General features: G+C 42.5%; 1 pseudogene; it reads left to right on the top strand.

Annotated features, from left to right (window-relative positions):
* Window positions 1–749: 749 nt before the first annotated feature.
* LOC116356366 (uncharacterized) lies at window positions 750–103753 on the top strand (annotated as a pseudogene).
* The last annotated feature ends 40426 nt before the right edge of the window (window positions 103754–144179 follow it).

Consider the following 144179-nt stretch of genomic DNA (forward strand, 5'->3'; position numbering starts at 1 on the left):
ACGGGGGAGCTAGAGAGCGTGCTATGGAGTAGACGTGCTTTGCTAGAGCTCCGCTCCATTTTGAAACAAATGAGTATTTATCTTAACCTCTCACGACCTATATCTTCAAACAAGTATGACAAAGGGAAAAGGCACCAGAAAAGGGAGCGCTAAACAAGATAACTTGAATGAGATACCTGGCCATGCTGCTGCTCCAGTTTCAACTTCCACCTGACTGTGCTGCTGCTCTAGTTTCAACTGTTCTGCCTTATTATTATTCGACCATGCTGGTCATTTATGAACATTGAACATCTTGGCCATGTTCTGTTATAATCTCCACCCGGCACAGCCAGAAGAGGACTGGCCACCCCACATAGCCTGGTTCCTCTCTAGATTTCTTCCTAGGTATTGGCCTTTCTAGGGAGTTTTTCCTAGCCACCGTGCTTCTACACCTGCATTGCTTGCTGTTTGGGGTTTTAGGCTGGGTTTCTGTACAGCACTTTGAGATATCAGCTGATGTACGAAGGGCTATATAAATAAATTTGATTTGATTTGATTTGAGATAGACAGCGAACCAATTTCAACGTCGCCAACCCACGAGGAGTTAGCTGAAGAGGCTAGCGTCCAAGAGTCGCCCACAGAGCCTACGCAAAGTGACATACTGGCTACCATAAACTCACTAAGCAAGAAGGTGGACACAAGGTTGGCTGATATCTCAAAGAGTATTGGGACTTTGGCCGAAACTGTGAAGGCAACTCAGAGAAGGGTGCATGAGGTTGAGCAGACGAAAGTCGATCACGAGGCCAGGCTACAGGACATAGAGAAACTGTGCGCAACGTTCAAAAATGACAACAAAACCCTGAAAGCCCGACTGGAAATGCGGGTCGCATTGAAGACGCCAGAACATCCGAATATGTGGCATCCAGGAGGACACTGAGAAAGGGAAACCCACTGAATTTGTCTCGGAGCTGATACCGGCCCTGCTGGGGAGTGAACACTTCAAAACGGCCATCCTGATCAACCACGCACACAGATCTCAGGCAACGAAGCCGGCCAAGGGCGGGCCACCAAGGCCATTCATTGTACGGCTGCACTATCCCCAGACCAGGGATCTCATCCTCAAGCTGGCTAGTCAAAAGTTCCCCCTTAACTTCAACGGAGCCAGGATGTCTTTCTACCCAGATCTTACCTTGGAGGTGAGGAACCAACGGAAAGAGTATGATGAGGTACGCAACAAATGCAGGGCGGCCAACATCCGATATGGATTCCTCTTCCCAGCCCGGTTTAAGGTGACAGTCGAAGGATCAATACGTACGTTTGACAACCCAAAAGAGGCCGATCTGTTCTTGACAAGCAAGCTCCCTGGCTGAGGATACAGAACGGCTGTGTCAGCCGGCTAAATGACCAAATACAGGCCAGGAATGTGTTTGGATTTCCGGACAATGGCTTTTCGATTAGAAGATCAGAATTTGGGACTTATGATTGGTAAGATGTTGTGGCTAATATAGCATTGTTTGGCACATCATGTTTTAGCGCCACTCACCCCCTAACGTGAGAGTTAAGTGTTAAGTGTTATTTAATATTAGCGTATATGCAGAGCATCTATAGACGACGAGTTAGTTCAAGCTGTATGTCTAGACACCCTAAGGTTTGTGTGTCAGCCAAGGAGTGCTTCGTTTGGGGAAGTCACTCAGTAAAGGGACGGGAGGGGGGATGGGGTAGGTGTTTTATGTTCACATTTATTATTAGTACAGGTGGCATGACAAGCTCCCACACGGCGGGACGTTTTTCTTCTGAGTTTTGTATGACAGCAACAATTTGCTCTAAAATAAGAAATGCCACATAGTGACAGAGCACAGAGTAGACCAGGTGGAATAAAGATAGTCAGCTGGAACTGTAATGGCTTAGGGCATGTGGTGAAGCGAGCTTAAATCACTGGTTGCTGATATAGTGTTTCTTCAAGAAACTCATATTAAACGCTCCGCTCAGGCCAAGCTACGAGTCGGCTGGATCGGTCAGATATACCAGTCTAACTTTGATGCAAAAGCGAGAGGGGTAGCAATCCTGATAAGGAAAAACACTCTGTTTGTTTACTCATCCTCGATTTCAGATCCTAATGGTCGGTATATTATTGTGGCTGGTACATTGAATTCGAAACCAGTAACCTTGGTCAATTTATATGGACCCAACTTCGATGATCCATAATTTTTTCAAAGGGTATTTAAGGACATACCAAATATCTCGGATACAAGTGTTATTGTTGGAGGGGACTTTAACTGTACGTTAGATCCTCTTTTAGATAAACAGCTATCAAGGTCACTTCAACAATCAAATGCCAGTGTCTGTCTAAATACATTGATGACAAACCTTAACATTGTCGATATTTGGAGACTGACGCACCCAACAGACAGGGATTACTCTTTCTTTTCATCAGTTCATAAATCATATTCCAGAATTGACAATTTTTTGTTGGACTCCAAACTAATTTCAGCAGCTGAGTCGGTTACCTATCACCCTATTCTAATTATGGACCACTCTCCTGTGTCCATGGTGCTGAAACTCGACAATATGTCGACAGGTCGGCGACCGTGGCGCTTAGACGCATACCTGCTGAAAGATTAGGCTTTTTGTCAGTATTTGAAGGAGCAGATTGCCTTTTTACTCGGAACTAACGACACGGGGGATGTTGACGACTCCACCCTTTGGGAATCTCTAAAGGCTGTGATTAGAGGTTACATTATTTCTTATACATCAGAGAGGAAGAAACGCGCCAATACTAGGCTAAGAGAAATTTAAAAAGAGTTAGGGGAACAGGAGAACGTTTTTAGGACGAATTCCTCGTATACAGTCCTTGAGAAGATCACAAAGTTAAAATATGAATACAATACCATCCTTTCGAAACGGGTGGGCTCTTTACTTGCTAGAACGCAACAAAGTTATTTTGAACTGGGTGACAAACCACATAAATTATTAGCAAGACAGCTAAGGCATGTACACGCATCTAGAGCTATTCACAAAATAAAAGACAAGATGGGTAAAATAGTAACAGATCCGCAGGATATTAATAAATGCTTTGCGCAGTTTTACTCAGAGCTATACCAATCAAAATGCGATGCTACTGATCCACAAACTATGGAACGCTTTCTCGCTGAATTTGAACTTCCTAAACTAGACAGGGGGGCAGCTTCTGCACTCGATGCAGGGATAACTTTGGAGGAAATTAACACAGCGATAGCACAGTTTCCAAACAGCAAGGCCCCTGGGCCCGATGGATATGTAATAGAATTCTATAAGAAGTACTGCGCCAGTCTAGCTCCACTTATGTTGCGAATGTTTAAACAATCCAAAGAAAATGCCAAACTCCCGCAAACACTATATGAGGCTACAATAGCACTGATCTTGAAAAAAGATAGAGATTCCATGGAGATGTCATATTATCGCCTTTGACCGGATTGAGTGGAAATATATGATGTCGGTTCTGGAGCACTTCGGGTTCGGAAAGGAATTTATTAATTGGATAAGAATTATTTATGTACACCCAATGGCGTCCGTGGTAACCAATCAAGAAATGTCGCAGTCAGTCCTCTTGTTCAAGGGGTGCCGACAGGGGGCCCTATTTCGCCTGCTCTCTTCGCTATAGCCATGGAACCCCTTGCTACTCGCATTCGGGCATGTGCCGATATAGCTTCTGTTAAAATAAAGGACACACAGCACAAAATGTCCCTATATGCAGACGATGTTCTTTTGTTTTTGTCCAAACCTAAAACTTCTATTCCACCCTTACTTAACTTGATAAACACATTTGGCTCCTTCTCCGGCTACAAGATAAACTGGCAAAAAAGTGAGTTGATGCCAATATCACGGCCTGTGGATATGCAATTTCTGCAATCTACCCCGTTTAGAACAGTGATGGATAAGTTCACAAGCCTTGGCATTGTAGTGACAAGAGACCTTGATCAGGTATTGAAAGCGAATTGGGACATGAAAATATATCAGCTTAAACAGAATATCGATTTTTGGAAAACTCTGCCTATCTCCTTGGTTGGTCGTATAAACGCTATTAAAATGGTTGTCCTACCCAGGTTTCTTTACCTCTTCCAATGTCTACCCAATTTCATACCACAAAGCTATTTTAAGAAACTGGATTCAATAGTAACTCCATTTTTATGGGATAACAAGGCAGCCAGAATTTCAAAGAAGCATTTATGCAAGTACAAAATAGAGGGGGGCTTTGGCCTTCCTCACTTTAAACTGTAGTATTGGGCTGCTAATCTGAACATTGTGTCTTTCTGGAGGGAAAGCTTACCTGCGATGAGACAGAAGGATATGCCTGCATGGCTTTTGATTGAGCAGGCCTCCTGTCAACGTTCCTCACTCCCTGCACTTGTTAATAGCCCATCATATGTGAAAAAATCCACTTATGACTCTAACCCAGTCATTTGTCATACGCTTAGGATCTGGAAACAGATGAGGTATTTTCTTAACATACCCACTGTATACATTGACAACCCGATTTGCCTGAATCATGCTTTCCACCCCGCATTGGATGATGTGGTGTTTTCACAGTGGAGGGAGAAGGGGCTCACAACAATTGGTAATCTATACATAGATGGTCAGTTAGCTTCATTTCAACAATTACAGGGAAAGTTCAACATGTCACAACACATTTTTTCAGATACCTCCAAATCAGGAATTTCGTAAGGACACATATCCCACAATATGGCATGAAGCCAAATAGTCCTACATTAGATAGCTTGATCCTTGTCCAGCCCCATTCAAAAGGGTCGGTCTCTAGACTGTATGATGTGCTACAGGCCCACATAGAGGTGTCCACAGACACCATTAAAAGGGCTTGGGAACAAGAACTTGGGTCAGAAATCTCAGATGAGGACTGGGTAGAAGCTCTCAGGAATATAAACCACAGTTCAGTGAATGCCAGACACAACCTTGTACAGTTTAAGGTGATACACAGGTTACATTACTCAAAAGTAAAACTGCATAAAATATTCCCGGACACCTCACCACTGTGTGAGAGGTGCAAGCAGGATGAGGGGACGTTGACCCACTTATTCTGGACATGTCCTAAGTTACATGTTTACTGGGCTCTCATTTTTTATTATTTATCTAGAGCCTTTGATAGAGTTCTTTCCCCAGACCCATTGACCGCTCTGTTTGGTACAGTTGATGGGAATAACCACGAAGGGAAAGCTGTCTCTCTTTGTACTCTATTAGCCAAAAGGCTCATATTGCAATTTTGGAAACTGGAGACTGTACCTACAGTGCCTTGCGAAAGTATTCGGCCCCCTTGAACTTTGCGACCTTTTGCCACATTTCAGGCTTCAAACATAAAGATATAAAACTGTATTTTTTTGTGAAGAATCAACAACAAGTGGGACACAATCATGAAGTGGAACGACATTTATTGGATATTTCAAACTTTTTTAACAAATCAAAAACAGAAAAATTGGGCATGCAAAATTATTCAGGAGGTAGGCAAATAATTACAATTTTGCAGATTAACACTGGAGTGATGAATGATCAGATGGTCATGTACAGGTAGAGATATTGGTGTGCAAAAGAGCAGAAAAGTAAATAAAGAAAAACAGTATGGGGATGAGGTAGGTGAGAAAGGGTGGGCTATTTACCAATAGACTATGTACAGCTGCAGCGATCGGTTAGCCGCTCAGATAGCTGATGTTTGAAGTTGGTGAGGGAGATAAAAGTCTCCAACTTCAGCGATTTTTGCAATTCGTTCCAGTCACAGGCAGCAGAGTACTGGAACGAAAGTACAGTACGAAAGTACTGGAACGACTGGAACAATCTGCTGCTACTCTGTGCTGTACTCCACTCAACATTTATTTTTGGCTTAACTACACTGCTTGTAATGACTATATGCTGTCTTCATATACATGTACCACCTAATAGGATTTTGTTTTATTTTGTGTATGTGTGAGTTAAGTTTTGTTTTGTCCTCTAAATTGGCCATCCCATTCAACAGTACAATGAATGTCATTGTTAGTATTGCTGTCTTTTTTATTGTAAAATAGTAAAAATATTATAAACATTTTAAAAAATCCTCGACAACAGATGCACTGTCCATGCTGTATTTCACCAAGACGCGGATACAGATGCCCATTCAGTGATGATTGCTGATCCTCACTACTGAAGTGAGTGCAGTGAGACTGTAGAGCAATTAATCCATCAAGGACTGCATTAAATACAGGGGAGAAAACAGGGGAGACAAGCTGTTCAAGAGCAAGAGAGTGTCTCAGCCAATGAAAGCACGGTGCACTCTTTGTTCAGAGACCTGTGTTGAATAAATGGTTTTCTGAGACTCTCACCTGACATGTTCTGGGAATCTAAGAGAAGACAGCCATAACCACAAATATGAGGCATGAAACAATATTTCTGTTTATTTATGCTGGAGGGGCTAACTTCCCTTAAAATGGGTTGAGATGGAGTATATGTCCACAGCAGTTAGCCTTTTACTTCCTGAGTGCCTTAGAGAGAAAGAGGGAAAGAGAAGAGGTGTACATCAAAGAGTGAGGCCTCCACTCTCACACTGAACTGACAGCCAAGCCTGGGTTCCCTTTATGGTCTGTTATCGCATGTGATTATTGCAATGTGACAGTGATTTGCAATAATTACCAAGATGCCAAGAAGGCGGCAGTGCCCCACAGCTGATGTCTTGTCAATCTTTTGCCAGGTGAAATGTAAACATCTACCAGACTTCCAGAACAGGGAACAGGCAGATGTTTGTTTTAGAAGGATGGGAGATGATTTGATCTGTTGTATTAAAACTCCTGTCCATGTAAACAAATCACAGTTTAGTTAATGAGTGTTGAGCTCAGTGCTAAAAACTCCAAAAGTAATATTATTATTTGAATATGTAATATTTTTTAATTCATTCCTAGTAATATTTATGTCAATATTCACAGATGAAACCTATATCTTTAAGGCAGGGGCGCAACATTAATGTTATTGATCAGTCAGTTTCCCTAGCTAAGTCTCTATTTTTCACACTGACACAGTAATAAATAGCTCTACTGTTACAGGCTTCACTGTCATGGTGCACAGTAGAGGTCTGCATGGGACCAATTACTTCATCCCACTCCCGGTCCCACCTGCACCAGCTTTTCTTTCTGTCTGACTCCCACCCGCTACCGCAAGAACTGGTCCCAAACCCAACCACAGTCCCGCAATTGGTCAGCCATGGTACCAGCAATTTTGCTGCCTATAGGCAATATCAAATGCGCAAAAATAACTTCCGAAATATGTTAAATTGCCAGAGCTTTTCATATTGCCCTTTGTATTATTGTATTACTGGGCTATAACAGTCAATATGCTAGATGTAGTTTAAAGAGAACAGAGTTGGAGAGACTTGCACTTTCTCTTGAGCTATTTTTAAAGCCTACATTTTAGGAGTGGGAAGATCAATATTTAGGCCTATTTCTAAGAAATATAGTAAACTATAGCCTAATGATAGGCCTATTTAGGAAGTACATTTCCTTAGAAAGATAACTGTCCCGTACTTCTCTGCCCATGTATACACAGGCTATAGACTACTCTAAATAATTGAGACCACATGCGCACCTGATCTCGCAGGTATGGCTACTGAACTGGTGGCAGCAAGGATGATGACAGCAACACTTGCTACGTTTTGCATAGTCCTCTAGGATATAGCCTACTTTTTAGGAGGACGATTTGCAGGAGGAGACAAATAAATGGCTAATCCATACTTATTGTAAATGAAAATGAGAAACGCTCGCTCAACCAGATTACCTTTTCTCCGTATTCCCCAAGGTGTCTACAGCATTGTGACGTAGTTTTATGCATTTATTTTGAAGAATACCCGTAAGCAGCTACATTGCGCAACTGGTCCCTTGATGGCTTCCAGAGTGATTATTGCGTAAAATACAGAGGTAGCCATTATTCCAATCGGTCCTACTGAAAAACCAATTGTCCCGGTGGATATATTATCGAATAGATATTTGAAAAACATCTTGAGGATTGATTATGAACAACGTTTGCCATGTTTCTGTCATTATTATGGGGCTAATTTGGAATATTTTTCAGCGTTTTCGTGACTGCAATTTCCGGGCGATTTCTCAGCCAAACGTGAAGAAAAAACGGAGCTATTTCGCCTACAAAAATAATAGTTTTGGAAAAAAGGAACATTGGCTATCTAACTGGGAGTCTCGTGAGTGAAAACATCCGAAGCTCATCAAAGGTACAATTTAATTTGATTGATTTTCTGATTTGCCTGACCAAGTCAGTAGCATCTCCCAGCTCTTCCTCACATTTTTGTTTTTACATTTATTTATATTTAAAGTTAACCTTTATTTAACTAGGCAAGTCAGTTAAAACTCTTTTGGGATAGGGGCTGCTCGCTGGACAAAATGCTATGCTAAGCTATCGATAAACTTACACAAATGCTTGTCTAGCTTTGGCTGTAAAGCATATTTTGAAAATCTGAGATGACAGGGTGATTAACAAAAGGCTAAGCTCTGTCTCAATATATTTCACTTGTGATTTTCATGAATAGGAATATTTTCTAGGAATATTTATGTCCGTTGCGTTATGCTAATTAGTGTCAGTCGATGATTACGCTCCTGCATGCGTGATGGGGAGTCACTAGAGGTTAAACTCACAGACATCATTCAAACAGTTTTAGAAACTTGAGTGTTTTCTATCCAATACTAATAATAATATGCATATATTAGCATCTGGGACAGAGTAGGAGGCAATTCACTCTGGGCAAGCTATTCATCCAAAAGTGAAAATGCTGCCCCTATCCCAAAAGAGTTTTAACTGACTTGCCTAGTTAAATAAAGGTTCACTTTAAATATAAATACATGTAAAAACAGAAATGTGAGGAAGAGCTGGCAGATGCTACTGATGATGAATGGATACAAATATGTTAGAATTCCCATTCATTGTTCATATAATCTCAGACAAATTACTACATTTTAAGACCATCCATAGAATGTACTATATGCCAGTGAAACTGAATATCATGCACTCAGAAATTGATTCATTCTGCTGTAGGTGTAAAGCACAAAAGGGGACATATTTGCATATGTTGTGGTCTTGTGAAGGCTGGCTGAATTCTGGCAAAGAGTATGTTCTTTTATCTCAGCATGTATACAGATTCTCCCTTCTCCCTCTTTTTGTTTCCTTGGAAATGTTGATACTGGAACAGTTATCAGAAGAAATGGTGTAACCTAGCATTTATAGTGGCTAATAAATGCATTGCCATTAAATGGAAAGTTGGTTATCCTTCCAAAATGTATGAAATGTCAAGAAATGTCAAGTTCTGTTCCGTATCACTAGATTTGTTTTAATATTAAGGGTATTGTGGCGGAAGAATCAGAATTAGTTGGGTAACAGATAATTAAGATGTCTTATCTGCATAATATGCTTATATGATATACTTGTTATTAGAATGTATCTCTTCAATGCATCCACTGGATGAGCATCACAGTAGTAATCCCGAGTGATATACTTGGTGGTCACTGCTTAACTATACAGTAAACACCGTACTGATGGTAGAAAATACCTCCTGTTATGTATGTAGCTTGTTTCCACATTCAGGGATCTCCCCATTCTTACAGTATTCAGTAGAGGTCAGCATCAATGACACTATGTGCACTAGAAGTGCTCTTATCCAATGAGAACACATGGGGTCAATCCTCACTAGGTAGAACAGAGTGGTAAATGCATTAATGGTAATTTGTCATCAACAAAGGACTTATGAGGGGGATTTGATTGTTCACATTGGTGCAGTAGAATCATCTTAGAACCAAGATCCCGTGTACCAGAACCTATTCGAGTCCAACCCCGGCGAACCCCATTCCGAACGTGTCAATGTCACAACCCAAGCAATTTTTCCATACTACAATTCAATTAATCCTAACTGGGAATGTCAACATGTGTCAATTATAGGGTTTTCCCAATAGGATGTAGCTGGAAGAAGGGAACATGCAGCTCTGGATACCCCATTAGACTGAGGGTGGGACACACCATTATTGATGTGGAAACTGACAATAGTTCTCCTCATCAATTTGTCTCAGCAACATTTACTGAACATTATTGGATCTGTGGTGATAAAGCCCCCTGTCTGGTACAGGTACACCCACCACACTCCCCCCTCTATACCAAGCTTTATCTCGCCTCCAGCACACAAGCACTGTTGGGGCGAGTGACTCTGAACTTACAATGGCTAGCACCAAGTTGTATTTTTTTCTTGTGCATTTTGCTATTTGCCTCATGACTCCTGCATGCTTTGTTGACTATGAACTTACTTGTTTACCCTACCGTGGGACAGACTATGTTTTGTTAGCACACTCGGGACTCTGACTCTCTATTGGTTACACAGACTTTTGTTCCTCCATCTTATTCTAACCACCTCTTGCTGGCATTGTATTCATGTTACCTGATGAAATTGCTGTATAACATGATCCTTTTGCCATCTAATGCACATTTAAATGTCATAAATCAGCACTGTAGAGCTCTCCCTGTCCTCTGCTGTGCCTTGATTGTATTACTGTTAATGATATCTGGAAATGTGCATGTACACGCTGGCCCATCTATTCTGACTTGTGCTCTGATATCGGTTTCACTGATTTCTGCTCTCGAAAAAGCCTAAAATGGATCAATTGAAAGTGTGGGTTCACAGCTCCAGTGCAGATGTGTTGGTCATTGCAGAGACGTGGCTAGATGGGACACTACCGTCCCACCTGACAAACATCCAGTGAAAGTGAAGGGCGCCAAATTCAAACTACAGAATTTTAATATTTAATTCTTGAAAATACACATGCAATATGTCAAAATAAAGCTTAACTTCCTGTTAATCCAGCCACGGTGTCAGATTTCAAAAAGGCTTTACGGCAAAAGCAAACCATGTGATTATCTTAGGACAGCACCCCATCAAACAAACACAGACAATCATATTTCATCCCGCCAGGCGCGACACAAAACTCAGAAATAACAATATAATTAATGCCTTACCTTTGAAGAGCTTCAACTTTTGGCACTCCAACATGTCCCATAACTTCTTTGTCGAAGGGGGCAGTATTGGGTAGCTTGGATAAAAAACGTGCCCAAATGAAGCTGCCTGCTACTCAGCCATAAAAGCTAGAATATGCATATAATTAGTACATTTGGATAGAAAACTGTTTGAATGATGTCTGAGTACAACAGTACTCATATGGCAAGCAAAAACCTGAGAAAAAATCCAACCAGGAAGTGGGAAATCTAAGGTTTGTAGTTTTCCAACTCAGCCCCCATTGAAGATACCGTGGGATATTAGTTATGTTTCACTTCCCAAGGCTTCCACTAGATGTGAACAGTATTTACAAACTGTTTTGAGGATTCTACTCTACAGGAGGGGCTCATAAGAGCTCTGAGTGAGTGGTCTGGCAGAGTGCCTTAGCCTCGGTCTGGCGCGCTCACGCGCTCACGTTCCACTTCATTTGTACAGACAAAGGAATTGTCTGGTTGGAACATTAATAAAGTTTTATGTTAAAAACATCCTAAAGATTGATTCCATACTTAGTTTGTCATGTTTCTACGGGTTGTAACGGACCTTTTTTAACTTTTCGTCCGACGTTCGGCGCGACCTGAACGTGCTTTTGGAATTGTTTATCGAAGATATTTGGACATTACTGATGGACATTATCGAACAAATCAAAAATGTATGGTGGAACTGGGATTCCTGGGAGTGCATTCTGATGAAGATCATCAGGGGGGGGGGGGGTTCCACTAGCGGAACGGGGTTCCCCAGTCCATGTTTAACCCCAGTCCTCGACAGGTTAAACATCACAAATGGTCCTTTGGTTTGATTAATTCCGTCGTTATATCTCCAAAATGTCCAATATATTTGGCTCGTTTGATCCAGAAAAACAATGGTTCAAAATTGCGCAACATGACTACAAAATATCTAATAAGTTACCTGTAATCTTTGTCCAAACATTTCAAACAACTTTCCTAATACAACTTTAGGTATTTTTTTCCGTAAATAATAAAAGGAGCAAAATAAATAAATACAGTATGGGAATGAGGTAGATAGATGGGTTGTATACAGATGGGCTATGAACAGGTGCAGTGATCTGTGAGCTGCTCTGACAGCTGGTTCTTAAAGATAGTCAGGGAGATGGGAATCTCCAGCTTCAGTGATTTTTGCAGTTTGTTCCAGTCATTGGCAGCAGAGAACTGGAAGGAAAGGCGACCAAAGGAGGAATTGGCTTAGGGGGTGACCAGTGAGATATACCTGCTGGAGCGCGTTTTACGAGAGGGTGCTGCTATGGTGACCAGCGAGCTGAGATAGGGCGGGGCTTTACCTAGCAAAGACATGTAAATAACCTGTAGCCAGTGGGTTTGGCGACGAGTATGAAGCGAGGGCCAGCCAACGAGAGCGTACAGGTCGCAGTGGTGGGTAGTATATGTGGCTTTGGTGACAAAACGGATGGCACTGTAATAGACTACATCCAGTTTGCTGAGTAGAGTGTTGGAGGCTATTTTATAAGGTTTGATGACAGGATCAGTAGGATGGTCAGTTTTACGAGAGTATGTTTGGCACCATGAGTGAAGGAAGCTTTTTTTTGCGAAATAGGAAGCCTATTCTAGATGTAATTTTTGATTGGAGATGCTTAACGAACCTCCAGACGAGCTTCAATGCCATACAACTCTCTTTCCGTGGCCTCCAACTGCTCTTAAACACAAATAAAACTAAATGCATGCTATTTAACCGATCATTGCCCGCACCTGCCCGCCCATCTAGCATCACTCTCTGGACGGCTCTGACTTAGAATACGTGGATAACTACAAATACCTAGATGTCTGGCTAGACTGTAAACTCTCCTTCCAGACTCACACTTACAGCTACCCCCCTACTTTGTGCAATTTCCGCCTGAAGACATACCCAAATATAACAGCCTGTAGCTCAGGCACAGAACCACGGATATTCATATTCTTGGTACCATTTGAAAGAAAACACTCTGAAGTTTGTGTAAATGTGAATTGAATGTAGGAGAATAATACACAATAGATAAAACAATGAAAAAAACCATATGTTTTTTATTTTTATTTTTGTATCATCTTGAATATGTACAAGATAAAACAAACATTCAGATAGGATGATGGGGACATTGTACGTGGAAAATATAAGAGGGCAACAGTACTTGTGCAAAGTTTCAGAATGATAACTTCCAAAATGAGTGTGCTACATGACATTTATCATGAAGTCACCCAGGTGTCCCACACAAGAAACCTAAATGTACCCAAGTGGCCAAATTGGTGAAGGTATACATTTTGAAACAAATAACTATATACAAAATACCAAAATGGCATTCTAACACACCCCCCCCCCCAAAATTGAGAAAAATAAATGAAAAAAATAAATAGAAAAAATATATATTATTGAGAAAAAAATACATGAAAAGAATATATATATACAAATCAAATCAAATCAAATCAAATTTATTTATATAGCCCTTCGTACATCAGCTGATATCTCAAAGTGCTGTACAGAAACCCAGCCTAAAACCCCAAACAGCAAGCAATGCAGGTGTAGAAGCACGGTGGCTAGGAAAAACTCCCTAGAAAGGCCAATACCTAGGAAGAAACCTAGAGAGGAACCAGGCTATGTGGGGTGGCCAGTCCTCTTCTGGCTGTGCCGGGTGGAGATTATAACAGAACATGGCCAAGATGTTCAAATGTTCATAAATGACCAGCATGGTCGAATAATAATAAGGCAGAACAGTTGAAACTGGAGCAGCAGCACAGTCAGGTGGAAGTTGAAACTGGAGCAGCAGCATGGCCAGGTAGTCCTGGGGCATGGTCCTAGGGCTCAGGTCAGTTGAAACTGGAACAGCAGCATGGCCAGGTGGACTGGGGATAGCAAGGAGTCATCATGACAGGTAGTCCTGGGGCATGGTCCTAGGGCTCAGGTCCTCCGAGAGAGAGAAAGAAAGAGAGAAGGAGAGAATTAGAGAACGCACACTTAGATTCACACAGGACACCGAATAGGACAGGAGAAGTACTCCAGATATAACAAACTGACCCCAGCCCCCCGACACATAAACTACTGCAGCATAAATACTGGAGGCTATATACACATTTACAAATTAACATGGGTAACTATTTACACACTTTCAATATTTGGAAGACCCCCAGTCCTCTATCAAATCAAATCTATTTATATAGCCCCAGCCTAAAACCCCAAACAGCAAGCAATGCAGGTGTAGAAGCACGGTGGCTAGGAAAAACTCCCTAGAAAGGCCAAAACCTAGGAAGAAACCTAGAGAGGAACCAGGCTATGAGGGGTGGCCAGTTCTCTTCTGGCTGTGCCGGGTGGATATCACAGTGGTTGTAGAGGGTGCAACAGGACAGCACCTCAAGAGTAAAAATGAACAGTTTAGGGTTCCATAGCCGAAGGCATAACAGTTGAAACTGGAACAGCGGCAAGGCCAGGTGGATTGGGGACAGCAAGGAGTCATCATGCCAGGTAGTCCTAACGCATGGTCCTAGGGCTCAGGTCCTATGAGAGAGAGAAAGAGAGAATTAGAGAGAACATACTTAAATTCACACAGGACACCGGATAAGACTCCCATTCGGAGTCAGTGTCACTGTAAAATAAAATGTTCAGTTAGAATAGTTTCACATATGAGCCCTGTATCAACAGGTATAATAAACAGATATATATAGAGAGTTGAAGGTTGAAGGTTGAATATATTAGGTTGAATATATTATTATATTATTATTACCTGCTAGATCTACTGTTTCTTCTATATTATGAAATTTCAGCTAGATCTACTGTCTCTATTATATTATGCCAGACCAGCTAGATCTACTGTTTTTATTATATTACAACAGACCAGCTGTATCTACTGTCTCCATTTCACTTTGGCCATTGATGTGGTCCTGCCCTCTCCTCAACAGCCTCAAATAGGCTATTTCATGTGGGTTGGGGTGGGGCGGCAGACACATGCATCTCACATTTCATGACATTACTTCTAAAAATAAAAAAAATCACAAATAATATTTTATATTATAAATTTCAAACAAGGGCATTAGCATGATAAGAACTTACCAGTCCAAAACGATGTCCTCTCCCGTTCAAAAAATATTCCTCCACAATCGCTAAATTAATCGTCCTACAACAATCTCTGTCTCACTTTCCCAATCAATTTATTCTAAAATTGTGTGTACATCTGTATATCTAGACTTAGATTTAGCTTTCCCTGACTTAGTCGCCAAACTGATTTATATATAAACAGCTGAATCTGTGCGTTTACCAAACAATGCAGTGCGTAATATGTGTTTCTCATTCCGGTATGAAACTTCAATAGCGAATGACTCTCTTTACGCTGGAGCTTACTACTTACTGGTCTTGCAACACATAAACTTGACCTATTGCCGTTTACCTCAGCTCATTGGCTATCTACCCAGCTAGATTTCAAGACGATCAATGGTCATTGGGTTAAAAGACAGTCAATCAATGAAACAGCAGGCAAATCATTGGTGCACAATGATGTCATGACTTGTTGTCTTCAAATCGGTTTCTTTCAGTCAATACGTCCCGCGAAATGGCCCATCACGTTTGATCGTGTTACAAACAAACCAGTTGATTGCAGTGAAACCAAACATGACTGGAAAAGTCACGTTCTGTGTGGGTTATTTACCTGGAATGTGTTGTCGAAAATGGAATGAGACGTAATTCACGACACAAGCGGTTCAAAATGTTTAGTGTAAGGCTATAAAAACAGATTTTATCAAACAAAAGATCATTCATTGTGTAACAATGTGCATTGGAATTGTAAACAATTTATTTTAATGCAGTTTGTGATTATGTTACGCCTGTGCTGGTTAAAATGTTTTGTTTTTATGGGGCTCTATGCTCAGATAATCGCATCGTATTCTTTCGCAGTAAATCCTTTTTTAAATCTGGCAGTTGGATTAGCAAGATTCTAGGCTTTCGATACATGTGAGACACTTGTATTTTCATGAATGTTTAATAGGACTATTTATGTAGCGATCACCGTATGTTGCGCACGGGTTCCGTGTATATATATTTTTACTGTGTTATTGACTTGTTTACTGTTTACTCCATGTGTAACTCTGTGTTGCTGTATTTTCACACTGCTATGCTTTATCTTGGCCAGGTCGCAGTTGTAAATGAGAACTTGTTCTCAACTAGCCTACCTGGTTAAATAAAGGTGAAATAAAAATAAAATAGATAGAAAACACTCTGAAGTTTCTAAAACAGTTTGAATGATGTCTGTGAGTATGACAGAACTAATTTGGCTGTTTCAACAAGTGGACTAGGCTGAGGCCAATCAGTTGTTTATTGCGCACTCACGCCTTGCCTTCTTTTTCCTCTGTAATGAATACACTCTTGTCCGGTTGGAATTATATTGAAGATTTATTATAAAAAGACCCTAAGGCTTGATTGTAAACATCGGTTGACATGTTTTTGCAAACTGTAATGGAACTCTTTTGACTTTTCGTCTGGATTTTCCGTTCACGCATTGTGCCTTGGAATAGTGAACTAAACGCGCAAACAAAACTGAGGTAATTGGACATAAACATGGACGTAATCGAACCAAACAAACATTTCTTGTGGAAGTGGGAGTCCTGGGAGTGTATTCTGACGAAGATCAGCAAAGGTAAGTGAAGATTTATTATGCTATTTATGACTTTTGTTGACTCCACAATTTGGCAGGTAACTGTATGGCTTACTTTTGTAAAGCTTTTTTGAAATCTGACACAGCGGTTGCTTTAAGAACAAGTTTATCTTTAATTCTATGTAAAACATGTATCTTTCATCAAAGTTTATGATGAGTATTTATGTTATTTGATGTGGCTCTCTGCAATTTCTCTGGAAGGTTTGGAGGCATTTCTGAAAATGGTGCCAATGTAAACTGAGGTTTTTTGGATATGAATATGAACTTGATCGAACAAAACATACATTTATTGTGTAACATTGAGTCCTGGGAGTGTCATCTGATGAAGATTGTCAAAGATTAGTGATTCATTTGATCTATATTTCTGCTTTTTGTGACACCTCTCTTTGGTTGGAAAATGGCTGAATGCTTTCTGTGACTAGTTGCTGACCTAACATAATGATATGTTCTGCTTTCGCCGAAAAGCCTTTTTGAAATCGGACACTGTGGTTGGATTAACGAGAAGTGTAATTTTAATTATTTTAATTATGAGATATCTGTTGTTTTGAATTTGGCGCCCTGCAATTATCACTGGCTGTTGGCGAGGTGGGACGCTAGCGTCCCGAATGATCCCAGAAAGGTTAAGCATGTCCCAGTTTAGGTCACCTAGCAGGACAAATTCAGACTTAGTGTAAGGGGCCAGGAGAGAGCTTAGGGCAGATAGGGTACAGGCCGGTGCTGATGGAGGACGATAACACGATAAGTTTAATCAGCAAATCAAATTCTTTGGGGACAGACTTGGTGGAGACAACCGAGCACTGAAGGTGATCCCTGGTAAAGATTGACAATCCCCCACCTCTGGAAGATCGTAGCAGTCAGACGTATTTGTCCTTCGTCTTGTCGTGTCCCATGTATATAGTACTTCCGGCGCCGACAGAGATGGCCTAGGAAACTATGTAGTTATTTCTTACATTAGTACCCCAGGTCATCTTAGGTTTCATTACATACAGTCGAGAAGAACTACTGAATATAAGAGCAGCGTCAACTCACCATCAGTACGACCAAGAATATGACTTTCGCAAAGCGGATCCTGTGTTCTGCCTTTCACCCAGGACAATGGAATGGATCCCAGCCGGCGACCCAAAAAAACGACTTCGTAAAAGAGGGAAACGTAGCGGTCTTCTGGTCAGACTCCGGAGACGGGCACATCGTGCACCACTCCCCAGTATACTTCTCGCCAATGTCCAGTCTCTTGACAACAAGGTTGATGAAATCCGAGCAAGGGTAGCATTCCAGAGGGACATCAGAGACTGTAACGTTCTTTGCTTCACGGAAACATGGCTCACTGGAGAGACGCTATCGGAGTCGGTACAGCCAGCTGGTTTCTCCACGCATCGCGCCGACAGAAACAAACATCTTTCTGATAAGAAGAGGGGCGGGGGCGTATGCCTTATGGCTAACGAGACGTGGTGTGGTCACAAAAGCATACAGGAACTCACGTCCTTCTGTTCACCTGATTTAGAATTCCTCACAATCAAATGTCGACCGCTTTATCTACCAAGGGAATTGTCTTCGATTAGAATCACAGCCGTATATATTCCCCCCCAAGCAGACACATCGATGGCTCTGAACGAACTTTATTTGACTCTCTGCAAACTGGAATCCATACATCCTGAGGCTGCATTCATTGTAGCTGGGGATTTTAACAAGGCTAATCTGAAAACAAGACTCCCTAAATTGTATCAGCATATCGATTGTGCAACCAGGGCTGGCAAAACCTTGGATCACTGCTATTCTAACTTCCACGACGCATATAAGGCCCTGCCCCGCCCTCCTTTCGGAAAAGCTGACCACGTCTCCATTTTTGTTGATCCCTGCCTACAGACAGAAACTAAAACAAGAAGCTCCCACGCTGAGGTCTGTTCAACGCTGGTCCGACCAATCTGATTCCACACTCCAAGACTGCTTCCATCACGTGGACTGGGATATGTTTCATATTGTGTCAGACAACAACATTGACGAATACGCTGATTCGGTGTGCAGGATGTCTTGCTCCCAGGCACACTAAATAACTTTTTTGCCCGCTTTGAGGACAATACAGTGCCACCGACACGGCCTGCAACCGAAACATGTGGCCTCTCCTTCACTGCAGCCGAGGTGAGTAAAACATTTAAACGTGTTAAGGCTGCAGGCCCAGATGGCATCCCCAGCCGCGCCCTCAGAGCATGCGCAGACCAGCTGGCTGTTGTGTTTACGGACATATTCAATCAATCCCTTTCCCAAGCTGTTCACACATGCTTCAACAGGGCCACCATTGTTCCTGTTCCCAAGAAAGTGAAGATAACTGAGCTAAACGACTACCGCCCCGTAGCACTCACTTCCGTCATCATGAAGTGCTTTGAGAGACTAGTCAATGACTATATCACCTCCACCCTACCTGACACCCTAGACCCACTCCAATTTGCTTACCGCCCAAATAGGTCCACAGACGATGCAATCTCAACCACACTGCACATTGCCCTAACCCATCTGGACAAGAGGAATACCTATGTGAGAATGCTGTTCATCGACTACAGCTCGGCATTTAACAACATAGTGCCCTCCAAGCTCGTCATCAAGCTCGAGACCCTGGGTCTCGACCCCGCCCTGTGCAACTGGGTACTGGACTTCCTGACGGGCCGCCCCCAGGTGGTGAGGGTAGGCAACAACATCTCCACCCGGCTGATCCTCAACACTGGGGCCCCACAAGGGTGCGTTCCGAGCCCTCTCCTGTACTCTGTGTTCACCCATGACTGCGTGGCCACGCACGCCTCCAACTCAATCATCAAGTTTGCGGACGACACAACAGTGGTAGGCTTGATTACCAACAACGACGAGAAGGCCTACAGGGAGGAGGTGAGGGCCCTCGGAGTGTGGTGTCAGGAAAATAACCTCACATTCAACATCAACAAAACTAAGGAGATGATTGTGGACATCAGGAAACAGCAGAGGGAACACCCCCCTATCCACATCGATGGAACAGTAGTGGAGAGGGTAGCAAGTTTTAAGTTCCTCGGCATACACATCACAGACAAACTGAATTGGTCCACCCACACAGACAGCATCGTGAAGAAGGCCTTTTGTTAATCACCCTGTCATCTCAGATTTTCAAAATATGCTTTACAGCCAACGCTAGACTAGCATTTGTGTAAGTTTATCATAGCCTAGCATAGCATTATGCCTTGCTAGCAGCAGACAAACTTGTCACGGAAATCAGAAAAGCAATCAAATTAAATTGTTTACCTTTGATGAGCTTCGGATGTTTTCACTCACGAGACTCCCAGGTAGACAGCCAAAGTACATTTTTTCCTAAAATATTATTTTTGTAGGCGAAATAGCTCCGTTTGTTCTTCATGTTTGGCTGAGAAATCGCCCGGAAATTGCGGTCACCACAACGCCGGAAAATATTCCAAATTAGCTCCATAATATCGACAGAAACATGGCAAACGTTGTTTAGAATCCATCCTCAAGGTGTTTTTCTAATATCTATTCGATAATATAACCGTCGGGACAATTCCTTTTTCTCTACGACCGATTGGAGTAATGGCTACCTCTGCACTTTACGCGAGAATCTCTCTCGGCGCCACCATGTGACCACTTACGCAATGTGCCCCCATACGGTTATTCTTCAACAGAAATGCGTAAAACTACGTCACAATGCTGTAGACACCTTGGGGAATACGTAGAAAGTGTAAGCTCATTGATGGTACATTCACAGCCATATAGGGAGTCATTGGAACGCAGCGCTTTCAAAACCTGGGGCACTTCCGGATTGGATTTTTCTCAGGCTTTCGCCTGCAACATCAGTTCTGTTATACTCACAGACAATATCTTTACAGTTTTGGAAACGTTAGAGTGTTTTCTATCCAAATATGTCAATTATATGCATATTCTAGCATCTTTTCCTGACAAAATATCCCTAACACCAAGAGGTTAAACAGAAATTTGCATCCTGCAGTACAAACTCAAAAAAGTTCTGGGACACTAAAGTCCATGGAGAACAAGAGCACCTCATCCCAGCTACCCACTACTCTGAGGCTAGGAAACACTGTTACAACTGACAAATCCACTATAATTGAGAATTTCAATAAGCATTTCTCTATGGCTGGCCATGCTTTCCACCTGGCTACCCCTACCCCGGTCAACTGCCCGGCACCCTCCACAGCAACCCGCCCAAGCCCCCACCATTCCTCCGTCACCCATATCCAGATAGCTGATGTTCTGAAAGAGCTGCAAAATCTGGACCCCTACAAATCAGCCGGGCAAGACAATCTGGACCCTCTCTTTCTTAAATTATCTGCCGAAATTGTTGCAACCCCTATTACTAGCCTGTTCAACCTCTCTTTTGTATCGTCTGAGATTCCTAAAGATTGGAAAGCTGCCACGGTCATCCCCCTCTTCAAAGGGGGAGACACTCTAGACCCAAACTGCTTCAGACCTATATCTATCGTACCCTGCATCTCTAAGGTCTTCAAAAGCCAAGTTATCAAACAGATTACTGACCATTTTGAATCACATTGTACCTTCTCCGCTATGCAATCTGGTTCCCGAGCTGGTCATGGGTGCACCTCAGCCACGCTCAAGGTCCTTAACGATATCATAACCGCCATCGATAAGAGACATTACTGTGCAGCTGTATTAATCGACCTGGCCAAGGCTTTCGACTCTGTCAATCAGCACATTCTTATTTGCAGACTCAACAGCCTTGGTTTCTCAAATGATTGTCTTGCCTGGTTCACCAACTACTTCTCTGATAGAGCTCAGTGTGTCAAATCAGAGGGCCTGTTGTGCGGTCCTCTGGCAGTCTCCACAGGGTTCAATTCTAGGGCCGACTCTCTTCTCTGTATACATCAATAATGTCGCTCTTGCTGCTGGTGATTCTCTAATCCACCTCTATGCAGACGACACCATTCTGTATACTTCTGGCCCTTCTTTGGACACTGTGTTAATCCATTTATTCCCATTTCCACAATGAAAGGCTTCACCTTCTTCATATTCGCCCCCTGTACACTGTCAATTGAGAATGCTTGCTCTGCGTCTGCGCCCTCACTTTCACTTTCTATCACTTGATTAGAGCGGTAGCTAGAGAGTCTGGAGGTATTCGGTTTTCTGTCCGTTCTCTTTTCTGTTGCCCGTGGCTTTGTTTTTATTGCTGCACGCCCTCGCAATGTGGCCTATTATCCCACATGCATAACACTTTTCGTGTTTGAATTTACATTCAAACGCTGTGTGTTTTCCTTTGCAACGATAACAGTCTCTATTGGCTGCTGCACCACGGCTTTCCATTCAGCGCTCAGAGCTGCACGCAGTTGCGCCCCTTGCCTGCAAATCCAGTGCATTTCTATTTGCGGACTCCATGGCCTGGGCCAGTTTGAGTGCATTCTCAAATGTGAGATTAGGCTCTGATAACAATCGTATTTGTATCCTGTCATCATTAATCCCACACACCAGCCGATCACGTAGCATCTGCGATAATGTATTACCAAAGTTACAGTCCAATGCTAGTTCTCAACTCAGCCACATATTCCCCCACTGATTCGGTAGGTTTTCTCATGCGTGAATCAAACTTGAATCTTTGTACTATCTCACTGGGTTTGGGATTGAAGTGATTTTTTAATCGATCGACTAAATTTATGAATGACTTTTCTCCTGGTTTATATGGGTTTATTTGTCTGTGCACCGACAACGCTTATGAGTGTGGATTTCTGTATAGCTGCATCAGTTATTTCATTAGCAGCAAATACATTTTCCATTATTTCACAGTACTCCTCCCATTCCTGATTTTTAGAATCAAATGGTGGTAGCGAGCCTATTGTTGCCAAAGCCATCTTTTCCGATTCTTTCTCCCCTCACACAGTCAATCATTTCTCCTACTCGTATCCAGGGAATCAATCCTTCAGAATCTTCTACCACTCACTCGAGTCTCACCTCCCGCGTCGCACGCCAAACACTCCGTTAAATTGGTGGCAAAAAAATCCAACGCAGTTCTCCTCATCGCCAAATATGTAGTATCCTTAATAAAGGCTTCTTAGAGTTACAACTCATGAGACTTAAGTACAGTTTAGTATTTAATTATAACTTAGAATTACATTCTTTGATGCACCTGGCTTAAAACTACCTGAAGCTTTCTTAATCATGGTTACATAGGCAGACATAGGAAATAGCTACGGATAGCGGAAAGAAAACCTCCGTCTTGAGTCAATACTGCCATCTATTGGTAAACATAAATATACCAGGTTACTACATGTATATTTATGTTGTATATACTGGGCACATTTGTAAAAGAGAACTAGGTCTCAATATGTTTTTCCTGTTAAAATAAAGGTTGAATAATACCACCAAAATATTATTGCACACAGGAATCCAACTTAAAAATGTATTGTGTGACTTCTTAAGCAAATGTTTACTCCTAAACGTATTTAGGCCTGCCATAACAAAGGGGTTGAATACTTATTGACTCAAGACATTCCGTCTTTTCATTTATTTATTCATTTTTTTATTTTTTTATTTTTTTGTAAAAAAAGACTCTCAATTTAATCAATTTTAAATTCAAGCTGTAACACAACAAATTGTGGAAAAAGGGGTGTGAATACTTTCTGAAGGCACTATATGTGTACATAACTACCTCAATGACCTCATACTGCACATCGACTCGGTACTGGTACTCCCTGTTTTTAGCAATGTTATTTTTTACTCGTTATTGTTCATCATTATTCACTCTGTATTTATTCCTCACTATTTATATTAGATTTATTTCTTTAACTTTATTTTTTGAAAAGGAACTACAAGTAAGCATTTCACTGTTAGTCTACACCTGTTGTATTATGAAGCATGTAACAAATACACATTTGATTTGTTATCAAGGCTCTCGGTCATCAATCATTTTGTCCATCCCATTTCTCTTTATTTTCTACATTGCCATTTTTGACATACTTACCTTTTGTACTCGTAAATGTACTTGGTTTTGAAATGTTGAAAATCAAATAAAATGGTGTGGAGAACAAAAGGTTTTTTCAATTTTCAACTTATTCCAGAAGAAATAGAGAATTATTTAGAAATGTGCAAGGGTACCAATATATTTGGCCGCAACTGTATATAACTTTTTCTTAAGGTACGCTTGTGTACTTGTAGACGACGGTGTATTCAGAAAGTATTCAGATGCCTTGACGTTTTCAACATTCTGTTACCTTATTCTAAAATTGATTAAATTGTTTTTCCCCTCATCAATCTACACACAATACCCCATAATGACAAAGCAAAAATAGTTTTTTTATAAAGTTTTGCAAACGTATTAAAAATATAGAACTGACATATTACATTTACATAAGTATTCAGACCTTTTACTCAGTACTTAGTTGAAGCACCTTTGGCAGTGATTACCGCCTCGAGTCTTCTTGGGTATGACGTTACAAGCTTGGCACACCTGTATTTGGGGAGTTTCTCCCATTCTCCCATTCTTGCATTTCCTCTCAAGCTCTGTCAGGTTGGAATGGGAGCGTCCCTGCACAGCAATTGTCAGGTCTTTCGTTAGATTTTCGATAGGGTTCAAGCTGGCTGGGCCACTCAAGGACATTCAGAGACTTGGCCTGAAGCCACTCCTATGTTGTCTTGGCTGTGTGCTTAGGGTCACTGTCGTGTTGGAAGGTGAACCTTCGCCCCAGTCTGAGGTCCTGAGCAGTTTGGAGCAGGTTATCATCAAGGATCTCTCTATAATTTGCTATGTTCATCAATACCTCAGTCCTGACTAGTCTCCCAGTCCCTGTCAACAAAAAACATCCCCACAGCATGATGTTGCCACCACCATGCTTCACCGTAGAGATGATGCCAGGTTTCCTCCAGGCGAGACGCTTGGCACTCAGGCCAAAGAGTTTAATCTTGGTTTCATCAGACCTGAGAATCTTGTTTCTGATGGTCTGAGAGTCCTTTAGGTGCGTTATGGCTCCAAGCGGGTTGTCATGTGGCTTTTACTGAGGAGTGGCTTCCGTCTGGCCACTCTACCATAAAGGCCTGATTGCAAAGATGGTTGTCCTTCTTGAAAGTTCTCCCATCTCCACAGAGAGACTCTGGAGTTCTGTCAGAGTGACCATTGGGTTCTTGGTAACCTCCCTGACCAAGGCCCTTCTCCCCCGATTGCTTAGTTTGTCTGGGCGGCCAGCTCTAGGAAGAGTCTTTGTGGTTCCAAACTTCTTCCATTTAAGAATTATGCAGGCCACTGTGTTCTTGGGGACTTGCAATGCTGCAGAAATGTTTTGGTTCCCTTCCCCAGATCTGTGCCTTGACACAATCCTGTCTCAGAGCTCTACGGACAATTCCTTCAAAATATGGCTTGGTTTTTGCTCTGACATGCACTGTCAAATGTGGGACCTTTCCAAATCATGTCCAATTACCCACAGGTGGACTCCAATCAAGGTGTATAAACATCTCAAGGATGATCAATGGAAACAGGATGCACCTGAGCTCATTTTCGAGTCACATAACAAAGGGTCTGAATAAGGTTTTTCTGTTTTTTAGCAAAATGTCTAAAAACCTGTTTTCGCTTTGTCATTATGGGGTATTGTGTGCAGATTGATAAGGAATGATAGAATAAGGCTGTAACATAACAAAACTTGGAAAAAGTCAAAGGGTCTGAATTCTTTCCGAATGCACTCTACATGCAAGAACTGTAACTAAAGCTACAATGGACATATCTAACAGGATACCACTACAGTGACAAGCGTTTGTACCTCTTTAAGTGCATTTTGCAATCTTTTTTTCTACGAGTGTAGTTTGAGCAGATGATGGACTTAGCCCGCAGAGCTTCTCTTTCAGTCCTGAACCTTTCAGGGATGGATCAGTGAAGCTTGATAGAAAGGAATGAGGCCAAGCCCTTTTAAAACAGGCACAGGTGGAACTGAAAGGCCATCTAATCTACATCCACATAGTATTGTGTGTTTATATAATTTACCACATAATACATTCATCTATCCACAGTGTCAAACTACAGTATATGGTTGTAGTCGATGGTGTTATATAAATACTTTATTTTTAACTTAATCCTCCCTCACCCATTTACATTGTTTATGTTATTGTCAAAGGTGTTTTATTGCTTTTATTTCTTTGACATACAGTGTAGCAACTCTAGCAGGTTACTATTGATTTGTGTGAGCGATGAATCACTCATCTCAGTCTGTCGACGCATTCATCATCTTATGAGAAAATAAAGAGAAAAAAATTAAATCCTACACTGTAAAAATATAAAGTCTCAAAACACCATGATTGTGTAATGAAAGCATGAAAAGTAGTGCACCTAAACTGCGATGTGGTGTTTGGAGGGTGTTTGAATGTAAACCCAACGCACTGTAAATGTTTTAATACAAATCACTTATATGGTCCTTCAACCTGAATATTTGTGTTTTTAAGAGAGCGTAGTGAAAACACTTTTGGGGGTGTCAGTACATGTATAAGGCAGCATCAAAAACACAAACACTGTGTTTATCATTTGGTTAGTGGTTTAGAAATGAAAAAATAAAATCAGATCAAATTTATTTATAAAGCCCTTCTTACATCAACTAAGTGCTGTACGGAAACCCAGCCTAAAACCCCAAACAGCAAGCTGTAGAAGCACGGTGGCTAGGATAAACTCCCTAGAAAGGCCAGAACCTAGAAAGAAACCTAGAGAGGAACCATTGTATGAATTGTATGGCAAAATTGGTAACTTTTGCCATACAAATAACAGGTCTGTGAGAGCCGGAATTCTTACTGGTGATCAAATAATTATGTCATGCAATAAAATGCAAATTAATTACTTCAAAATCATACAATGTGATTTTCTGGATTTTTGTTTTAGATTCCGTCTCACAGTTGATGTGTACCTATGATAAAAATTACAGACCTATACATGCTTTGAAAGTAGGAAAACCTGCAAAATCAGCAGTGTATCAAATACTTGTTCTCCCCATTGTGTATATATATCTATAAAAATGATGCTGATTCATGATTTCGACTGGATGAGAAAATCTGCCTGCATGAATGACGGAGAGACAGACAGCAAGGTTTGTACAAATCTCTGCGGTTGAAAACAAAATGTTAGTCTAAAAGAAATGTAAGATAATGTCTAGATGATACATATTTATAGTGGAGATCAAGTTTATAAATTGCCTGGCTGGGCTGATCACACAGTGGATTGCGCTGTCAGATTGTACAGAGTGAATAGGCATTTTAACGTCATATATTTTGCTGGTGGTAACTTGTAGAATAGACACCGTTCAGGATTAGGCCCACCCGTTGCATAAAAAAATCCTAATTATTTTTAGAAGCTTAGAGAGGGGAAACGACACCCAAAGAGAACATATCTAATTCTATACTAAACAGGACTTGAATCACCTAAGCAGTGTTTTCTGTTAGTGCTCCTAGTCCCTGGCAAGGTGTTGCACAACACCATGTAATGTTTCAAAACATCTTAGAATGACGTTTCAATACTCCAGCAAAGTTAAGATTCCATCTCATTGAAGTTGGTGGCAGTTCAGCTGTTGGTGGCAGCTCAGCTGCAGCTCATTTTAAGTGTATACACTCTGCGTTGTGTTCACCACATCACAGATCTCATCTGGGCCAAGAACATAAGCATAACAAAAAAAATGTATTCTCTTCTATGGAATATTGTCAGAAGCATGCTGGGCTCCTTTTGCTGCTAGGATATCATATAGGACAAGCTTTGCATTAATTTATCTTATATAGCGTTGTACTGTTCTATACTGTATATAGCGCCATAAAGTATGTACAGTACCAGTCAAAAGTTTGTACACACTTACTCATTCAAGGGTTTTTCTTTATTTTTACTATTTTCTACATTGTACAATAGTAATGAAGACATCAAAGCTAGGAAATAACACATGGAATCACGTATTAACCAAAAAAGTGTTTAAACAAATCAAAATATATTTTATATTTGAGATTATTTGTATAGCTGCAGAATGCTGTGGTAGCCATGCTGGTTAAGTGGGCCTTGAATTCTAAATAACACAGAGTGTCACCAACAAAGCACCATCACACCTCCACCATGATTCACAGTGGGAACCACACATGCGGAGATCATCCATTCACCTACTATTCACCTAAAACACGACGGTTGGAACCAAAAATCTGAAATTTGGACTCATCAGAAAAAAGGACAGATTTCCACCGGTCTAATGTCCATTGCTCGTGTTTTTTTGGCCCAAACAAGTCTCTTCTTATTGGTGTCCTTTAGTAGTGGTTGTTTTGCAGCAATTCAACCATGATTCACGCAATCTCTTCTGAACAGTTGATGTTCAGATGTGTCTGTTACTTGAACTTTGTGAAGCATTCCTTTGGGCTGCAATCTGAGGTGAAGTTAACTCCAATGAATTTATCCTCTGCAGCAGAGGTAACTCTGGATCTTCCTTTCTTGTGGCTGTCCTCATGAGAGCCAGTTTCATCATAACGATTGATAGTTTTTGCGACTGCACTTAAAGAATATTTAAAAGTTCTTAAATTTTTTGGGATTGACTGACCTTCATTTTCACGTTCTGACCTTAGTTCCTTTGTTATGTCTTTGTTTTAGTTGGTCAGGGTGTGAGTTGGGGTGGGTAGTCTATGTTCTTTTTTCTATGTTGTGTTTATGTGTTTGGCCTGGTATGGTTCTCAATCAGATGCAGGTGTCGTTCGTTGCCTCTGACTGAGCATCATACTTAGGTAGCCTGTGTTCCCCATTTTAGGTGTGGGTGATTGTTTTCTGTTTAGGTTGTTTCCCTGACAGAACTGTGCGCTTTTGTTTTCGCTGTTTAGTTTGAGTGTATTTTGTGAACATTAAATATGAACAATTTCCATGCTTTGGTCTCATTCCAACGACGATCGTTACATTCATGTCTTAAATCCTGTTGTGACTCGGGGGCAGTATTTTCATTTTTGGAAAAAAAACGTTGATAATACCCGTAAGCGGCTACAGCAAGTGGTCACCTGATGCTGCCAGAGAGATTCTCACGTAAAATCCAGAGGTAGCCATTACTCCAATCGGTCGTACTGAAAAACGAATTGTCCCGATGGATATATTATCGAACAGATATTTGAAAAACACCTTGAGGATTGATAATAAACAACGTTTGCCATATTTCTGTCGATATTATGGAGCTAATTTGGAATATTTTTTGCCGTTTTCGTGACTGCAATTTCCGGGCGATTTCTCAGCCAAAAGTAAAGAACAAACGGAGCTAAAAGGAACATTTGCTATCTAACTGGGAGTCTCGTGAGTAAAACATCCGAAGCTTATCAAAGGTAAACGATTTAATTTGATTGCTTTTCTGATTCCCGTGACCAAGTTACCTGCTGCTAGCTGGACAAAATGCTATGCTAGGCTATCGATAAACTTACACTAATGCTTGTCTAGCTTTGGCTGTAAAGCATATTTTGAAAATCTGAGATGACAGGGTGATTAACAAAAGGCTAAGCTGTGTCTCAATATATTTCATTTGTGATTTTCATTAATAGGAATATTTTCTAGGGATATTTATGTCCATTGCGTTATGCTAATTAGTGTCAGGCGATGATTACGCTCCCGCATGCGGGATGGGGAGTCACTAGAGGTTATTAAAGTAATGATGGACTGTGGTTTCTTTTTGCTTATTTGAGCTGATTTTGCCATAATATGGACTTGGTCCTTTAGCAAATAGGGCTATCTTCTGTATACCACCCCTACCTTGCTACAACACAACTGATTTGCTCAAACATATTAAGAAGGAAAGAATTTCCACATATGAACTTTTAACAAGGAACACCTTTTAATTGAAATGCATTCCAGGTGAGTACATCATGAAGCTGGTTGAGAAAATGCCAAGAGTGTGCAAAGCTGTCATCAAGACAAAGGGTGACTACTTTGAAGAATCTCAAATATAACATATATTTTGATTTGTTTAACTTATTTTTTGTTTACGACATGATTCCATATGAATTATTTCATAGTTTTGATGTCTTCGCTATTATTTTACTGTGTAGAAAATAGTAAATATAAAGAAAAACATTTGAATGATTAGGTGTGTCCACACTTTTGACTGGTACTGTATGTATGTATGTATATCTACTGTATGTACAGTATGTGTGGGCACATGTGCGTATTGTCTCCCGGGACAGATAGTGGTTGAAGGATCTGTCGATTGTGATACTGTATGTTAATGTACTTGGGGGCTTTAACTAGAGTATTATTGTCTTAGAATTAAAGTGAAACCGTTTGTGGGTGGCCCTGATCTTGTCCACAGGTTAAGAAAATCAAAAGACGCATTGTGAAACCATTGTGTTCAAATCTTTCTGACCATCTCCAAATGAAGAAAATGATTTATGTACAGATCACTCTGGATTCAACCAGTCAAACAGTACCATAGTCTGAATTTGATTTGCTGAAAGGAGGAGACTCTCCTGTACTGTGTACAAACCCATCTCAGATGTATTACAAAGAGAACAGTAGGATCAGCAGAGAGAAGGAGTGGAGGAACTACAGTCTCATTAACTCAGGACTCTCCCCACGTCTGCGAAGAGAATATGGCACAACACAGCAGATTGGCCAGAAGCACAACATCACCATCACATTGTAGCAGTCAGAGGAAGAGAGAAAGCAGCGGAGTGGGGAAACACCCAGCCTCGCCAGTCCCATATATAGCTCTCGATAAAGAACACAATCTTATTGAAAATTAATCGAGGTAATCAATCACCTCAGCCAACGAGGCACAGCTAGCTACTGCCTCTCTTAAAAATGGAGGAACTTCCCAAGTATGAAAGGAAATGTAAATTTAGCCAGACTAAGACAGATGTATCCTAACATTATGATGAATTGCAGCCCTGGTGGACAGTTTTACTCAGTAACTTTTTCCTGTATGTCTGTCCTGATTGAGTCAGTTGTTATGACAGTGGAGATGTGTGGAAACATAAGCACATTTACAGTCCACATACATCATACCTTATAGGACCTGTTTTTTATTCATGAGCAGGGATAGTTTTGCCAAACTTGGAGCACTGTAACCTTTTCCATCGTATTACAACATGAAAGGACACAAACTACTGGTGCAAATGTTGAGAAGTTCTAGCCTTTCTTAGCTTTGCTTATGTCTGAATAGCCATGTCATACACATTTTGATTTCCTACATAGAAGATTATGTTTTGGGGAGGCTGCGGTCTTGCTCGTTGTCATTGTTATTTTATGTGTGGGAGGCTTTAAAATGCACCATGAATTTGGAGTTGCAAGGGACCAGTGAGTGAGTGTTCTCTCTATATCTGATTGGATCACAAGCATGAATCCTACCCATTCAGGTGGTCTGTACTGCTCGTCTAAGTCAAGATGGAAACTGAGGAGATTGTTGTGCATTAGTTCCTCCCTTACTCATGAACATCACAAAGAGATGACAGTCAAGGGCTTCATGCCTCATTGATGTATTCTGGAGCGTTATATTATTCTGACCCCAATCACTGGGACATTTGATAGGAGTCATAGAGAATATGTATGGGGCGGATTGTACAGTCCCTCGAGCATTCACTGTCTCTTTCAGAAAGCTCTAATGTAAACACACACATATGCATACATGTAAGACTCCCATACAGATGCACACACGCACACACACATGCACCAATACATGGATGGACAAATACACATACAGACAGGCACACATGGATGAACACAAACACACATGTATAGGTGTATGCAAACACACACACACTCCGTTTGAAGGGCCTGAAGCAGTTTGAAGACATGTATAAACCTCAGCTGAGAATGCTATCCTTAATACAGTCCAAGTAAGGTGTCATGTGTGTCTATCCAGAAAACCGGGAACATTCCCAAAACATTAGCTAGGATTCCAATTACTTTCTAGTTAGGTTTTTTATAACATTAGGATGTTTTGAGAACAAAATGTTTTATTTTATTTTTAGAAAATGTTATGTTCTCCTAACATTCACTAAAATGTTGTGCACAAATATGTGTAACAACCACCACAGAACATTCCCCAAAATGGTCTTATGAGATTTCCAGGTAAATCAAATCAAATCAAATGTATTTATATAGCCCTTCTCACATATCAGCAGATATCTCAAAGTGCTGTACAGAAACCCAGCCTAAAACCCCAAACAGCAAGCAATGCAGGTGTAGAAGCACGGTGGCTAGGAAAAACTCCCTAGAAAGGCCAAAACCTAGGAAGAAACCTAGAGAGGAACCAGGCTATGAGGGGTGGCCAGTCCTCTTCTGGCTGTGCCGGGTGGAGATTATAACAGAACATGGCCAAGATGTTCAAATGTTCATAAATTACCAGCATGGTCAAATAATAATAATCACAGTAGTTGTCGAGGGTGCAACAAGTCAGCACCTCAGGAGTGCTTTTTCAGTTGGCTTTTCATAGCCAATCATTAAGAGTATCTCTACCGCTCCTGCTGTCTTTAGAGAGTTGAAAACAGCAGGTCTGGGACAGATAGGTCTGGTAAACAGGTCAGGATTCCATAGCCGCAGGAGAAGCAGCATGGCCAGGTGGACTGGGGACAGCAAGGAGTCATCATGCCAGGTAGTCCTGAGGCATGGTCCTAGGGCTCAGGTCCTCCGAGAGAGCGAAAGAAAGAAAGTGAGAAAGAGAGAATTAGAGAGAGCATACTTAAATTCAAACAGGACACTGGATAAGACAGGAGAAGTACTCCAGATATAACAGACTGACTCTAGCCCCCCGACACATAAACTACTGCAGCATAAATAATGGAGGCTGAGACAGGAGGGGTCAGGAGACACTGTGGGCCCCATCCAATGATACCCCCAGACAGGGCCAAACAGGCCCCCACACCACTAGAGGGATATCTTCAACCACCAACTTACCATCCTGAGACAAGGCCGAGTATAGCCCACAAAGATCTCCGCCACGGCACAACCCAAGGGGGGGCGCCAACCCAGACAGGAAGATCACGTCAGTGACTCAACCAACTCAAGTGACGTTCCCCTCCTAGGGACAGCATGGAAGAGCACCAGTAAGCCAGTGACTCAGCCCCTGTAATAGGGTTAGGGGCAGAGAATCCCAGTGGAGAGAGGGGAACCGGCCAGGCATAGACAGCAAGGGCGGTTCGTTGCTCCAGAGCCTTTCCGTTCACCTTCACACTCCTAGGCCAGACCAAACTCAATCATATGACCTACTGAAGAGATGAGTCTTCAGTAAAGACTTAAAGGTTGAGACCGAGTCTGCGTCTCTCACATGGGTAGGCAGACCATTCCATAAAAAAATGGTTTTCTATAGAAGAAAGCCATGCCTCCAGCTGTTTGCTTAGAAATTCTAGGAACAATTAGGAGGCCTGCATCTTGGGACCATAGCTTACGTGTAGGTATGTACGGCAGGACCAAATTGGAAAGATAGGTAGGAGCAAGCCCATGTAATGCTTTGTAGGTTAGCAGTAAAACCTTGAAATCAGCCCTTGCCTTAAACAGGAAGCCAGTGTAGGGAGGCTAGCACTGGAGTAATATGATCAAATTTTTTGGATCTAGTCAGGATTCTAGCATCCTTATTTAGCACTAACTGAAGTTTATTTTGTGCTTTATCCGGGTAGCCGGAAAGTAGAGCATTCCAGTAGTCTAACCTAGAAGTAACAAAAGCATGGATTAATTATTCTGCATAATTTTTGGACAGAAAGTTTCAGATTTTTTCAATGTTACGTAGATGGAAAAAAGCTGTCCTTGAAACAGTCTTGATATGTTCGTCAAAAGAGAGATCAGGATCCAGAGTAACGCCGAGGTCCTTCATCGTTTTATTTGAGACAACTCTTCAACCTTCAAGAGTAATTGTCAGATTCAACAGAAGATCTCTTTGTTTCTTGGGACCTAGAACAAGCATCTCTGTTTTGTCCGAGTTTAAAAGTAGAAAGTTTGCAGCCATTCACTTCCTTATGTCTGAAACACAGGCTTCTACCGAGGGCAATTTTGGGGCTTCACCATGTTTCATTGAAATGTACAGCTGTGTGTTGTCCGCATAGCAGTGAAAGTTAACATTGTGTTTCCAAATGACATCACCAAGAGGTAGAATATATTGTGAAAATAGTAGTGGCCCTAAAACGGAACCTTGAGGAAACCAAAACGTACGTGTCAGAGGACAAACCATCCACAGAGACGAACTGATATCTTTCTGACAGATAAGATCTGAACCAGGCAAGAACTTATCTGTTTAGACCAATTAGGGCTTCCAATCTCTCCAAAAGAATGTGGTGATTAATTTTGTCAAAAGCAGCACTAAGGTCTAGGAACACGAGAACAGATGCAGAGCCTTAGTCTGACGCCATTAAAAGGTAATTTACCACCTTCATGAGTGCCTTCATGAGTGCAGTCTCAGTATGGGGTCTAAATATAGACTGAAACATTTCGTATGCATTATTTGTATTCAGAAAGGCAGTGAGTTGCTGCACAACAGCTTTTTCTCAAATGTTTGAGAGGAATGGGAGATTTGATATAGGCCAATAGATTATATTTTTTTCCCCGGTCAATGTTAGGCTTTTTCAAGAAAGACTTTATTATTGCCACTTTTAGTGAGTTTGGTACACATCTGGAGGACATGCTGCCGTTTATGTTCAACATAGGAGGGCTAAACACAAGAAGTAGCTATTTCAGAAGTTCAGTTAGAATAGGGTCCAGTATGCAACTTTGAGGTTTATAGAGGCCATGTCTACTTTCGAGAAAGTGTCAAGAGATACAGGATTAAAAAACTTGACTGTCTCCATTGACCCTAGGTCCTGGTATTCTGTGCAGATTCAGGACAAATGAGCTTTGGAGAAAAATGCAGATTCAAAGCGTCTGTAACTGCTTTCTAATGATCATAATCTTTTCGTTGAAGAAGTTCAGCAGTGATTAATTCATGAAGTGAAAGCCATCCTCTCTTGGGGAATGCTGCTTTTTAGTTAGCTTAGCAAGAGCATCAAAAATACATTTTGGATTGTTCTTATTCTCCTCAATTAGGTTGGAAAGATGATCAAGCAGCAGTGAGGGCTCTTCGATATTGCATGGTACTGTCTTTGGAGTGCCATTTCCATACCAATTTTCTGCAAGCTTGGAGGCATGTAAACAATAGCTATAAAAAGTGATTGCGTAGGCTATATAGATTTCATGACTAGAAGCTCAAGAGACGAAAATAGTCATTTTGGGGGGGGATTTCAAATTTGCTCTTGTAATGTAAGCAACACTTCCTCCTTTGCAGGATACACAGTGGATATGTTCACTAGTGTAACTGGGAACAGAGGCCTCCTTTAACACAGTCAGTTCTTCAGGCTTGAGCCATGTTTCAGTCAGGCCAATCACATCAAGATTATAATCAGTGATTAGTTCATTAACTATGACTGCCTTGGAATTGAGTGATCTAACATTAAGTAGCCCTATTTTGAGATGTGAGGTAGAAACTCTTTCAATGATGAAAGGAATGGAGGAGGTATTTATTCCAGTGAGATTGCTAAAGCGAACAGCGCCATGTTTCATTTTGCCCAACCTAGATTGAGGCACAGACACGGTCTCAATGGTGATAGCTGAGATGACTACACTGATTGTGCTAGTGGCAGACTTTTATTAAAAGTAAAAAACTAAAAGTCCGGAAGTTGTGGGTGGAGATAGAAAGTTTACTCAGCATATTAAAGAGGAGCTCAGGGTGAGCGCATTCTTATATCAGTACACTCATAATAACTTAAGCATAATGAAACTTCTATTGGATCAGATAAGCCTCATGTATGAAAATAAGATTAATGTTTATCTTGACAAAATTCAACACACATTGTCCAACCATACAAAAACTCCTCAACTTCTTAAGGCTAGGGAGCAGTACACGGAATGTCCGCCTGACTGACGTGCCCAAAGTAAACTGCCTGTTACTCAGGCCCAGAAGCTAGGATATGAATATAATTGGTAGAATTTGATAGAAAACACTTTGAAGTTTCTAAAACTGTTAGAATAATGTCTGTGAGTATAACAGAGTTGATGTGGCAGGTGAAAACCTGAGGAAAATCCATCCGGAATGTTTTTTTTTGGAGGTCACAGGCCTTTCCAATACAAGTCTATACATAAAAATAGCTCCCAGATTGCAGTTCCTATAACTTCCACTAGATGTCAACAGGCTTTATACAGGGTTTCAGGCTTGTTTTTTGAAAAACGAAGAAGTAATAGTAGTTTTTCCAAATTGAGCTCAACAGGAAAGGAGACTTTTGGCATGCGTGAATTAGGGCGCACTCTTTGTTATTTTCCTTTCCTATTGAACATCGTTCTTTCCATCTGAAATATTATTGTTTATTTACATATTTGGGTACCTGAGGATTGCATAGAAACATTGTTTGACTTGTTTGGATGACGTTTACCGGTAGCTTTTTTGGATTCCTTTGTATGCATGTTGAAGGAGTGGATTACTGAAATCAATGGCGCCAACTAAATATACTTTTTGGATATAAAGAATGACTTTATCGAACAAAACAAACATTTATTGTGTAGCTGGGACCCTTGGGAATGCAAACAGAGGAAGATCTTCAAAGGTAAGTGATGTATTTAATCGCTATTTGTGATTTTGTGAAGCCTGTGCTGTTTGAAAAAGTATTTTGATATGGGGCGCTGTCCTCAGATAATAGCATTGGTATGCTTTCGCCGTAAAGCCTTTTTGGCGTCTTGGATTACCAAGACATTAAGCTTTTAAATGATATAAGACACATATGTCCATGAATGTTTAATGTTACGATTTTGTCATTTGAATTTCACCGGATGTGATCTCGCTAGCGGAACACCTAGCCCAAAGTTAATAATTAAAGATCTGCTTAATGTGGACAGATTTTGGGCAGAGATTTGGCTCTCGCTTCGCCTCCCTCTCTAGTATGGTTCAGTCTACAGCCAACCAACAGCCAACCCTAAGGACATTCGGTGATGTTACAATTTCAGGCCTTCAGTGAAACGTTTTCCCACTCTAAGAACATTAAAACATGACGTTATCCTCACAACGTTAGAGGATGTTCAGTACAGGTCCTGGTTTGGTCATAGTATAATGTTATAATAAGGTATTTTGATGTTCATTAGGGAATGTTATGAAAGGTTTCCATTTGGTACTGATAGGTTATCCATGGGACATTCAATGACCAGAAGGGAACTTTTCATGATGGACAGTCCAATCAGTACAAGGGGATATGCAGGGTCGAGGTCAGAACAGGCAGGCGGATACGGCCACAGGCAAGGGTCAAAACCAGGAGGGTTAGAAAAAAACAGAGACTGGGAAAAATAGGAGCTAGGAGAAACACTGCTTGACTTGGCAAAACAAGACGAACTACACAGAGAGACAGGAAACACAGGGATAAATACACCGGTGACTAATGGGGAAAACAGGAGACACCTGGAGGTGGGTGGAGACAATCACAAAGACAGGTGAAACAGATCAGGGCATTTACAGGGGACCTTTGTGGAGCTCCCTGTAAGTTACCAGTACCTCACTGAGGACCATGTCAAGACATTTGTAGGACGTTCTCAGGTTGTTCATTTTATTAGTCATTTGGACATTGCGTGACGGTCTCAAGGGAACATTCTCTAGGGGAACTTTGTCTAGTTCCCTGTAAGTGACCAGGACGTCACTGAGGACCATGTCAGAACCATGTAAGGACATTTGTAGGATGTTCTAAGAACATTCATTTTACAAGTCATTATCAAGTTGCGAGATGGTCCCAAGATAATGTCACTGCAAGAATGAATGAGTTGTTAGGACATATCCGGAACGTCACGAAATGGTCCTAAAATGGGGGGGACCATGAGACAACATCCCAAGAATGTCCTAAAAACGTCCTCAGAGATAACCCCGGGACAAACCAGGAACTAGACAAAACCTCCAGGGGACCATGACACAACATCCTTATCACTTTAGGCGACCATTTCGGGCATTCTGGGTACGTCCATACAACTCACCTTGGTTTGCAGGGTTATATCTATAAAAATCAATTCATATCAACTTGAGATTTCAGTAGTAGTTTGCAAAAAAAAATGTTGAGCATGCATAAGAGCACACACACACATTCTCACATTCTCCCACAATTGACTCACTGATTCACTTATTTACTGACTTACTGGGGTTGTGGTTGTATAATGTGTGGTCAATTGTGTCATTTGAAACTCTATTACTGCTAAAGATTTAGAGCTAGGATTCAGGAATGTGGTTTGGGGCGGCAGTTCCGTTACCGAAGGTTGCTGGATAGAATCCCCGAGCTGGCAAGGTAAAAATCTGAAAATGAAATCTGAAAATAAAAAGCTTCACTTCCTGGGGTCCAAACACATTAATGCACTTACATTACATACAATTCAAAGATAAAACATGACATCATATAACATTATTACACCACTACATATTTACAATGCAGATTGCATAATACCACCAGAAAATAATATTACAATCTATGATTGTGTAGAGCAGTGGAGGTTGCTGAGGGGAGGATGTCTCATAATAATGTCTGGAATGTAGTAAATGGAATGGTATCCAACACATGGTTGATACCATTCCAGACAGTATTGTGAGCCTTCCTTCCCTCAGCGACCTCCACTGGTTTAGAGTGCCTGTGCTAGTGTGAGTGAGTGAGTTAGTGTGTGTGTGTGTGTGTGTCTGTGCCTGTGTGTGTGTCTCTTCACAGTCCCCGTTGTTCCATAAGGTGTATTTATATCTGTTTTTAAAATCTGATGCTACTGCATGCATCAGTTACCAGATGTGGAATAGAGTTAGATTTAGCCATGGCACTATGTAGTGCTATGCGCCTCCCATAGTCTGTTCTGGACTTGAGGACTGTGAAGAGCTAAATGCTAGTAGTTTAAACAGACAGCTAGGTGCATTCAGCTTGTCAACACTTCTTACAAAAACAAGTAGTGATGAAGTCAATCTTTCCTCCACTTTGAGCCATGAGAGATTGACATGTGGCAGGGTAGCCTAGTGTTAAGAGCGTTGGACTAGTAACCGGAAGGTTGCAAGTTCAAACCCCCGAGCTGACAAGGTACAAATGTGCTGTTCTGCCCCTGAACAGGCAGTTAACCCACTGTTCCTAGGCTGTCTTTGAAAATAAGAATTTGTTCTTAACTGACTTGCCTAGTTTAAAAAAAATTATATTGTTACTGTAGATACCGATGTATTGCACTGTTCTGAGCCAATTTTCCTAAGTCGCTCTTTGGGACACCTGACCACAAAACTAAAGAGTAGTCAAGGTGCGACAAAACTAGGGCCTGTAGGACCTGTCTTGTTGATGGTGTGAAATATTGTTCTATTGTGGTTTTATACCTTTATTATTGAAGATATGTTTGACTTTTTTAGTTTTTTAAATTTAACCTTTTATTTAACTCGGCAAGTCAGTTAACAACAAATTCTTATTTACAATGACTACCAACACCGGCCAAACCCAGACTACACTGGGCCAATTGTGCGCCACCCTATGGGACTCTAAATCACGGCAGGTTGTGATACAGCCTGAAATCGTACCAGGGTGTCTTTGGTGGCGCTTCAAAAACTGAGATGCAGTGCCTTAGACCGCTGTGCCTTTCGGGAGCCCAATGATATGTAGCGGTGTAATAATGTTATATGATGTACTGTTTTTACTTTAGTTTAATATGTAATGTAAGTGGCTTACTTTGTTTGGACCCCAGGAATAGTAGATGCTGTTCCTGAACAAAGTTCCTCATTAGTCTTTGCATCCCACAGTCTGTTGAGAGATGATACAATTGTTTGTGTTTACAAGCATCTGTCCATGAGATAATACTCATTCTAGTTCTGTGACTTTGCCATTGTCATTACTCCTCATAATGGAGCAGACATGTCTGACAGAATGACGGAGGAGCTGGGTCCAGAAAATGAAGAAAGGGGAATAACTATGCCACGTATCCTCACCACTAAATCTGAGAGAAGAAATCTATTCCAAATGTTATTGTTCTGGTCGTAAAACACTCAAGCCATTCTCTTATTTCCACACATACATCATTTGTCATTCTGTAATATTGTTCTGTTACTGTCACAAAACCTTTGGGTATGTCTGTATTCATATGTAAGACAGATATATACAATAAAAGATTGACACAGAGCAAAATAAAGAGATGGGTGGAAAACAAAGCTGGATACAAATTACAAAGCCAATCAAATTGCAATCCAAATATAGATTGAGATTATGTATTCAAATAACTTATTCATAGAATATCGGAAAGGGGTTCAAATCAAATCAAATCAAATTTATTTATATAGCCCTTCGTACATCAGCTGATATCTCAAAGTGCTGTACAGAAACCCAGCCTAAAACCCCAAACAGCAAGCAATGCAGGTGTAGAAGCACGGTGGCTAGGAAAAACTCCCTAGAAAGGCCAATAACTAGGAAGAAACCTAGAGAGGAACCAGGCTATGTGGGGTGGCCAGTCCTCTTCTGGCTGTGCCGGATGGAGATTATAACAGAACATGGCCAAGATGTTCAAATGTTCATAAATGACCAGCATGGTCGAATAATAATAAGGCAGAACAGTTGAAACTGGAGCAGCAGCACAGTCAGGTGGAAGTTGAAACTGGAGCAGCAGCATGGCCAGGTGGACTGGGGACAGCAAGGAGTCATCATGTCAGGTAGTCCTGGGGCACGGTCCTAGGGCTCAGGTCAGTTGAAACTGGAACAGCAGCATGGCCAGGTGGACTGGGGACAGCAAGGAGTCATCATGTCAGGTAGTCCTGGGGCATGGTCCTAGGGCTCAGGTCCTCCGAGAGAGAGAAAGAAAGAGAGAAGGAGAGAATTAGAGAACGCACACTTAGATTCACACAGGACACCGAATAGGACAGGAGAAGTACTCCAGATATAACAAACTGACCCCAGCCCCCCGACACATAAACTACTGCAGCATAAATACTGGAGGCTGAGACAGGAGGGGTCAGGAGACACTGTGGCCCCATCCGAGGACACCCCCGGACAGGGCCAAACAGTTCATCTGACTCATTTTCAATCTGTTAAAATATGATAACAACATTCCATTATAAAAGACATCCTAGCTTTTTATGGTAAACAAACAAACTATACCAAATAACTATTCCCCATAATAGTATACGTGCTTTCTTCGTGCTTTCTTCCCACGATGGGAGCACAGTAACGAATAATGATAGGAGGGTAATCAAGTAAGAGCAGCTGTATTCGGAAGGTTGAGGAGAGTAGGGTGAAAGGGGTTACATGAAGTGAGTCGTATGGACATGTAGTTCCCATCAACAGGGCCCTGATGATAAAACACAGAAGCGAGGTGAAGCACAGAGATGAGGGTGGACTTTAGCCATGATTACACCTTGCATTAACATGTGGTTGTCACCGTCTGATCAAGATGATCCAATCACTATCTGATCAACATTTTTTCTGCATCGACATATGTTAATAAAATGTGTCTCTTATCTGCCCACTGTGTCCGCATTTTAACCAGATTCCCTGGTCCCTCTCTCTATGCAAATTAATACAACCTGCCGTGGACCTCCCCTTATGACACAAGAGGTATAAGTTGACAGAAAACACACTTTTATAGTCAGTGGTTGTATACTTTCATCAGTTCAGCCTAATTTTGTTTTCCAACTATTTAAAACTGCGCGTATTAGGCAACTGTTTCGAGAACATCAACCTGTCAAGCCATTCCAATAAATATTCTGAGAATCACTCCCATCCCAAAAAAGCAGCACAAAAATGAGCTGATTTATTGGATGTGTGCACAAAATACAACAAATGCACAGTATAAATAAAAATTACACTTAAGCCATAATGCAGACAGTTTAAAAAGAAACAGGTTACATTGCACTTTGTAGTCTACTCTGTGTCTCTGAACGGCATAACGCATTTATCCAAACAGGTCTATGGACAGGATTGATCTTTACGCATGGATGTTTACATACATTTTCTTTATATTTCATGGAATCTTGTATTGTGAATCAAATTAACATTGCTATCTTGTGACACTGAAGTTGTCTCCACATATTTTTTACGAGCTTCCACCTCAACGCTGCTTGAGAAAGACCTGTTTTCCTTCATCTCCACTGCCAGGCAATCTACGTATGTACTGAAAATGTTGTGAATATGTCAGCTCATGCTCTTTGTTTCATTCCAAATTATTTGTAATCGTGAAAGTGGCCTGCTCATGCGTACAGAAAGCTATGAGCTTTTACGCATCAATTTGAACCTTTTCTGCACTTTATTGCTAGTGAATTGTCTGGAAAAAAGCCAAAAGAGTCATATGACAGAACAAAATAAGCTCTACAACTATTGCCTTATATTCTATGGGTCAGATTCTTATTTATTAGGCCTAAACAGTTTTACCAAAGGAACAAAATTGTGACATTCTGGGAGAACGACCGTGTTTGATTTCCTCCACATCATTGATAATTCAGTAGCAGTCTCTTTCACTCAGAGGGTTGATAGACTGATATGCTAGCAATACAGAATTTAAACGGAACTACGAAGTTATTGGGGATTCATGGGATGGAGTATGATGGAGTCGCAGCAGAAGAGTGCAATGCATGACAAGCGTACGGCAAGGTACAATGTGTAGGCCTACTTTTCCATCTCTACCTTTAGATCTAGACAGAGTGGACTTTAATAACATTTCCATAGATCAGCCATTGTATTATAATACCACTATTATTTAGACTATTCACATTACAGCAGCTCAATATCTCTATCCTCCACAGCACTGCCCAGAATGAACAGTGGGAGAGTGGTGGGACAGTCCTATGCCTTTCTGTATGATGTTTTCAAATATTCGATTTTCATTGGATGTGGGAATGGGAGAACCTTTTTCTCGAATTTGGGACATTATCTCTTCATAAATATCTAATTTCAATTGGACTATGGCTCTTGTTTTTCTATGATGATCTTAATTCTGGAGGAATTGTAGAGGTATCATTGTCCATAATTACTAACTCAACTGGCAGGAGTGATTTATTTTTAGACGGTGGGACAACCGTGACTTTGGTCAGATTTATACACTTTCTTTGACAGGATTCATTTACATTTCAAGGATATTCGTACAAGATGGGTCTTCGACTACCTCCGGAGGTGGTCCCAGAATCATAATCAGTTCATAATGCTACTTTTAATTGTCTATGTGGTCGATGTGAAATGGCTAGCTAGTTAGCGGTGGTGCGTGCTGATAGTGTTTCAATCGGTGACGTCACTCGCTCTGAGACCTAGAAGTAGTTGTTTTGTGGTGCGATGGGTAACGATGCTTTGTGAGTGACTGTGGTTGATATGTGCAGAGGGTGCCTGGTTCGAGCCAGGTTGGGGTGAGGAGAGGGACGGAAGCTACAGTGGGGAGAACAAGTATTTGATACACTGCTGATTTTGCAGGTTTTCCTACTTACAAAGCATGTAGAGGTCTGTAATTTTTATCATAGGTACACTTCAACTGTGAGAGACGGAATCTAAAACAAAAATCCAGAAAATCACATTGTATGATTTTTAAGTAATTAAGTAATTAATTTGCATTTTATTGTGCTATTCACACTTATCATTATGTTAGAGAGACTAGGCAGCTCCATGTGTTTTCAGTGTATTGCTATTTTGAAATACTGCTATTTCATAATCAAAAGAGAACAAACATCTGATACCTTAAGCCAAGATTCATAGAAAATAACGTAGAAACTGACACAGGTTAGAATAAAGCCTATAAAGCAATGTTTATCTTCATAAAGTGAGTATATGGTCTGGATATGAATGATGTGGATTTGATGGACAGCTTTGCTGTACTTTCATAGACATAAACCATACAAACAGAGACCTAGTTAGGCTTCATGTTGAAATATTCTTAATTCTATTCCCATTTACTGACTAATTGAAAGTCTGTGCAAGCAATCATGACTCCATTTCCAGAGCTTGAACAAATTACTGATAAAACTTATTACAGGAAAAGGTTTAAAGGGAGTCTTTGGGTAGGCCTGTATGAAATGCCTTTGGCGCCAGATGTAAATTTTAGTTGCAAAGAGACTGCGGAAGCCCTTTCTTTTACATTGCTTAACTCTTAGAACTACCCATCCCGAATCCGGGAGAATTGTCATCAACTACACTAATTAGCATAGCGCAACGGTCAAAAACTATTACTAGAAAATATTCATACTCATGAAATCACAAGTGAAATATAGTGAATCACAGCTTAGCCTTTTGTTAATCACCCTGTCATCTCAATTATGCTTTACAGCCAAAGCAAGACAAGTGTTTGTGTAAGTTTATCGATAGCCTAGCATAGCATTATGTCCAGCTAGCAGCAGGAAGCTTGGTCACGAAAATCAGAAAAGCAATCAAATGAACCGTTTACCTTTGATGATCTTCGGATGTTTTCACTGACGAGACTCCCAGTTAGACAGCAAATGTTCCTTTTGCTCCATAAATTATTTTTATACCCAAAATTTGTTTGTCATGTTGTGTTGAGAAATCCACCGGACAACGCCGAAGAAAATTCCAATTATATCCATAATATCGACAGAAACATGGCAAACGTTTTTTATAATCAATCCTCAAGGTGTTTTTCAAATATCTATTCGATAATATATCAACCGGAACAATTGGCTTTTCAGTAGGAGACAATATATTGACAGTTTTGGAAACTTTATAGTATTTTCTATCCTAAACTGTCAATTATATGCATGTTCTAGCATCTGGTCCTGAGAAATAGGTGGTTTACTTTGGGAACGTTATTTTTACAAAAATGAAAATAGTTATTGCCACTGCCACTGCTTGTTATTATAGGTTGTTGAGAATCATGCAAATTCTCTGAAATGGCATATAAAATGTAACACACACACACACGGAACATAACCCACAATTCACAATAGGGAAATAATCCCTTTCACAGCAGAGGCAGTCGATCAGTTTTGAAATTTGCTGACATAATTTAACTTCTGCCAGATAACATTGCTTGTATTATTTCTAATCCCCTTTTTAGATATATATATGTATATATATATATCTGTTTGTAATGTCTGCTTCCAACTCATACTCTCAAACACGTAGATCCCCTGAACTTAACTCACTTTCCAGATCCCAATCACCTGAATTCTGATCACCTGTTCACGCACCTGTATGTCATTGCACACCATCATTGTGAGGTATTGTTTGTTTATTCAGAGCTCTGGTTTTCCTGTAATTTAATTCTCCCATGTATGATTTTTTGCCTGCCTCGGATTTCCTGTTTTCAACCCATTGCCTGATCTCCTGGACAACGTTACTAGCCTTTTCCCTGTCTCTGCTGTTGCCTTTTTGGACCCTCTGTATATGACCTTCTGCCTGCCCCTGGACCCAGCTACCTGCCTCCTCCTGTGGTCCTTTACAAATAAACACCTGCTGCGACCCGTGCTTGAAACCAGCTCTCTGTCTCCCATCGTGTTCATTACATATGTGACCGGTCTCGATTTGGTCTTATGTAGCAAAATTTGAACTAGTATTTCATACATTGGATAAAAGTAGACTCAAAGCTTGAAATGGTATATCATACGCAGCAGTTGAGAAACAATGGGAAAGTAATTCTGCTTTTAAAGTTGATAAATGTTGTAACCCCACTTTGAGAAAATGGCCCTTGAATATTTTGGTATGCCTACTGGAGAGCTTTTCTTTGTCTACACCCCAATTCAGCATCGTTCACACCCTATTAAGCCTTACACGGAACCCAAACCGCCTGCGCGCGTGCGCCATCGTGCATAAATGTACTTTGTCATCCCTAGACCAAACGCGATCACGAGACGCAGGTTAAAATATAAAACAAACTCCGAACCAATGACAGAAATTTGGGGACAGGTCGAAAAGAGTTAAACATGTATGGCAATTTAACTAGTTAGCTTGCACTTGCTAGCTAATTTGTCTTATTTAGCTAGCTTGCTGTTGCTAGCTATTTTTTCCTGGGATATAAACATTGAGTTGTTATTTTACCTGAAATGCACAAGGTTCTCTAGTCCGACAATTAATCCACACATAAAACAGCCAACAGAATCATTTCTAGTCATCTCTCCTCCTTCCAGGCTTTTTCATCTTTGAACTTATATGGTGATCGGCATCTAAACTTTCATAGTATTACCATGACGACCGGCAAAACAGTTTGTCTTTCAACCACCCACGTGGGTATAACCAATGAGGAGATGGCACGTGGGTACCTGTACCTCTAATAAATGCAATAAGACAGTGATCATTGAGATCATTAGCAAAGACACCACTGGACAAGTACTTGTAGGGGCTATTTGTCAGATTTGTGTCAATCAGTCAGGAGTTTGCTGGATTTGTTTTTACAATAATCCGTGTGGGTTTTGTAATTTTGTAATTAATTTGTAATTAGTTGACTCAGGTTAAAGTCAAGACAGATTATCTTAAAATGGTCTGAGACCAGGGCTGAGACCAAGTTAAAATCCCCTAAACGACTAATTCAGATGACAGAATTTTTTTTAAATACTCCGAAATAGTAACAGCATCCACCACTGCAACAGATAAATGTGACCCAGAACCTCTTTTCAGTCTTACAGTATGTTGCACAATTTGAAATTGTGTTTTTTTTGTGTAAGAGGAATTCTAAATTCCTATATGTTTTGTAGCCAAAACCAAATTCACACTATCTATTTCATAATAAGTTGTAAGTTTATCATTTCTTGCATGAAATAGATCGAGACCAGTCTTAAAAGTCAGGTAACAGCGTTTAATTCAAGAGAGTAATGACCCAAAATACAAAGAACATTACATTTTAAAGAGAGAACATAAAATGACGTCATCAGTTTCTCACACTCTCTCCGATCCACACAATAGCGCAGTGTCATCAAGGTCTGGAGATTGTCTTCTACTCCCCTCACAAAACAAACATTCCAATCTGTCTAAAAGATATACTCTTCTCCACTAATGGATCATCAAACAAACATTTTTATCTGTCTAAAGAGATATGCCATCCCTCCCCCTTAAACCCGCAAGGTACAGACATTTAATTCGTTTTACTTACATTTTCAGTCCTAGTTTAACCAAGAACCCATACATTTCATACCATAACATAATAGTATTAAAATAAATGGTTCTAATTTAAATGTATACATAATTAATCATTTCAACTATAATTTCCTCCAACATTTTGACATTGGATTAAAGTACCCCACTTTTAAGTAAATGACCCTTGAATATTATGGTACAACAATTGAGATCTCTTCTTTGTCTACACACATTGAGCATTGTTCACAGCCTCTTCAGCCTTAACCCCACCCATCCCTTTAGGGATTCACATATGACCATGTGCTAAACAGAGTGAGTAAGGTAGTATAGTAAACATTTCAAGACTAAAAGTGGTGAATGTAGTAGCCTAAAATAAAGGTGCAGGTCATGTTGTTCTTCACTTATATATTTGCATAGTAGTAATATCAAAAATAGAAAGTGTCCAGATAATGCCACTTTGTCGCAAAACTCCCTGATCTTCTCAGAAAGATACGTTTGTCTAGTTGTGTCTAGTCCAGGTGGTGCTTGTACAGGCAGACCATTGGGCAGCAGCTGAAACCTGGTCCAAATGAGCCCGAACGCTCCTTGGCGACAATAACACAAAGCTCTAGAGCATATCAAAGCTGTAAAACAGGAAAATAGACAAAATAAGATAATAAGAATAACCTCATACATTGCAATGAAAATTGTTTTCACCTGAAGTGCTGGTACTGCTTGATCTGTGGCAGTGGCCTGAAATACAGAGTCAGGTGTTGTTGCCAGCCATAGCTTTCCACCAGCACTGTACCATCCTCCAGTCCAACCAGCTGTGGGATGTTGACCCCTGTCACAGTGCTGTCCTTCACCACACCAGCAATCTCTAACAAAGTGTTCACTCTGGTCTTTCTGAAGCACGGCTTGATGAGGCCGACGCACCGGTCAGGGGCAAACTTGGTGTGGCTTGTGATCAGGAAGTGAAGGAAGTTTATTTATCATGGAGTCATAGTGAGAACAATGTTTATTTTACAGATAAACGGGATTACATAAATTACATAAAATACACACAAATATAAAAACAAAATAAACTCAGCAAAAACAGAAATGTCCTCACACTGTCAACTGCGTTTATTTTCAGCAAACATGGGCCATGCTGGCCATGGCAAAACACTGACATTCCTGTCTTGCAGGAAATCACGCACAGAACGAGAAGTATGGCTGGTGGAATTGTCATGCTGGATGGTCATGTCAGGGTGATTCTGCAGGAAGGTTACCACATGAGGGAGGAGGATGTCTTCCCTGTAACGCACAGCGTTGAGATTGCCTGCAATGAGTACAAGTTCAGTCCGATGATGCTGTGACACACCGCCCCTGACCATGACAGACCTTCCACCTCCAAATCAATCCCGCTCCAGAGTACAGGCCTCGATGTAACGCTCATTCCTTCGACGATAAGCGTGAATCACATCACCCCATGTGAGACAAAACCGCAACTCGTCAGTGAAGAGCACTTTTTGCCAGTCCTGTCTGGTCCAGCAATGGTGGGTTTGTGCCTGTTGTTGCCGGTGATGTCTGGTGAGGACCTGCCTTACAACAGGCCTCAAGCCTTCAATCCAGCCTCTCTCAGCCTATTGCAGACAGTTTTAGCACTGATGGAGGGATTGTGCGTTCCTGTTCCAGGCAGTTGTTGCAATCCTGTACCTATCCTGCAGGTGTGATGTTCGGATGTACCGATCCTGTACGATCAGCTGTCGTTCCTGTCTCCCTGTAGCGCTGTCTTAGGCATCTCACAGTATGGACATTGCAATTTACTGCCCTGGCCGCATCTGCAGTCCTCATGCCTTTCAGAGTGATTAGAAAATCCTCTTTAGTGTCTTAAGTTTTCCTAACTGTGACCTTAATTGCCTACCGTTTGTAAGCTGTTAGTGTCTTCACGACCTTTCCACAGGTGCATGTTCATTAATTGTTTATGGTTCATTGAACAAGCATGGGAAGCTGTGTTTAAACCCTTTACAATGAGGATCTGTGAAGTTATTTGGATTTTTATGAATTATCTTTGAAAGACAGGGTCCTGAAAAAGGGACGTTTCTTTTTTTGCTGGTCATAAAAACCAAACACTTTCATCTAAATCAAATCAAATTTTATTTGTCACATACACATGGTTAGCAGATGTTAATGCGAGTGTAGCGAAATGCTTGTGCTTCTAGTTCTGACAATGCAGTAATAACCAACAGGTGTATGTCGAGGAACTTAAAACTTGCTACCCTCTACTACTGTTCCATCGATGTGGATAGGGGGGTGTTCCCTCTGCTGTTTCCTGAAGTCCACAATCATTACCTTAGTTTTGTTGACGTTGAGTGTGAGGTTATTTTCCTGACACCACACTCCGAGGGCCCTTACCTCCTCCCTGTAGGCCGTCTCGTCGTTGTTAGTAATCAAGCCTACCACTGTTGTGTCGTCCGCAAACTTGATGATTGAGTTGGAGGCGTGCGTGGCCACGCAGTCGTGGGTGAACAGGGAGTACAGGAGATGGCTCAGAACGCACCCTTGTGGGGCCCCAGTGTTGAGGATCAGCGGGGAGGAGATGTTGTTGCCTACCCTCACCACCTGGGGGCGGCCCGTCAGGAAGTCCAGTACCCAGTTGCACAGGGTGGGGTCGAGACCCAGGGTCTCGAGCTTGATGACGAGCTTGGAGGGCACTATGGTGTTGAATGCCGAGCTGTAGTCGATGAACAGCATTCTCACATAGGTATTCCTCTTGTCCAGATGGGTTAGGGCAGTGTGCAGTGTGGTTGAGATTGCATCGTCTGTGGACCTATTTGGGCGGTAAGCAAATTGGAGTGGGTCTAGGGTGTCGGGTAGGGTGGAGGTGATATGGTCCTTGACCAGTCTCTCAAAGCACTTCATGATGACGGATGTGAGTGCTATGGGGCGGTAGTCGTTTAGCTCAGTTACCTTAGCTTTCTTGGGAACAGGAACAATGGTGGCCCTCTTGAAGCATGTGGGAACAGCAGACTGGTATAGGGATTGATTGAATATGTCCGTAAACACACTGGCCAGCTGGTCTGCGCATGCTCTGAGGGCGCGGCTGGGGATGCCGTCTGGGCCTGCAGCCTTGCGAGGGTTAACACGTTTAAATGTTTTACTCACCTCGGCTGCAGTGAAGGAGAGACCGCATGTTTCCGTTGCAGGCCGTGTTAGTGGCACTGTATTGTCCTCAAAGCGGGCAAAAAAGTTATTTAGTCTGCCTGGGAGCAAGACATCCTGGTCCGTGACTGGGGTGGATTTCTTCCTGTAGTCCGTGATTGACTGTAGACCCTGCCACATGCCTCTTGTGTCTGAGCCGTTGAATTGAGATTCTACTTTGTCTCTGTACTGACGCTTAGCTTGTTTGATAGCCTTGCGGAGGGAATAGCTGCACTGTTTGTATTCGGTCATGTTACCAGACACCTTGCCCTGATTAAAAGCAGTGGTTCGCGCTTTCAGTTCCACACGAATGCTGCCATCAATCCACGGTTTCTGGTTAGGGAATGTTTTAATCGTTGCTATGGGAACGACATCTTCAACGCACGTTCTAATGAACTCGCACACCGAATCAGCGTATTCGTCAATATTGTTATCTGACGCAATACGAAACATGTCCCAGTCCACGTGATGGAAGCAGTCTTGGAGTGTGGAGTCAGCTTGGTCGGACCAGCGTTGGACAGACCTCAACGTGGGAGCCTCTTGTTTTAGTTTCTGTCTGTAGGCAGGGATCAACAAAATGGAGTCATGGTCAGCTTTTCCGAAAGGGGGGCGGGGCAGGGCCTTATATGCTTCGCGGAAGTTAGAGTAACAATGATCCAAGGTCTTTCCACCCCTGGTTGCGCAATCGATATGCTGATAAAATTTAGGGAGTCTTGTTTTCAGATTAGCCTTGTTAAAATCCCCAGCTACAATGAATGCAGCCTCCGGATGAATCGTTTCCAGTTTGCAGAGAGTTAAATAAAGTTCGTTCAGAGCCATCGATGTGTCTGCTTGGGGGGGGATATATACGGCTGTGATTATAATCGAAGAGAATTCTCTTGGTAGATAATGCGGTCTACATTTGATTGTGAGGAATTCTAAATCAGGTGAACAGAAGGATTTGAGTTCCTGTATGTTTCTTTCATCACACCATGTCACGTTAGCCATAAGGCATACGCCCCCGCCCCTCTTCTTACCAGAGAGATGTTTGTTTCTGTCGGCGCGATGCGTGGAGAAACCCGTTGGCTGCACCGCCTCGGATAGCGTCTCTCCAGTGAGCCATGTTTCCGTGAAGCAAAGAACGTTGCAGTCTCTGATGTCCCTCTGGAATGCTACACTTGCTCGGATTTCATCAACCTTGTTGTCAAGAGACTGGACATTGGCAAGAAGAATGCTAGGGAGTGGTGCACGGTGTGCCCGTCTCCGGAGTCTGACCAGGAGACCGCCTCGTTTCCCTCTTTTTTTTGGGTCGCTGCATGGAATCCACTCTGTTGTCCTGTTTGTAAGGCAGAACACAGGATCCGCGTCGCGAAAAACATATTCTTGGTCGTACTGATGGTGAGTTGACGCTGATCTTATATTCAGTAGTTCTTCTCGACTGTATGTAATGAAACCTAAGATGACCTGGGGTACTAATGTAAGAAATAACAAAAACTGCATAGTTTCCTAGGAACGCGAAGCGAGGCGGCCATCTCTGTCGGCGCCGGAAGTCTACAGGACCTAATCTGTAATTAGGTCCTCAATCAGTATAAAGGAGGAAATGTTTTTATATTTTTTATTTTTTACATTCCTTTATTTTTTGTCGTATAACCCTACCACCCCTCCCCTAATTGGAGCAAATTAATGGAAAACACTTACAGTAGGCTTCTACTTCCAGCTTAAACAGTTTTTTAGGAAAGTATTCAGACCCCTTGACTTTTTCCACATTTTGTTATTCTAAAATTGATAACATCCATCACAAAAGTATCCATAAGTGTCAATGTTTCCAGTACAGAAATATATACGAAAGTGTCTTTCACTGGGACTTGATTTCGCCCGCTATCATATCTAACTCCCAACGCTACTTCTACTGTCTCCACAACACCCCATTTTTGGTTGAAGTACTTTGTTCTCTTTGTTTCTGTTTAAAACTTGCAAATGGGTTTTAAAAGTTCTTTGCAGCAGATGTAGAGGGGTTATCCATAGGCAAAACTGAAAGAACATCTTGTTTAATTTGGGAGTGCAGCCCAGTAGTAAGCTCTTTTAAATCACACACTACTGTTGACACAACACTATCTGCAACACCACTAGCTTGCAACACATATCTTTAGCAAGACTATCCATTCTTTTCAAAACAATCACTTTGAGTGTTATAATGTGGGACACCAATGTCACCACCCATTTGTTGAGCGTCTGACTGGACTGGAGAATCAACAACATGAAAGGGCCCTTCTAAGCTTAATGCATCAACTACTTGACCAATATCCTTATGAATACTATTTTCTGAAAACCGCCATCTACAACCATCTTGAGCACAGACCAATCTAAACTTGGTGGAGGTATAGAAGCTAGGCTCAATTCTCAAGTTATCAATGACTGGCTGTTTCTGTGCAATGCTTGAGAACAAAAGCACTGTAACATACATTTACCTAGTTAAAAAGTTTTGTCCTCAACTCTATCATGCTAGGGGCCTCTTGTTGTGCCTACGTCAGTTGTAGAGTTGTAGATAGTTGTCTGCACAAATGTGTAGAATTTGACAAGAGCATCATCATACGTCAGGTTAAAGACAAAGTGGGCTTTGAACAGTTCATCAAATGCACATAGACCACTAGATGTCTGGCAGGGAACAAGCCTCTTGTCCACCACAATGTAGTAGTTGTCAATCTTGTTCTGTCTTCGTCCGATGGCAAGGAGGTATGGCTGTCGACCATGGCTCCCATCAAGAAGGTCTTTAATGCTGCAGCATGACTGCAACACACAAAGGGTATTTTTAAGTCACTCGTCTTACCTGATCTTGGTCCTCTTACTTCCTGCTGGTGGTGGAAGGAGATTAAGCAGCAGCAGCAGGGAGGAAATATCATTGTCCCAGTCTGAGGGCAAGAAAAGGCAAACACCCCAAATCACATGAAACAATATCGCAGAGTTTGAAACATTGCACTACCCACAAGAGAATCCACTTGTGTTGCCGTCTCCCTGTATTCTTTTTTGTAGTCCAAAATAGGTTTGGACTGCCCTCTGAAGCACAAATACACATTTTTGATGAATCCCAAACTGAGGTGGAAGAGGATGTCCTGCTGGACCTGATTGAGGCCAGTCCAGACCTGTGCCTCACAATCAAAGATCTCCAGCATTTTGCTACACCCGCAATAACATCTGCTAAACACGTGTATGTGACCAATAATATTTGATTTGATGATATCTGTTGGATTTTACATTTTGAACATTGAGATATTAAAGACTTGATAGATCAGATGCATAGTATATTAAGGAGTGAGATCTGTAGAAAGACAGAGTGGCTGTGGAATGTGCTGGGTGGATGGGAGGAGCTCAAAGAATTGCTATAGGGGAGACAGATGGACATCTGTAGACTAGAAGGAGGGGCTGAGGTCAGGAGGTGAGATCAGATCCCCTGAAGGGAGCAATAAATGTTTACTACCCTTTTCCTGTGGAACCATAATCTGTAAGGATTGGAGAGAAGGGGGAGTGTCTTAAGGGGGATTTATATACCTGTCATGGGAGAAATGTTGGGTTGTCTGAATTAGAGCTGTACTCAACCTTTGGGAAGAATTAAACTTGGTTAAAGTTTCTCTAGTGTCCGTGAGTTATTTACTCTGAAAAATAAGAACCTAACATATCAAATAACATGAATGTATAGATTGATTGCTTTGATCCATTGTTTGTGCTCAGACTTTTCTCCTGCAGGCTGTTCGACCTAGTTCATGCACAGACACATTATCCCTCTCGTCAAGTGATTTAGACCTAAGATCTCCAGAAAGACCGTATAAAAAGGCCAACACAACATTAGGAGATGAGGCCATCGACTCCGCAGCAGCAAAATAAGTATAAAATAACTGATATTGCATGTTGATAATCACATTTTTGTGTTCGCTCTTCATTGAGATTCCGACAGCATAAATTGTTGAACTTTTCTCTTGTCTTAATAGATGGTCCAATATGCCCTGACTAGTAGACCTGGTGGCAGAGTTGCAAATAAAAAGCCATATCTCTGTCCAGCGTCTGTTCTTTTGCCCATCTTAATCTTTTCTTTTTATTGGCCAGTCTGAGATATGACTTTTTCTTTGCAACTCTGCCTAGAAGGCCAGCATCCCGGAGTCACCTCTTCACTGTTGATGTTGAGACTGGTATTTTGCGGGTACTATTTAATGAAGCTGCCTGTTGAGGACTTGTGAAGCATCTGTTTCTCAAACTAGATACTCTAATGTACTTGTCCTCTTGCTCATTTGTGCACCGGGCCTCCCACTCTTTCTATTCTGGTTAGAGACAGTTTGTGCGAGTTTGCACCAGTTTGAGACAGTTTGACCTGTTCTGTGAAGGGAGTAGTATACAGCATCATGTGAGATATTTAGTTTCTTGGCAATTTCTCGCATGGAATAGCCTTCATTTCTCAAAACAAGAATAGACTGATGAGTTTAAGAAGAAAGTTCTGTTCTCATATGATGCTGTTCTTTGTTTCTGGCCATTTCGAGCCTGTAAAAAAATAATAATAATCGAACTCACAAATTCTGATGCTCTAGACACTAAACTAGTCTAAAGAAGGCCAGTTTTATTGCTTCTTTAATCAGGACAACAGTTTTCAGCTGCGCTAACATAATTGCAAAAGGGTTTTCTAATAATCAATTAGTCTTTTAAAATGATAAATGTGGATTAGCCAACACAATGTGCCATTGGAACACAGGAGGGATGGTTGCTAATAATGGGCCTCTGTACGCCTACGTAGATATTCAATTAAAAAAATATATCTGTTTCCAGCTATAATATTTTTTTACTACATTAACAATGTCTACACTGTATTTCTGATAAATGTTATGTTATTTTAATGGACAATAAGTGATTTTCTTTAAAAAACAAGGACACTTTTAAGTGACCACAAACTTTTGAACGGTTTTGTATATATTAAAACATCAACATATTACTTACATTTCACTGCTGCGCAATTCCAGCTGCCCTTGCACCTTCGGCAAGTAGATGAAAAGGAAGTTTCAAGTTATAACCATAAGCTCAATCAACACTTCTCAGTGCCACCGGCCAACCTCTCACCTGGGAGTTCTATTAGCACAGAGGGTGTAAAAACAACTCTTAATTTTTTTTACATTTATTTTTATTTGACCTTTATTCATCCAGGCAGGCCAGTTGAGAACAAGTTCTCATTTACAACTGCGACCTGGCCAAGATAAAGCAAAGCAGTGCGACACAAACAACAACACAGAGTTACACATGGAATAAGCAAACATAGTCAATAATACTATAGAAAAAGTCTATATACGGTGTGTGCAAATAAGGTAGGTTAAGGCAATAAATAGGCCATGGTGGTGAAATAATTACAATATAGCAATTAAACACTGGAGTGATAGATGTGCAGAAGATGGATGTGCAAGTAGAGATACTGGGGTGCAAAGGGGCAAAATAAGTAAAGAAATAACAGTATGGGGATGAGTAGTTGGATGGGCTCTATACAGATGGTCTATGTACAGGTGCAGTGATCTGTGAGATGCTCTAACAGCTGGTGCTTAAAAAAGTTAGTGAAGGAGATATGAATCTCCAGCTTCAGTGATTTTTGTAGTTTGTTCCAGTCATTGGCAGCAGAGAACATGAAGGAAAGGCGACCAAGGGAAGAATTGACTTTGGGGGTGACCAGTGAAATTTACCTGCTGGAGTGCGTGCTACGGGTGGGTGCTGCTATGGTGACCAGTGAGCTGAAATAAGGCGGGGCTTTACCTAGCAAAGACTTATAGATGACCTGGAGCCAGTGGGTTTGGCGACCCACATTAACGTATTTTTGAACCAGCATATCCTTCGTAAAATCATAAATAGAGCTTAAGTAATCACTTAATTTTTGAAAATCTTCCTCTGTTTGCAATACCAAGGGTCCCAGCTACAACATGCATGGTCATTTTGTTAGATAAAATCCTTCTTTTATATCCGAAAAAGTCTGTTTATTTGGTGCCATCGATTTCAGTAATCCACTCGTTCAACATGCAGACAAAGGAATCCAAAAAGCTACTGCTAAACAAGTCAAGCTACGTTTCTATTTAATCCTCAGGTACCCTAAAATGTAATTATTTAATATGGAAAAAAGTATGTTCAATAGAAAAGTGACATTAGCAGGTGCGCGTTCTCTTCATCAATATGAATTGCAATCTGGGAGCTGGAATTGCATAGCTTTCCATTGTAAGAGCATGGGTTCTCAAAAAAAAATACATCTGTTTGGTTTTCTTTGGATTTTCTCCTACAATATCAATTGTGTTAGTTTCATTTTAAACATTTCTACCCAATGGTACCAATTATATGCATATCCTGGCTTCTGGGCCTGAGTAACATGCAGTTTACTTTGGGCACGTCAGTCAGGCGGAAATTCTGAAAAAAAGGACCCTAGTCCTAAGAAGTTTTAATCACATACACTGAAGGTTGCCTATCTCTTCCCTACTGTACTTTGTTTTATGGACTTAGCACCAGTGAACTCCAATGCTTACTGGTTCAAGGTTTATTGATAATGGTACAAATCCAGACTACTTTCTAAAATGACATACTGTGTAGCTACTAGCATACTATTTATAATGTACTCTTTACTAGAAACAAATGCAGTAAGCAACAACTATCAGCATACTAGGCCATCCTGAGAATAGCTCATATATTCTCTCTAATCTATCTATTCTACCACGCCCAGAAATCTGATCGTTTTATTTTGTACATTGTCCCCAACGCTCTAGGCAACCAGTTTTGATAGCCTTTAGCCATACCCTCATCCTACTCCTCCTCTGTTCCTCAGGTGATGTGGAGGTAAACCCAGGCACCCTCATTTGTTAACTTCTGTGATCGAAAAATCTTTGGATTCATGCATGTCAACATCAGAAGCCTCCTCCCTAAGTTTGTTTTACTCACTGCTTTAGCACACTCTGCCAACCCTGATGTCTTTGCCGTGTCTGAATCCTGGCTTAGGAAGGCCACCAACAATTCTGAGATGTCCATACCCAGCTACAACATTTTCAAGATAGAACTGCCAAAGGGGGAGGAGTTGCAATCTACTACAGAGAGAGACTGCAAAGTTCTGTCATACTTTCCAGGTCTATACCCAACAGTTTGAACTTCTGATTTTAAAAATGAACCTCTCCAGAAATAAGTCTCTCACTGTTGCCGCCTGCTATCGACCCCCTCCTCTCCCAGCTGTGCCCTGGACACCATTTGTGAATTGATCGCCCCCCCCCATCTAGCTTCAGAGTTCGTTCTGTTAGGTGACCTAAACTGGGATATCCTTAACACCCCAGCAGTCCTACAATCTAAGCTAGATGCCCTCAATCTCACCCAAATCATCAAAGAACCGACCAGGTACAACCCCAAATCCGTTAACATGAGCACCCTCATAGACATTATCCTGACCAACTTGCCCTCCAAATACACCTCCGCTGTTTTCAATCAGGATCTCAGCGACCACTGCCTCATTGTCTGTATCCGCTATGGGTCCGCGGTCAAACGACCACCCCTCATCACTGTCAAATGCTCCCTAAAACACTTCTGCGAGCACGCCTTTCTAATCGACCTGGCCCGGGTATCCTGGAAGGATATTGACCTCATCCCGTCAGTCGAGGATGCCTGGTTGTTCTTTAAAAGTAATTTCCTCACCATCTTAGATAAGCATGCCCCCTTGAAAAAATGCAGAACTAAGAACAGATATAGCCCTTGGTTCACTCTGGACCTGACTGCCCTTGACCAGCACAAAAACTTCCTGTGGCGGACTGCCATTGCATCGAATAGTTGCATATCGCAACTGTTCAGGGAAGTCAGGAACATCTGAAAAAACACGCAGTCAGTCAGGAAAGCAAAGGCTAGCTTTTTCAAGCAGAAATTCGCATCCTGTAGCTCTAACTCCAAAACGTTTTGGGACACTGTCCATGGAGAACAAGAGCACCTCCTCCCAGCTGCCCACTGCACTGGGGCTAGGTAACATGGTCACCACTGATAAATATATGATAATCGAAAACTTCAATAAGCATTTCTCAACGGTTGGCCATGCCAACCTCTTGGCTTCTCCAACCTCGGCCAACAGCTCCACCCCCCCGCAGCTACTCGCCCAAGCCTCCCCAGCTTCTCCTTCACCCATATCCAGACAGCAGATGTTCTGAAAGAGCTGCAAAACCTGGACCAGTACAAATCAGCTGGGCTAGACAATCTGGACCATCTTTTTCTACAACTATCCGCCGCCATTGTTGCAACCCCTATTACCAGCCTGTTCAACCTCTCTTTCGTATCGTCCGAGATCCCTAAAGATTGGAAAGCTGCCGCGGTCATCCCCCTCTTCAAAGGGGGTGACACCCTAGACCCAAACTGTTACAGACCTATAACCATCCTGCCCTGCATATCTAAAGTCTTCGAAAGAAGTGTTAATAAACAGATCACTGACCATTTTGAATCCCACCGTATCTTCTCCACTGTGCAATCTGGATTCCGAGCCGGTCACGGATGCACCTCAGCCACGCTCAAGGTACGAAACGATATAATAACCACCATCGATAAAAGACAGTACTGTGCAGCTGTCTTCATCGACCTGGCGAAGGCTTTCGACTCTGTCAATCACCGTATTCTTATCGGCAGACTCAATAGCCTTGTTTTTTTCTGACGACTGCCTCGCCTGGTTCACCAACTACTTTGCAGACAGAGTTCAGTGTGTCAAATCGGAGGGCATGTTGTCCGGACCTCTGGTGGTCTCTATGGGGGTACCGCAGGGTTAAATTCTTTGGCCGTCTCTTTTCTCTGTATATATCAATGATGTCGCTCTTGCTGCGGACGATTCCCTGATCCACCTCACCGCAGACGGCACTATTCTGTATACTTCTGGCCCTTCCTTGGACACTGTGCTAACTAAACTCCAAACGAGCTTCAATGCCATACAACACTCCTTCCGTGGCCTCCAACTGCTCTTAAATGCTAGTAAAACCAAATGCTTTTCAACTGTCCGCTGCCCGCACCCGCATCACCACCCTGGACGGTTCCAACCTAGAATATGTGGACAACTATAAATACCTAGGTGTCTGGCTAGACTGTAAACTCTCCTTCCAGACTCATATTAAACATCTCCAATCCAAAATCAATTCTAGAATTGGCTTTCTATTTTGCAACAAAGCCTCCTTCACTCATGCCGCCAAACTTACACTAGTAAAACTGACTATCCTACCGATTCTCGACTTTGGCGATGTGATATACAAAATAGCTTCAACACTCTACTCAGCAAACTGGATGCAGTCTATCACAGTGCCATCTGTTTTGTTACCAAATCACCTTATTCCTCCCACCACTGCGACCTGTATGCTCTTGTCGGCTGGCCCTCGCTACATACTTGTCGCCAGACCCACTGGCTCCAGGTCATCCGCAAAGCCAACACCTCATTTGGCCGCCTTTCCTTCCAGTTCTCTGCTGCCAGTGACTGGAACGAATTGCAAATTTAAAACATTTAAAAACAACAACAAGAAAAAAAAAGAATTTTTTTTTGCTGAAGTTGGAGACTTTTATTTCCCTCACCAACTTTAAACATCAACTATCTGAGCAGCTAACCGATCACTGCAGCTGTACATAGTCCGTCTGTATATAGCCCACCCAATCTACCTACCTCATCCCCATACAGTTTTTTAAATGTACTTTTCTGCTCTTTTGCACACCAGTATCTCTACTTGCACATCATCATCTGCTCATTTATCACTCCAGTGTTAATCTGTTAAATTGTAATTATTCGATTCCTATGGCCTATTTCTTGCCTACCTCCTCATGCCTTTTGCTCACACTGTTTCCTTTCTCTACTGTGCCATTGACTTGTTTGTGTTATTGGCTTGTTTGTTTACTCCATGTGTAACTCTGTGTTGTTGTCTGTGTCACACTGCTTTTTATCTTGGCCAGGTCGCAGTTGCAAATGAGAACTTGTTCTCAACTAGCCTACCTGGTTAAATAAAGGTGAAATAAAAAATAAAAAATCTAATGCGCAATTGCATTGATTCACAACATTCATTAATTTGGGTGCAGCACTTCCCCTTATATCATTGTCAGCAGTTGTCAAACACTCATGAGTCTGGAAAGACGTTTCTCTTCCTCAAAAGTGTGCAGCGAGTTATGAGAAGCTGAAATTAGTTATGAAAAGCCGAAATTAGTATATAGTCCTGGGATTTCAAGCATTCTTGCTTTTGGAAATTTCACAAACTATAAAATGTTCTGTTTTGGATACCTAAAATAGCTCACATTTAGAATGCAAGTATGGGTATGAATTCATTACATTAATTATTAACCTGTCCCCGCAATAGCCAGTGAAAGTGCAGGGCACCAAATTCAAAACAACAAAAATCTCATAATTAGAATTCCTCAAGCATACAAGTATTTTACAGAATTTTAAAGATTCAATTCTCGTTAATCCAGCCACAGTGTCTGATTTAAAAAAGGATTTACAGCGAAAGCACCACAAACACCACCTAACTAGATGTTAGGTCACCACCAAGCCACAGAAAAACACAGCCATTTTTTTCCAGCCAAAGAGAGGAGTCACAAAAAGCAGAAATAGAGATAAAATGAATCACTCACCTTTGATGATCTTCATCCGATGACATTCATAGGACTTCATGTTACACAATACATGTTTTGTTTGATGAAGTTCATATTTATATCCAAAAATCTGAGTTTACATTGGCGTGTTACGTTCAGTAGTTCTAAGCATGCGGTGATATTGCAGAGCCACATCAATTTACAGAAAAACTCATGTGACTATTATACATGGAACTTTAGATGAACTTCTCCTTAATGCGAGAAAGCAAACCATGCAATAATCTGAGTACAGCCTTTAGCCTTTTGTGACTAGGAGGCAGTATTTTCATTTTTGAAAAAATAACATTCCTGTAGTAAACGGGATATTTTGTCAGGACAAGATGCTAGGATATGCATATAATTGACAGCTTAGGATAGACAACACTCTAAAGTTTCCAAAACTGTAAAAATATTGTCTGAGAGTATAACAGAACTGATGTTGCAGGTGAAAGTCTGAGAAAAATCCAAACAGGAAGGGACTCTTATTTAGAAGGCTCTGTGTTCCTATGCGTTCCTATTGAGCAGTGAATGGGCTATCAACCAGATTACTTTTTCTATGGCTTCCCTGATGTGGCACAATACATAGTTTCAGGCTTTATTTAGAAAAATGAGCCTGAACGTCAACATTGCGTCAGTGGTCAGCTGAAGTCTCTCATAGTGTTTGGTGCATGAAGGACAAATGCGGCCATTGTTTCTCTCTCTCCTACTAAGAAGCCACCAGTACCGGTTGATATATTATCGAATAGATATTTGAAAAACACCTTGAGGATTGATTATAAACAAGGTTTGCCATGTTTCTGTCGATATTATGGAGCTAATTTGGAATATTTTTCGCAGTTTTCGTGACTGCAATATCCGGGCGATTTCTCAGCCAAACGTGAAGAACAAACGGAGCTATTTCGCCTACAAAAATAATATTTTTGGAAAAAAGGAACATTTGCTATCTAACTGGGAGTCTCGTGAGTGAAAACATCCGAAGCTCTTCAAAGGTAAACGATTTCATTTGATTGTTTTCTGATTTCCGTGACCAAGTTACCTGCTGCTAGCTGGACAAAATGCTATGCTAGGCTATCGATAAACTTACACAAATGCTTGTCTAGTTTTGGCTGTAAAGCATATGACAACGGTCCCGTTCACGGGATGGGGTGTCACTAGAGGTTAAACAACAAAGCAGCCAAAAACATACCCGCCATATTGGGTAGTCAACATGGGTAGTCAACATTACTCAGAAATAGCATTTAAATATTCACTTATCTTTGATGATCTTCATCAGAATGCACTCCTAGGAATCCCAGTTCCACCATAAATGATTGATTTGTTCGATAATGTCCATCAGTTATGTCCAAATATCTTCTTTTGTTAAGGCGTTTGGTAAACAAATCCAAAAGCGCGTTCAGGTCACACCGAACGTCGGACGAAAAGTTCAAAAAGGTCCTAGAAGCCCATAGAAACATGCCAAACTAAGTATGGAATCAATCTTTAGGATGTTTTTAACATAAAACTTCCTTAAAAACCTGTTAAGGATAGGGCTGATTGCTGCCCCCTTTGGGGTGATTGCGTGCCCATAGTAAACAGAAACAAAATCTGTCAAAAATTGCTAATATATGCAATTAAAAATTATTATTGAATAGAAAACACTCTAAAGCTTCTAAAACCGTTTAAATTATGTCTGTAAGTAAAGCAGAACTCTCAGGGCACTCATTCTCCCAAACTCTCTCTTGTCATCATAAAAGTTGGCCCAACTTTGACGTCATCGCCCCCACCCTTCCCAAGCACCTACAGTCCTGGGAACAGTTCCTATGCCTTCAGCGCGGTGTCCGCTTTCAATGGGGCTTCTCATTGTGTGAATCGCGCGCTCACGAGACTATTGGCGGGCCGAATCCTTTCGGTCAAGCGAGAAAACAGGTTACTCTCATGCGCGTTCTGCTCCGGTGGTGTCTTTCTTCCAAGATTGATTAAACGATGCCTGTGTTTCTCTTCGTCCTGAGAATTGCTGTGAAGCTATATAACATGCTAACGCTGTGTTCTGAACATAGTTTGACAAGTTTAGTCGACATATAATATGTAATTTTGACGTTTTGGTGAGCACCCACTTTACTTTTTGGCTGCATTTCAACCGAAATATGTCGTGTTTGATAACCGAAAGACACAGACTTCAAAACTAAAGCTGTTTTTGGTAAGTATAAACCCTTCCAGGTCTTCTGATGGAAGAACAGCAAAGGTAAGGGAACATTTATGTGTTAAATTTGGGTTTCTGTGGACTCCAAGATAGAGGAGCCAAAATGCTAATTCCTGAGCGCCGACTCACATTATAGCCTAGTGAACGAAATCTGTAACGTTAAAAATAAATGTAACACAGCGATTGCATTTAGAAGAAGTGTATCTTTCTATATATATGTAGAACATGCATATTTAGTCAAAGTTTATGTTGTGTATTCCATGTTAGCTGACGGCATGTGCCGAAGCCATCGTCATTTCTCCGGACTTTTGAGTAGCATTTTTTTAACATGGCGTCATTGTAAACAGAGATTTATGGATATTTATAGCATATTATTGAAAAAAACATAAATGTACTGTGTAACATGTTATATTACTGTCATCTGATGAAGATTTCAAAAGGTTAGTGAAATAATTTTTCTTTTAATCCTGCGTTTGGTGATTGCATATTTTGTTCAATTTGGCTATGGAAATTAGCTGTGTCTTCGGTGTGTCTTCGGTGGTGGTTTGACATAAATATGTGCTATGTTTTCGCCGTAAAACATTTTAGAAATCTGACTTGCTGGCTAGATAAACAAGTTGTTTATCTTTCATTTGAGCTATTGGACTTGTTAATGTGTGGAGGTTAAATATTTCTAAGAATATTTTTGCATTCCGTGCGCCACCGTTCCAGCTGACGGTGGGGGGGCTGATCCCCAATTGGGAACCAACATCTTTGTCAGGTTTAATGTTCCAACCGGACAATTTGTTTGTCTGTACAAATGAAGTGGAACGTAGCTACCTTTCACATGAGTGTGCCAGACCGAGGCTGTGGCACTCTGCCAGACCACTCACTCAAAGAGCTCTTATGAGCCCCTCCTTTAGAGTAGAATCCTCTAAACAGTTTGTAAATACTGTTGACATCTCGTGGAAGCCTTGGGAAGTGAAACATAACTAATATCCCACTGTATCTTCAATGGGGGCTGAGTTGAAAAACTACAAACCTCAGATTTCCCACTTCCGGGTGGATTTTTCTCAGGTTTTCGCGTTCTGTTATACTCACAGACATCATTCAAACAGTTTTAGAAACTTCAGAGTGTCTTCTATCTAATACTAATAATAATATGCATATATTAGCATCTGGGACAGAGTAGGAGGCAGTTCACTCTGGGCACGCTATTCATCCAAAAGTAAAAATGCTGCGCCCTATCCCAAAAAGGTTAACCTGTCTAGGGTAGGGGGCAGCATTCGGAATTTTGGATGAAAAGCATACCCAAATTAAACGGCCTGCTACTCGGGCCCAGAAGATATGATATGCATATAACTGGTGGATTTGGATAGAAAACAGTCGAAAGTTTCCAAAACTGTTAAAATAGTGTCTGAGTATAACAGAACTGATTTAGCAGGCGATAACCTGATAAAAATCCATTAAGGAAGTTTTTTTTTTTTTTTTTTTTTAGTATTCTATTCAATGCCATTACAGTATCCATTGACTCAGGACTCCATTTGCAGTTGCCCTCCACTAGATGTCAACAGTCTTTAGAAATTGTTTCAGGCTTGTATTCTTATAAATGAGGGAGTAAGACCAGTCTGAACGAGTGGACCCTAACGTGACGCAGAGTTTTTTCAGGCGCATGTGCATTTCTTGTTTACCTTTTATATTGACGACGTTATTGTCTGGTTGAAATATTATAGATCATTTAGTCTAAAAAACAACCTGAGGATTGAATATAAACATCGTTTGACATGTTTCTATGAACTTTACAGATACAATTTGGATATTTTGTCTGATTGTTTTGACTGAGTTTGAGCCTGTGGATTACTGAAGAAAATGCGCTAACAAAATGGAGGTTTTTGGATATAAAGAGACTTCGTCGAACAAAAAGGACAATTTAATGAGTAAATGAATGTCTTCTGATTGCCACCATATGAAGATCATCAAAGGTAAGGGATTAATTTGATCTCTATTTCTGAGTTTTGTAACGCTTCTGCTTGGCTGGTTACTGTTGTAATAATTGTAATAATTTGTCAACTGGGCTATGTTCTGGGCTAGGTATGTTCTGGGCTAGGTATGCTTTCACTGAAAAGCATTTTATAAATATGACACTGTGGTTGGTTTAACAAGAAGTTCATCTTTAAACCTATGTAAAATATGTTTTGTTTTCTGAATTTTTATAATGAGCATTTCTGTAATTGAATTTGGCGCTCTGCAACCTCACTGGATGTTGGCCAGATGGGATGCTTAGCGTCCCACATACCCTAGAGAGGTTAAGTAACTTCGGTGTTTCATGTTTAGGTCAGGTTATTAGAGGCATAAGCCGAGTACAACAGTGTTAGGATGTCACGGATTCACCCGGTACTGCTGCTCATTCTGTTCACCTGCTCCGGAGGTCTACATCACCTGCCTTCTAGGCATCACTGAACTAGACTCATTACCAACAACCCTGGACTGTCCTGTCTCATTATGCACACCTGGTTCCCCCAAGATTTAGTATGTTATATATGTAGCCTCTGTCCCCATTGTCCTTGTCGGTTATTGTTACAATGTCTGTTGGTCCTGTGCTGTTGTATCGGCTTCCATGCTACATGTATATTTGTGCACTTTTTTGTCAAGTCTCGTCCCATGTATTATTTAGAGGTTTACACTTCACTTTTTTGTTTGTGTGGAGAAAATAAAACCCCCGATGATGTATTCCTGCACCTGTCTCCAATCATTAGACAACGTGACATATGACTAATATAAAATACATTGATTTGACATAAATGTTCTCCAGACATGTAGGTGATGTTTCAGAATCACTGATGCGATTAAAATGCATGGAGCAAACATAATCAAAAGGTGAAGAGTGCAATGGATCCCATAGGGCCCCACACAACATTTCCTGGACTTCCAGGGAAGTATAGTGCGAGATTCTATTCAAGAACCAACCGTGCTTACTCTGAACTTCTGTGAATTGTAGTAGCCCATCCCTAAAGCGGTCTTGTTCTTTACAATGTGTGGATCCATTCCTTCTGCAAAGCAAGCAAAATCAGACCCTTCAGGAGTGCTGTCTAAAGTCATCAATTCAAATTTATGCCCTGTTTTATCTGTTGGAGCCAGCATGGCAGAATTACACATTGAATTGGGGGAGCAGTGGCTCACGACCAACCGTTACTTATGCTCCGGTAATTTGATTAAGGCCTATACCGACTGTGGGAAGGACGTTGAGTCAGGCTGCGGGGCTGGAAAATATGAAATTGGTAATTGTAATTGACAGGCGGGCGGGCGGGCGGGCCAGATGTCAGTGTCTGTAGTGAGGTGGTTGTTGCTTATGGACCCCATGGATCACTCCAAGAAACACGGGCATGTGAGAAGCCAGCCATCAGGGGGCCTAACAGACCACTGGGAACCATGGGAGAATCAAAATTGCATACTCCTCACATCCTTTCTCCTCACCAACCTCCTCAAAAACCCATTGGAGAAGGTTAGAGGGGCGGGACCTCTGGCTTTCTCATCCAATGAGTTTTGAGAAGGAAGCGATGAAAGAAGATGCAAGGAGTATGCAATTGAGATTCTCCCCATGTGTTCCCTCCAATATCTCTCTCTGGCAGCAGTGGTTAAATTAAAATCAAATCAAATTTTATTTGTCACATACACATGGTTAGCAGATGTTAATGCGAGTGTAGCGAAATGCTTGTGCTTCTAGTTCCGACAATGCAGTAATAACCAACAATTAATCTAACTAACAATTTCAAAACTACTGTCTTATACACAGTGTAAGGGGATAAAGAATATGTACATAAAGATATATGAATGAGTGATGGTACAGAGCAGCATAGGCAACATACAGTAGATGGTATTGAGTGCAGTATATACATATGAGATGAGTATGTAAACAAATTGGCATAGTTAGTGGCTAGTGATACATGTATTACATAAGGATGCAGTAGATGATATAGAGTACAGTATATACGTATGCATATGAGATGAATAATGTAGGGTATGTAACATTATATTAGGTAGCATTGTTTAAAGTGGCTAGTGATATATTTTACATCATTTCCCATCAATTCCCATTATTAAAGTGGCTGGAGTTGAGTCAGTGTCAGTGTCAGTGTGTTGGCAGCAGCCACTCAATGTTAGTGGTGGCTGTTTAACAGTCACCCCCCTATCCACATCGATGGAACAGTAGTGGAGAGGGTAGCAAGTTTTAAGTTCCTCGGCATACACATCACAGACAAACTGAATTGGTCCACTCACATAGACAGCATCGTGAAGAAGGCGCAGCAGCGCCTCTTCAACCTCAGGAGGCTGAAGAAATTCGGCTTGTCACCAAAAGCACTCACAAACTTCTACAGATGCACAATCGAGAGCATCCTGGCGGGCTGCATCACCGCCTGGTATGGCAACTGCTCCGCCCACAACCGTAAGGCTCTCCAGAGGGTAGTGAGGTCTGCACAACGCATTACCGGGGGGCAAACTACCTGCCCTCCAGGACACCTACACCACCCGATGTTACAGGAAGGCCATAAAGATCATCAAGGACAACAACCACCCGAGCCACTGCCTGTTCACCCCGCTATCATCCAGAAGGCGAGGTCAGTACAGGTGCATCAAAGCTGGGACCGAGAGACTGAAAAACCGCTTCTATCTCAAGGCCATCAGAGATAGAGCTGCGGTAGAGTTGTCTGTGATGTGTATGCCGAGGAACTTAAAACTTGCTACCGTCTCCACTACTGTTCCATCGATGTGGATAGGGGGGTGTTCCCTCTGCTGTTTCCTGAAGTCCACAATCATCTCCTTAGTTTTGTTGACACTCAACGTGTGAGGTTATTTTCCTGACACCACACTCCGAGGGACCTCACCTCCTCCCTGTAGGCCGTCTCGTCGTTGTTGGTAATCAAGCCTACCACTGTTGTGTCGTCCGCAAACTTGATGATTGAGTTGGAGGCGTGCGTGGCCACGCAGTCGTGGGTGAACAGGGAGTACAGGAGAGGGCTCAGAAAGCATAATGTTGGGGCCCCAGTGTTGAGGATCAGCGGGGTGGAGATGTTGTTACCTTCCCTCACCACCTGGGGGCAGCCCGTCAGGAAGTCCAGTACCCAGTTGCACAGGGCGGGCTTGGAGGGTACTATGGTGTTGAATGCCGAGCTGTAGTCGATGAACAGCATTCTCACATAGGTATTCCTCTTGTCCAGATGGGTTAGGGCAGTGTGCAGTGTGGTTGAGATTGCATCGTCTGTGGACCTATTTGGGCGGTAAGCAAATTGGAGTGGGTCTAGGGTGTCAGGTAGGGTGGAGGTGAAATGGTCCTTGACTAGTCTCTCAAAGCACTTCATGATGACGGAAGTGAGTGCTACTGGACGGTAGTCGTTTAACTCAGTTACCTTAGCTTTCTTGGGAACAGGAACAATGGTGGCCCTCTTGAAGCATGTGGGAACAGCAGACTGGTATAGGGATTGATTGAATATGTCCGTAAACACACCGGCCAGCTGGTCTGCGCATGCTCTAAGGGCGCGGCTGGGGATGCCGTCTGGGCCTGCAGCCTTGCGAGGTTTAACACGTTTAAATGTCTTACTCACCTCGGCTGCAGTGAAGGAGAGTCCGCATGTTTTCGTTGCAGGCCGTGTCAGTGGCACTGTATTGTCCTCAAAGCGGGCAAAAAAGTTATTTAGTCTGCCTGGGAGCAAGACATCCTGGTCCGTGACCGGGCTGGTTTCCTTCTTGTAGTCCGTGATTGACTGTAGACCCTGCCACATACCTCTTGTCTGAGCCGTTGAATTGAGATTCTACTTTGTCTCTGTACTGGCGCTTAGCTTGTTTGATAGCCTTGCGGAGGGAGTAGCTGCACTGTTTGTATTCGGTCATGTTACCAGTCACCTTGCCCTGATTAAAAGCAGTGGTTCACGCTTTCAGTTTCACGCGAATGCTGCCATCAATCCACGGTTTCTGGTTAGGGAATGTTTTAATCGTTGCTTTGGGAACGACATCTTCAACACACATTCTAATGAACTCGCACACGGAATCAGCGTATTCGTCAATGTTGTTATCTGACGCAATACGAAACATCTCCCAGTCCACGTGATGGAAGCAGTCTTGGAGTGTGGAGTCAGCTTGGTCAGACCAGCGTTCAAAAGACCTCAGCGTGGGAGCTTCTTTTTTTAGTTTCTGTCTGTAGGCAGGGATCAACAAAATGGAGTCGTGGTCAGCTTTTCCGAAAGGAGGGCGGGGCAGGGCCTTATATGCGTCGCGGAAGTTAGAGTAACAATGATCCAAGGTTTTTCCACCCCTGGTTGCGCAATCGATATGCTGATAAGATTTAGGGAGTCTTGTTTTCAGATTAGCCTTGTTAAAATCCAGCTACAATGAATGCAGCCTCCGGATAAATGGATTCCAATTTGCAAAGAGTCAAATGAAGTTCGTTCAGAGCCATAGATGTGTCTGCTTGGGGGGGGGGGGGTATATACGGCTGTGATTATAATCGAAGAGAATTCTCTTGGTAGATAATGTGGTCGACATTTGATTGTGAGGAATTCTAAAGCAGGTGAACAGAAGGATTTGAGTTCCTGTATGTTTCTTTCATCACACCACGTCTCGTTAGCCATAAGGCATACGCCCCCGCCCCTCTTCTTACCAGAAAGATGTTTGCTTCTGTCGGCGCGATGCGTGGAGAAACCCGATTGCTGCACCGCCTCCTATAGCGTCTCTCCAGTGAGCCATGTTTCCGTGAAGCAAAGAACGTTACAGTCTCTGATGTCCCTCTGGAATGCTACCCTTGCTCGGATTTCATCAACCTTGTTGTCAAGAGACTGGACATTGGCGAGAAGAATGCTAGGGAGTGGTGCACGATGTGCCCGTCTCCGGAGTCTGACCAGGAGACCGCCTCGTTTCCCTCTTTTACGGAGTCATTTTTTTGGGGGGTCGCCGCATAGGATCCACTCCGTTGTCCTGGTTGAAAGGCAGAACACAGGATCCGCTTCGTGAAAATCATATTCTTGGTCGTACTGATGGTGAGTTGACGCTGATCTTATATTCAGTAGTTCTTCTCGACTGTATGTAATGAAACCTAAGATGACCTGGGGTACTAATGTAAGAAATAAAACGTAAAAAACTAAAAACTGCATAGTTTCCTAGGAACGCGAAGCGAGGCGGCCATCTCTGTCGGCGCCGGACATCCTTAAGAGTCTACTGACACACCTGTCCGTTTAAACTAGAGATATCACAGAACTGCACTTCCTGATTTGGCCTCTTTTTTGGGATGTGCGGTTTGATGTGGGTGTTCCTTGGGAGTGTACAGTACTTGCCACCACCAAGACACACCCATCTCTCAGAACCTTGACCGCAGCTGTTCCACCCCCACTCAGTAGTAATAAACACGCATGGACAGTAGCGATGTCAGTGAAGCTATCTTTGCTATGGAAAGAACAACATTTTGAAGTAGAGGACATCTCTCCTGACTCTCCATTCCAAAAAAGATTGCAGTTTCGAAACTGCAGTGAAAATCCAGTAACTGCAGTCGACTGTGGTATTTTGGATGCAGTAATTGTAGCATACTGCAAGGGTTAATGCCTGCGCTGACCTTGTGTTTATCCAAGCTGACAACAGCTAGCTAGCATAGCTTGGAGATAGCTGCAGCTGGCTATCCTACATAGCTGATATTTCTCTGTGAAATCAGTTATAGTAAGATAGCAAAAGCCAGTGCCTGGAATGTGTTTCATAACACACTCATTCTACAACACCTTGCTATGAAAGTAGCTTGTAACTTAGATTGAACATTTCATCACGTCGTGGAAACATTACCAACTGCGAGTTGAATTAGGGGTGAACGACTCCAGGATTTTGGCAGTCGACTCCTGCTCGAACTCCCAAAACACACTGAAATGGCTGCGCACACAAATAGTCGTGGCCAAACGTTTAATTTCCACAAAGTTTGCTGCTTCAGTGTCTTTAGATATTTTTGTCAGATGTTACTATGGAATACTGAAGTATAATTTCATAACTGTCAAAGGCTTTTACTGACAAGTACCTGAAGTTGATGCAAAGAGTCAATATTTGCAGTGTTGACCCTTCTTTTTCAAAACCTCTGCAATCTGCCCTGGCATGCTGTAAATTAACTTCTGGGCCACTGATGGCAGCCCATTCTTGTATAATCAATGCCTTGAGTTTGTCACAATTTGTGGGGTTTTGTTGGTCCACCCGCCTCTTGAGGATTGACCACAAGTTCTCACTGGGATTGAGGTCTGGTAAGTTTCCTGGCCATGGACCCAAAATATCAATGTTTTGTTCCCCGAGCCACTTAGTTATCACTTTTGCCTTATGGAAAGGTGCTCCATCATGCTGGAAAAGTTATTGTTCATCACCAAACTGTTCCTGGATGGTTGGGAGAAGTTGCTCTCGGAAGATGTGTTGGTACCATTCTTTATTCATGGCTGTATTCTTAGGAAAAATTGTGAGTGAGCCAACTTCCTTGGCTGTGAAGCAACCCCACACATGAATGGTCTCAGGACGCTTTACTATTGGCATGACACAGGACTGATGGTAGCGCTCACCTTGTCTTCTCCAGACAAGCTTTTTCCGGATGCCTCAAACAATCGGGAAGGGGATTCATCAGAGAAACTGACAGTACTCCGGTCCTCAGCAGTCCAATCCCTGTACCTTTTTCAGAATATCAGTCTGTCCCTGATGTTTTTCCTGGCGAGAAGTGGTTTCTTTGCTGCCCTTCTTGACGCCAGGCATCCTCTAAAAGTCTTTGCCTCACTGTGTGTGCAGATTCACTCACACCTGCCTGCTGCCATTCCTGAGCAAGCTCTGTACTGGTGGTGCTCCGATCCCGCAGCTGAATCAACTTTAGGAGACGGTCCTGGCGCTTGCTGGACTTTCTTGGGCGCCCTGAAGCCTTCTTCACAACAATTGAACAGCTCTACTTGAAGTTCTTGATGATCCAATAAATGGTTGATTTAGGTGCAATTGGCAGCAATATTCTTGCCTGTGAAGCCCTTTTTGTGCAATGCAATGATGACGGCACGTGTTTCCTTGCAGGTAACCACAGTTGACAGACGAAGAACAATGATTCCAAGCACCACCCTCCTTTTGAAGCTTGCAGTCTGTTATTCGAACTCAATCAGCATGACAGAGTGATCTCCGGCCTTGTCCTCATCAACACTCACACCTGTGTTAATGAGAGAATCACTGACATGATGTTAGCTGGTCCTTTTGTGGCAGGGCTGAAATGCAGTGAAAATGTTTTTGGGGGATTCAATTAATTTGCATGGCAAAGAGGGACTTTGCAATTAATTGCAATTCATCTGATCACTATTCATAACATTCTGGAGTATATGCAAATTGCCATCATACAAACTGAGGCAGCAGACTTTTTGAAAATTAATATTTGTGTCATTCTCTAAACTTTTGGCCACAACTGTACACTCCACCTCATTACATTGTGTTCTAGAGTGTACTGACATGAGCATGATGCTTCCCATTTGCTCATCAACTTAGCCTATACAAGTCCTATTTTGTTTAGAAGGATAAAGAAGGTAACGTGTAGGAACTAGAATATTTAGCCCTATTCGGACAGGAATAGTATTACTAGAGACGTAGTTTATGGAATTATTATCCAAGCATGTGTGTTATTCCAGAGGACGATTCACACAGGATTAGTTTTTCCAAACTGCCCCCTCTAATTCTTATGACAGAAACTTGGAGGTTTTTATTCTAGGGTGAATATATTTAAACGTCATGTCTATACAATAATAGACTCCACTAATAACTCGTGCTTGGCTGCCAAATGTATGGGTGTCCTCATAATATTTAATTTGAGTAAAGATGATCATAATCATTATTTTAGCGATCTATCGTAGACATCCTTCTTAATAAAAATGCCCTATATCCTGCTGATTTCGGCTGCTGAACTGTATTTGCATTTCAGATGCATTTATGGATGAGAAAGTGAACTTGCATTTCCAAAATGTTTAGCCATACTCATTTATATCCTAATCTATACTTTAATATACATTAGTGAATGTACTAGGCATTGCACGATGGATTACCTAGATATAGCCTATGCGCATCTGTCTGTCTGTCTGCCTGCCCCACCCCTCTCTCCCTCACTGGCTCGCCTGCTCTTTCTCTTTGTATGGAAGATGTGAGTGTGTGTTCAGTCTTTGTTCTGTTGAGTGTAGAATATCTCAGCTATCATACTAGTTGATAGACCCTACTTTAGTGAACTTGCAAGCCATTGCAACAAGTCCGGCATTATGGGCGGCCCTTAAAAGGGTTTCAATTACTTTATTTGCTGTGGTTGCTGACATGTATATGGTTGAATCACCAGCATACATGCGTTGTTTAATGCCAGTGGCAGGTCAGTGGTAAAAATATTACCAAGGGACCTACTGTAGAGAGATGCCCTGCGGTACATAACACTTTACATGTTTGAGATTAGAGAAGCTTCCATTAAAGAAAACCCTCTTGAGTTCTATTAGATACATGTCTCTGAATCCACAATATGGCAGAGGTTGAAAAGTCATAAGATATATATGTTTTCTCAACAACAGGTAATGGTCAATAATGTCAAAAGCTGAACTGAAATCTTACAGTACAGATCCAGCAATCTTATTATTATCAATTTATTTCAATTAATCATCAGTCATTTGTGTCCGTGCAATTTGAATGCCCTTTTCTATAAGTATGTTGTTAATTTGTTTACAGAGAAATAGCATTGTCTTTGGCCAAACACAATTTTCTCCAAAGGTTTGCTAAGAGCTGGCAGCAAGCCAATTTATCTGCTGTTAAGACCAGTAAAGGCTGCTTTCTAAATAAGAGTCCCTTCCTGATTGGATTTTTCTCAGGCTTTCGCCTGTAATATCAGTTCTGTTATACTCACAGACAATATTTTTACAGTTTTGGAAGCTTTAGAATGTTTTCTATCCTAAGCTGTCAATTATATGAATAGCCAAAATAGCCGTTTACTTTGGGGACGTTATTCTTTCAAAAATGAAAATAGTGCCCCCTAGATTCAAGAGGTTTCAAAGATTTGCAGTCAGTTTTGGAATGGTGGCCAGTAATAAACTGGTACTGAACATCTCTAGAACTAAGAGCACTGTATTAGGTACAAATAATTTCCTAAGTTTTAGACCTCACCTAAATATGGTAATGAACGGTTTGACTGTTGAACAAGTTGAGGAGACTAAATTACTTGGTATTACCTTAGATTGCAAACTGTCACAACATATAGATTCACTGGTTGTAAAGATGGGGAGCGGTTTGTCTATAATAAAGAGATGCTCTGCTTTTTTTGACACCACACTCCACAAAGCAAGTCCTGCAGCCTCTAGTTTGATCTGATCTTGATTATTGTCCAGTCACACGTTCAAGTGCTGCAAAGAAAGACCTAGATAATAGGGCTGAAATCCCGTTAACGGGATGATATGACAACAGCCAGTGAAAGTGCAGGGCGCCAAATTCAAAACAACAGAAATCTCATAATAAAAATTCCTCAAACATACTAATACTATATGTAATAATTTTTAAAGTTATCTTGTTGTTAATCCCACCACAGTGTCCAATTTCAAATATGCTTTACAGAAAAAGCACCATAAACGATTGTTAGGTCACCACCAAGCCACATAAAAACACAGCCATTTTTTTCCAGACAAAGAGAGGAGTCACAAAAAGCACAAATAGAGATAACATGAATCACTAACCTTTGATGATCTTCATCAGATGACACTCATAGGACTTCATGTTACACAATACATGTATGTTTTGTTTGATAAAGTTCATATTTATATCAAAATCTGAGTTTACATTACGCATTACGTTCACTAGTTCCAAAAACATCCAGTGATTTTGCATTGCCACATCGATTCAACAGAAATACTCATAAATGTATGATGATAATACAAGTTATATAGATATACCTCTCCTAATGCAACCGCTGTGTCAAATTAAACAACAAAAATACGGAAAAAGCCATGCAATAATCTGAGACGGCGCTCAGAAAAATAATAAAATTAGCCGCCATGTTGGAGTCAACAGAAACCAGAAATGACATGATAAATATTTCCTTACCTTTGATGATCTTCATCAGATTGCACTCCCAGGAATCCCAGGTCCACAATAAATGTTTGTTTTGTTCGATAATGTCCGTTATTTATGTCCAAATACCTCCTTTTGTTAGCGCGTTTGGTATACATATCCAAACGCTCGTTCTGGTCGAGCGTTACTTCAGACAAGAACTTCAAAAAGGTCTATTACAGGTCGAAGAAATATTTCAAACTAAGTACAGAATCAATCATTAGGATGTTTTTATCATAATTCTTCAATAAAGTTCCAACCGGAGAATTCCTTTGTGTCTTGAGGAGCAAGTGGATATCATGTGGAATGCGCGTGACCAGGAAATGGCTGACTGCCAGACACATGGCTCATTCTGCACTTATTCAGGCCCACAACACAGTAGAAGCCTCATTCAAATTTCTATAGACAGGTGACATCTAGTGGAAGCCCTGGGAAGTGCAGCTTCATTCATTTCTCAATGGGATTTCAATAGGAACTGTGTTGAAAATCTACCAACCTCAGATTTCTCACTTCCTGTTTGGATTTCTTCTCAGGTTTTGCCTGCCATATATGAGTTCTGTTATACTCACAGACATCATTCAAACAGTTTTATAGAAACTTCAGAGTGTTTTCTATCCAATAATAATTATAATATGCATATATTAGCAACTGAGACTGAGGAGCAGGCTGTTTACTCTGGGCAACTAATTCATCCAAGCTACTCAATACTGCCCCCCAGCCATAAGAAGTTTAAGCTACAGCTGGCCCAGAGTAGAGCGGCACGTCTTGCTCTTCATTGTAATCATATGGCTAATATTCATACTATGCATGCAAGTCTCTATTGGCTAAGAGTTGAGGAATAATGACTGCATCACTTCTTTTTATAAGAAGCATTACTGTGTTGGAAATTCAATTGTTTTTGCATAGTCAATTTGTACACAGCACTGACACACACACTTACATTTTTCACACTCCCCAGGTCCAGAACAAATTCAAGGAAACATACAGTATTATACTGAGCCATAAGTGCATTGAACTCCCTTCCATCTCATATAGCACAAGTGAACAGCAAACCTGGTTTAAAAGAAATACTCAAGTAGCACCTCACAGCATAACGCCTCTCAACCATGTGACCTATATGTTGTGTGTATGTACTGACATTACATGTTAATATTTTTTAAATGTCTGTAAATTGTAAAGTTTTGTGTCGAACCCCAGTAAGACTTAATGTCGCCACTGGCGTCAGCTAATTGGGATCCTAATAAATAAAAATAAATAAAATAATTGTGCGCCCTATAAAACAACATCCTTTATTTTTCCTGCATTGAATACTAATATAAGGTCAATAATGGTTTTCTGCAGAGCAGTGAAAGCAGACTGTAGTTCAGATCTGGTCAACAGGTCAAATGGTCAACTGCTGCCTTGTTGTGTTGCTACCATGCTGTTTTTTCATGTGTTGCTGCCATGCTATGTTGTACACCCAGGACTCTCTTTATGTAGTGTTGGGGTGTCTTTCTTGTCATGTTTGTTTTCTCATATATTTTTATTTTATTTTTAATGCCAGTCCCCGCAGGAGGCCGTTTGCCTTTTGGTAGGCTGTCATTGTGAATAAGAATTTGTTATTCACTGAATTGTCTAGTTAAATGTTTGTTTTTATCTTTATTTAACTAGCAAGTCAGTTAATAAGAACAAATAATTATTTACGATGACGGCCTACTCCAGCCAAACCCAGACGACACTGGACCAACTGTGCGCCGTCCTATGGGACTCCCAATCACAGCCAGATGTGCTACAGCTTGGATTTAAACCAGGGACTGCAGGGAGGCGTCTTGCACTGAGATCCAGTGCCTTGGACCACTGCGCCACTCAGGAGCTCAAAAAACAAAGGTTACATTAAAATTAAGTAGAAAACAAGTTCAGGCTACAATTTTTACAGACAAACCAATTTCTTCAATATATAACTACTGGACCCAAAATATCTAGGAAACCTGACTTAACACCATCGGCAGATACACATTGTGACCTGTCTGTCAGGTAGTTTTTGAACCAATTACATGCAGCCTGATCCAAGCCAATTGCGGACAACCTTTGAATTAGTAGTGAGTGATCCCAAGTATCAAAGACCTTAGCCAGGTCAATAAAAAGAGCAGCACAATGTTGGCTTTTGTCCATGCAATTAACCACATTATTTATAACCAGTGATGAAGTAGAGATAGTGCTATTACCTGGTCTAAAGCCACACTAATGAACAGCCGGGAATTGATCAATGACTGATAATCATAATGAGCAGTGTCGTGGTCATTTCCTGTATTACTAAACATTGAGAGAGCAAACTACACACAAGTCAAAGTTATATTATAAAGTCCATCTTTAATTATATATGATCTTCACCATAGCCCTGTGACTCTCAGATCAATTCAGTGTCTATAAATGAATTATCTGGGAGTGCTTACAAAACAATTCTTAGTATCATTTATAGCCAAGACACACCCCTCTCAAATCACATGACAAATAACAGATCTTAGGAACATTACAAAGGGCCTTTTACTTGAAAGAGGAGTATCCCATCCAGATAGCATTAGCTATAAATTATCGTTCAGTTTAGACTCTTTAGACCAGATTCTAAACTCATTCTTGGTACCACTTAGGACCAAAACATTACCTCGTCCAATGGCATATATATCAATTGTCAATTCTAGATACGCCCATCTCAAATACACACCCTTCTGGACAAGATCAGAAAAGACAGTGAGCCTCTTAGGTCATATACTAGGTCAAGATAAGGGCAACCTCAGAGGGGACATACAATGGTTCCAGACATATACTCCCCCCAATGGGAAAAGTAGGGAGTGACTGGTGTACAGACATTGTGGAGCCCTTCACATGGTTTAACAGATACATTGAGATATGAAGACAAGCCTGACCTCTCCCCTCTCTGGGCCCCAAGTGACTAAGCCCGAGCTGAGAAGGGATAACTGCAACTGTCAAGAGTATAGTCCAAAAGAAGACATTCTAATGACAAAAATAAGATAAAACATCTTATTTATCTATGTTACCTAACTAATTCTGATTCAGCCACGACAGCAGACCAAGGCGCAGAGTGATTGAAGTTCCACATCTTTATTTCGGTGAAACATTACACAAAAACAATAAACCAATAACAAAATGTGAAGAAGTAATGCACAAACACAAAACAATATCCCACAAACACAGGTGGGAAAGATGGCTACTTAAATATGATCCCCAATTTAGAGGCAATGATTACCAGCTGCCTTTAATTGGGAACCATACAAAACACCAACATAGAAAATTTTAACTAGAACACACCCTAGTAATGCCCTGACCTACTACACCATAGAGAAACAAGGGCTCTCTATGGTCAGGGCATGACACACATAGATATATGGGTTAATGATTCAGCAATCAAGGGGGTGGAGAGCTGCTGTAAAAAATTGGTCAAGCATATCAACCCCAGTGGATTTTTTTTTTGTTACATGAATTTTAAACAAGGTATTTAGCAAACCACAGGTAGTAAATTGTTGAAATGAAAACATAGATTCACTTGTAGTTGACGGTTTATCATTCAAGTCAGCTAGAGGCTGGGAGCAGGAAGATCAACAAATTGACTGACTATGGTTATTTAACTTCTTGGATATAGGGGGCGCTATTTTAATTTTTGGATGAAAAACGTTCCCGTTTTAAACAAGATATTTTGTCACGAAAAGATGCTTGACTATGCATATAATTGACAGCTTTGGAAAGAAAACACTCTGGCGTTTCCAAAACTGCAAAGATATTGTCTGTGAGTGCCACAGAACTGATGTTTACAGGCGAAACCCAGATAAAGATCCAATCAGGAAGTGCTGCATTTTTTGAAACAGCCTCATGTCAATGACTCCTTATATGGCTGTGAAGCAGCTAGGAGTCAGCTTACGGTTTCCCCAAGGTGTCTGCAGCATTGTGACGTCTTTTTAGGCATTTCCATTGGAGAATGGCTGTAAGAGACCATATAGGGTGAGTGGACGCATGGTGTCTCCCGTAGAAAACGTTGCGTAAAATACTGAGGTAGCCATTTTTCCAATAGTTTCTTATGAGAAACCAACTGCCTCCACGGATATATTATTGAATACATATGTTAAAAACACTTTGAGGATGGATCCTAAACAACATTTGCCGTGTTTCTGTCAATATTATGGAGCAAATCTTGAAAAAAGTTTGGCGTTATAGTTGAAGTCTTTTCGGCCGATTTCTCAGCCAAGCAGGATGAACAAACGTGATGTTTTTCACCTCCAAAAATATTATTTTGGGAAAAAAGGAACATTTGCTATCTAACTGGGAGTCTCCTGAGTGAAAGCATCTGAAGTTCTTCAAAGGTAAATGATTTAATTTGGTTGCTTTTCTTATTTCAGTGAAAATGTTGCCTGCTGCCAGCACAGCCTAGCATAGGATTATGCCATGCTAAACTTACACAAATGCTTGTCTAGCGTTGGCTGTAACGCATATTTTGAAAATCTGAGATGACAGTGTTGTTAACAAAAGGCTAAGCTTGTGTTTCAATATATTTATTTCATTTCATTTGCGATTTTCATGAATAGGAAACGTTGCGTTATGGTAATGCACTTTTGAGGCTATGATTACGCTCCCGGATACGGACTGCTCGTCGCTAGAGGTTAAACCCCCATTCCTCTCAAATTAAAGCCTGCCGAGATCAAATTATGATTAAAAGCATACCCTATCTAATTGTTTTCAGTAATGATACAAAAATTCTGATAGAACTTGCATAGGTAGGGAAGGGGAGGAATTTGCATCATTCTGTGAATTTATTGTTTTCTCAAATTTTGAAGAATCACCAGTCAGAGGTAGAGCTTAAAAAGTAGCTAGTAGATTTAAATTTCTTCATTGAGATAGTACATCTGTTTTCTAAATTGTCTGGAAGATTGCTAATCTGATACAGTCAGTTTGCCTTGCATTGGCCCAGGCCTGTATCCTCTCCTGAATAAGCTTTGAAAATCTGTGGAATATGAAGGGTTCAATGTGTTCTTGACTCTAAATTGTTTAAAAGGTGCCTTGATGTCTGCCAAGAAAATAAAGGTAGATGGGTCAGAAATACAGGAGAAGCTGGATAACTAACATTGAAACAAGTTATGTAAAAATCCTTTATTAGACAAGGATCAGACTTTTGTTGCTTAGTATCTCTAAAACACACTATAGGGCAGATATCACTGAGATCATAAGACCCCAATTGACAAATATTTATGGGGGTTATTAGTAAGAATTACATTACTCAAAGAAGAATTTGCAGAGATTTTCACATTAAGCCGTGTGGGTTTGGAGATCAATTGTGTCAGGTTAAAATCAAGGCCGGAGATTATCAGTCAAGATTCAAATCCACCAAGATAGCCAGCTCCGGGGACAGAAAAGGGTTAACAATTCAGATATTATCATGACGCAGGATAAGACCCAAATGCAGACACTCCCAATCACAGATGTTTATTGACAAAACAGGGGGCAGACAAACAACAGGTCAAGGGCAGGCAGAGGTCAGAAATCCAGGGCAGAGTCAGAAAAGTACAGAGCGCCGCTCAGGGTCAGGGCAACTAGATAACAGGGAGAGGGAACAGGAGTACAGGAAAAAACATGCTGGTACGCTTGACGAGAGAAGACGAACTGGCAAACAGAAAACACAGGTAGAAATGCACATGTGATAATGGGGAAAATGAGTGACACCTAGGGAGGGGTGGATACAAGCACAAGACAGGTGAAACAGATCAGGGTGTGACAGATATAGCATTAACAGCACCCACCATAGCAGTGGGGGACAGAGGCGGTAGAGTTCAGCAAGAAAGAAACGTATATTCTGTTTAATGGAAACATCTATTACAGGGAGTTCAAATTGCTAAGGAACAGAAATAGGTGTTTACTACATAAGATGGATGTCCTGGTAGCCAACTTGTGCATGTTATAAGAACAACAATACATTTCTGGTTTCGCTGAACAATTCATGGTAGTGGACGTCATGCAGTTTCAACATGTAACACCCTGACTTCAACCTCTCAGAAAGTTGGTATTCCTATTATTATTCACCCAATGGCCTGTGTCAGCCAGCCATGCAGTGCTAGAGAAATACCCTTTCTCAATCCCCTCATTAAAACCTCTTTGGGCTAGGTGTCCAGCTAGAGTCCCACCACAACAACATACGGTGAAATTCAAAATACAAAATCATTTAAAAGCTAAACTTCTTGTTAATCCAACCGCATTGTCCGATTTCAAAAAGACTTTACGGCGAAAGCATACCATGTGATTATCTGAGGACAGCGCCCCACACCAAAATACTTTTCCAAACCAGCTCAGGCATCACAAAATCACAAATAGCAATAAAATAAATCACTTACCTGAAGATCTTCCTCTGTTTGCAATCCCAAGGGTCCCAGCTACACAAAATGTCTGTTTATTTGGCATGCTTAATTCAGTAATCTACTCGTTCAACATGGATACAAACGCATCCAAAAAGTTATCCGTAAAATTCGTCCAAACAAGTCAAATTATGTTTCAAATGAATCCTCAGGTACTCTAAATAAACGATAACATTTAAAACAGAGAATAGTATGTTCAATAGGGAAAATAAATAACGACGAGACTACTTTTCTAATGAAAGATACCATGGATAAACTACAACTACCCGTTTGTTTTTCAAAAAACAAGCCTGAATCCCTTTCTAAAGACTTTTGACATCTGGTGGAAGCCATATGCAACCTGGGTCCTTTTTATTTGTATATCCCATAGACTAGCATTGAAATGGCCTGTGACCTAAAAAAAAAAAAATCCAGATGGATTTTCATCAGGTTTTTGCCTGCCATATCAGTGCTGTTTACAGTTACATTATTTTAACAGTTTTAGAAACTTCAGAGTGTTTTCTATCCAATGCTACCAATTGTATGCATATCCTAGCTTCTGAGCCTGAGTAAACAGGCAGTTTACTTTGGGCATGTCATTTATCCATGCTTCCGAAAACTGCCCCCTATCCCTAAGAATTAATGACTGAGCCTCAACAAGCAGTGGCATTACCAGAACAAAGCAAAACAAAATAAACAAATCAGAAAGTGCATTGTCTGTCAGCCTTATCAATCCTGCGGCTAATCCCGATCCTACCCTTGATTTGCCCTGTTTAAGGGCTAAGCCTCGACCCCCTCTGGTGTCACAACAAGATTTATGGTTTGTCACTCTTCCTCCCGAGCCCGGCCTACTTCAGGAGAATCCCATATGGCCTGACTCATTATTTCAACTCATTCTTAGAGCTAAAACATCCCTCGTGGTTTATCCTACTTGATATTCTGCCCTATTATTCTCTAAATTATAGGAGAGACGATTTAAAGGTACCTTACCATATTTTTTATTTCAAGTGCATTTTGTTTCAAGTGCCCCTCCCCCCCCCCAGGTGCGGACTTCGGCCGCAAAACCTGATCCTATTGGGGAGGGTCTGTGTGGGCATCTGTCCGCGGTGGCAGCTCTGGTGCTGGACGTGGCCCCCACTTCACCGTAGTCTTAGTCCCCCACCTTGTCTGCTTCCGTGGCCTCCTAGCAACGGCGACCCTACTTAATGACCCCACTGGACAGAGGGGCGGCGGCTCGGGACAGAGGGGCGGCGGCTCGGGACAGAGGGGCGGGGGCTCGGGACAGAGGGGCGGGGGCTCTGGCGCCTCTGGGCTGAGGGGCTCTGGCGCCTCTGGGCTGAGGGGCTCCGGCAGCAGCGCCGGACAGGCGGGAGACTCCGGCAGCAGCGCCGGACAGGCGGGAGACTCCGGCAGCAGCGCCGGACAGGCGGGAGACTCCGGCAGCAGCGCCGGACAGGCGGGAGACTCCGGCAGCAGCGCCGGACAGGCGGGAGACTCCGGCAGCAGCGCCGGACAGGCGGGAGACTCCGGCAGCAGCGCCGGACAGGCGGGAGACTCCGGCAGCAGTGCCGGACAGGCGGGACGCACTGTAGGCCTGATGCGTGGTGCTGGCACTGGTGGTACTGGGCAGAGGTCACTTACAGGAAGCCTGGTGCGGGGAGCTGCCACCGGAGGGCTGGTGTGTGGAGGTGGCACTGGATGGACCGGACCGTGAAGGCGTACTGGAGATCTTGAGAGCAGGGCTGGTACCAACCACCCTGGCTGGATCTTCACCCTAGCCCGGCAGATGTGGGAAGCTGGGGTGTAGCGCACCAGGCGAACCACCGCATGACACGGTGCCTGACCAGCACCACGCCCACCACGGTTAGCACTGCTAGGAGCACTGTAGTGCTGAGATGGCACAGGACGTGCAAGGCTAGGGAGATGCACAGGAGGCCTGGTGCGTGAGGCCGGCACAGTCTTCACCAGACCCCTAGCACGCACCTCAAGATGAGTATGGAGAGCTGACTCAGGTGCCATTAAATCCCTGACACGCTCCGTCGGGCAAATGTCGTGCCTCATGCACCAAACCAGCAACTCCCTCATATCTCTCTCCTCCAATTTCCCCATTAACTCCTTCACAGTCTCTGCTTCGCTCAACTCCAACACCAGCTCTGGTTCTGAGCTCCTCCTTGGCTCCTCACGATAAACGGGGGGAGTTGGCTCAGGTCTGACTCTGCCACACTCCCCCTGTGCCACCCCCCCAATACATTTTTGGGGCTGACTCTCGGGCTTCCGTCCGCGCCGCCGTGCTTGCTTCGCCAACCTCATTCTCCTGTAACCTTCCGCGCACTGCTCCATCGAATCCCAGGCGGGCTCCAGCACTCTCCAGCACTCTCCCCAGCACTCGACCACCCACCTGTCTATTTCCTCCCAAGTAGTATAGTCCATATTCTTGCCGTCCAAACCGTCCCCCCATGTCGATTCCTCTTTTCGCTGCTGTTGCCCGTTACCACGCCGCTTGGTCCTGTTGTGGTGGGTGATTCTGTAAGGGTTTTCCTGTGGTGAAGTAGAGGCGGACCAAAACGCAGCGTGGTTATATTGATTCATGTTTAATAAAAGCAAATAAACATGACCACTACAAAACAATAAACGTGGAAAACCAAAAACAGCCCTAACTGGTGCAAAACACAGAGACAGGAACAATCACCCACAAACACACAGTGAAACCCAGGCTACCTAAATATGGTTCCCAATCAGAGACAATGACTAACACCTGCCTCTGATTGAGAACCATATCAGGCCAGACATAGAAATAGACAAACAAGACATCCAACATAGAATGCCCACTCAGATCAGACCCTGACCAACCAAAACATAGAAACATACAAAGCAAACTATGGTCAGGGTGTGACAACAGGCTCTAACCAATAGTGCAAAAAAAGATATTAGGTGAACAATACAATAGGTAAGTAAAGAAATAAAAACAACAGCAAAAAGCCAGTGAAAAATAACAGTAGCGAGGCTAAAAAAGTAGCGAGGCTAAATACAGACACCGGTTAGTCAGGCTGATTGAGGTAGTATGTACATGTAGATATGGTTAAAGGGACTATGCATATATGATGAACAGAGAGTAGCAGTAGTGTAAAAGAGGGGTTGGCGGGTGGTGGTTTGTAGGGACACGATGCAGATAGCCCGGTTAGCGAATGTGCGGGAGCACTTGTTGGTCAGGCCATTTGAGGTAGTATGTACATGAATGTATAGTTAAAGTGACTATGCATATATGATAAACAGAGAGTAGCAGCGGTATTAAAAAGAAGAGTTGCGGTAGCAGACAATACAAATAGTCCGGGTAGCCAGTTGGTTACCTGTTCAGGAGTCTTATAGCTTGCGGGTAAAAACTGTTGAGAAGCCTTTTTGTCCTAGACTTAGCACTCCGGTAGCGCTTGAAATGTGGTAGTAGAGAGAAAAGTCTATGACTGGGGTCTTTGACAGTTTTTAGGGCCTTCCTCTGACACTGCCTGGTGAAGAGGTCCTGGATGGCAGGCAACTTTGCCCCAGTGATGTACTGGGCCGTTCGCACTACCCTCTGTATTGCATTGCCAGCTTCTTCAGGCAGAAGTTTGCATCCTGTAGCTCCAACTCCAAAAAGTTCTGGGACACTGTGAAGTCCATGGAGAACAAGAGCACCTCCTCCCAGCTGCCCACTGCACTGAGGCTAGGTAACACGGTCACCACCGATAAATCCATGATTATCGAAAACTTCAACAAGCATTTCTCAACAGCTGGCCATGCCTTCCGCCTGGCTACTCCAACATCGGCCAACAGCTCCGCCCCCCCCCCCACAGCTACTCGCCCAAGACTCTCCAGGTTCTCCTTTACCCAAATCCAGATAGCAGATGTTCTGAAAGAGCTGCAAAATCTGGACCTGTACAAATCAGCTGGGCTTGACAATCTGGACCCTCTATTTCTGAAACTATCCGCCGCCATTGTCGCAACCCCTATTACCAGCCTGTTCAACCTCTCTTTCATATCGTCTGAGATCCCCAAGGATTGGAAAGCTGCCGCAGTCATCCCCCTCTTCAAAGGGGGAGACACCCTGGACCCAAACTGTTACAGACCTATATCCATCCCGCCCTGCCTATCTAAGGTCTTCGAAAGCCAAGTTAACAAACAGGTCACTGACCATCTCGAATCTCACCGTAACTTCTCCGCTGTGCAATCTGGTTTCCGAGGTGGTCACGGGTGCACCTCAGCCACGCTCAAGGTACTAAACGATATCATAACCGCCATCGATAAAAGACAGTACTGTGCAGCCGTCTTCATCGACCTTGCCAAGGCTTTCGACTCTGTCAATCACCATATTCTTATCGGCAGACTCAGTAGCCTCGGTTTTTCGGATGACTGCCTTGCCTGGTTCACCAATTACTTTGCAGACAGAGATCAGTGTGTCAAATCGGAGGGCATGCTGTCCGGTCCTCTGGCAGTCTCTATGGGGGTGCCACAGGGTTCAATCCTCGGGCCGACTCTTTTCTCTGTATATATCAATGATGTTGCTCTTGCTGCGGGCGATTCCCTGATCCACCTCTACGCAGACGACACCATTCTATATACTTCCGGCCCGTCCTTGGACACTGTGCTATCTAACCTCCAAACGAGCTTCAATGCCATACAACACTCCTTCCGTGGCCTCCAACTGCTCTTAAACGCTAGTAAAACCAAATGCATGCTTTTCAACCGTTCGCAGCCTGCACCCGCACGCCTGACCAGCATCACCACCCTGGATGGTTCCGACCTCGAATATGTGGACATCTATAAGTACCTAGGTGTCTGGCTAGACTGTAAACTCTCCTTCCAGACTCATATCAAACATCTCCAATCGAAAATCAAATCAAGAATCGGCTTTCTATTCCGCAACAAAGCCTCCTTCACTGACGCCACCAAACTTACCCTAGTAACACTGACTATCCTACCAATCCTCGACTTCGGCGATGTCATCTACAAAATTGCTTCCAACACTCTACTCAGCAAACTGGATGCAGTTTATCACAGTGCCATCCGTTTTGTCACTAAAGCACCTTATACCACCCACCACTGCGACTTGTATGCTCTAGTCGGCTGGCCCTCACTACATATTCGTCGCCAGACCCACTGGCTCCAGGTCATCTACAAGTCCATGCTAGGTAAAGCTCCGCCTTATCTCAGTTCACTGGTCACGATGGCAACACCCATCCGTAGCACGCGCTCCAGCAGGTGTATCTCACTGATCATCCCTAAAGCCAACACCTAATTTGGCCGCCTTTCGTTCCAGTTCTCTGCTGCCTGTGACTGGAACGAATTGCAAAAATCGCTGGAGTTGGAGACTTTTATCTCCCTCACCAACTTCAAACATCTGCTATCTGAGCAGTTAACCGATCGCTGCAGCTGTACATAGTCTATCGGTAAATAGCCCACCCATTTTTACCTACCTCATCCCCATACTGTTTTTATTTATTTACTTTACTGCTCTTTTGCACACCAATATCTCTACCTGTACATGACCATCTGATCATTTATCACTCCAGTGTTATTAATCTGCAAAATTGTAATTATTCGCCTACCTCCTCATGCCTTTTGCACACAATGTATATAGACACAATGTATATAGACAATGTATATAGACTCCTTTTTTTCTACAGTGTTATTGACTTGTTAATTGTTTACTCCATGTGTAACTCTGTGTGGTCTGTTCACACTGCTATGCTTTATCTTGGCCAGGTCGCAGTTACAAATGAGAACTTGTTCTCAACTAGCCTACCTGGTTAAATAAAGGTGAAATAAAAATAAAATAAAAAATTGCAGTCGGAGGCCGAGCAATAGCGGTACAATCAAGATGCTCTCGATGTTGCAACTGTAGAACCTTTTGAGGATCTCAGGACCCATGCCAAATCTTTTTAGTTTCCTGAGGGGGAATAGGCTTTGCCATGCCCTCTTCACGACTGTCTTGGTGTGTTTGGACCATTCTAGTTTGTTGGTGATGTGGACGCCAAAGAACTTGAACCTCTCAACCTGCTCCACTACAGCCCCGTCGATGAGAATGGGGGTGTGCTCGGTCCTCCTTTTCCTGTAGTCCACAATCATCTCCTTAGTCTTGGTTACGTTGAGGGATAGGTTGTTATTCTGGCACCACCTGGCCAGGTCTCTGTCCTCCTCCCTATAGGCAGTCTCGTCATTGTCGGTGATCAGGCCTACCACTGTTGTGTCGCCTGCAATCTTAATGATGGTGTTGGAGTTGATCCTGGCCATGCAGTCGTGGGTGAACAGAGATTACAGGAGGGGACTGAGCACGCACCCCTGGGGGGCTCCAGTGTTGAGGATCAGCATGGCAGATGTGTTGCTACTTATCCTCACCACCTGGGGGTGGCCCATCAGGAAGTCCAGGATCCAGCTGCAGAGGGAGGTGTTTATTCCCAGGGTCCTTAGCTTAGTGATGAGCTTTGAGGGTACTACGGTGTTGAATGCTAAACTATATGCTAAACTAAATGCTAAACTACTGCAATGCTCTATTTTCCGGCTACCCGGATAAAGCACTAAATAAACTTCAGTTAGTGCTAAATACGGCTGCTAGAATCCTGACTAGAACCAAAAAATTTGATCATATTACTCCAGTGCTAGCCTCTCTACACTGGCTTCCTGTCAAAGCAAGGGCTGATTTCAAGGTTTTACTGCTAACCTACAAAGCATTACATGGGCTTGCTCCTACCTATCTCTCTGATTTGGTCCTGCCGTACATACCTATACGTACGCTACGGTCACAAGACGCAGGCCTCCTAATTGTCCCTAGAATTTCTAAGCAAACAGCTGGAGGCAGGGCTTTCTCCTATAGAGCTCCATTTTTATGGAACGGTCTGCCTACCCATGTCAGAGACGCAAACTCGGTCTCAACCTTTAAGTCTTTACTGAAGACTCATCTCTTCAGTGGGTCATATGATTGAGTGTAGTCTGGCCCAGGAGTGGGAAGGTGAACGGAAAGGCTCTGGAGCAACGAACCGCCCTTGCTGTCTCTGCCTGGCCGGTTCCCCTCTTTCCACTGGGATTCTCTGCCTCTAACCCTATTACAGGGGCTGAGTCACTGGCTTGCTGGGGCTCTCTCATGCCGTCCCTGGAGGGGGTGCGTCACCTGAGTAGGTTGATTCACTGTTGTGGTCATCCTGTCTGGGTTGGCGCCCCCCCCCCTTGGGTTGTGCCGTGGCGGAGATCTTTGTGGGCTATACTCAGCCTTGTCTCAGGATGGTAAGTTGGTGGTTGAAGATATCCCTCTAGTGGTGTGGGGGCTGTGCTTTGGCAAAGTGGGTGGGGTTATATCCTTCCTGTTTGGCCCTGTCCGGGGGTGTCCTCGGATGGGGCCACAGTGTCTCCTGACCCCTCCTGTCTCAGCCTCCAGTATTTATGCTGCAGTAGTTTATGTGTCGGGGGGCTGGGGTCAGTTTGTTATATCTGGAGTACTTCTCCTGTCCTATTCGGTGTCCTGTGTGAATCTAAGTGTGCGTTCTCTAATTCTCTCCTTCTCTCTTTCTTTCTCTCTCTCGGAGGACCTGAGCCCTAGGACCATGCCCCAGGACTACCTGACATGATGACTCCTTGCTGTCCCCAGTCCACCTGGCCATGCTGCTGTTCCAGTTTCAACTGACCTGAGCCCTAGGACCATGCCCCAGGACTACCTGACATGATGACTCCTTGCTGTCCCCAGTCTACCTGGCCATGCTGCTGCTCCAGTTTCAACTTCCACCTGACTGTGCTGCTGCTCTAGTTTCAACTGTTCTGCCTTATTATTATTCGACCATGCTGGTCATTTATGAACATTGAACATCTTGGCCATGTTCTGTTATAATCTCCACCCGGCACAGCCAGAAGAGGACTGGCCACCCCACATAGCCTGGTTCCTCTCTAGGTTTCTTCCTAGGTATTGGCCTTTTCTAGGGAGTTTTTCCTAGCCACCGTGCTTCTACACCTGCATTGCTTGCTGTTTGGGGTTTTAGGCTGGGTTTCTGTACAGCACTTTGAGATATCAGCTGATGTACGAAGGGCTATATAAATACATTTGATTTGATTTGATTTGATATTCAATCAATAGCATTCTCATATAGGTGTTCCTTTTGTCCAGGTGGGAAAGGGCAGTGTGGAGTGCAATAGAGATCAATAGCATCATCTGTGGATCTGTTTGTGCGGTATGCAAATTGGAGTGGGTCTAGGGTTTCTGGGATAATGGTGTTGATGTGAGCCATTACCAGCCTTTCAAAGCACTTCATGGCTATAGACGTCAGTGCTACGGGTCTGTAGTCATTTAGGCAGGTAGCCTTTTTGTTCTTGGGCACAATGTCTATGGTGATTTGCTTGAAACATGTTGGTATTAGAGACTCAATCAGGTACATGTTGAAAATGTCAGTGAAGAAACCTGCCAGTTGGTCAGCACATACCCGGAGCACACATCCCGTTAGTCCGTCTGGCCCCGCAGCCTTGTGAATGTTGACCTGTTTAAAGGTCTTACTCACGTCGGCTACGTAGAGCGTGATCACACAGTTGTCCGGAACAGCTGATGCTCTCATGCATGCCTCAGTGTTGCTTGCCTTGAAGTGAGCGTAGAAGTGATTTAGCTCGTCTGGTACGCTCGTGTCACTGGGAAGCTCGCGGCTGTGATTCCCATTTGTAGTCTGTAATAGTTTGCAAGCACTGCCACATAAGACAAGCATCGGAGCCAGTGTAGTATGATTCAATCTTAGCCCTGTATTGACGCTTTGCCTGTTTAATGGTTTGTCGCAGGGCATAGCAGGATTTCTTATAAGCTTCCAGGTTAGAGTCCCACACTTTGAAAGCGGCAGCTCTACCCTTTAGCTCAGTGCAAATGTTGCCTGTGATCCATGACTTCTGGTTGGGGTATGTACGTACAGTCAGTGTGGGAACGACGTCCTCGATACACGTATTGATAAAGCCTGTGACTGATGTGGTGTACTCCTCAATGCCATCGGAAGAATCCCGGAATATGTTCTAGTCTGTGATAGCAAAACAGTCCTGTAGTTTAGCATCTGCTTCATCTGACCACTTTTTTATAGGCCGAGTCACTGGTGCTTCCTGCTTAAATTTTTGCTTGTAAGCAGGAATCAGAAGGATAGAGTTGTGGTCGGATTTACCAAATGGAGGGCGAGGGAGAGCTTTGTACGCGTCTCTGTGTGTTGAGTACAGGTGATCTAGAATTTTTTTCGCTCTGGTTGCACATTTAACATGTTGATAGAAATTAGATAGAACTGATTTAAGTTTCCCTGCATTAATGTCTCCAGCCACTAGTAGTGGGTGAGTGGTTTGCTGTTTGCTTATTTCCTTATACAGCTGACCGAGTACGGCCTTAATGCCAGCATCTGTCTGTTGTGGTAAATAAACAGCCACGAAATGTATAGCTAAAAACTTTCTAGGCAAGTAGTGTGGCCTGCAATTCATCACAATATACTCTATTTCAGCCGAGTAGAATCTAGGGAGTTCCTTAGATTTTGTGCACCAGCTGTTGTTTACAAATATGCACAGACCCCCCCCCCCCCCCCCCCCGTTGGTAGGATATTGATGTCCCGTTAGTAGGGATATTCGTGATCGTACATCGTCCAATGTTTTTCCCAATGATTGCACGTTGGCGAGTAATATTGATGCTAACGGCAGCTTTCCCACTCGCCTTCTGCGGATCCTCACGAGTCATCCCGCTCTGTGTCATCTGTACCTGCGTCTCTTCCTCTTGCAAATAACTGGAATGTTGGCCTTGTTGGGTGTTAGGAGAATGTCCTTAGCGTCCAGCTTGCTGAAGAATTCTATTCCGTCTATTCCGAGGTGAGTGATCGCTTTCCTGATATCGAGAAGCTCTTTTTTTGCCGTAAGATACGGTTGCAGAACATTATGTACAAAATAAGTTACAAATAACGCAAAAAAAAACCACAATGATAGCACAATTGGTTGGCCGCCCGTATAACTGCTGCCATGTCTTCCGGTGCCATTTTAAATCATGGCTTGCTGTTTTTTTTCACATAAATATGAATGTATATAATCCCACACCAAAACAGCAATGTAACAAGACCTATCCCGGCCGTGATTTGGAATCCCATAGGGCGGCACACAATTGGCCCAGCGTCGTCCAGGTTTGGCTAGGGTAGGCCGTCATTGTAAATAAGAATTTGTTTTTAACTGACTTGCCTAGTTAAGCAAAGGTAATAACTATGTATTAACTATAATAGCAGAAACCTTGAGGAAAGCTTCTGCTGAGCTCTGCCTGTTAGGTATACAGTCCTAGAAGTCAGTATACAATCAGGACCTTCCATATGGAGTTATACCCATTTTGAATGACGGATGTTTTTCAGGGCGATTCCTGAATCCTAATGCATTACAGAACCGCCCAGTGTCTTTACAGTTGTGTATTGACAGAGCAAAGCATCTAGAAGTCTATAGCCCATAGAAACACACTCATAAAACAGTTCAAAAGTAAATCATGAGGAATAAGGTTTTGAAGTGTATGACCTATATTTAGGAGATTTGTTTTTTTGAACACATATTTAACCCCTTATGTTTGTTTGTAAGAACCACCTCCATACTTCCGTTCATTTGTATGTTTTCAAACGAATGTATGTGTTCAAACGAAACCTGTGAAACTTGTGCGGGTCGTAGGAGCAAAACGCAATACTCCATTGTGTTCGTGAGAGTCTCCCCTTTCCACAATGGGGTATATTTATACTTTTGTAGGCCAAACTGTTCAGAAGCTGCCACAGATGTGGATAGCCGACAAAGGCGGATGTGGTGGATTGAGAAGCAGCCCATGCAAAAAAACAGACATCCCTAGCTGAAACTGACCGATTTTGATGGGGATTTGTTTTTATTATGTTACTTAGATTGACTCTTAAGGATTAAAGCCAGGTGTTGGTGAGCCCATCAGGGCCTAATGTCACCACAGTGGGAAGGAAAGTAACATTATAACTTTACCTTAAGGTCATCATCATTAAAAGCAAATTGAGCTAGCATTTTCAGTTTCATTATAGTGAGACAAAAAATATGCCTTTATCAAAGCATTTGCCAAACATTTACTGTGCAATATGATGATGGATGTCTTTAAAAGGTACAATAGTGTTGAGCAATGACTGGCTAAGGAATAAGTACAGTATCTCATAACATTAACTGGGGTCAAATGTTCATAGAATCAGCAGAAGGGCACTTATGGATAATAAAGCATCCATTGGTAAATCCTTCATGATCCCAAAGAATGTGAACAGGACAGCTTCTGTTAGTGTCTGGTGTATCAGTGATTAGCAGCACTATTGCATTGAGTTATGATTTTCCAATCACTACTGTACCTACTGTAAACACCACAAAATAACACTAGAACTCCACTCTGTACTCTACCACAAACCGAAGTGTTCTGAGCTTTCCCCAACATCAATCCCACTTCCATCAATTCACAACTTTCAAAATAGTTTCCACCTCAGCACCTCCTCCACCCATCTCCATCAATGTTTGTTCGACAGGGTGATTTTTTCCCCCTTACGCCAAGGTACAAACTGTGGTGAATGGGGAGGAGAGCTCACAGTGAGGCAGGTGTGGGGGATTACTCTCAGCTTGTGTTTGATTGATGTGTCATCTCCCGCTTCATTGGCACTCTGCATTTACAAATGGTAATGCACAACCACAAAGTGGGGCTTGTGGATGGCATTGCTCGGAGTTGTGTGTGTGTGTGTGTGTGTGTGTGTGTGTGTGTGTGTGTGTGTGTGTGTGTGTGTGTGTGTGTGTGCACATGATGGGGGTTACGGAGCACTATGGTGGAACAAAGTGGATTTCCTGAGCAGGTGAGACAGCTGGATGGCTGTGCCAGTAAAGGATGTTTTCACACTGTCAGAGGTAGCTTTGTGTATGCTTCCTTTTTTAGATTTCTGATGCTTGGAGTTTTGGAGACACACCTTCCAATACGTAGATTCCACTTTGCTTAACTGTTCCAATATCCTGTAGTGGGCAAATGTGACTTGGGCTAGGTTCATCAGAATAATTTCATCAATTTACAAACATTGATGTATATCTGCAAATAACAATGTGAGTTTCCCTGTGTAGGCTTGGATGGTCTGATTACCCTGTGTCTAATACCCTCTAATGAATGGACTAATTAGAAAAGGGAGAAATAAACATGGGTTGAACACATCATTCCTGCTTGGTGTTCTACTGAAGCGTGGCAGGAGAGCTTTGTTTTATCAAAACAGTAATGAGAAGCTAACAACAGCAACAGTGTAGCGAAGCAGGTTGGCCGGGTTGCTTTGACGAAGGCATGCACACAGTTTCAGAGTAACTAGACCTGGGCTTTACTTTATTGAATGTCTACAGCCATGCTTTCTCTACAGTACACAACCTGGTCACTTGCTTACAGACCACACATTACACTAAACTTGTTCGACATGGTGGGATCTTTTTGTGTCGGTAAACATGTATTATTCAAGGAATGTCGGTGGAATTGCCTTTATGAGCAAATATTGATATAATAACCAACATATCGAAGTAAACTTGGAGTCACGCTATGATATGTTGTGTGGTCCTCCCACTATAGCTCGGGAAAGCATGCAGTTTATGTGTAATGGTATTCGTTGGTGGAAGGAGAAGAGGACCAAAGAGCAGCGTGGTAAGTGTCCATGTTAAATTTATTCAATAACTGAACACTGAAACACAACGTAAACAAAAGAACAACTCGAAACAGTCCTGTCTGGTAGAGACAGAAAACAACTACTCATAAACACAGGTGGGAACAGGCTACTTAAGTATGGTTCTCAATCAGAGACAACGATTGCCAGCTGCCTCTAATTGGGAACCATACCAGGCCAAACGCATAGAAATACAAAACCTAGACTACAAAACATAGAATGCCCACCCAAACTCACGTCCTGACCGAACTAAGGTCAGGACGTGACATTGTTAGGCTACAGATTAAATACGTTATGAACTTCACACGGTGGTGAAAGTGCACAGTGATGAGCTTGATGCTCTTTACCAATACATATCCAGGGTCTTATTCTGCTGACATGATGACCAATGCTTGGCTGCTATCTTACAAATAAAAAAGATCTCGCTATTATCTATTATAATGTCATCATGTAGGCTAGCCTACCAGCTGTTAGCTAAAGCACATGTGTGCCAGAGTGGGCGCATTTGCTATATAACAAAGAAGGTTTTTGAGACAAACCATCAGTAGAGTTGAAAAGGTGATGGAAACCCATTTAATTTTTATCTGTACCACATTATCACGTCCTCTTTTATCCTCAACAAGTCAGTTTGATGGAAACACATCTCTGGTTGGAAAATGTGCATATTATTTTTGAGTATTTTAGAATATTCGCATCAAAATTCAAACCTTGTGTGAACCATCCAGATGTGTGGGGGCCAATGGGAGTCAGAGGGGCAGGGGTACTCTGGGAATCCCTGCCATCGTCCCCAAACACACCCCTTGTTAACGACACAGGTGAAGGGACAGGGTCAATTAGGCAGGAGGAAAAGAAGAGAACAATAGAGACATGGGGGGAGAGAACAGAACGGGCAAAGAAATAAAGAGAAAGGACAGAAGAGGACATGTTAAACTGTCTGTATCCACTGGCAGGGCCAAGCGTTTTCACATGTGGACATTCGATAGCAACGAGTCAGTGAGAGCCCAAATGTACCAACTAATACAGATGACTAGATGTTGGCTTGAACCAGAAAAATAACCGGGGCAGTCATCGAAACCCTAGTGATGGACAGGTGCTTATAAGCCCTCACACCAGAGATGCAGTGATGGGTAGGGCAAGGCCATCCCCAGACAGCAGATCAGCTGGTCCATCTAATAGAGACTTAACAAGCCACCATGGAGTTGGTGCGCACATCTAGAGCAGAGTGGCCTGCTCTGGTACCAATGCCCCGTCCAAAGAGGTCACATGAAAGGCCCCAGAGGCGACCTGAACCGGAGGAGAGAGAGCCCAGTGGAACATTCCAGGAACCGGCACTGATGAGGTACCCGTTTCCATTGCAGATAACTCAGGCTTAGGTCATGGCAGTGTCCCCTTAATGACGAACCCATCCCCACCGTGCCTTCCTCCGGTCCAAGGTTCATGCGTCCATATAATCTTTCCCCACAGTGTTAGACCGCAGAGGGAGCACCGGCCATGATGGTACCTGTGAAAGTCCAAGGAGAGGATGCAGCAGTGATGCTCGACCCAGGTAGTATGATTACCCTAGTTATGTCACACTTAGTGCAGGAGGGAGATTTGTGTCAGGAAAAGATGTCAGTCTCCTGTATCCACAAGCGCAGATACCCATTGGCACAGGTTACGTTAGTTACTCCCCGAGGCAAGTGCACTATGAAGGCGGTGAACCATTTACCGCTATCGGTACTGCTAGGGAGAGACTGTAACCTGTTTGAGAGTTTGTGGCAGAGTGAACAGAACCTCCACAAGCCCACGCCAGTGTGTATAAGCAAGTGAAGCAGTCATTGGCACACTCAGAGAAAACACATCCCCAAAGGTGCGCACCCACCGTGCCCCATTGGCACTACCGGGAGTCTCTTCTTCACCCAGATCGAGTGCGCGGAGAGCATAAGCATAAGACGCTATTATCTGATGATAGCACAATAGTAAACAAAGAGGGTAGCATATTTCAACCCTGCAGGCTGAAAACGCAGAAATAAAATATAAAACATGCATTACCTTTGACAAGCTTGTTTTGTTGGCACTCCAATATGTCCCATAATGTCACGTTCTGACCTTAGTTATTTTCTTATGTCTTTGTTTTAGTATGGTCAGGGCGTGAGTTGGGTGGGTTGTCTTTGTTATTTTTTCTATAATTTGGGATTTTCTGTGTTCGGCCTGCTATGGTTCTCAATCAGAGGCAGCTGTCAATCGTTGTCCCTGATTGAGAATCCTGAGAAGCCTGGTTTCACTTTTGAGTTGTGGGTGTTTATTTTCCGTGTTCGTGTTTGTGCCACACAGGACTGGTTCGGTTCGTTTGTTTCACGTTGTTATTTTTGTATTTTGTAGTGTTCAGCTTTTTATATTAAAATGGACACATAGCACGCTGCAAATTGGTTCGACCTCTTTTACTCTTCATTAGAGGAGGACGAATGCCGTTACACATAAACATCACAATTGGTCCTTTTGTTTGATTAATTCCGTCCATATATATCCAAGTGTCAATTTATAAAGCTTGTTTGATCCATAAAAAAAACAGCTTCCAAAAACCGCAACGTCACGACAAAATATTTCAAAAGTTGCCTATAAACTTTGCCAAAATATTTCAACCTACTTTTGTCATACAACTTTAGGTATTTTTAGACGTTAATAATCCATCAAATTGTAGACGGGTCTATCTGTGTTCAATACAGGAAGACAACAAACCATGCTACTTTTCACATCTTGCACACTCTCAACAGTGTTACCCAGTTCCTACATGGCCTTCTTCTTCATTGCACAAATGAATACCCTCAACCAAATTCCAAAGACTGGTGACACCCAGTGGAAGCGGTAGGAACTGAAAACCAGTTCCTAAGAAATATAATTTGCCAACGAGAATTCACTGAACAGACACAGACCCCCAAAAAAGAAAATTCTGAGCGGTTAGTCCTCTGTTGTTTTGCCTGCTACATAAGTTCTGTTATACTCAAAGATGTGATTCAAACAGTTTTAGAAACTTTAGAATGTTTTCTATCCAAATCTACTAATAATATGCATATCTTATATTGTTGGCATGAGTCGCAGGAAGTTGAAATTGGGCACTGCCCCCTATCCCAAAGAGGTTTTTAACACCCCGGCCATCCTACAATCTAAGCTTGATGCCCTCAATCTCAAACAAATTATCAATGAACCTACCAGGTACAACCCCAAAGCCGTAAACACAGGCACCCTCATATATATCATCTACCTACCTCGCCTTTCAAATACACCTCTGCTGTATTGCTTTTTTCAATCAAGATCTCAGCTATCACTGCCTCATTGCCTGCATCCGTAATGGGTCTGCGATCAAACGACCACCCCTCATCACTGTCAAACGCTCCCTAAAACACTTCTGCGAGCAGGCCTTTCTAATCGACCTGGCCAGGGTATCCTGGAATGACATTGACCTCATCCCGTCAGTAGAGGATGGCTGGTTATTCTTTAAAAGTGCCTTCCTCACCATCTTAAATAAGAATGCTCCATTCAAAAAAATGCAGAACCAGGAATAGATATAGTCCTTGGTTCACTCCAGATCTGTCTAATGCAGAACGCAACATCCTATGTCTTTCAAACAGAAATTTGTTTCTGTGAAACTGTAAAGTCCATGGAGAATAAGAGCACCTCATCCCAGCTGCCCACTGCTCTGAGGCTAGGAAACACTGTTACCACCGATAAATCCACTATAATTGAGAATTTCAAGAAGCATTTCTCTATGGCTGGCCATGCTTTCCACCTGGCTACCCCTACCCCAGTCAACTGCACCCTCTGCAGCAACCCGCCCAAGCCTCCACCATTTCTCCTTCACATAAATGTAGATAGCTGATGTTCTGAAAGAGCTGCAAAATCTGGGCCCCTACAAATCAGCCGGGCTAGACAATCTGGACCCTCTCTTTCTAAAATATTCTACCGAAATTTTTGCAACCCCTATTACTAGCCTATTCAACCTCTCTTTCGTATCGTCTCTGATTCCCAAAGATTGGAAAGCTGCCGTGGTCATCCCCCTCTTCAAAGGGGGTGACACTCTACACCCAAACTGCTACAGACCTATATCTATCTTACCCTGTCTTTCAAAGGTCTTTGAATTCCAAGTTAACAATCAGATTACAGTCCATTTCGAATCCCACCGTACCTTCTATGCTATATAGTCTGGTTTTAGAGCTGGTCACGGGTGCACCTCAGCCACCCTCAAGGTCCTAAACGATATCATAACCGCCATGAATAAGAGACGTGCAGCCGTATTCATCGACCTGGCCAAGGCTTTCGACTCTGTCAATCACCACATTCTTATTGGCAGACTCGACAGCATTGTTTTCTCAAATGATTCCCTCGCCTGGTTTACTTATCTGATAGAATTCAGTGTGTCAAATTGGAGGGCCTGTTGTCCAGACCTCTGGCAGTCTCTATGGGGGTGCCACAGGGTTCAATTCTAGGGCCGACTCTTTTCTCTGTATACGTCAATGATGTCGCTCTTGCTGCTGGTGATTCTCTGATCCACCTCTACACAGATGACACCATACTGTATACTTCTGGCCCCTCTTTGGACACTGTGTTAACTAACCTCCAGACGAGCCTCAATGCCATACAACCCTCCTTCTGTGGCCTCCAACTGCTCTTAAATGCAAGTAAAACGAAATGCTTGCTATTTAATCGATCACTGCCCGTACCTGCCTGCCCATCCAGCATCACTACTCTGGACAGCTCTGACTTAGAATACGTGGACAACTAAAAATAACTAGGTGTCTGGTTAGACTGTAAACTCTCCTTCCAGACTCACATTAAGCATCTCCAATCCAAAATTAAATCTAGAATTGACTTCCTATATCGCAACAAAGCATCCATTACTCATGCTGCCAAACATACCCTCGTAAAACTGACCCTCATACCGATCCTTGACTTCGGCGATGTCATCTATAAAATAGACTCCACACTCTACTCAACAAATTGGATGTAGTCTATCACAGTGCCATCAGTTTTGCTACCAAAGCCCCATATACTACCCACCACTGCGACCTGTATGCTCTCGTTGGTTGGCCCTGGCTTCATACTCGTCGCCAAACCCACTGGCTACAGGTTATCTACAAGTCTTTGCTAGGTAAAGCCCCACCTTATCTCAGCTCACTGGTCACCATAGCAGCACCCACTCGTAGCACGTGCTCCAGCAGGTTTAACTCACTGGACACCCCCAAAGCCAATTCCTCCTTTGGTCGCCTTTCCTTCCAGTTCTCTGCTGCCAATGACTGGAACAAACTGCAAAAATCACTGAAGCTGGAGACTCATATCTCCCTCACTAGCTTTAAGCACCAGCTGTCAGGGCAGGTCACAGATCACTGCACCTGTACATATCCCATCTGTAAACAGCCCATCTATCTACCTAATTTTTCTACTGTATAATTGACTGTATGTTTAGTTTATTCTATGTGTAACTCTGTGTTGTTGTATGTATCAAATTGTTATGCTTTATCTTGGCCAGGTCGCAGTTGTAAATGAGAACTTGTTCTCAACTAGCCTACCTGGTTAAATAAAGGTGAAATATATATATTTTTTAAATGATGGGGTTGTCTGCCTATGAACTCTCGGACCGAGTGAGTCAAATATTTCCTGATCAGGTAAACTTTGTGGAGTTCAGTGGGGTTAATGAGAAGCGATATAGTGTCATTAATATATTATTGAACACTTCTATGTTTGGGATCAAATGTATTGATAAGATGGGACAATTCATTGAGCTGCACCAGAGTGTCTAGGGAGTCAAGTTCTTTGTCCCTGACAGGTGTTACTTGGGGAAGGTTCAGAATGCTCGGAAAGAGCGGATTTGTGTGGTGGGCAGCGTATGAATGGGTTTCCCAAAAGTGCCCAATGGGCCAGCAAATATTCTAAATTGGTTCTGGGTATGGCTGGCATTGAAATATGGTAAATGTGATCCTCCACCCCCTGTTGGGCAGGAATGAGTTTACTTGTTGTTAGCCTAGCATCTGTAAGCTTAGCCACCTTTTTCACCAGCTGGAAATATGCATTATTTGTATCAGACTGCACAGTAAGTGATAAAACCTCCAATTTAAGGTTTCTATCCTTGTCTGTTTGGACACTTGGCTTGGAAATTTAGCTGCCTATTTCAGCAGTCTGGATGTGAAGGTAGGCATTGATCTTACAACACTTCACAATCAAAGAGTCTGGTCAAGTCAAATCCTGTGCATAATTTTGTGAATCAACCATTTTAGGATTTGCATTGCACAGTTTGGTCACAGTAGTTAGCTCGGCCCTTTGGCTGTCGGTCATTACTGCGCGAATGAGCATTTCATTTTGGCTGTCACTTTCGTGAGGGACTACGACCATGTTTTTTGTTTTAACCAGGAAAGAGGACATGGTCATGTTCCTGATTGTAAGGTGGGAAGGAGTTCTATTACTGGAATGTTGAGTTCAATGTCATGGAAGGAACTGCCAGTCAGGTAGCCCAGGGCAGTTTGCAAGGATATGCGGATGTTTGACTCTTGGAGGTCTTGTAAGGGACCTAAGTCATATAACATGTTGGTTGAAAGAAGGCTTGGGAACCGTTGAGTGATTGACCTATTTTTAGGTTCTGTCTGAGTGGGACTCCCAGCGTTTTCGTAGGAATGACGGATTCACATTCATTCACAACTTGACAAGCATGAGGAATTGTTTGACCGGAGCGCATGTGCTGAAGATTAAAAGAGCAATCATTCAGGTCCACAGCTGCTTGGGACCACAGAATGTTATTGACTGTGTCTAGCTGTGCCCATAATCTCACTAGTATGTCTGCACCGATGTAGACAGTGGGTCAGGTTTGGCACAACAAGCATGTAGTATTTCAAGTCCTTGTTGTTAAGTTTGAGTTTTAGAGCACACACTTATTTTGCTGTGGAAACACCTTGAGGGGTGGTAGCAAGAAAAAATCTGTGTTTTTGTGCAAAAGGAATTGATGAGTCCTCACAAAGAATCATACAATGATTTACTGATGGCTGATTTCTCAAACCACAGAGAAATTATAACGTTGTCAACTGCTTTACCCTCTACCTGTAGGCCATTTACAACACATGGGCAGTAAAACAGATTTAGGTTGTTTTAAAGCACAAAGGATTGTTCTTTCACCAAGGAGTTTGGTGGGAGGCCAGTTCTGGGCTGGTGTAGAGTAGGCAACTGATCGTTGTGTTTTTGAGTGTTGCAAGTGGATGCCTCCAGTTTCCTATAGCCTAGCCAGTTTCCCTGCATCGTTGGGTTTTAGCTGGTAAGCAGTGTCATCTGTTTGAACACATCACAGCGTACCCCTGGAGGTGATGTGATGTCATGATGTCATCTTTTCCTTTTACTGCTTCATGGGAGGTACTCAACTGAGCCAGTGGTTGGCTATTTGCTGCTTTTAGCTTTTCAATGAAAACCTCATGCTGCTTTACAGCTTCTGCTGCTTCAGATAATAGGAGATTGTCTGCTTTCAATGGTTCTATCTGTTCAATTTACCTAGTGGCCTAGTAAATCATTGCTGTTTGAACTGTCTGATTGCTCTGTACTTGTGACTGTCATTGTGGACTTAGATTAGTTTCAGGCCTATTTGCGTAACAGTCATGCTAATTTGTGGGCGTGTTGTATTGTAGGAAGTGTTTTCTTCACCTCTGCAAGGCAATCAGTCCTGGGAGGTGTGCCTTTCAGCAGGAGTTTGTTGTCACCAAAATGAAGACTGTCGCCGAAACAAAGACTTTCTGACGAGTGCACAATCTATGTGGAATTCCTAGTCTCCGGGAGTGCTTGGAACTGCCGATCTGCGGTCAAATACGCTGAGTTAATTTCAGCCTAAATTGCCCTTCGATCCCCATACACTTTTGGCACTGACAGAGACATGTATTTCCCCAGAAAACACTGCCACTCCAGCTGCTCTCTTGTCACCTGACTACGTGTTCTCTCATAATCCAAGAGCATCTGGCCATTGCAGTAGTGGCATAGGGCTACTAATTTCTCCTAAATGGAGATTTTCTCTTCTCCCCCTTTCTCACCTGTCTATCTCCTAATTTGGTTATATGTCACCGCAATCTTCACTCTCTCTCTCCCGCTACTCTCTCCTCTTCTATTATATCTTCTCTTCCTTCAGTTAAATCCTTCTCCCTCCTGTCTCCTGACTCTGCCTCTTTGACCTTACTCTGCATCCTTTGACTTTCACTGTCCCCTTTTCCCCCGGCCGGACCAACCTTCCCCTACCGCACCTTGGCTGAGTGACTCACTGCATGCTAAGAGAAAAGGGCTGCAGGCAGCTCAGCGGAAATGGTGGAAAACTAAACTTCCAGAGGGCTTATCTTCCTTCCCTCCTCTCTACCTTCTCTTTGTCTATATCTGCTGCGAAAGCTGCTTTCTATCACTCTACATTTCAAGCTTCTGCCTCCAACCCTGTGAAACTATTTTCCACTTTCTTCCTCCTTAACCCTCCAACTCCTCCCCCTCCTTCCTCTCTCTCTGCGGATGACTTTTCAACCACTTTGAAAAAAGATTGACGACATCCCTCTCGTCTTAATTCAGCCTAGACCACTGGTCCCACTCGCACACAACTACCCTACGCCTTAACCTCTTTCTACCCTCTCTCTCAAGATTAAACCCTGTACTAGTGATGTCTGGCCACCCGACAACCTGCCCACACAACTCCATCCCCTCCTCCCTTCTCCAGAGCATCTCTGGAGCATCCCATTCCTCACTTCCCTCGTAAACTCATCCCTGACCACTGGCTGCGTCCTTTCTGAGTTCAAGATGGCCAGTCATTACCCTCCTCAAGAAACCAACATTCAACATCTCTGATGTAAAAACTATAGAACAGTATCTCTTCTTTCTATTCTTTGCAAAACACTTGAATGTGTTGTAACTGATCAACTCTCTCATTATCTCTCTCAGAATGATCTCCTTGACCCTAACCAGCCAGGTGTCAAGGTGGCTCTTTCAGATGACACTGTTCTCCTCCACGTCACTGAGGCTCTCCGCTCTGCCAAAGCTGACTCCTTCTACTCTGTTCTCATTCTCCTAGATCTATCCGCTACCTTCAATAGTGTGAAACATTAGATACTCCTCTCCACCCTATCAGGATTGGGCATCTCAGACTCTGTTGCACACTCCTGGATTGCATCCTAACTGGCAGGTTGCTCCTACCAGTTGGGTTGAGAGGATATGTGTCTGTACAACGTGTTCTCACTACTGGAGTCACCCAGGGCTTGATTCTAGGCCCTCTCCTCTTTTGTCTTTACACCAAGTCACTCAGCTCTGTCATATACTCACATGGTCTCTCCTATCATTGCTACGCAGATGACACTCAACTACTCTTCTCCTTCCCCTTCTGACATCCAGGTGGCAACATGCACCTCTGCATGCCTGTCAGACATCTCCGTTTGGATGGTGGCCCACCACCTCAAGCTCAGACTCAACAAAACTGAGCTTGTCTTCCTCCCAGGACAGGCCTGCCCCTTCCAAGACCTCCTCATCATGGTTGACAACTCCACAGTGTCCCCCTCCAAGAGCAAAGAACCTTGGAGTGATCCTGACAACCCTATCGTTCTCTGCAGATATCAAAGCAGTGACTCGCTCTTGCAAGTTCATGGTCTACAACACCCGTAGAGTACGACTTTTCCTCACACAGGAAGCGGCGCAGGTCCTAATTCAGGCACTTGTTATCTTCCATCTAGACCACTGCATCTCTCTGTTGGCTGGGCTCCCCACTAGTGCCATCCAACTCCTGCAACTTATCCAGAATGCTGCAGCCCGCCAGGTGTTCTCCCATGTCATCCCACTCCTCCGCACACTCCACTGGCTTCTAGCCGAAGCTTGCATCATCTTCAAGACCTTCGTGCTTGTCTGTGGCACACCAAGGGGAACTCCTTACCTTCAGGCTATGCTCAAACCCTAAATCCCAACCCGAACACTCCATTCCACCACCGCTGGTGTCTTGGCCCTCCCACCCCTATGAGAAGACACCTCAGCCCAGTCAAAGCTCTTCCTGTCCTGGCACACCAATGGTGGAACAAACTTCCCTCCAAAGTCAGGACAGCAGAGTCCCTGCCCATCTTTCAAAAACATCTGAAACCCTATCTCTGTGAAGTATCTTAAATAACTCTCATAACTTAATGTGTAGCCACTATGAACTGTACCAGTACAGGTTAATACTGTATGTTAAACAGAAATCAATCGTTTGGAAAGATGTAGGGATGATGCATTTTTCGGGTAAAACATTAGATTATGTCAGAAGGAAAATGTAAAGTGCCTACGCTCTGGTAGAACTAGGAAGTTGGTAGGTGAGACAGGAGAGATTTGGGGTCTTTAATCTAGCTGTCAGTTAGCCTACTAACTGAATAGAGAACCAAAAGGTTGACATTTGTATTTTCGTAGCAGGGTTTTTATTTATTTAACTAGGCAAGCCAGTTAAGAACAAATTTGTATTTACAATAACGGCCTACACCGGCCAACACTGGGCCAATTGTGCACCACCCAATCACAGCCGGTTGTGATATATGCAGTGCCTTAGACTGCTGCGCCACTATGCTGTAAGCAATAACCAGTCGGCTTATGACATTTGTATTTTGTATTTATTAAGGATCTCCATTAGCTGCTGCCATAGCAGCGACTACTCTTCCTGGGGTCCATAAACAACCTCAGTTTTAATAACTTATGTGGTTTAGCGAGTCAAGCTCGCGTTTCACACGGTGAGGAGAGAATGTATATGCTTGCAGCTGCTCCGTTGAGGGGGAGAGAGAGTGAAAATAAATTTCACAAAGAGGATTCAAGAAGGATGATATTATTTCAATCAGCTCTCAGAAAAGGTCTATCATAATTATAATGAATGTACTTAGCAGAATGCAATTGCATTGACACGTTATCCCAATAGTAGTACAATTGGCTGCTAAGTTTAGGCAATATTAAAGCTTTGTCACCACAATCCTTAGGACTACCACTGTGATGTTATGTCTGTAGATGAACTCTGTATTAAGTGATTATGACCCGAGATTTCTACCAGACCATTCACACAATTTGTTGGTAGAAATGCACTGTTTGACTATTATGACACGGCCATCTCTAACGGACCATGCATTCACACAATTGGGCCTTAGTCTGGGTGGCAACTCAGTTGCAGCCGATAACTAGTTGAAATCAAAGCAAGAAGATTCATGAACATGTACAATTTTCAAAATGTCTAAAGCTCTGTACCAAGGACAGGCTTCAGAATTCTTAAAACTCTGTACCAGGGACAGGCTTCACAATTTCAAAAGCTCTGTTCCAGGGACAGGCTAAAGCACATTGATAATTAAATATAACACACGTTTCTTACGAGAACATTACTTACTCAATGAAATCAATAATGGCCACTCTATTTAGCGAAGGAGGTAGGCTAATTTAATTCATCACCATTAATTAAAACGTTACCTTCAAGTATGCCTTGACCATGTTCACCAACACATAGGATTACACTGTACTGTACTGCACTGTTCTGCCTGTGGCTATGGAACCCTGACCTGTTCCAGACCTGCTGTTTTCAACTCTCTAGAGACAGCAGGAGCTGTAGAGATACTCTGAATGATCAGCTATGAAAAGCCAACTAACATTTACTCCTGAGGTGCACCCTCGACAACCACTGGGATTATTATTGTTTGACCCTGCTGGTCATCTATGAACATTTGAACATCTTGGCTATGTTCTGTTATAATCTCCACCCGGCAAAGCCAGAAGAGGACTGGCCACCTCATAGCCTGGTTCCTCTCTAGGTTTCTTCCTAGGTTTTTGCCTTTCTATGGAGTTTTTCCTAGCCACTGTGCTTCTACACCTGCATTGCTTGCTGTTTGGGGTTTTAGGCTGGGTTTCTGTACAGCACTTTGTAACATCAGCTGATGTATAAATCAATTGGATGGATTGATTGATTATAGCAATGAGAACGTAATGCACAAAGGGTCCTTGCTTTTGGGTCATTGATAGCTCGATCCAATTGGGATGAAATCAGGTTCTTCATTCACTGAGACCGGAGTGTGATCAGAGAACCGTGTGCATTCCAATGATATAATTCCCACTATATCAAGTAGAAATTATAGAGGTCAGTCAGCAATAGTGATATTTCAAGCTCTGCTTTTATAGGATATTTTCAAAAGAACAATGAGGGCTTGACCAGGTAAGGATGACCTGTTTGGATTGGTCTAAATGTTCATTGTGCATAGGAGTAACCCCCAGTTGTTATTAGAAGTCTCTTTTGCATATGAAATTATAGATTGTAATGCATTATTGATGGTTAATTCCTGATGGTTAAAACCAGCAAAGTGTTTTATTTAACTAGGCAAGTGAGTTAAGAACTAATTATTATTTGACAGTCTACCCTGGCCAAACCCTAACGCCACTGGGCCAATAGTGCACTGCCCTATGGAAATCCCAATCACAGCCTGTGATACAGCCTGGTATTGAACCAGAGTCTGTAGTGACACAACTAGTACTGAGATGCAGTGCCTTAGACCACTGTGCCACTCGGGAGCCCAGTTGTCCTCATTTAGAACATAATATTTCACACACAATGGTATCAAACACAATATGCTTCCATGAAAATAGAACAGGGTTGTTGACACCTTGATACACAGCACTTAAATATTTCAGCAACACACATTAATAGTAACATCTGTACATGTTTTCTTTCTCACATTAGATCCTCATGATTATTTTCTTAAAAGCGAGATAATTCTGAAAGTCCTTGGGATTCCCAAAAGTTCACCAAATTTCAATAGTTCTTCCACACAGTTTGGTTATCGGCGGGAACCATTTGAGTATCAGTTGTAATGTCCCTCCTTTCTAATGGCATGCAAGAGTGTTGTCTTTTAATTCAAGGCGTGGCGGGGGGAAGAGGTAAGAGGGTGATTGGGTTGTAACATATTGTAAAAATTGCAATTCATTACATATCATGCAAATTGTAATTCACAACAGCATACGAAATGAAGGATGAACATCCACAAATGAATATCTACCATACGACAGGTTTACATTTATTTTGTTACGTCTCCCCCTGAGTCCAGGTTGAAACACAATTCACCTAATGTATTTTGTTCTTCAATGCCAATTGTGTTTAAGTGGTCAAATGGCCTTGCTCCTTTTGCAGTAATAGCGGTTAAGAATTGTTAGGCTGTAATGTTTTCTGTGCTTCGGTGAAATAAAATATATTGGTATTTCTAGGTAATTGAGTTTAAAGGTGAGTTTATTATAAATCTCACAATACTGCAATTTAACTAACACATTCATCCTCAGTTCATCCTCCCCCAGTTAAATTATTAATAACAAGAATTGCAGAATATCACAGCTAAGGGATACCTTACATTAAATATTACATCAAGAGTACCATTTTTATTTCATAATCATTCAATTAAATTCATAATTTTTTTAATATAATTTTTTATTTAAACTCATAAAATATACAAATTGATAAAATATTGACCCCATTTTTTAAAATATTTTTTTATTAAAACAATGAATTCTTAACATGAGGCAGAAAGTGACTTGTGAAAATAATCACTTTTGTGCCATCAATATTGTAGATTATTCATCTACAGCCTTTCACTGTAGGATCTGTAATGTACACAATGTTCCAGACAGACCAGTATTTTGTATGTTGAGGTACATATAGTCATATAGTCAGTCATATACAGTATTTGTGACCAACAAATGCATATCTGTATTCCCAGTCATGTGAAATCCATAGTTTAGGGCATAATGGATTTATTTCAATTTACTGATTTCCTTATATGAACTGTAACTCAGTAAAATATTTTTACATTGTTGCATATTGCGTTTTTGTTCAGTGTAGTTACAACATGGGGAGAGAGGAACAACATATCACTCAGGAGTGAGTGAGAGATGAAATATCATTAGGATAAATGTCACGGTTTTCTCTAGGTGAAGTAGAGGCGGACCAAAATGCGGCGTGGCTATTGCGATCCATGTTTAATGAAACAAAGTAAACACGAATCAAATACAAAAACAATAAACGTAACACGAAAACCGAAACAGCCTAATACTGGTGCAAAGTAACACAGAGACAGGAACAAGGACAATCACCCACAAAACCCAACACCAAACAGGCTACCTAAATATGGTTCTTCTGACCCACTGGAATTCAGATAGTGAAATAATCTGTCTGTAAACATTTGTTGGAAAAATTACTTGTGTCATGCACACAGTAGAAATCCTAACTGACTTGCCAAAACTATAGTTTTTTAACAATACATGTGTGATGTGGTTGAAAAAGAGTTTTAATGACTCCAACCTAGGTGTATATAAACGTCTGACTTCAACTGTAGATACTGAGACTAGTCAGTCAGTCACACATCCTGGGTGTAACGGCTTTCTTCTTGGGAAGGAGAGGCGGACCAAAATGCAGCGTCGTTATAGTTCATGTTTTTTAATAAGAAAACTCAACATGAACATAATACAAAACAATAAACGTGGCAAAACCAAAACAGTCCTAACTGGTGCAGAAAACACTAAGACAGGAAACAACCACCCACAAAACAGGCTACCTAAATATGGTTCCCAATCAGAGACAATGACGAACACCTGCCTCTGATTGAGAACCATATCAGGCCAAACATAGAACTAGACAAACTAGACATGTAACATAGAATGCCCACCCAGCTCACACCCTGACCAACCAAAACATAGAAACATACAAAGCAAACTATGGTCAGGTTGTGACAATAAATGTAATAAGGAACAGCACTTTCTGTCCCTCATTAGTGCAATAGCCACATTCTATAACTTTTTTGCAATTAGTAATATCAGCACAGTGTTGGGCTTTAGACACCCTGCCTCTGCCATCTGTACAATAATTGCCTGTTCCAGCTGACTGGGCCTGTGTATCTCCCACCAATAATGCAAAACACAATTACGCTTGAAGTGGACAACGAGTTTCCCCAGAAAAAGGAAACTCACTCCATTTCCTGGTAGAGGGCAAATTGAAGGAGGCCGGTGGAGAGGAAGAAGGCTTCTGGATTTAGCATGACGGATGGAGGTTTGTGTGGTCCCATAACTGTATTTCAAGCTTTGTTTGTTGAACGGTTGCAATGGATGCCATTGTGCATTTAGTAAATACATACAGATCTAAGTATATGAAAAACTGAGGGAGTTAAAAACCATAATTATGTGAAAATACAGGGCTCAATTCAATCTGTATTGCCACAGGTCAGGAGTATAGTGCGCTTGAAATGTGAAGGTAATTTCCAATTGAGCTGACATACCGTTAATGCAGTCTCCGCTAAAGCAGGAAAATTGCCTTTAAATGTCAATCGACTACAACTCGGAACTTCAGCGCTACGTATTGAATCGAGCCCATAATGTGTTGGAATCAATAATCAGTTTGATCCTTACAAGCTGAGCATTTTCACTGTGAGATATCACTAAGCTTTGGATTGTTGGGTCTGTTGAGCTATTGTATCTGTAGCCTGCACTGATTCTGTCAAATATGATCCCTCCGACTCTCTCTTGCATATAGCATCTTAACTGTACCAGGCTCATCAATATTTAACCATTACCCTTGGTCAGGGGCAGGTCTTCAATGGACGTATGTCATATAATTGATAGGTGATTTATATTTGCATTTGTTTAACTTCTTCGGGATAGAGTCCTTCTTTCTCAATTTCCGCCCAAACTGACATGCACAAAGTAAAACTGCATGTTTCTCAGGCCCTGAAGCCAGGATATGCATACAATAATTGGTACCATTGAAAGGAAGACACTTTTCAGTTTGTAGAAATGTTAAAATAATGTAGGAGCCTATAACACAATATATATGGTAGGAGAAAATCAAAAGAATTACCAACTAGAATTGTTCTTTTTGAGAGCCCATACTCTTACAAAAGTATTGGGGCATTCTGAAATCTAGCTCTCAGGATGCAATTCCTAAGGCTTCCACTGGGTGTCAGCACCCACACTGTTCAAGGTTTCAGGCTTGTTTCTTCCAAAACGAGTAAGAAATGTGAGTTTTAGTACTGGGACACACTATTGGAAATTCGTGTTTGTGCGCACGAGGAAGACAAGACGCACCTGCTAATATTGATTTCCTATTGAACATACTTATTTCCGTATGAAATATCATAGTTTGATTACATTTTAGGGTATCTGAGGAGTCAATAGAAACATATTTTGACTTGTTGAAACAAATTTTAGGGTAGATTTTTGGATTCCTTTCTCTGCAGGTCGAACGAGTGGATTACTCAAATCGATGGTGCCAACTAAACAGACTTTTTGGGATAAAATAAGGACCCTTTGCATGACAAATCAGAGGAAGATTTTCAAAAAGTAGGTGAATATTTAATCGCTATTTGTGAATTTATGAAACCTGTGCAGGTGGAAAAATATTTTGATGTGGGGCGCTGTCATCAAACAATAGCATGGCATGCTTTCGCTGTAATGGCTACTGTACATCAGTTAGATTAACAAGAATTTAAGCTTTCTACCGATATAAGACACTTGTACATGTTTAATATCCATCATTTTTATGGTTATTTATTTGAATTGTGCGCCCTCCAGTTTCACCGGAAGTTGTCCTGCTATTACCATCCATATCATTGGCACATTCGTCCTTTGCCATGGATTCACATAATGCATTTTAGGATCCGACCAATCTGAGACCGCATTATAGCGTCAGATCTAGCCGACTAGCTAGCTAAAAGTCAGAGCTCTGGATAAAATGGCAGAATTTCCTTAAAATGTACAACTTTCTTCAATCATCGGTAAATTACATTAAAAAGCAATATTCCCTGTACGTGTTTGACTTGGGGAATCAGGTAGCGATTGCATTTCTGACTAAGATTTTACTCACACGAGGGGGGCCCCTGGTTATTTCTCGCATGGGGTTGAAAGCTAAGGTCCGCCCCTGCCCTTCGTCCATCCACTGAGTAAGAGATTAAAGGAAGAAGGTTGATAAAACAAAAATAGTAATGTTATTTACTTATTGAAACTATAAGAATTGCTTTTTGCCTGACTGTAAATGCAAAAATTTCAGCAGGCCGTTTCATAATGCCCGTGAGAGCAGGGTAAAACATTGAAAAATAGCTCTGCCAGAGTGTTGGTGGGCCTCCATCATAGAGGAAAACAGATATGGGATATTAGAGGAGAACTCAATAGAGAGAGAATCCAAGAGCCCCTGTGTAATTAAAATGGTCCTGCTGTGTATAGATGTCTGTGGCGGGATGACAAATCAATAATGTTGCCTAGTAAGTTGCTCTTTTTCAGTGGATGGGGTGGGTTGGAAAAAAATGCTAGCTGTCAGGTGTGTTTGGATCTTGCTTTGAGATGAGGAGGAAATAACAGTCAATATTTGCTCCTGGGGACCATCGAGAGGACGCTCGCATAAATCATCCAGCGTGCACCTGTTCAAAGAATCAGGCGGCGAGTCATGTGTCACTGCATTTGGGATCGTGCTGCGGCTCCCCTCCATCTCTGAATCAATGTGCCAGAGAGTGCTCGGAGCTCTGGTCCCACAACGTAGTACACTGGCAAAGGACCAAAATTGCTTTTCCGCTGTTCCCCACGGCTCCCTAACTAGCATGTTTTCAAAAGTGTTACATTGTTGTTTTGGTTGTTGAATAGAAACAAGAGTAATGGTGTGTATTTACTCTGATAGAAGGCTCACAAGTATATGGAGGCACTGTATATTCTTATCAGCACCACTGGACAATCAGTTATTAAAATAGTTATTGAAATGATTGACCTATTTTCCCAATTGCTTCACAATTTCTACTGTATAATCCTTCTGTTGTTAATTTGAGTCTTTGTTTTGATTGTCAATTTAGTCTACTTGAAAACTGATCTTGTTAAGGGGTCTATAATAATTTCTCTGTCTTACTTTTCTCTCTATTTTTCACCTGTAGGCCACATAGTTGATGTATTGTAAGGCAGCTGTTTGGAAGCTGCTAATGGCTATCTGATGTTTGCCATATTTCCAAGTGAAAGGACATCCAGAGGGGGAAATTAATCTAGATAGAGCATGGGCCTAAACGCTTCCAATGCCCTTTGAAGAGACAAATAAATCCTGTCCACAACCACAACAGCAGTCTGGGATCACATCCTGTGTCATTGTGGATCAGTCTGGCCTGGAACAGCTTCTGGCTCAGATCATTGTGTGTGAAGACAATGCCATACATCAGAGAGGTACATCAGGTTTTTAGTGAGAGTAGGAAGATGCTTTAAAATCAGAGGCACACCAGAGAAAAGACATCTAAATGCTACATAAGTGCTAGGCTAGCCCTCTCAGCCTGTATGAGGAGGCTTGGACTTGTCCGATCCCTGTAGGTGAAAAAAAACATCCAGCTAGACGGGAGTGAAAAAGTTGAGAGATGTTCTCCAACCTGTCACAGGAGGACAGGCTGGAGAGAAAGATACTTGCAGGGGGTTGGTTAGGACTTCAGCAGGTACAAATGATAGGCAGTGAATAAGGAGGAGGGGGATGATTTGGAGGAGGTGGGAGAAGGTGGTGGTGTTGACAGATGTGAATTGAGATAGTGGCAGACCATGAGAGAGTGTAGTATTGAATAAAGTGCTCGATAACTCATCTGTCTGTGTTTGTTATGGAGACTTAGTTGGAGGGAGAGAAGGAGAGTGCAATCACTGTTGGCTCATATCCAGAAAGGAGAAATTTACAAGCCTGCATAACAAATTTGTGATCAGAACTACAACACCCACATTGTAAAATGTAACACCTTAGTAATTATATGTGACTGAGTTCTTTTGTGTTTTTCTTGCTTTTGTGTTTTCCTTGTTTTAGTATTGGTCCGGATGTGAGCTGGGTGGGCATTCTATGCTGTGTGTCTAGTTTGTCTATTTCTATGTTTGGCCTGATATGGTTCTCAATCAGAGGCATGTGTTAGGCATTGTCTCTGATTGGGAACCATATTTAGGTAGCCTTTTTTGTGTTGGGTTTTGTGGGTGGTTGTTTCCTGTCTTAGTGTTTTCTGCACCAGTTAGGACTGTTTCGGTTTTGCCACGTTTATTGTTTTGTATTATGTTCATGTTGAGTTTTCTTATTAAAAAACATGAACTATAACCACGCTGCATTTTGGTCCGCCTCTCCTTCCCAAGAAGAAAGCCGTTACACCCAGGATGTGTGACTGACTGACTAGTCTCAGTATCTACAGTTGAAGTCAGACGTTTATATACACCTAGGTTGGAGTCATTAAAACTCTTTTTCAACCACATCACACATGTATTGTTAAAAAACTATAGTTTTGGCAAGTCAGTTAGGATTTCTACTGTGTGCATGACACAAGTAATTTTTCCAACAAATGTTTACAGACAGATTATTTCACTATCTGAATTCCAGTGGGTCAGAAGTTTACAAACACCAAGTTGACTGTGCCTTTAATAAACAGCTTGGAAAATTCCAGAATGTCATGGCTTTAGAAGATTTTTATAGGCTAATTGGCATCATTTGAGTCAATTGGAGGAGTACCTGTGGATGTATTTCAAGGCCTACCTTCAAACTCAGTGCCTCTTTGCTTGACATCATGGGAAAATCAAAAGAAATCGGCCAAGACCTCAGAAAGAATATTGTAGACCGCCACAAGTCTGGTTCATCCTTGGGAGCAAGGACAAAATGCCTGAAGGTACCATGTTCATCTGTACAAACAATAGTACGCAAGTGTAAACACCATGGGACCACGCAGCCATCATATAGCTCAGGAAGAAGACAAGTTCTGTCTCCTAGAGATGAACGTACTTTGGTGCGAAAAGTGCAAATCAATCCCAGAACAACAGCAAAGGACCTTGTGAAGATGCTGGAGGAAAAGAGTACAAAAGTATCTATATCCACAGTACAATGGGTCCTATAACGACATAACCTGAAAGGCCGCTCAGCAAGGAAGAAGCCACTTCTCCAAACCGCCATAGAAAAGCCAGACTACGGTTCGCAACTGCACATGGGGCAAAGATCACACTTTTTGGAGAAATATTCTCTGGTCTGATGAAACAAAAATAGAACTGTTTGGCCATAATGACCTTCGTTATGTTTGGAGGAAAAAGGGGGACGCTTGCAAGCCGAAGAACACCATCCCAACTGTGAAGCATGGGTGTGGCAGCATCATGTTGTGGGGGACTGATACTTCACAAAATAGATGGCATCATGAGGGTGGAAAATGTTGTGGATATAATTAAGCAACATCTCAAGACATCAGTCAGGAAGTTGAAGCTTGGTCGCAAATGGGTCTTCCAAATGGACAATGACCCAAAGCATACTTCCAAAGTTATGGCAAAATGGCTTAAGAACAACAGTCAAGGTATTGGAGTGGCCATCACAAAGACCTGACCTCAATCCTATAGAAAATTTGCGGGCAGAACTGAAAAAGCATGTTCGAGCAAAGAGGCCGACAAACCTGACTCAGTTACACCAGCTCTGTCAGGAGGAATGGGCCAAAATTCACCCAACTTATTGTGGGAAGCTTGTGGAAGGCTACCCAAAATGTTTGACCCAAGTTAAACAATTTAAAGGCAATGCTACCAAATACTAATCGAGTGTATGTACACTTTGGACCCACTGGAAATGTGATGAAAGAAATAAAAGCTGAAATAATAATTCTCTCAACTATTATTCTGACATTTCACATTCTTCAAATAAAGTGGTGATCCTAACTGACCTTAAACAGGGATTTTTTTTAACTAGGATTAAATGTCAAGAATTGTGAAAACTGAGTTTAAATGTATTTGGCTAAGGTGTACAGTATGTAAACTTCCAACTTCAACTGTAAATGAGAATTTGTTTTCAACTGGTCTACCTGGTTGAACAAAGGTGAAATTTAAAGAAGTTGTAAAAATAAATTGGACGAGCTGGACATAGCAAAAACAATAAAACAAATCAAATGAAATTTTATTTGTCACATACACATGGTTAGCAGATGTTAATGCGAGTGTAGCGAAATGCTTGTGCTTCTAGTTCCGACAATGCAGTAATCACCAACGAGTAATCTAACCTAACAATTCCACAACTACTACCTTATACACACAAGTGTAAAGGGATAAAGAATATGTCCATAAAGATATATGAATGAGTGATGGTACAGAACGGCATAGGCAAGATGCAGTAGATGGTATCGAGTACAGTATATACATATGAGATAAATCCTGTTGAAGCCAGGGGTTCCCCTCAGGGAACGCCCCCCCCCGTTCAGCTGAAACGGTGGCGCAGGGAATGCAAAAATATTCGTAGAAATATTTAACCTCCACACATTAACAAGTCCAATACCTCAAATTAAAGATAAACACCTTGTTCATCTACCCAGCGTGTCAGATTTTTTAAATGTTTTATGGCGAAAACACAGCACATATTTATATTAGACCACCCCCGAAACAAAGACAAGAGGCAGCCATTTTGTCCCAGAAAATATAAAATTATAAAAGCAGGCTTAAAAAATAAATCATTGACTAACCTTTTGAAAATCTTCATCAGATGACAGTCATATGACATGTTACACAGTACATTTATGTTTTGTTCGATAATATGCATTTTATATCCATAAATCACGGTTTACATTGACGCCATGTTCATAAAAGTATCAAAAATGTCCAGAGAAATGATAGAAAGCTACGCCAAATAACAGAAATACTCATCATAAACTTTGACTAAAGATACATGTTCTACATAGTTAGAAAGATACACTGGTTCTTAATGCAACCGCTGTGTCAGAATTTTTTTTAACGTTACAGAATTAGTTGACTATGCAATAACCTGAGACGGCGCTCAGACGTAACAATATTTCTCCGCTATGTTGGAGTCAACAGAAATACAAAATTACAACATAAATATTCCCTTACCTTTTGATGGTCTTCAAGTGTCCATGTAGTAGCATATGCTGTAGTAGCATATGCTACCACTTTCAGCTCAAATGCCCAAAAAATGACTTCTGGTCCAGAATAATTGCGCATCAAAACTTCCAAATTACATATTACAGGTTGACAAAACTGGTCCAGAGGGTAAGTGCAGAATCAAGCTTCAGGATGTTATAAACATACAAAACGAATGGCATTCCAACCGGACAATCCTAGTTCATCTGGGGCTGATTGGAACAAAGGAAGCTCTCTGTCCTAAGCGCGCCTTCACGCACGTGAAAATTCTCGCGACACTGGGTCAAAGTTCACAGCATGTGCACCATTAAACGCTCTACTGAATGAGGACATCTAGTGGAAGACATAGGAAGTGTTTCCAGATCCATAACTGGTTGGGAAGGGAGGGGGCGATGACGTCAAAGTTGCCCCCAACTTTCAGGATTCCAAAACTACTTTGGAAGATTACTCACAGACATAATTCAAACGGTTTTAGAAGCTTCAGAGTGTTTTCTATCCAATAATAATAATAATAATAATAATAATAATAATATGCATATATTAGCAATTTAGGACAGATTTTTATGCAGGTTACTATGGGCACGCAATTCATCCAAAGGGGAAATACCGCCCCCTATCCTGAACAAGATTTATAAGTAATGTAGGGTATGTAAACATTATATTAAGTAGCTAGTGATACATTTTTTACATACATTTCCATAAATGTCCATTATTAAGGTGAGCTGGAGATGAGTCAGTATGTTGGCAGCAGCCACTCAATGTTAGTGGTGGCTGTTTAACAGTCTGATGGCCTTGAGATAGAAGCTGTTTTTCAGTCTCTCGGTCCCTGCTTTGAATCACCTGTACTGACCTCGCCTTCTGGATGATAGCGGGGTGAACAGGCAGTGGCTCGGGTGATTGTTGTCCTTGATGATCTTTATGGCATTCCTGTGACATCGGGTGGTGTAGGTGTCCTGGAGGGCAGGTAGTTTGCCCCCGGTGATGCGTTGTACAGACCTCACTACCCTCTGGAGAGCCTTACGGTTGTGGGCAGAGCAGTTGCCATACCAGGCGGTGATACAGGCCGACAGGATGCTCTCGATTGTGCATCTGTAGAAGTTTGTGAGTGCTTTTTGTGACAACCCGAATTTCTTCAGCCTCCTGAGATTGAAGAGGCGCTGGTGCACCTTCTTCACAATGCTGTCTATGTGGATGGACCAATTCAGTTTGTCCTTGATGTGTACGCTGAGGAACTTAATACGTACTACCCTCTCCACTACCGTCCCGTCGATGTGGAGAGGGGGGTGCTCCCTCTGCTGTTTCCTGAAGTCCACGATCATCTCCTTTGTTTTGTTGACGTTGAGTGTGAGGTTATTTTCCTGACACCACACTCCGAGGGCCCTCACCTCCTCCCTGTAGGCCGTCTCGTTGTTGTTGGTAATCAAGCCTACCACTGTAGTGTCATCCACAAACTTGATGATTGAGTTGGAGGCGTGCATGGCCACTCAGTCGTGGGTGAACAGGGAGTACAGGAGAGGGCTCAGAAAGCACAATGTTGGGGCCCCAGTGTTGAGGATCAGCGGGGTGGAGATGTTGTTACCTTCCCTCACCACCTGGGGGCGGCCCGTCAGGAAGTCCAGTACCCAGTTGCACAGAGCGGGGTCGAGAACCAGGGTCTCGAGCTTGATGACGAGTTTGGAGAGTACTATGGCGTTAAAACCTGTTAAGGCTAGGGCAGAATACTGCCCCCTTTGGAGGAATGCGTGCCCATTGTAAACTGACAAAAAATCTGTCAAAAATTGCTAATATATGCATATAATAAATATTATTGAATAGAAAACACTCTAAAGCTTCTAAAACCGTTCAAATTATGTCTCTATGTAAAGCAGCACTCACAGGGCAGCCATTCTTCCTAACTCTTTCTGTCAGCAGAAAAGTTGGCCCAACTTTGACGTCATCGCCCCCACCCTTCCCAACCAGCTACAGATCTGGGAACAGTTCCTATCTCTTCAGCGCGATGTCCTCTTTCAATGGGGCACTTCATTGTGAAGATCGCGCGCTCCCTCACCCTTTGGCGGGAAGAAACCCTCGGGTCACGCAATAATACGTGCGCGCCTCCGTGTTTGGCTCTCTTCGTTCCAAGATCCACCAAACGATATAGGCTTGTCCTTTCAGGCTAAGGATTCTTATGTATGTTTATAACATGTTTTAGCTCGATTCTGAACTTAGTTTGACCAGTTTAGTCGACATATAATATGTAATTTTGAAGTTTTGATGCGCAACCCATAGAATTTTGGGTGCATTTCAGCCGAAATTAGTCGCGTTTGATAACCCAAAGACACACATTTGAAAGGCAAACGCTGGTTTTGGTAAGTATGACTTCTTCCACGACTTCTGATCGAACAACGGCAAAGGTAAGGGAATATTTATGTGGTTATTATGTGTTTCTGTGGACTCCGAAATAGCAGAGCCATATTGCTAATCTATGAGCGCCGTCTCATATTATTGACAAGTGAACGAATTCTGTAACGTTAAAAATAAATGTAACACAGCTGTTTTATTAAGAAGAAGTGTATCTTTCTAACTATATGTAGAACATGTATATTTAGTCAACGTTTATGATGTGTATTTCTGTTATCTGGCAGAGTTATCATCATTTCTCCGGACATTCTAGTAGCATTTTTTGAACATGACGTTCAATGTAAACAGTGATTTATGGATATAAATTGCATATTATTGAAAAAAACATAAATGTACTGTATAACATGTCATATTCCTGTCATCTGATGAAGATTTTCAAAAGGTTAGTGAATTATTTTTCTTTGAATCCTGCTTTTGTGATTGCATCTATTGTTCTACAAATATGGCTATGTAAATTAGCCTATCTTTTGGTGGTGGTTTGACATAAATATGTGCTATGTTTTGGCCGTAAAACATTTTAGAAATCTGACTTGCTGGCTAGATGAACAAGGTGTTTATCTTTCATTTGAGCTATTGGACTTGTTAATGTGTGGAGGTTAAATATTTCTAAGAATATTTTTGCGTTCTGTGCGCCAGTTGAGCAGGGGGGGATGGTACCCCTAGAGGTACGTGTGGGGTACTATGGTGTTGAATGCTGAGCTGTAGTCGATGAACAGCATTCTCACATAGGTATTCCTCTTGTCCAGATGAGTTAGGGCAGTGTGCAGTGTGGTTGCGATTGCATCGTCTGTGGACCTATTGTGTCGGTAAGCAAATTGGAGTGGGTCTAAGGTGTCAGGTAGGGTGGAGGTGATATGGTCCTTGACTAGTCTCTCAAATCACTTCATGATGACGGAAGTGAGTGCTATGGGGCGGTAGTCGTTTAGCTCAGTTACCTTACTTTTCTTTGGAACAGGAACAATGGTAGCCCTCTTGAATCATGTGGGAACAGCAGACTGGCATAAGGATTGATTGAATATGTCCATAAACACAACAGCCAGCTGGTCTGCACATGCTCTGAGCACGCGCCTGGGGATGTCATCTGGGCCTGCAGCCTTGCGAGGGTTAACACGTTTAAATGTTTTACTCACGTCGGCTGTAGTGAAGGAGAGTCTGCAGGTTTTGGTAGCGGGCCTTGTCAGTGGCACTGTATTGTCCTCAAAGCGAGCAAAGAAGTTATTTAGTCTGTCTGGGAGCAAGACATCCTGGTCCGCGACGGGGCTGGTTTTCTTTTTGTAATCCGTGATTGACTATAGACCCTGCCACATACCTCTTGTGTCTGAGCTGTTGAATTGCAACTCTACTTTGTCTCTATACTGACGCTTAGCTTGTTTGATTGCCTTGTGGAGGGAATAGCTACACTGTTTATATTCGGTCATGTTTCCGGTCACCTTGCCCTGTTTATAAGCATTGGTTCTCGCTTTCACTTTCGCCCTGTTTGAAAGCATGCCATCAATCCACGGTTTCTGGTTTGGGAATATTTTAATAGTTGCTGTGGGCTCAGTATAAATTATTAAAGTTGGGTAGCTTATATTCAGTCCTTAAATAGCCACATTGATTAGTCACAGGAATTAGGACTAATTAAGCCAATGGAAAAGCCTTTCGAATCTGTGGGTTTAGCCTCTAGTGACTCCCCATCCCGCATGAGGGAGAATAATCAGACACTAATTAGCATAACGCAACGGATATAAATATTCCTAGAAAATATTCCTATTCATGAAAATCACAAGTGAAATATATTGAGACACAGCTTAGCCTTTTGTTAATCATCCTGTCATCTCAGATTTTCAAAATATGCTTTACAGCCAAAGCTAGACAAGCATTTGTGTAAGTTTATCGATAGCCTAGCATAGCATTTTATCCAGCTAGCAGCAGGTAACTTGGTCACGGAAATCAGAAATGCATTCCAATTAAATTGTTTACCTTTGATGAGCTTCGGATGTTTTCACTCACGAGACTCCCAGTTAGATAGTAAATGTTCCTTTTTTCAAAAATATTATTTTTGTAGGCAAATTATCTCAGTTTGTTCTTCACGTTTGGCTGAGAAATCGCCTGGAAATTGCAGTCACACAAATTGCACTCAGACCACCATTACTTGAAGACATGAAGGTCAGTCAATACGGAAAATGTCAAGAAATTTGAATGTTTCTTCAAGGGCAGTCGCAAAAATTATCAAGCGCTAGTGTGAAACTGTCTCTCATGAAGTCCGTCACAGGAAAGAAGACCCAGAGTTACCTCTGCTGCAGAGGATAAGTTCATTACAGCCTCAGATTGGAGCCCAAATAAATGCTTCAGAGTGTTCAAGTAACAGACACATCTCAACATCAACTGTTCAGAGGAGACTGCGTGTATCCGGTCTTCATGGTCGAATTGCTGCATGAAACTACTACTAAAGGACACCAATAAGAAGAAGAGACTTGCTTGGGCCAAGAAACACAAGCAATAGAGTGATGGAGTGCTGCATCAGATTATAGCAGTATTGTTAGAGAGGGTTAACGATGAAGATGTTGTTTGGACGCCAGGTAGGTATTAACTCTGCCGAATTGAAAAGATTAGGATAGATAGTACCACTACCAGACACACACACATCAGCAGAATAGACTGCCTAGAGTGTAGCCTGTTGGCCAGATAGACAGTGGAGAGAAACAAATCAAATGTATTTATAAAGCCCTTCTTACATCAGCAGATATCTCAAAGTGCTGTACAGAAACCCAGCCTAAAACCCCAAACAGCAAGCAATGCAGGTGTAGAATCACGGTGGCTAGGAAAAACTCCCTAGAAAGGCCAGAACCTAGGAAAAAACTTAGAGAGGAACCCGGCTATGAGGGGTGGACGGTCCTCTTCTGGCTCTGCCAGGTGGAGATGATAACAGAACATGGCAAGATGTTCAAATGTTCATAGAGGACCAGCAGGGTCAAATAATAATAATCACAGTGGATGTCGAGTGTGAAAGAGGTCAGCACCTCAGGAGTAAATTTCAGTTGGCTTTTCATAGCCGATCATTCAGAGTATCTCTACCGCTCCTGCTCTAGAGAGTTGAAAACAGCAGGTCTGGGACAGGTAGCACGTCCGGTGAATAGGTCAGGGTTCCATTGCCACAGGCAGAACAGTTGAAACTGGAGCAGCAGCACGGCCAGGTGGACTGGGGACAGCAAGGAGTCATCAGGCCGGGTAGTCCTGAGGCATGGTCCTAGGGCTCAGGTCCTCCGAGAGAGAGAGAAAGAAAGAGAGAGAGAATTAGAGAGAGCATACTTAAATTCACACAGGATACCAGATAAGACAGGAGAAATACTCCAGATATAACAGATTGACCCTAGCTCCCCGACACATAAACTACTGAAGCATAAATACTGGAGGCTGAGATAGGAGGGGTCAGGAGACACTGTGGCCCCATCTGACGATGCCCCCGGACAGGACCAAACAGGCAGGATATAACCCCACCCACTTTGCCAAAGCACAGCCCCCACACCACTAGAGGGATATCTCGTCAACTACCAACACCATCCTGAGACAAGGCCGAGTATAGCCCACAAAGATCTCCGCCATGGCACAACCCAAGGGGGGCGGCACCAACCCAGACAGGAAGATCACGTCAGTGACTCAAGTGAAGCACCCCTCCTAGGGACAGCATTTAAGAGCACCAGTAAGCCAGTGACTCAGCACCTATAATAGGGTTAAAAGCAGAGAATCCCAGTGAAGCAAGGGGAACCGGCCAGGCAGGTTCGTTGCTCCAGTGCCTTTCCGTTCACCTTCACACTCCTGGGCCAGACTACACTCAATCATAGGACCTACGGAAGACTTAAAGACTTAAAGGTTGAGACCGAGTCCGCATCTCTCACATGGGTAGGCAGACCATTCCATAAAAATGGAGCTCTATCGTAGAAAGCCATGCCTCCAGCTGTATGCTTAGAAATTCTAGGAACAATTAGGAGGCCTGCATCTTGTCACCATAGCGTATGTGTAGGTATGTACGGCATGACCAAATCAGAAAGATAGGTAGGAGAAAGCCCATGTAATGCTTTGTAGGTTTGCAGTAAAAACTTGAAATCAGCCCTTGCCTTAACAGGAAGCCAGTGTAGAGAGGCTAGCACTGGAGTAATATGATCAAATGTTTTGATTCTAGTCAAGATTCTAGCAGCCGTGTTTAGCACTAACTGAGTTTATTTAGTGCTTTATCCGGGTAGCCGGAAAGTAGAGCATTGCAGTAGTTTAAGCTAGAGTGGCTAAAGCATGGATACATTTTTCTGCATCATTTTGGACAGAAAGATTCTGATTTTTGCAATGTCACGTAGATGGAAAAAAGCTGTCCTTGAAAAAGTCTTGATATGTTCGTCAACAGAGAGATCAGGGTAATAAAATGGTGGTCCGATAGTCCAGGATTATGACGAATAACATCAACCTCTCTAGGGTATGTGGGACGTTAGCGTCCCACCTGGCCAACATCCAGTGAGACTGCAGAGCGCCGAATTCAAATACAGAAATACTTATTATAAAAATTCAAAAAACAAAACATATTTTACACAGGTTTAAAGATTAACCTCTTGTGAATCCAACCACAGGTGTCAGATTTTAAAAATGCTTTATGGCGAAAGAATACCTTATGATTATTTGAGAACATAGCCCAGTATTACAAACAGTAACCAGCCAAGTAGAAGAGTTACACAAGTCAGAAATAGAGATAAAATTAATCCCTTACCTTTGATGATCTTCATATTCTGGTACTCAGAAGACATTAATTTACTCAATAAATGTTCCTTTTGTTCAATAAAGTCTCTTTAAATCCCAAAAACTTTTTGTTTGAGCGTTTTCTTCAGTAATCCACAGGCTCAAACGTAGTCAAAACAGGCAGACAAAAAATTTAAATTGTATCTGTAAAGTTCATAGAAACATGTCAAACGATGTTTACATTCAATCCTCAGGTTGTTTTTAACCTAAATATCTATTCGATAATATATCAACCGGGACAATTCGCTTTTCAGTAGGAGCGAGAGGAAAAATGATGGCCTCTGTCTTATGCGCAAGAATCACTCTAAGAGCACTCGGCTGGCCACTTACGCAATGTAGTCGTTTACGCTCATTCTTCAACATAAAGGCGTGAAACTACCTCAAAGTGCTGTAGACACCTTAGGGAATACGTAGAAAAAGGAATCTGGTTGATATCCCTTTCAATGGCCAATAGGGGTGCATAGGAACACAACGGTTTCAAAATATGAGGCACTTACTGATTGGATTTTCCTCAGGGTTTCACCTGCAATATCAGTTCTGTTATATGCTGTCAATTATATGCATATTCTAGCATCTGGTCCTGAGAAATAGGCGGTTTACTTTGGGAACATTATTTTTCCAAAAATAAAAATAGTGCCCCCTAGTTTCAAGAGGTTTTAACGGTTTTTGAAACTTTAGAGTGTTTTCTATCCAATAATACCATGCACATGCATATCCTAGATACTGGGCCTGAGTAACAGGCAGTTTACTTTGTGCACCTCAGTCATCCAAACTTCCAAATACTGCCCCCTAGCCCTAAGAATATTGTAGAGGGGATGAAGACGTGGTAATGGGTGCTGTGTGTTCCATCTCCTCTTGGAGTTTTTCGATACACTTTATCCTGAATTATGCTAAACTTCTCATTGAAGCGACTTTGACTCTTCTTCAGACAGATTCTTGTGGATCGCCATGATGGCGGTATCATTCTACTGTGCTCTCCACACTCTCATCATCCAGAGGGAAGGGATCATCCAGACACTTAAGTGCTGCACAATGCAAGGCAAACACTGTCAGTCTCTGTAATCCGAGAAAGGGCATCTGGTACAAGTGATGAGACTGTTTTTGAGTGCTTCAGATGCGCCTTGGCAAGCAGGGGTCCATTTGGAATATCACTCCCTTCTTCTTACGGTGGTTTGAGGGGTTCGGCGACCTTTGAAAAGTAAGGCACAAACATGTTTTACCATCCAGCCATACCCAGGAATTGCTGAACAGCCTTGAGGGATGTGGGAATTGAGAACTCCTGCACTGCTGTACATTTGGCTGGATCTGCACGGATACCTTCAGTATTAACCACATCAACAAGGAACTTGAGTTCTGGCAAACAGAAATTACACTTCAGGCTCAAACATGCAGCCTTTAGTCTGTCGAAGACAGACTGAATGTCTTGCAGATGATCAGCAACAGAGGAGGAGTAGATTAGGATATCATCCAGATACACAAGACAATGTCTTTCCCTCAGATCTCCCAGGACATCAGCCTTTGGAAGGTTGCTGGAGCATTCTTCAAACCAAAAGGCAAGACTTTGAAGTACAAACTAGCAGGGGTGACAGAGGCAGTCCATAGCTACCTGCCAATATCCGCAGATCAGAACCATATTACTGAAGATGGATGCTCCTGACAGAGATGCCAGTATGTCATTGATGTTCGGTAGAGGGTAGGCATCACTTTCTGTTATGGCATTCGGCTTCCTGTAGTCTACACAGAATTGATATCCACCATCTTTCGTTGGAATCAGGACACAAGGAGAAGCCCATCCATAAATAAAAAGTATCCACAACTCTATTATCCAACATGTTCATTGAGAATTTCCAGTTTGGTGGGGGACAGCCTGTAGAGACACTGCTGAATGGGGACTTCATGCCGGGTATAGATGTTGTGTTTGAAGGTGGTTGTACGGCCGGGTGTAAGTGTACAGCCCTCACTGTTCATCTCCAACATCTGCAAGAGCTGCCACCTCTTGTCATTGACAGACATGCATGTTCCACTGCTTATTTGACGTAGAAATCAACATCAGGTTTGCTTTTGCTCTCCAATAGAAGGGGAAGGGGGGGATTACGGCTGTAATCATGGTGATAGCCGGGTTCACTGGCTTCACTGGTAGAAATTTTTTTTTTCTTCTTTGTATTTTCTCTGTCTTTGTCATTGTCATCGTGACCTAGCTAGGACTCGAATAATGGAGCAGGCTCCAGCCTGAAATCAGTGCATTTCCAGGTTGAAATGGAATATACCAGGAATGGTCAGAGCACAGCCGATAGGATGGTTCGGATATCGAGATGGTCAGTCCAATGAGGAACATGAATTCCAGGCCAAGGACTACATTAAATACAAGGCTCGGATCTGCAAGTATAGCCACAGGAAGGTTAATAATCTCATCCTGCCGCTTTATTGTCATATCAATCCAGCCCAAGGGAGTGGTAGATTCTCCGTTGGCCAAGTACAATGGTCCTTCCTCCCAGGTTCAAAGATTTTCATGAGGTAACACCATGTTTCGCCACAGGGGCGCCTGCATCAGGGTGTAAGTTGCTCGTGTCGATTATGACCTTCCCTCTCCAGTTCCTAACTGTCAGAGGAACCAATAGTTGTTGCGGAATAGGAATAAGACAGGTAGTTTTGCTGTCTGAAGGCTTCATGGTGGGAATTGAGGCCGACCCAATTGTATGCATGCCACCATGCCTGTCTAGACTGTTGGTCTTCTGACCTTTTCCTGAATCCTGATGCTGGCCATAGAGGGGGCAAGAACCTGAAGGATGTTGGACTTTACACTTCCAGCACATCATTGGACTTTTGTTTTGGATCTTGGGAACAAACTGCTGAGATGGTTTAGGCCCAGGAGAGTTGTTGGGATACTGGAATGTGGGAATAGGGTTTGAGTTCGGAGGTGGTGCTTCCAAACCTTCTGAAATTGAGTCCCAAGACTCAACAGTCTCATTCACATTCTGTACACATTCCAAAAGTTGTGCAAGGCGGGGAACCATGCTCTTAAGAATGAGTTTGAACATCTCCTGCTCAGTAATGTCAGCCTTCCATCTCCTACATAGAACTCGATAGGAGAAGGCAAAGTCCCATATTGGCTCTGCTTCACCATGGACTCTGCTACGAACCGATCTCGCCAGTTCATCCTCATAGTCCTCTGGGAGGAAGGCTGAGAGGAATTGTTTTTGAAACTACTCCCAGGATGGCGATCTCCCACCAGTCTCTTGCTGTATCATGGAGAACACTGCAGAGGGTGCCAAGAAACTCCAAGTCAGTAAGTGGCCGGATAGAAAGGAAATAATTCCAATTAGAAAGGAAAAAGTGGATCAACATCATCTTCTTGGCTACCACAAGTTGGGAAAAGTTGTTTGATAGGGAGGGAGCTCTCTAGAGGAGGACTAACAGAAAACGTTTGACCTCTGTCATTGCCAACAAAGGGTGTATAACAAAGTATAGAGATCAACTTTTGTTATAGACCAAATACTTATTTTCCACCATCATTTGCAAATAAATTCATTAAAAATCCTACAATGTGATTTTCTGGATTTTCTTTCTCATTTTGTCTGTCATAGTTGAAGTGTACCTATGATGAAAATTACAGGCCTCTCTCATCTTTTTAAGTGGGAGAACTTGCACAATTGGACTAAATACTTTTTTGCCCCACTGTAAATAGTCCCACACACAAAATCAATATGGCTCAAACAACATTAAACAATCATTTATATGCAAACTCTCTTAAATATCAACCCAAATACATCTGGCAGGGCAATAATAGTCCAGTAACACTGAACATCAAAGGGAGCGCAATAGGAAGAAAAGGTCTGCTGCAGTCAAAAGCAATGGAGCGAGAGGGAAAATGAGAGAGAGAGAGAGAATCCAAGCGATCCATGCGATCAATGACCGATGCAGTCCAAAAAGATTACAACCATGATCTACAACTAAGCATGCTGAAAATATAGACTTCTGTAGAGTTGCACACACTGTCAAACTGCCGCGCCAACCGAGAACTTCCAACAGAGAGCCGGAAGAGCCATCTTTATTTCCTCTGTCCTGACTGCTGATGCGTTCTTAAAATGATGAGAAATCCTGCTCTGTGCAGGATTTCGCCACAAGTTGACCTGGCCCTCCACAATCACCCCACCTCAATCCAATTGAGATGGTTTGGAATTAATTGGACCACAGAGTGAAGGTAAAGCAGCCAACAAGTGCTCACCATATGTGGGAACTCCCTCAAGACTGTTGGAAAAGCATTCCAGGTGAAGTTGGTTGAGAGAATGCCAGAGTGTGCAAAACTGTAATCAAGGCAAAGGGTGGCTACTTTGAAGAATCTTAAATCTAAATATGTTTTGATTTGTTTAACAGTTTTTTGGTTACTACATGATTCCATTTGTGTTATTTAATAGTTTGATGTCCTCACTATTGTCGTGTCTTTGGCTATGCCGGATTAAGTGTTATGACATGCTATTCTATAAAATAATTTCTCCGTAATTAATATTACCTGATTGAGCTAATCATGTAAATGTAATTAACTAGAGAGTCGGGCACCACAAAATAATATTTATAGAGCTGTTATCTTCCGAATAAACTCTTAAAGACCTAGTAATATTTTACATCAATAGCAGTCAATATTAATCGTCATCTTAATTCAGTCTCATCTGAAAGTTGTAAATTCTTGGTTATCTGCACGAACCCTGGCTAACAATTTGAATCAGCAATACAAAATTGGGTTTAATCATTTATTTACTAAAAAGCTAACTAATCACACATACACATAATTAAATCATAACTGATTACAAATTACGTCATAAAGGAAAACGTCCCTGGCGGGCAGAACAGATATGACAGGTTGTTACACAAAAGAAAAGGGGCTGGGTTTGAGTGAAGGAGCAGGAAGACTGAGGAACAAAGGCCAAAGCTGTGCTATCATAAATACAGTATCTTATGCATTCTAATTTACCGCCCATTTGGAAAAGGTTAATGCAATAAATATTTACTCTGAGCTGCGCTTCGGTAGGTTGGTGGTAGATGGAAGGCCGTGTTGCCCAACCGAGTCCTTTGAAGAATGTCTCTGTTTGTCAATTGGATACGTTGTAGTTACGCCGTTGTGTGGTAGACGGGATACTCTGTCTGTTCCTCCCTAACCTGCGTTTGCATCTGCTGTTGCTAACTCAAAGGCTAGGAGGTATCACTTCTGTAGTGAATAAGAGTTCAAAGTTCATACCATTTGCATCCAAAGCTCACACTGATGTTGGCTTCATTCTGTAGTTATTATCTGAACCATTCTGACATAGGACTGTCGTCCTCACGTCCTCGGAACAGGAGGTTATATTGTCGTCAAGGGCTTATATAGGAAGGGAGAGGAGGGCGTGTTTGAAAAGTTTTATAGCCCATGTCCCTTCTCAGGGGTGGGCCACTGATTGAGCAGAGCCCTATCTTATGAAAACCCAAATCTCACATTTTAGAAGCTAAAATCAAATTTCATCCCATCACAAATAATTTCTTATTCAAACATTTAAGTTGAACAACAATTCCATGTGAATCAGATAACTCTGATGTGTAGACTTTCCACTGTAGAGTTTATGCCATCTTATCATTGATGAGAATGTCTCAGATGACAACCGAACTGACATCATATTCATTAAAACCTCTTAGGGATAGGCGGGACGCAAATGTCTCAACTGGCCAATTGCCAGGGAAAATGCAGAGCGCCAGATTCAAATAAAATACTATAAAATTCAAACTTTCATTAAATCACACATGTAAGATACTCAATTAAAGCTACACTCGTTGTGAATCCAGCCAACTTGTCAGATTTTTTAAATGCTTTTCGGCGAAAGCATAAGAAGCTATTATCTGATAGCCTGCACCATCTGCACCAGCAGTGAACAAAGGAGTTAGCATATTTCAACCCTGCAGGCGCTACACAAAACGTTGAAATAAAATATAAAACATGCATTACCTTTGACAGGCTTCTTTTGTTGGCACTCCAATATGTCCCATAAACATCACAATTGGTCCTTTTGTTCAATTAATTCCGTCCATATATATCCAAAATGTCAGTTTATAAAGTGCGTTTGATCCAGAAAAGAACAGCTTACAAAAAACGCAATGTCACTACAAAACATTTCAAAAGTTGCCTTTTGTAATACAACTTTATGTATTTTTAAACGTTAATAATCGATCAAATTGTAGACGGAGCAATCTGTATTCAATACAGGAAAGAAAACAAACCAGCGCTGCTTTTCACGTCTTGCGCAACTCACAAAAGTGTCCCCAGTTCCTAGTTGGCCTACTTCTTCATTGCACAAAGGAATAACCTCAACCAAATTCCAAAGACTGGTGACATCCAGTGGAAGTTCCTCAGCGTACAAATCACAGACAAAGTGAATTGGTCCACCCACACAGACAGCATCGTGAAGAAGGCGCAGCAGCACCTCTTCAACCTCAGGAGGCTGAAGAAATTCGGCTTGTCACCAAAAGCGCTCACAAACTTCTACAGATGCACAATCGAGAGCATCCTGTCGGGCTGTATCACCGCCTGGTACCTCAACTGCTCCGCCCACAACCGTAAGGCTCTCCAGAGGGTAGTGAGGTCTGCACAACGCATCACCGGGGGTAAACTACCTGCCCTCCAGGACACCTACACCACCCGATGTCACAAGGCCATAAAGATCATCAAGGACAACAACCACCCGAGCCACTGCCTGTTCACCCCGCTATCATCCAGAAGGCGAGGTCAGTACAGGTGCATCAAAGCAGGGACCGAGAGACTGAAAAACAGCTTCTATCTCAAGGCCACCACTAACATTGAGTGGCTGCTGCCAACATATTGACTCAACTCCAGCCACTTAAATAATGGGAATTGATGGAAATTGATGTAAAATATATCATTAGTCACTTTAAACAATGCTACTTAATATAATGTTTACATACCCTACATTATTCATCTCATATGTATATACTGTACTCTATCATCTGCTGCATCTTTACGTAATACATGTATCACTAGCCACTTTAAACTATGCCACTTTGTTTACATACCCTACATTACTCATCTCATATGTATATACTGTACTCGATACCATCTACTGCATCTTGCCTATGCTGTTCTGTACTCATTCATATCTTTATGTACATATTCTTTATCCCTTTACACTTGTGAATATAAGGTAGTAGTTTTGGAATTGTTAGGTTAGATTACTCGTTGGTTATTACTGTGTTGTCGGAACACAAGCACAAGCATTTCGCTACACTCGCATTAACATCTGCTAACCATGTGTATGTGACAAATATATTTGATTTGATTTGATTGAAGCGGTAGGAACTGAAAACAGGTTCCTATGAAATATCCCTTGGCAAAGACAATTCAGGGAACAGAGAGGGATAAAAATAAAAATAAATCTGAACAGTTAGTCCTCTGGGTTTTGCCTGCTACATGTTCTGTTATTCTCACAGACATGATTCAAACGGTTTTAGAAACTTCAGAGTGTTTTCTATCCAAATCTATAAATGATATGCATATCTTATATTCCTGGCATGAGTAGCAGGAAGTTGAAATTGGGCACGCTATTTATCCAAAAGTGAAAATTCTGCCCCCTAGCTCCAAGAGTTAACTACCACCGCATATGTTCAATTGGTCTGATTACCAGAATATAGTTAATTTCCCCCCACCTTCTGATGTTCCCAGAATCTCTATGTTAACCAAGGGTTTTGCAAATGTAACATCAGTAGGGTAGAGAGAGGAAAAAGGGCGGAAGAGGTATTTATGACTGTCATAAACCTATACCCCAAGAAAACATCATGACACTAATATTCTACAATGTAGAAAATAGTTGTTGTTTTTTTTATTAAAAAACTAGAATGAGTAGGTCCAAACTTCCAAACTTTTGAAAATATATCTGCAGCACCCTCGGCAGCCCTACTTCCCGCAGCTATGCCTTCTCGGATGGCTTCTCCCATCTCACATCAGTTGTCAAGGAGGCTCAGAAAAGGTTGGACATCCACGGCTACTCACCTTCCTCCAGCCATCATCATTGGTAGTTCAACGGTGAGGCACACCTTGGTTCCTGGAGCTAAAACCCTGTGCTACCCGGGTGCTACGGTGAAGGATATCACAGAATTTCTTCCGTCCTGATGCTGTTGTAGTGCATGTGGGATCAAATTACATCAAAAAGGGTAAATCCAAGCTAATGTTTGTTGAGCTGATCGACACCCTAAAAGGCTCTTCATATGTCTTAATTAAAGACTACTGCCACTTTGTTGGCATAACTTTTATTGACAATTTCAACACTTTTTGGAAACAAAAGATGCTCTCCATCAGTAGTGACCAACCGGTTTATTGCGATCAAATGGTCGCTCTCCAAGGCATTCCTAGTCTATCAACAAACACTTCTGTAAAAAACCCAATGACAAAGCCTTGCGTTCCTATTTTTTCTGTGTTTGCACTAATTGGTGTCAGGTGAACTTGATTCAGAAGCCCTACTGCCGGGAAGGCAAAGTGATCCCATTTTGAACCATTTCATGTGTCTGAAGGTATAACGCCACCTACCTGGCAGTCCCAGAGAGCAAATCAAGTGTACTTCTAGGCCTACCGCTGGCCAATCAAATTGTTCAGATCACCGTGTCTGCACAGTTTTCTCGAGCCATTGAATAAAAAAGAAGCCTCGAACACACAGCAAAGTGAAAAACTTTTAAAACCACTCAACAAAATAGGCAAAGAGCTGCTGTTTTTATGTGTACGTTTATTTAAGTTGTTATTTAGCACTGTCAACACTTTGTTCAACACCTTGTATAAGCCATACACTGTAATCTTTATAAGCCACCATCACTGCAACTGCAATGAATGAGTAGGCCTGTGTCCCGATAAGTTTGCGTTGATATTATTATTGCCTGGTCTTTTTTTATGTCAAGGAATATTTCATTTTCTCTGGTCATAGGAGTCACAACATGAATTTGTGCATGAGGCAGAAATAATGCAGTGTGACTTAAGTTTCGCCATCAGCTGGAAGACTGTGTCCGATTTTTTATCATCATACTGTTGTCTATACTGCCAGGGGCGTTGTCAGTTGTAATCTTGTACGCATTTTGAACTCCAACCTTCGCTCAAAAGAAGAGCGCACTGTGGTCTGCTCACTCAGTGTTTTCAGTTCAAATGTCAATTCCATAAACTTGAATACACTCTCTGTTTTCAAATCACGTAGAGGGCTTGGGCTGTTGCATTTAAACAAACAACCAAAACCCATGTAAGTCAGTTTATTACATTCCATCATTGGTTTCTCTGAGAGTTCCTCATATTGCCATTGGCTGCGGCCTCATGCCCTATGGTGCTAATCTTGGAAAAGTTCCTACGATGGTAGTGACTCCGTCTGGGGGAATTTCTTCTCCTTCCTCTATTACTAATAGGGATAGACTAAATAGTGCAGTTCTATGCAATCTTATAGCCATACCAACTATATCAATATCAACCATCAGACAGGGCTTGCAACTGCCTATTGAGCGTAGCTTGTTTGAACTGGTTTCCATAGTGATGTTAAAAACGTAAAGGACTTGGGTTGATGCATCTGAACATGACGATCTTCCTAAAATGAAGTACATTAAGATCTGGGCTATGCAGACAAATCCGGACATTCTGGTATTGACTGAAATTTAGATCTCTGGGGACATTAATATTGAGGGTTTTCATGTGTTCAGAGCTGACAGACAGGGTAGCCGTGGTGGAGTAGCCATTTTTTAAAATAAAAATCCTTTCTGCCTCTTTACTGAAATCCAAGCCCATTGCTGACAGGTGTAACAAATCGAGCACACAGCCATGCAATCTCCATCGACAAACATTGGCAGTAGAATGAGCTTACTGAAAAGCTCAGTGCCTTTCAACTTGGCACCGTCATAGGATGCCACATTTCCAACAAGTCAGTTAATACAATTTCTGCCATGCTAGTCAACTGTAAGTGCTGTTATTGTTAAGTGGAAATGTCTACGAGCAACAACGGCTCAGCCACGATGTGGTAGGCCACACAAGCTCACAGAATGGGACCGCCGAAGGGGGTAGTGTGTAAAAATCGTCTGAAGCAACATCAGCAAAGGAACAGCATCATGAAATGGATTTCCATGGCCGAGCAGCCACACACAAGCCTAAAGCAAGAGTAATGCTCACCGCCATTGGACTCTGGAGCTGTGGAAATATGTTCTCTGTAGTGATCCTAAGTTAACTAAACAACTAACGGTAGCCATATCTATGTCTGAAAACATTTTTCTTTTTTGAGAGTCCATGCTCTTCCAATGGAACGTATAGGAAAATAATTAAATCTAGCTCCCAGTATGCAATTTCCTATGTCTTCCACTGGGTGTCAGTAGTCTTTGATCAAGGTTTCAGGCTTGTTTCTTCCAAAATGAGTAAGAAATTAGTTTTACTAAAGGGACACAGACTTGGAAATTCGTGGCTGCGTGCGCGACAAAGAGGACACGCACCTGCTAATATCATTTTCCTATTGAACAAACTTCTTTCCGTATTAAATATTATACTTTAATTACATTTTAGGGTATCTTCGGATTAGATAGAAACGGATTTTGACTTGTTTTAACAAAGTTTAGTAGTAGCTTTTTGGATTCCTTTCTCTGCATGTTGAACGAGTGGATTACTCAAATCGATGGTGCCAACTAAACAGACTTTTTGGGATATAAAGAAGGATTTTATCTAACAAAACAACACTACATGTTGTTGCTGGGACCCTTTGGATGACAAATCAGAGGAAGATTTTCAAAAAGTATTTGAATATTTAATCGCTATTTGTGAATTTATGAAACCTGTTGCAGGTGGAAAAATATTTTGATGTGGGGAACCGTCCTCAAACAATCACATTGCATGCTTTCACTGTAAAGCCTACTGTACATAGGACAGTGCAGTTAAATGAACAATAATTTAAGCTTTTAACCAATATATGACACTTGTATGTACCTAAATGTTTAATATCTATAATTTTATTATTATTTATTTGAATTGCGCGCCCTCCAGTTTCAACGGAAGTTGTCCCCATAGCCTTAACTTAATTTAATATAGATTTGGTCCCCCCTTTGCTGCTATAACAGCCTCCACTCTTCTGGGAAGGCTTTCCACTAGATGTTGGGACTTTGCTGCAGGGATTTTCTTCTGTTCAGCCCCAAGAGCATTAGTCAGGTTGGGGACTGATGTTGACAGATTAGGCCTGGCGTGCAGTCTGTGTTCCAATTAATCCCAAAGGTGTTTTATGGGGTTGAGTTCATGCCTATGTGCAGGTCAGCCAAGTTCTTGAGAAACTGTTTCTGTATGGACCTCACTTTGTGCACCAGGGAATTGTCATGCTGAAACAGGAAAGTGCCTTTCCCAAACTGTTGCCACAAAGTTGGAATCACAGAATCATATAAAATGTCATTATATACTTTAGCATTAAGATTTCCCTTCACTGGAACTAAGGGTCCTAGCCTGAACCATGAAAAACAGCCCCATACCATTATTCCTTCTGCACCAAACTTTACAGTTGGCACTATGCATTTGGGCAGGTAGCGTTCATGGCACTCGCCAAACCCACATTTGGCCATTGGACTGCCAGATGGTGAAGTGTGATTCATCACTCCAGAGAATGCGTTTCCACTGCTCCAGAGTCCAATGGTGGCAAGCTTTACATCACTCCAGCCAAAGCTTGGCATTGAGCATGGAGATCTTGTGACTGACTGCTCGGCCATGGATACCCTTTTCATGAAGTTCTTGACAAACAATTATTGTGCTGACGTTGCTTCCAGAGGCAGTTTGAAACTCGTTAATGAGTGTTGCAACCGAGGACAGATTATTTTTACACGCTACGTGCTTCAGGACTTGGCGGTGCCATTCTTTGAGCTTACAATGGTTCTTCTTTAAAAATTGCAAGCTTACACATAGAGGTACCCAGTGGCACATCTTCATCTCTCCAAACCACCACAAAGGGGGAGTTAGAGCACTCATTATGCATTTGGCTTCCAAGATTTTTATATGACCAATCATATTGAGTGGTTCCAATGACGAATTTGATGCAAGCCACCCATCCTTGGTGACTCAGCAAAGATGCCTGACAAAACATTACGGTGGAAGCAAATGTAAGTAATTAGAACGTCATAACGAGTCAAGCAAATTGAAAGAAAAATGTTAGTTAGAGACAACAATTGTGCATATTTTTTTGTTATAGAGGTTTATTTATGAAAATCGCCATTTAGCAAGTTAGCTGACTAGCTAACATTAGCCAGATGCTGCTGTTATGACATTGTCATTCATGTTGTTTAACCTTTTGCGTGTAGGGGGTAGTATTTTTGTTTTTGGCAAAAAAACGTACCCATTTGAAATGGCCTATTTCTCAGCCCCAGAAACTAGAATATGCATGTAATTGTCAGATAAGGATAGAAAACTCTAAAGTTTCCAAAACTGTAAAAAGATTGTCTATATAACAGATGTGATTTTGCAGGCGAAAGCCTGAGGAAAATCCAATCAGGAAGTGCCTCTTATTTTGAAACCTTTCTGTTCCTATGCATGCCTATCCTCCATTTAACCTCTCTGAACTACCGATACCGGATCCGGTAGCGTAACTACACCCTCAGGCTCATTACCATAACGCAACGTTAACGATTTCTCAAAATCGCAAATGAAATGAAATAAATATGCCTACTCTCAAGCTTAGCCTTTTCTTAACAACACTGTCATCTCAGATTTTCAAAATATGCTTTTGAACCATAGAAAATCAATCATTTGTGTAAGAGTGATAATGGCTGCCGTAGCATTTAGCGTAGCATTTAGCACATAACATTTTCACAAAAACCAGCAAAGTAATCAAATAAAATAATTTACCTTTGAAGAACTTCAGATGTTTCAATGAGGAGACTCTCAGTTACATAGCAGATGTCCAGTTTTTCCTGAAAGATTCTTTGTGTAGGACAAATCGCTCCGTTTTGTTACTACACATTTGGCTACCGAAACGAACCGAAAATTCAGTCACCAAAACGTCAAACTTTTTTCCGAATTAACTCCATAATATCGACCGAAACATGGCAAACGTTGTTTGAATCAATCCTCAAGGTGTTTTTTCACATATCTCTTCGTATATGCCGTTCGTGGAAGCATGGTTTTTCTCTGAATTCCATGGAAAAATACCAGCACCTGAGTTTTGCGCATCAATTTCCACGCAGGACACCGTGCGGGACACTTGGAAAATGTAGTCTCTTATGGTCAATCTTCCAATGATATGCCTGCAAATACGTCACAATGCTCCAGACCCCTTGGGGAAACGATAGAAAGGGCAGGCTCATTCCTGTCCCATTCACAGCCATATAAGGAGATGATGCAAATCGGTGCCTCAGAAATCCTGTTCATTTCCTGGTTGCAGAAACATCTTGCAGAAACATGCCTGTAGCATGAGTTCTGGGGCACTCACAGTGAAAATCTTTGCAGTTCTGGAAACGTCAGAGTGTCTTCTTTCCAAAGCTACCAATTCCATGCATAGTCGAGCATCTTTTTGTGACGATATATTGCGCTTAAAACGGGAACGTCTTTTTATCCAAAAATGAAATAGCGCCCCCGTAGGCTTAAGAGGGATATCAACCAGATTACTTTTTCTATGGCTTCCCTAAGGTGTCAACAGTCTTTAGACATAGTTTCAGGCTTTTATTTTGAAAATGAGCGTGAAGGATCACATTGCATAAGTGGAAACTCAAAAAACTTGCTTTATTGAAAGATTTTCATTATCCACGTGTTATAAATACATAATACATGCATTATAATTACGATAACTGTAATATAATTATATGAATACGAGTTCAATCTGCACTTCAGTGCACATCGAGAAAGAAAGACGAGGTGGGGAGAGAGGTGTAGAAGACAAAGAGTAAGAGGTAAGAACAGAGGCAGACAGCATATGATTAATGAATTACTGTGCTACCCTAATATTCTCCCAGTTCATCACAATTACAGTGTCTCTAGCGGTGTCTCCTAACCTTTGGGCCAACTGGGGGACCAAGGCTGGTTCTCTGAAAGCGGGTGAGGTGGCGATGACAGGACTGGCTTCCTCTCTCACATCAAAACATACCTGCAGACGAGAGACAGATGGATAGAAAGAGAGCATTATCAAGCCTTGTTTTTTTTTCAGTCATCATAATCATCAGGAGGTGAAATGCAAAACTGACAATGACTCATTAACTCTGGGACTACTACATCTCTATCTGTATTCCAATGTAAAGCATCTCTTTAAAAATACATCCGCTTGACCCGACCAAGTTACCTCTCACCTATGATCATGCTGTGCTCTCTGTGTCAACCAGTTCATATGCGGGAGGGGTTCACCAACACAGCTGATATAACCTAGAGGATTTAGGGAGAAGGGGGAGAGGGATGAAGTGAAGGAGAGAAACTTATTATGTGTGAGCAGCTGACATCTTACATGTTTTTTAATTAATGCATGTGAGACAGATTCCATGTACAACAAGACAGGCATAGAGGAAGAGAGAAAAAGAACACAAAACAGTTTAATTACCTCTGATTATGGACACTTTTGCACATTTCAGACAGTGAACATCTGGCAATATCAACATTTTTGACTCAATGATCAGCTCGAACTCTGAAAGTAAAGAAAATGGCTTATTTTTTGTAGATATGGAAACAATAACTGAGATATTCAATCTAAAGCAGCAAATGTAATTTTCAGGATACGTCAATACCGCATAGAAAGCTTAACACCAGACTGGTATTGTCAATCAATCTATCAAAATGATTTATAAAGCCCTTCTTACATCAGCCAATGTCACAAAGTGCTGTACAGAAATCCAGCCTAAAACCCCAAACAGCAACAATGCAGGTGTAGAAGCAAGTGGTGGTTGTTCATTAGGTAATGGGAAATATGCAATATGCACACAAAATAATATATTTACCTTCCTTGAAAATCCATCTATACCGCCAAAGATGACAATGTTGTATCTTGTAAAAAGGCTTTGAATTAAAAGTGAAATGTTTAACCTTTCTAGCGCAGGGGTTCCGCTAGTGGAACACCTCGACAACATTACACTGAAAAGGCAGTGAGCGAAATAAAACATTTTTTTTTTAAATATGTAACTTTTACACATTAACAAGTCCAATAGAGCAAATGAAAGATAACATCTTGTTAATCTACCCATTGTGTCTGATTTCAAAAATGCTTTACAGCTAAAGCACAACATATGATTATGTTAGATCACCGCCAGCCATTTTTCCAGCCAAAGATAGGAGTCACAAAAAGCAGAAATATAGATAAAATTAATCACTAACCTTTGATGATCTTCATCAGATGACACTCATAGGACATCATGTTACACAATACATGTATGTGTTGTTCGATAATGTGCATATTTATATCCAAACATCTCATCGCCACTTGTTGTTAGCATGTTCAGCCCAGTAATCCATCTTCATGAGGCGCAGGCACTTCATTCAGACAAAAACTCGTAAAATGCTGTTACAGTCCTTTAGAAACATGTCAAACGATGTATGGAATCAATCATTAGGATGTTTTTAACATTAAACATCAATAATGTTCTAACATCAATAATGTTCTAACAAGAGAATTCGTTTGCCTAAAGAAAAGCACTGGAACGAGAGGTGACTCTGTCAGGAGCGCGCATCATGAGACCAAGGCTCTCTGCCAGACCACTGACTCAAACAGGTCTCATGAGTCCCTCCTTTATAGTAGAATCCTCATTCAAGTTTCAAAAGACGGTGGACATATAGTGGAAGCCGTAGGAAGTGCAACCTCATCGATATCTTAATGTGTATTCGGTAGGCCAAGCTTTGAAAAACTACAAACATCAGATGTCCCACTTCCTGGTGGATTTTTCTCAGGTTTTCGACTGCCATATGAGTTCTGTTATACTCACAGACATCATTCAAGCAGTTTTAGAAACGTCAGAGTGTTTTCTATCCAATACTAATGCATATATATGCATATATTAGCATCTGGGACAGAGTAGGAGGCAGTTCACTCTGGGCACGCTATTCATCCAAAAGTGAAAATGCTGCCCCCTAACCTGCTTCATTATTTATGTATTACCAGTTGATGAAGAACAACTCCAATTTCAATAATCATTGAAGATTTGTCTACAAATAAGTAAAAATCAAACAATTTATGATTTGTATCAATGTGGATGGGAGACAGTGTCACGACTTCCGCCGAGGTTGGCTCTCCTGCCCGTTCAGGCGGTGCTCGGCGGTCGTCGTCACCGTCCTACTAGCCACTACCGATCCCTTTTCGTGTATCTGTTGGTTTTGTCTGATTGGTTTCACCTGTGTGTTGTTTAGTTAATTAGTGTCTGTATATAATGTAGGTTGTCCCACCCTTGTTTTGTGCGGGATTGTTTATTTTGTCATTCATTTTCGTCTGTCGGTGTTATTGTGTTTCTTATTCTCCGGTTAGTCTGTTATCCTGTGTTGGATAATTTCACCCTGTGTGTGTTTGGGTTGACCGTGTTTGTTTTGTTCACCAGAGAATAAACTTTATATCGCTATCTGCTCTCTGCGCCTGATTCCACCCACCTTGATTAGACGTGACAGAATCCCGCACCACCATGGAATCAGCAGGAGCAGCAGCGTCTCCTCTCCCATCGATGGAAGAGAGGGTCCTCCATCATACCAGCGTGCTTCACCGGATTGGTTCTGCTATGGACCAAATGATGGAGAGAATGGATCGATGGGAGAGCAGTGGCCTCCCCACCTCATCTCTAGCAACCCCTTCTCCAGCACCTCCTGTTTCTGCGACCACATCTGGCTCTGGGGCTCTTCGGCTGACACTCCCACGGGAGTTTGACGGATCGTCGGCTGGGTGCCAGGGTTTCCTCCTTCAGCTGGAACTATACCTGGCTACCGTGCGTCCTGCTCCCTCTGGAGAGGAGAGCGTGTGCGCCCTCGTCTCCTGCTTGACTGGGCGAGCCCTCGAGTGGGCCAACGCAGTGTGGAATGGTCCGGACTCGGCTAAGGATAATTACCCAGAGTTCACCCGCCGATTCCGAGCTGTTTTTGACCATCCACCCGAGGGTCGGGCGGCGGGTGAACGGCTGTTTCACCTGCGTCAGGAGACGAGGAGCGTACAGGATTTTGCCCTAGAGTTTAGGACTTTGGCAACAGGAGCAGGATGGAACGACAGGGCCTTGATTGATAATTTTAGATGTAGTCTCAGTGAGGACGTCCGCAGGGAGCTGGCATGTCGGGACACCACATTCACACAGGATGGACTTATCGATCTGGCTATCCGTCTCGACAACCTGCTGGCTGCTCGCGGGCGTTCGGATCAGGTCCTGTCGTTTCCAATCCCCAGCCCCCCTGTTCCTATCCCTATGGAATTAGGAGGTACGGCTTCAAGGGGGACCGGAGGAGGAGTGTCCTCCTGCACCAGTTGTGGTCGACGAGGGCACACGTCCGTCCGGTGCTGGAGGAACTCGTCTAGGAGTCGGGAGGACAGGCGGAACACTGCTCGATCACCCCAGGTGAGTAAGCACCAAACTCATTCAGAGCTTCCTGTCGGTCATGTGTTTGTATTGATTTCTTTCCCTGGGTTTTCCCCCTCTCTACAGCATAAGGCGCTAGTCGATTCAGGCGCAGCTGGGAATTTTATGGATCGTGGGCTTGCGTTAAGGCTAGGGATTCCCCTGGTGTCGTTAGATCGACCTTTCCCCGTGCACTCCTTAGATAGCCAACCATTAGGGTCAGGAGTAATTAGGGAGGCTACGGTGCCGCTGGACATGGTAACGCAGGGTGATCATAAGGAGCAGATTAGCCTGTTCCTTATAGATTCACCTGCGTTTCCAGTGGTGTTGGGGGTTCCCTGGTTAGCTCAACACAACCCGGTGATTTTCTGGCGACAGGGGGCTCTTAAGGGGTGGTCAGAGGAGTGTTCAGGTAGGTGTATAGGAGTTGCCGTTGGTGCGACTACGGTGGAGAGTCCAGACCAAGTTTCCACCGTGCGCATTCCCTCTGAATATGCCGATTTGGCTATCGCCTTCAGTAAAGGGAAGGCGACCCAATTACCACCTCATCGTCGAGAGGACTGCGCGATAAAACCTTCTGGAAAACGCTGCACTTCCTAGGAGTCACGTGTATCCATTGTCCCAGGAGGAGACAGTTGCGATGGAAACATATGTTTCCGAATCGCTGGGACAGGGGTACATTCAGCCCTCCATATCGCCCGTCTCCTCAAGCTTCTTTTTTGTGAAGAAGAAGGATGGAGGTCTGCGTCCGTGTATTGATTATAGAGGTCTAAATTCCATCACAATGGAGTTTAGTTACCCACTACCTCTCATCGCTACGGCAATGGAATCATTTCACGGGGCGCGATTCTTCACAAAACTGGACCTGAGGAGCGCGTATAATCTGGTACGTATATCCGGGGAGGAGATGAGTGGAAGACCGCATTTAGTACTACTTCTGGTCATTATGAGTACTGCGTCATGCCATACGGGTTGAAGAATGCTCCAGCCGTTTTCCAATCCTTCGTGGATGAGATTCTCCGAGACCTGCTCGGGCAGGGAGTGGTAGTGTACATTGATGACATCTTGATCTATTCTGCCACACGCGCGGAGCATGTGTCTCTGGTGCGTAAGGTACTTGGGCGACTACTGGAGCATGACCTGTATTGCAAGGCGGAGAAATGTGAGTTTTTCAAACAGTCCGTTTCCTTCCTGGGGTATCGTATTTCCACCTCCGGGGTGGTGATGGAGGATGATCGCGTTACAGCCGTGCGTAATTGGCCGACTCCGACCACGGTGAAAGAAGTGCAGCGGTTTTTAGGGTTTGCCAATTACTACCGGAGGTTTATCCGGGGTTTTGGTCAGGTGGCTGCTCCCATCACCTCACTGCTGAAGGGAGGACCGGTGCTCTTGCGCCGGTCAGCAGAGGCGGGCAGAGCTTTCAGTCGTCTGAAGGAGCTGTTCACCAATGTTGGCGCATCCGGACCCCTCTTTAGCGTTCATAGTGGAGGTGGATGCGTCCGAGGCTGAGGTTGGAGCTGTGCTGTCCCAACGCTCGGGCGTGCCATCCAAACTCCGCCCGTGTGCTTTCTTTTCGAGCAAGCTCAGCCCAGCAGAGCGAAACTATGATGTGGGGGACCGGGAGTTGTTAGCTGTAGTCAAGGCTCTGAAGGTGTGGAGACATGGCTTGAGGGGGCTAAATACCCTTTTCTCATCTGGACTGACCATCGTAATCTCGAGTACATCCGGGCAGCTAAGAGACTAAATCCACGTCAGGCTAGATGGGCCATGTTTTTTACTAGGTTCCAGTTTACCCTCACATATCGGCCAGGCTCCCAAAACACCAAAGCTGACGCACTGTCTCGCCTCTATGATACCGAGGAACGGTCAGTAGAGCCAACTCCCATCATTCCACCGTCATGTCTCGTGGCACCGGTGGTATGGGAGGTGGATGCTGAGATAGAGAGGGCCTCACGGTCAGAGCCGGCTCCTCCTAACTATCCAGTAGGGACCAAGTACGTGCCGAGGGTGGTCCGGGACAAGCTGATTAGGTGGGCTCATACTCTTCCCTTCTCGGGTCATCCTGGTATCAAGAGGACAGTGCAGACTCTGAGAGGGAGATACTGGTGGCCCACACTGGCTAAAGACGTGAGATTTTATGTCTCCTCCTGCTCAGTGTGTGCTCAGAGCAAGGCTCCTCGGCACCTTTCTAGAGGGAAATTACAACCCCTCCCCGTTCCACAACGGCCGTGGACACATTTATCGGTGGATTTTCTTACCGACCTTCCCCCGTCCCAGGGAAGTACTACGATCCTGGTCGTTGTGGATTGGTTTTCTAAGTCCTGTCGTCTCATTCCGTTGCCCGGTCTTCCTACGGCCCTGCAGACTGCTGAGGCTTTGTTTACCCATGTCTTCCGGCACTATGGGGTGCCTGAGGACATCGTCTCTGATCGGGGTCCCAAATTCATGTCCAGAGTGTGGAGGGCGTTTATGGAGAGACTGGGGGTCTCGGTTAGCTTAACCTCAGGTTTTCACCCCGAGAGTAATGGGCAGGTGGAGCGCGTTAACCAGGATGTGGGCAGGTTTCTGCGGTCCTATTGTCGGGACCGGCCTGGTGAGTGGGCTAGGTATGTTCCATGGGCCGAACTAGCCCAGAACTCCTTACGCCACTCCTCTACTAACTTGTCTCCTTTTGAGTGTGTGTTAGGTTACCAGCCGGTCCTGGCTCCATGGAATCAGAGTCAGACCGAGGCTCCTGCGGTGGAGGAATGGGTACAGCGCTCCAAGGACACCTGGAAAGCCGTTCAGGACTCATTACGGTTAGCGGGAGAACGGCAGAAGAGGAGCGCTGACCAGCACCGCAGTGAGACCCCCGTGTTTGCACCGGGGGACAGGGTCTGGCTCTCGACCTGAAACCTGTCTCTCCGCCTGCCCTGTTGGAAGCTGGGGCCGCAGTGTGTGGGGCCGTTCAAAGTCCTGAGGAGAATAAACGAGGTGTGTTATAGGTTACAACTTCCTAGGTATTACCGTATTAACCCCTCGTTTCATGTGTCTCTCCTCAGGCCGGTGGTGGCTGGTCCCCTGCAAGAAGGTGAGGTGTCTGAGGTCCCTCCGCCCCCTCTGGACATCGAGGGGCCCCCGGCGTATACAGTTCGAGGCATTCTGGATTCGAGACGCCGGGTGGGGGGCCTACAGTACCTCGTGGACTGGGAGGGGTACGGCCCGAAGGAGAGATGCTGGGTTCCGGTGAGGGACATTTTGGACCCTTCTCTCCTGATAGAATTCCACCGCCTCCACCCGGATCGCCCAGCACCTCGTCCTCCGGGTCGTCCTCGAGGACGGTGGCGGCGCGCTGCGGGAGCCGCGCGTCAGGGGGGGGGGGGTACTGTCACGACTTCCGCCGAGGTTGGCTCTCCTGCCCGTTCAGGCAGTGCTCGGCGGTCGTCGTCACCGTCCTACTAGCCACTACCGATCCCTTTTCGTGTATCTGTTGGTTTTGTCTGATTGGTTTCACTGTGTGTTGTTTAGTTAATTAGTGTCTGTATATAATGTAGGTTGTCCCACCCTTGTTTTGTGCGGGATTGTTTATTTTGTCATTCATTTTCGTCTGTCGGTGTTATTGTGTTTCTTATTCTCCGGTTAGTCTGTTATCCTGTGTTGGATAATTTCACCCTGTGTGTGTTTGGGTTGACCGTGTTTGTTTTGTTCACCGGAGAATAAACTTTATATCGCTATCTGCTCTCTGCGCCTGATTCCACCCACCTTGATTAGACGTGACAGACAGAGTATTTTTGCTGAGCAATGCAGCGACTCTGGATCATTCTGGCAATGATACCTGCAACATCTACACGCTGCAAAGACTCCCTAACTCTGTCATTTTACATGATGGCCCATTGCTCTTAGACTTATTTAAAAAATATATATATATTATTAACCCCTTTTCTCCCCAATTTCGTGGTATCCAATTGTTTTAGTAGCTACTATCTTGTCTCATCGCTACAACTCCCGTACGGGCTCGGGAGAGACGAAG

Source organism: Oncorhynchus kisutch, linkage group LG2 (assembly GCF_002021735.2).
Source record: "Oncorhynchus kisutch isolate 150728-3 linkage group LG2, Okis_V2, whole genome shotgun sequence".
Taxonomy (NCBI): domain Eukaryota; kingdom Metazoa; phylum Chordata; class Actinopteri; order Salmoniformes; family Salmonidae; genus Oncorhynchus; species Oncorhynchus kisutch.